General features: G+C 40.1%; 1 protein-coding gene across 7 annotated transcripts; it reads left to right on the top strand.

The window, feature by feature from the left end:
- The first annotated feature begins 47,896 nt into the window (after positions 1-47,896).
- On the top strand, positions 47,897-121,191 carry LRRC8B (leucine rich repeat containing 8 VRAC subunit B). Of its 7 annotated transcripts, none has more exons than XM_082477201.1 (6): positions 47,897-48,227; positions 81,856-81,964; positions 86,508-86,563; positions 97,649-97,751; positions 100,279-102,443; positions 116,430-117,665. In XM_082477201.1, exons 5-6 carry the CDS (start codon positions 100,305-100,307, stop codon positions 116,721-116,723), a joined length of 2,433 nt encoding a protein of 810 aa, XP_082333327.1. In that variant the 5' UTR covers positions 47,897-48,227; positions 81,856-81,964; positions 86,508-86,563; positions 97,649-97,751; positions 100,279-100,304; the 3' UTR covers positions 116,724-117,665. The 7 variants fall into 7 exon arrangements, 6 of the variants coding, with proteins under 6 accessions (XP_082333327.1, XP_082333326.1, XP_082333325.1 ...); XM_082477200.1 differs by lacking the exon at positions 81,856-81,964 and adding an exon at positions 57,462-57,637; XR_014268038.1 differs by lacking the exons at positions 81,856-81,964; positions 116,430-117,665 and adding exons at positions 103,142-103,326; positions 117,672-117,794 and having other exon boundaries at positions 47,909-48,227.
- Positions 121,192-144,179: the final 22,988 nt, after the last annotated feature.

The following is a 144,179-nucleotide window of genomic DNA, read 5'->3' as shown; positions in this document are numbered from 1 at the left end:
AAACTAAAAATAGAACTACCATATGACACAGCAATCCCACTCCTGGGCATATACCCAGAGAAAACCATAATTCAAAAAGACACATGCACCCCAATGTTCATTGCAGCACTATTTACAATAGCCAGGACATGGAATCAACCTAAATGTCCATCAACAGAGGAATGGATAAAGAAGATGTGGTAATATACACAATGGAATATTACTCAGCCATAAAAAGGAACGAAATTGGGTCATTTGTAGAAACGTGGAAGGACCTAGAGACTGCCATACAGAGTGAAGTAAGTAAGAAAAAGAAAAACAAATATTATATTAACGCATATATGTGGAATCTGAAAAAATTGGTATAGACAATCTTATTTACAAAGCAGAAATAGAGACACAGGCATAGAGAACAAATGTTTGGATACCAAGGGGGAAACGGTGGGGTGGGATGAATTGGGAGATTGGGATTGACATATATACACTATTGATACTATGTATAAAATATATAACTAATGAGAACCTACTGTATAGCACAGGGAACTCTACTCAATGCTCTGTGGTGACCTAAATGGGAAGGAAATCCAAAAAAGAGGGGATGTATGTACACATATTGCTGATTCACTTTGCTGTACAGTAGAAACTAACACAATATTGCAAAGCAACTATACTCCAGTAAAAATTTTTTAAAAATTATTATTAACCTTCCTAGGTGTGCTAATAGCATGTGTTTATTTGGGAGAATTTACTTATTCTTGGAAGATGCATGCTTAGGGGTGAAGTGTTTAGGTGTGAAGTATCGTGAAATCTGTAACTTTTAAAATGTTTATCAAAAAAAGTATGCAGAGAGAGAAAATAAATGTGGCAAAATATTAACAAATTTTTAATTTTGAGGAAAGGTATATGGGTGTTTGTTGCATCATTCTTTCTACTTTTCTGTATGTTTAAAATGTTTCAATTTAATGTTGGGAGGGAGGAAAGAAGTGTCCAAGTGCACAAAGACATTCTTGCAGTGTTGCTAAAAATTTTAAAATACAGGGTACCATCTAAAGGCTCTGCAAAAAGAAATCACTTAAACACATTTGGTACAGTTGGTCCAGCCATAGAATGAATTCAGTCAGTCAGTCAAGAATTATTGACCAAGGAAATTCTTTGTATCAAATACTACCCTAAGCTCTGAGGACAGAGTGATAAAGAAGACAGAGAAGCCCTCAGCTCTTGGGAAAAGCCAAAAATAAGAAAACAAATAAATGAAGAAATTCATCACCGACAGGACTGACATGGCATGTGGCATGAAGCAAATGACAAATGACAGAGAAGTCTCCCTATATTGAAGGTTAGGGAAGGCCACATGGGGGTGGCAGTATTTGAGCTGAGGCTTCAGTGACAACAAGGAGCCCACAAGGGGGAGAGCTTGTAAATCTTCCCGTCCTCACAAGGGAAAGCCGAGTGAAAAGGCACTAATGCAAGCATGAGGACAGCTACGCAGCATGAAAAGAATGATGTGAATTACACAGCACAGCTTAGAAAAATGACTGCCACATGGTGTTGTGTGAGAAGAGGGATGTCGAACCACTTCTGTAATAGGATTCAACTCTTCAGAGATATATATACACAAGTAGGATGATGCAATGCAAATTGCCAACAGCTTGTCAGTGTGTTGACATTACAGGTGACTTCTACTGTCTTTCTTTCACTATCTGAATTTTCTAATGTACAAATGAACATATTACTTTCATTAAAAAAAAAAAAAAAGAAGAAGACACATCCCACTCTGGAGGTAAAGAAAAGCAGCAACATAAGTAGCCCACAGTAATACCCTGGTGCCCAGAATGGAGGTCAGTCTGGACACTTGAGAAGCCCCATTTTGATCACTCTTAGTAACAATCCAGGGAGTTTCAGGCTGCCCCGCCAAAGGAGGTGTCCACTCTCCGCAGGCAGCAGCTTCAGACATTTATGAAATACTTTGCTTTCTTCCTTGACTCCAAACCTTGGGACTGAGACAGAAAAATAGGGGAAACTACTCATAAGCTGCCAATAAAAAAAAACTAGCTGAGTCCATCCAATTAAATAAAAAAACGAGTGTAGCTGTGACTGTGGGTCAGTGTCCTGGATGCTTCCAGGAAGGAAGCAACGTCAAGGAGCTCATTGGTGGGAGCCAAGTGATCGTCCCACCCATTTCCATAGCCAGTTAGCCAGCCGGTTTCAGCAGCTTTGGGGAGCATGCCTGCTTCTCCGCAGATGTCCACAAGACGGCAGCAGAGGGGTTTTTCTAAAAGAGCTGGCACGCTCTCGGACTTGAGACATAGGACAGGGAGAGAAGGCGAGGAAGAGGGAGAAAGACGGGGAGATTTTAAGTAACTTTTATAAAGAATCAAGTTTACAAGAAATTTACGAACTTTTAGTAAAGTCTGTAAAAGTTTGTTAGAAGCGATTCAGGACAAATAAGCCAAATTTGGTGGAAGGAAGATGTAAGGAAATGTGATCCACCAGAACCTAACAGTAAAACAAAAAAGGGAGGAAGTCAAGAAAAAAGAGAGATCAACTTTTTGGGAGATGGCAGGAAATATTAGTCAGCAAACCAAGTATTTCAGGATATTGTACCCAGGGGAGTTTTATATTCACTTGGGGAAAACTGCATATATAGTGCCATTTGTAGGGCCCCATAGGTTCTATCTGTCTATAAATATCTCCCCTTCAAGTATGGAAACGTTTGTTTCTTTATGTTATTATGATTATTTGGGATCAGAGCACCTACAAATACTTGAATATTCTTGAAATAAGGTTGAAAAACTATATTTTAAGCCTTTAGGAGTTACTTTCCCCGCCCCCCCCCCCACCCCATATTTTCTCCCTTCTTCTTCCTCTTTCAAACAAGTAGCTGGCTCTGTATCTCATTGCTTTCACAGAGGTCTGTAGCGGAGCCAAAAGCAACAATTTCCAGGTTTTATTTCACAAAGCCTAAACTAAACCCACGGGAGAATTTAGAAGGTTTGTGGAGGAGATAAAAAGGAAAAGGGAATTTAAAAGCAGAGAGTCTTGGAAGAAGCAAGCAGGATGGAGGGACTTTCCTCAGCCCAGAGAAAAGACTTCCTCTGGGAGAGGGGGAAATAAACAAGAAAAGATGTGGGTCCCTGAAGGCTGGGGGCCAGGGAGGAGGCAAGACCCCAGAAAGCAGTGACTGTCCCATTTTAGACAAATGAGAGCAAGGCCAGAGTTGCTGCAAAAGGCCTTGGGACAGAGCCCGAAAAGACCCGCATGGGCCCAGGTGAGGCCCGGACAACCAATCCTGGTGGAAACGTGCAAAGGTAAAGGTGTGCTCTTTTGAGGGTTTGAGTAAGGCTGATCCACCACCCAATTCCCCCAGCAGTGACCACCTCGCACTGCGTAATTACAGAGTGGTCATTCTCAAAGACCCACACCAGCTGGGGGATGAGAGGAACAAAGGGGTGAAGGAGACACAAAATCCCATCCTTCCCCAATCATGTCTGATTCTGAATTTTCCCCAGACGTTTCTTATCCAGGTATGAGACACCTCGCCCTTTGCTTTCCACTCCAAACTCCTTCAACCCATTTCTCTGATAACAGAGCAGAAGTGGTAGAAAAGAAGGGTAGGATCACTCAGGACAAGAGCTTCCTTGTCAGAGTCTAACAGAAAAAGGGTGGTGATGTAGTACCATGGTGAAAGTAAATGTGGGTGTGATCTATGGGTTTCATTTTTTCCTATACTATTCTTTTTTTTTTTTTTAATTATTTATTTATTTATTTTTGGCTGTGTTGGGTCTTCGTTTCTATGCGAGGGCTTTTCTCTAGTTGCGGCAAGCGGGGACCACTCTTCATCAGTGTGCGCGGGCCTCTCACTATCGCAGCCTCTCTTGTTGCGGAGCACAGGCTCCAGACGCGCAGGCTCAGTAGTTGTGGCTCACGGGCCTAGCTGCTCCGCGGCATGTGGGATCCTCCCAGACCAGGGCTCGAACCCGTGTCCCCTGCATTGGCAGGCAGACTCTCAACCACTGCGCCACCAGGGAAGCCCCTTCCCATACTATTCTTATTGCTTAATGCCAGTGAGGAACCAGTGAGCTGCCTGCATCTTACTGAATGTTTCATTAAAAACAAGGTCACGTGCTTACAGCCTCCTGGGCTGCCATAAATCCAGGAAGTCTGCCTGTTCTCATAGTTTCACAGTCCCAGAAGTCTGAATATCCACTGGGGTAGAAGTGTCTCTTCTGACCTCTTCTAATTCCTTTTTCCTTTAAAGTACCTCCTTCTCTTTTCTCTGCCCTTAAGCCCCAGACATCCCTTCTCCCCACAATTTCCACCCCTTCCTAAATAATGGCATGCCTTTGGATCCAGTGCAAGGTGATAGATACCTTGTCTGATAAACTAATCATTGGCTTTATGTGTTTTGCATTCTTTAGTTTCTAAGTACAGAGGTGATTGGCTATAAGTTAGAGAAGGCTTCCCCACCCCACCCCCAATGAACTTACATCTTCACATCCTTTCACACTGAGAGGTCTCATAGCACAGCCACATTATGAAGTTGCTCCTTGGCATTAGTCTGCTGATGTGATCCCATCACTTAGCAAATATTAATTAAGCATTTACTATGTTCTGGGCATTGTGCTGCACATTACTGAGTCAAAACAAGTAAGCCATTGTCTCTCTCTTTAAGGAGTTCCAGGTAACTAGGAAGGGACAGAGTGGAAGTTATTCAGCTCCACAATTAACTTTCTGAGACTTTCACCATAAGCAAGCAGTGCATGTCCAGAATCTGCTGTGAAGTGTGGTCATTCTCCTCTTGACCCATGGTTGAGAAATGCATTCTTGCCAATCAGGGCATTTTTGAAATGGTTGACTGTGTCCCCAGTACACGAACAGTTTTGTTAATCATTTTGCCCCACTTAATCGGTGGGTAGCCTAGTAAGGCAGAGTTTGGGAAAGCACACCCCAAATCCTGAGCTGAACTCAGCATGACCTTTGCTTCCTTTTTCCCATTGGCTCTTTCCGACCCCAACACACCTTTGGAAAACTCAGTCCACATTTGGCAGAAACTAGGTGCTGACTAATTGTTGACCTAAGCTTTTTTTAAAGGTTAAGTTGAATCCTTTTGAGTAAAATTCAACCAAAACAACCATCATATTCCTTACAGATGAACTGCTATAGTAGTCAAGTGATATCTCTTCTGAAAGTTACTGACTTAGCTGGAAGGAGCCTCTTCTGTGACTGGTTACTTCTCAGGAAGGCTGCCTAAGACCATATTTTCCATCAAGAATGCTAAATACCTTCCAGATGAAGTATTTTTGTAGGCAATTGTAATTGTCTAGGACAAATGCAAGGACATGACCCTTGGAGTCCCATATCTTAGATGGGCTTTGAGCCAATAAGGCCAGGTTGTGTTTGGGTGGGTCATGCAGCCTTCCTGGAACTCTCCTCTGTGCTCAGACGCCCCCTCACTCTCCTGCAGAAGGCCCAGAGGAGAGGAGAGGGGAGACAAGTGACAATCTTCACACCCTTCCCCAAGAGGCTCACAACAAATCTAGCCCTTTGGGGCTGGAAGAACAGGACAGCAATTACATGGAGTTTTATAGTCACTACAGGTAACCTGGTAACAGTACATTTAAAAAAAATTAATGACAAGTCTAGGTTTTTTGTTTTTGCTGGCATCCTTGCCTTAGTTCTGAAGCTGAGATTGTGCATAAATGGAATGTGAATTATAATTTCAGGGGCTTCAGAAGGGATTACTGCCTACCTTGCAGATCCATATCTTTAGTTTGAGACTGAGATATCTGTTCTAATGCAAATATCACTGGGAGTGCAGGACTTTATGTCTTCTGGACCATTTATGCCTTGATCTGGATGAGCTTCAGATTACTTCCTGAGAGCCAACTGACAAGGGCAAGAAAGACCGAGACTATGAGGAGTGGGAGAATGAGCAGCTAAATGGGAAATGGACACCCATCTATTCATAAGATGGGTACTGAAGCCAATGGGGCTACTGCCAGGCCCATCTAACTCTATTTAGAATAGAGCAAAATATTTTCTGGCCGGCACCTCTCCAATCGTCACATTTTTCAGAATATTTGTTTCTGGAGACAGAGATCTGCTTTTGTAATATAGTCAGAGAGCTTATGTACCATGGTAATATTTAAATAACTGTGCTTCCAGAGTAAAATAAATGTTTAGATAACTGTAGATACACCACCCAAAAAGTGTACCTTTAATCTCTTGCTCCAGAATTAAGACTTTGGACTAAAAACACATCAGAAGGAATTTGATAGCTCACAGGGTTCACGTTATGTAGAAGTGATCCATGGCCACAGAATCTCTTAAGTTGGGAGCTTCTGTTGGCAATTGTGTCTGCACATGTGAGGACTTCATAAAATGTTATTCAAATGCTATAATTTTATGACTATAGAAACATTCTCACAACACTGCACCTTTTGCTGTAATTGCAAGTTAAACAAAAAGTCACAGTTTGTATTTCAAAGATACTCCCCAGTCCATATGCATAAATGCAGTTTTTATCCCTCAAAAATTTGTAGTAAATGTTAGAAATAGCTCTGTAGTATATATAGACATTACTCTTCATGTCTCATCCAGTGCCAAAAATCAAAGATTATACTTCTCATTTTAATTAAATCCCCATCAAAATTACAGTAGAAATTTTAGGGGACCTCAGCACATTTAGGATGTGGAAGAATAAAAATTCATGAATACCAAAAATTGTTCTTTAAGTATAGAAAAGGGAAGGGACTCTACCCCAGAAATTAAGACACACTATATATCCATAGTAATTTTTAAAAACACATGGTATTCATATAGGGACAAATGGACCATGGAGTTAAATATTGAGTTCAGAAATAGGTCCATGTGCATCTGGAAACTTGCCATATGATGGATACAGTACAAAAGACAAGGGGAGAAAGGATGTGTTGTGTGTGAGATGGTATTAAAAAACTGGTCATCGCCTGGGAGACAATTAAGTTGGATCTCTACCTCATACCATACATAAAAGTGAGCCTTGAAGGTTTAAGGAACTAAAAGGATGAAGGAATATATAAAGCTAGTAGAAGAAAATGCAGAAGAGCATCTTTGTTATCTCGGGGTGGGGAGGAAATTTTTAATAAGACCCCAAATCATACATCATAAGGGGGGAAATAGTTGAGTTTCTTTTCATCAAAGAAACCCTCCCAGTCTTAAAATACATGTGATTGGGCAAAGTTAGTGACAGCATAACTGACACGATATCTATATCTGGGTATATCTAGAATATATATTATGGATAGAGTTAACAGAAGAATGAAGATTTGGACAAGAAATTTGAAATGTCTAAACCCAACAAAGAAGTAGCATCTAAAACATTCAAGTGACACCAATAAATTAACAAATAACAACGACAAAAATTTAGTTAAGCCAAGAAAGAAATGAGCAAAGAATTAATATCTATATAAATTATGCATATTATTTGTATCCATAGAACAGAGAAACTTGTAAACCAGCAAGTATATAAAACTATGCTTAAGTCCAATAGTGCTTAAAGGAATTGAAAAATAAATAATAGCTTTTTGTACCCCTCAGGTGGCAAAAATTAAAGTCAAAAAACACCAAGTGAACAGGAACACTTGTTCAAGAGGTGGAAGAAGAAATGGTGTAGCCTTTCTGTAGGGCAATCCGTCAATACTTACCCCATTGCCCTTCTTCTAACTACTGTGTGTGTGTCCCAGAGAAATTTTTGCACAAGTCTATAAAGATGTATATAAATGGGTACTCGTCTGTAGAGGGGAGAGATGCCCATCACCACGGAGTAGATAAGTAATATGGGCTGGGACAGACAAATCCTGAACAATGCAACCGTGAGTGAAAAAAAAGTAAGAAATAGACACACTGTAGAGTACAATACATAACATTTAATTTAAAACATGTACATGTATTATACCATAATGTATATTTTAGAAGAATATATATGAATCCAAAGACACATAGCAAGCACATTAGAGAGGGTTTGTTGAGAAGGCAGTGGAGGAAATGGGAATAAGAACCAGAGGAAGAGATAAGAATATTGAAACTTGACTAAATGGAAATTAAACAAAAGTGATAACCTTGCCCAGATGAGCACTGAGGAGTACAATGATCTCAACTCTGCACCCAAGTTCCAAATTTTAAAAAGAAAAAAAAAGTGAGAGAGCTTTCCTGAGGTCACACGCTGAATTTGAAGCAAGACCCGGGCTTTGGTAGTGTTGATAGCCTCATTTACTGAGACCTTGACCTGTACTAGTCATTATCTAATAGCTTGACATTCTATGCATTATCTTATTCAAACCTCACGTTAAAAAAAAAAATCCACATTATTATTTCCATTTTACAGATGAGGAAGCAGAGACTCAGAGAGGTTATGTTATCTGCCTAAGGTCACACAGCTAGTAAGTGGCATAGCTGGAATTTGAATCTAGGTCTACATAACTCTGAAGTTCATGTACTATATTTCCTGCCATTGTTCACAATTTTAAGAAATAAATGAAGTTACCAAAACCAAGTTCATTCTTTCCTACTCCAATCCCCAGTCCTCTATCATTGACCACTTTGGTTACTGTGGTAGGCTGATATGCCCACATCCTAATATCTAAAACCTCTGAATGTTTCCTTATGTGGCAAAAGGGACTTTGCAGATATGACCTAGTCAAGGATTTGGAAATGGGAAGAGTATTCCGGAGTATTCAGGTGAGTTCAGTGTAATCCCAGGGGTACACTGGAGGAGTGTCAGAGAGAGGAGGAGATGTGATCGTGGAAGCAGGAGATGGGAGTGATGCCAGGAAGGGGCCATGAGCCAGGGAATATAGGCAGCCTCTACAAGGTGAAAACAGCAAAGAAATGGATTCTCCTGTGAACCTTCAGAAAGAGCCAACATCTTGATTTTAGCCCCATAAGACCCATTTCTGACTTCTGACCTCCATAACTATAAGAATATAAATCTATGTCGTTTAAAGCCATTGTTTGTGGTAATTTGTTGTAGCAGCAATAGAAATATTCCAGACTCACTTCAGATATTTAGAGCCATCAGAGGGGTAATAGATGTGTTACCAACAAGGTTTAACAGCCAGTTAATACCAAATGTGGAACTAGAATCTGGATTTCTTTATGCCTCAGTACTGGGTTCTTTCCACTACATCTTTCATTGGATACACAAAAGTCTCTGGAGTAATAGCAACAGGGAATTTGAAATCAAATAAGTAGACATTGAAAGTGTGTGACTTGTTTCCAAGGGGGCACGGGTTTAGACACCAGGCAAAGAAACCAAATAATCCCTGTGGTCCTGTTACAGAGAATAGCTCAGTATACAAAAGGAAATGTTTCTACGCTTGAAGTCCTACACCTGGCTATCAGTGAAGTAGAACAACTCAGGTTTGATTCAACTGCTCCAGCAATGCTATCTACACATATTAATTAGTTCTTATTAAAAATCATTTTCAAAAGGCAAAAGAGGTATAAATAATGCTATTTATGAAGTTACTGTAATATTGTAAAAAAGAAAAAAAAAAGACTACTGGAGTTGAAATCAGAATTGGGTTCAGCTTCCGACTCTGCCATTAGCTCTGTGATCTGGGTAAGTCAGTTCGCCCTTCCGGGTCTCAGATTCCTCACCCAGGGAATGACCTGCATAGCCCACCACAGCTCTTCCATGCTAGACCAAATCATTCAGCACTGTCTATGGAGCCAGTGCTGTCCTAACACCAGCACTGGGCTGGAAGCCAGAGAGAGGAGCCCTGACGTTCATTGAGTGCCTCCTGACAGCCTGGTGCTGTGCTCCGAGCTCCACCTGTGCCACAATGGTCGAAGCTCACAGCTCCACAGGGTCATATTGTGATACATATTTCACAACAGAGGAAAGCAGAGACCCAGAGAGCTCAAGTAACACACTCAAGATCATGCAGCACGTGTTAGTTAGAGCCAGTTCTGCCTTGAAGTGCTGTGGTCTACAGTGCTGTGCCATCTCCCATCTCCTCCTCAAAGGTTAAATAATGTAACTAACACACACACACACTTTTCAGGTGTCCGACACTTCACACTCATCAGTTCACTCAGTCCTACCAGCAACCCTCTGACAAAGCCAAGGCAGATGAGGAAACTAGCTCAGATACTTTTAAGGAACCTGCCCAAGGTCAAGAGCTGGGAAATGGCAAAGATGGTGGAACTTGCATTCGAGTCTCTCTGACTCCTTGCTCTTTCCACCATGCCCCAGGTCCCTACTCTGCCACCACCAAAGAGGTCTTGGGTAAGTCACTTAACCTCTGTAAACTTCAATTCCTTCTACTGTAAGATTTCAATTATAATACCCGCCCCTGAAGCCATCTTGAGGATTAGATCATTCTAATAAAGTGTTTTGCAAGCTTTTAAGAATATACAAACGACAAGAGTGTTTCAGCTTCCCTTGAGCAATGACTATTTGTGTCATCTAATTTAGATCTTTTCTTGAAAGTTTAGACAAAACTATCATAACATGTCAGGAACAAAATACCTCTATGAAACAATTCTGTAATGCCTGGCACAGGCTGAGGGCTTATGTGTTTGCTATTGTTAGTAAGAGAAGAGTCTTAATCAGTAGCTGTTCAGAAAGACAATCTTAGCAAATGTTCAGATGATCAATAACAGCATTTAGGGCAGTAGCCAGTCCATTAACTAGTATTGAAACCACAGTTCCACATCACTGAATTTCGATGCTAGGACAGAATCCATTTGCCATGAATGAAGTTCAGTATAATACTGAACCTGTGGTGGGACGGAAAAACCTAGAATAAGTACAAGTTTGCTATAATTGGAATAATTTTAATTTCAAAAATCTTATTGATAACTAGCCAAAAGAATAACTTTTTAAAATCCTTTTCTAATGATAGATTTATCATCATTTCTGGTGAATTTCTTCTACTAGCATTGTGTCACTTTCATTATGAATTAATAACCTATCTATTTAGAATAAACCACAGATCCACCATGAAAAGTTGCTGAAGAATCACAGATGGTGCATTTTGAAAAGATGTTATCAAAATTTAACTAGAAATTTTGAAATATGTAGAGTCATTTCAAATTAGTCATAGTAATAGGAGTCAGGAATAATTTAAATTCACATACATCCCCAAAGATGATTCTTCTACCAAAACTTTTATTATTGCGTCGATCCTGGAGTTGAAAGACATGCACTTGAGTCCTAGCTCTGCCACGCACCGGTGCAGGCTTAAACTCTCTGAGCATTTCCTTATCTGTCATATAGGCATAATGATGATACTCCAAGGGTTTATTTTATCAAATTCTGTAATGACTATGAAAATGTTATATGAATTATAAATGTTAATTAGTATTGAATGTTAATAAATTACAAGACGTATATTTTGTTCAAATTATAATAGAAGTTGTTGGCCTTAGAAGACAAAGAGAATACTCACATTTTAAGTTCTTCCTCGTTCTATTACAATATTGAGAAAGCAAAGAAAGGTATTTCAAAGACCCAGCAAATGAAAGTCATAACTGGGTATAACTGAATCTGTGGAATACTGAAGAGCTCTAAAAATTGTTGCCAGATCATTTCTCAAGCTAACTCTATAAAGAATGTGTTAATACAATGCAGAGAAAAATTATATGAATACTCTACCACATGGAGGTGATAGACAGTGGTGTGTGCTATGGAAACTAGAAAGATGAATAAGGTAAAATCTCTGCCTTTGAGAGCAAAGAGTAATGAATAGTCCTTAGTCATTCATCATCAGTTGGGATTATTGTTTCCAAAATTTATTATTTTCTCTCTCTCTCTCTCTCTCTTCCTCCTTCTCTTCTTCCCGCATCCCCTCTCTGGGTCTGCATGTCTTGCTATGTATCTGTATACATTTACATGTATATATGAATATATATGCACAATTCAGTATATGCTCATATATCATCTAATAGCCTCTGGGATAATTTCTTATCAGGAAAATTACTTATCCCAAAACATACTCTCGTCTCAGTCTTTCTCACCTCAGTATATGGCACTACCATTCCCCTGGTTGCTCAAGCTACAGGAGCCTTGAAAAATAAGAGTGAAAATAAACATAATTTTATAAATGATTTTGAAGTCATAAGAGAAGATATGATAATAGTTAATAATGATTGAAGGCTTATATATGAGAAATTTCCCATCTCATTCAAATCTCAGAACTATGCTATAAAATAGATATTTCTGTCAATCCAATTTTCAGGTGAGGAAACTGAGAATCATAGAGTATAAGTAACTTGTCCAAGGCCATACAGTTAATGTGTGATAAAATCTGGGATTAAAACCTATATCTGTCTTATTGTAGAAATCATTTTTTTGCATGTGTTTTTTGTGTATGTGTATGAGTGTGTATATTTCATAAAAGTCTGTGTAGTTGTTACAAAAAAAGGAGTAAGGAAGGCAAACTTAAGCATCTAATCTGTAATGTGCAAAGTACAAAAACCTTTTGTGCATATTGATGATAATCAGATAAAGATTAAAAGACCAGATCCGGGCTTCCCTGGTGGCGCAGTGGTTGAGAATCTGCCTGCCAATGCAGGGGACACGGGTTCGAGCCCTGGTCTGGGAAGATCCCACATGCTGTGGAGCAACTGGGCCCGTGAGCCACAACTACTGAGCCTGCGTGTCTGGAGCCTGTGCTCCACAACAAGAGAGGCCGCGACAGTGAGAGGCCTGCGACCGCGATGAAGAGTGGCCCCCGCTCGCCACAACCAAAGAAAGCCCTCACACAGAAACGAAGACCCAACACAGCCAAAAATAAATAAATAAATAAATTTAAGAACAGTTTAAAAAGAAAAAAGAAAAAAAAAGATCAGATCCCATCAAAGGACACATTTAAGGGGAATGAACTAATTCTTTTTTAGGAGTAAAGGGACTCATCGAAGAGATATTTTAATAGACTGATCTTGCTGTCTTGACATGGTAAATTGTTTCCAAAGATGGCCACCTTCCTCTCATCTCTGTATATCCATGACACTTCATCCTGAGGAGGTGGAGTCTATTTTTCCTCTCTTTGAATCTGGGTTGTCCTTGTGACTCGTTTTGTCAAAAAGTATATAGCAGAAGTGATGTTTTGACAGTTCCAGGCCTAGGCCTTAAGAAATATGGTCGGTCCTGTTTTAATTCTCTTGGAATGTAGCAGCCATATAAAGAAGTTCAACTACTATGTTAGAGAGATAAGCCTCTTGGATGGATGGACGGGTGCATGGATGAATGGGTGGGAGGGTAGATGAATAGATAGGTAGATAGATAATGATTGATAGTTGGATAGATGCTGGATAGATAGATAGATAGATAGATAGATAGATAGATAGATAGATAATCATGTATAGAGAGAGAAGCCCTGGATAATAAGAGAGTTTGAAAGAAAAGGGAGAAGACCAGCCAGCCCCCATCTGATCTGGCCACTCCAGGTGAGGCACCAGACATGTACATGAAGCTTGAACTACCCCAGCCAACACCACGTGGCCCAAAGACAATACATCCCCACCGAGCCCTCCTCAAATCACGGAGTAAGGAGAAAATGAATAGTTGTTATTGCCTGTTATTTTAGTTACCTGTTGCTCCATAGCAAACCACCCTAAATCATAAGCAATACATAAATGAAACACCTAGAAAATTGGTTCATACTACATTTTGCACTGAGCAACAGAACAAAGAATTATGACTGCATAATGACTTCCTCAGTTTTTTAATCAAGACGAAGCTAAACAACAAGTTCTTATTACTTGCAGGTTAGTGGTGACTATAAAAAAAGTGTTAATATAATGCCAATAGTGACTTATTTTTAATGTTCAAATTTGGAAATTACAGGGCTCTTGGCAAACATCTCATTTACCTCTCAAGGGAAATGTAACAGCTTTTGAAAGATAAGAAACCTGAGTCTTTTTGAAAGATAAAAAAAAAAAAAACACCTGAGTCTTTTGAGAGATATGATTAAGAAACTGGGATACCTAAACAAATTATAAATAGAAAATATTCCTCCCAAAGTCTTTTTCATTTTATTTAGTTTTAAAACATCATAAACTGAATTTAGTGAAGCTAGAGAGTTTGAAAAGGAGGATAAGAAAAGTTTTTAATAAATCAGAAATCATTTTACAATAGCTGCAGACAGAGTGAAGTCAATTTTTTCTTTATTCCTGCCAACCTGGGAGACAGAGATGAATGAGCTCCAGAGCCAACCTTCATCCTCAGACTAGGCATTAGTTTCAATCCCCTCCTCCACTAAAGTTCAACAAGAACTGTTTAAGGAGAACAGTATCTCCTTAGATTGGATTTCAGATCCCTAGTCATCTAGTGCAATTGAAAATGGCTGGAACATAGACAAAGCCAAGTGTTAGGAAGTGTTCCTGGATATCAAAAAATATTTTAAATGACTGAAAAGTTGACTCAGAAAACCTCTACAGAAATTCTGGCGGTAATTCTGGAGTCTCCCACATGTGTCACTCCATTTATCACCAAGGTTGATAATTGATTGAGGTGATTGAGGGCCCTATCCCCTCTCATTAAGCCATGTGTATCCCTACACATGCTGCCAGGTCAGCCCAGGAGGACAATATTCATTACCAAAGATACATGAGTAGGTGTACTTCCCTGCTTGATGCCCTAAATAATTTTCTGTATTTGTGGCAGGGTATTCATGAAACATTTCTAAATTATATTAAATGACAAGGAACCTCACATTCCAGAAATCTCTAGTTATTTTACCTTTCCAAATTTAGTTATGTGCTAATCTAACAAACCTAAACTACATAATGAATTTAAGAAATAATCAATATATGCTCCATCCTCTGAGCTAGAGTACAAATATCAAAGCAAGAACTTTCTAATAAATAATAAAAGCAAAGTAGTTAATTCACAAATTCTTTAAACTTCTATCCATAAGGTTAATTTGCTTACATAATGACCTCAATCTTGATTATTACTATCAGCACAAAAAGTGTTTTTTACTGAACCAAGTTCTCTGACACAAAATGAAATAACAATTCATTATGTTTTTCTTAAATTCTATTTGTTTTATTCTAAATAGTTAAAATATTCATATGGAATATTAAAAAGAATGTATATATGTAAAACATATTCATATGGTCCAAAATTCAAATGTGTATGTAATGTTAAAAGTCAAATTCCTATCCTGTGTCCTCACCACCCAGTTCCCCTGCCTAGAGTTTCCTGCGTATTCGTCTAAAGATATTTTATGCCTTTAGAGGCAGATATTTTCCCCTTCCCATGCTTTTAGAATACAAATGGCCACCTTATATTTGTATATTGTTCTTCAATATACATTAAGATAAATTATGTTAAGCCTCAAAACTCCTTGAGGTAGGCATTTGTTCCAATTTTACAAATGAGGACACAAAAAACACTTGAAACTCTTGCCCAAGGTAGAGATGGCACATAAACCTAGGTTTTCTTATTTCAATCAACATTCCTTTCACTGCAATCCAGCATTCTTGTTTATTCATTCATCCCTCCATTTATTTTGCAAATATATATATTGAGCTCCCATTACATTCAAAATATCATCTTAGATGTTTTGAAGTGTATATATTTGGGTGAGACACAATTTCTTCTTCCCAATAACTTTAATTGTACAGTGGAAATAAACTCCATTTAGATAAGATAGAATGTTGCAGTGTAATTTTACAACCGTACAAATTAATATGAGGTCCTAAAGAGGAAGCAACTATTTTACCTTGAGATATCAAAAATGGTTTCATGGTAGAAATGGCATTTATGTCAAACCTTGAACTACAGTAGAATAGAAATAACTCAAATTTATCAGTACAATTAAAATACATGTATTTAAAAAGTGTAATAAGCATGTTATAAGGCATTTAGTTAAACAAGTAAAGAATTTTACATAGTAATAAATGTGGAACCCCTCCAATCCATTAATTTGTCTTTTATAGCATTTCTATAGATAGAGAGCTATTTAATGATAAAAATTTCAATTCACCAAGAAATTATAATAATTCTAAATCTGTATGCATCTGATAATAATAATAGAGTCTCAAATGATATAGAGCAAAAATTGATCAAACTTCAAGGAAAAATTCATGAATCCATATGCATAGTTGGAAATTTTACCATGTCTCTCTCACTAACTAGAGCAATGAGATAAAAATACTAATAAGTCTAGAAAAGTTTTAACAACATGATAATGACTTAATTGATATATGAAACACTGCACCAAACAACTACAGTTATCTTTTTTTTGAACATTTTCTGGGTCATAAAACAAGTCATCACAAATTTCAAAAATTGCTGTCATACAGAGCATATTATCTTACAGCAATGGAATTAAGCTAGAAATCAATAATGCAAAGATAAAATAAAAATCCTCACACATTTAGAATTTTAAAAATACACTTTATAAATAACTCATTAGCCAATAAGGAAATTGCAATGAAAATCATAAAATATTTTGAACTAAATGATAATGGAAACAGTCAATACTAAAACTTTCAGGATGTGGCTAAAGCCAAACTTTTGTAACCTTAAAATACATATGTTAGAGAAAGAAAAAGGTCAAAAATCAACGAGTTAAGCTCAATTACAAAACTGAGAAAAAGAACAGCAAATTAAACCCAAAGAAAGAACAGAGGAAAGAAAGGTAAGAACAACTAAAAAAATAGAAAAATAAATGTAGAATAAAGAAGATCAGCACTGCCTAAAACTTATTATTTGAAATGTATAAAAATATTGATTGATCCCTGGCAATCAAGAAAAGAGAGAGACAAGGTACAAAATAAAAAATATTGGGAATTTACAAAGTGACATCAGTATGAATCATAAAGACACTGGAAATATCCTAAGAGGATATCATGAAAAATAGTATTCAAATACATTTGAAAATTTAGGCGCAAATCAATAAATTTCTTTAGGAAAACATTAACTTTCTAGAACTGACAGAAAAAGAAACAGAAAATCTAAATAGCTATAACAATTAAAAGAATCAAGTGTGTAATTTAAACATTTTCCATAAAGAAATCTCCAGGCCCAAAGGATTAGGTGAGAAAAAAATTAAACATTTTTAATTACCTCTGCCTCACACTATAAACAAAAATCAAGTCCAGGTGGATTGTAGACTTAAATGTGAACAGTAAAACAACAAAGCTTCCAGAAGATATCATGGGCAACATCAGGATCTGGGGATAGGGAAAGAGATCTAAAACAGGACTCAAAAAGCAAAAATCATAAAGAAGAAGATTAAGTAATTAGACTAAATTGAAATCATGAACTTAAGTTCATAAAAAGACTCTATTAAAGTAATAACAAGTGGGAGAAGAAATTTTCAACCCAGACAATCTACGAGTGCACATCCAGAATATAGGAAGAACCCTACTAATTGATAAAAAAGGGACAAATAAATCAATTAGAAAATGGTTCTCTTAAAAAGATTCTTCACAAAAGATGATGACCAACTGGCCACTAAACATATGAAAAGGCTCACAATCTCACTGATAATTAGGGAAATACAACACACCCATCAGAATATCTAAATCTAAATATCAAGTGCTGACAAACTTATGACACAACAGGAAATTTTGTCCCCTTTAGGTGGAGTGTAAATTAGCACAACCACTTTGAAAAAGTATTTTCTAAAATGGTCACGCACATCCTACGGTCCTATGTAGCGGGTCTGGCTGCATAATTTGTGGATCCAATACAAAATAAAAATACAGGACCTGTTCAAATAGCAGGGGGAAACTACTTCAAAAGGTACTAAGACATAAAAATTTTTCCTTTCTTGCACAGTATCTCTGGCATGTCATGATGTTGTTTATTTGCTCTTTAATGCCATTCTAAGCAAAGAAAAATTAAAATTTTAAATTATTATCTTGAATTTTACTATTAATCTCTGTATTGTGCAATGCCAGTTTTAAGTGCACATATAAAGGCATTTGCTCATATGTGGAATCGCCAGTATTACACAATTTGTATTTTATAGCCCATACATGGAGATATACTTTATTCTACCAAAACAGTGGAAACACTGCACAAAACTAACTCTGCTATTTTTTTTTCACCTCTTGATGTGTTCATATTCTATCTACATTCTCTACCTTTGGCTTACTTTAGCCCTTACTAAGAAAGGACTAAGAGGAAGGGTTTGTCCCATCTTTCCCTTTCCTTCTCTGTCATCATTTTCAGAGTTAAGTGGTTGGTTAATAAAGGGAAGTCATTTTTCTTAGAATGCATTACCTTCTCCCTGCACTTGATGCAAATACTGATTTGAGTGAAACCATGGCCTCTTGAGGCTGTCAGTGCCCTGCTTACTCAGTCCAGTCTGTAGATGTAATACACTTATCTTAAATTTGTTTTGAATCTTGTTGAACTTCAATGAATAGTAGCTCCACCGGAATTCTATGCTTGCAGGCATTCGGTCACAGGCAAATGAAGCCACCAGGAACTGCGAACATGGACATTGTGCCTTTCTCCTCTGTTACGGACATGCTCATTATTCCATCAGGCTTCAATTACAAAAGACAAGCTTCAACATAAAATTATTAAGAATTTCGAGACTGAAAAAGATGAGAGATCTAATTCAAAAATATACATGCACCCCAGTGTTCATAGTGGCACAATTTACAATAGCTAAGACATGGAAGCAACCTAAATGTCCATCGACAGATGAATGGATAAAGAAGACGTAATATATATATATACAATGGAATATTACTCAGCCATAAAAAAGAATGAAATAATGACATTTGCAGCAACATGGATGGACCTAGAGAATATCATACTAAGTGAAGTAAGTCAGACAGAGAAAGACAAATATTATATGATATCACTTACATGTGGAATCTTAGAAACAGTACAAATGAACTTATTTATAAAACATAAACAGACTCAGAGACATAGAAAACAAACTTATGGTTACCAAAGGGGAAGCGGGGGAGGGCTAAATTAGGAGGATGGAATTAACAGATACACACTACCATATATAAAAATAGATAAACAGCAAGGACCTAGTGTATAGCACAGGGAACTATATTCAATATCTTGTAATAACCTATAATGAAAAAGAATTGAAAAAAAAGAATATAGATACATACACATATATGTATAACCAAATCACTTTGCTGTACACGTGAAACTAACACAATATTGTAAAACAAATATACTTCCATAAAGAAAAGGCATTTTAGAACAGAAATAACAGAGCACTAAACCAAGTACCGAGCTTTTGTGAGCACAGGGCACTGTGCAGCTGTACAAGTTGCGTGCCGATGAAGCCCACCCTGCCCAGCAGATCCACTCCTCGATTTATAGCCAACAGAAATGCATGCATGCGTGCACCAAAAGCCATGTTCAAGAACATTCCTAATATCATTATTTCTAGTATCCCTAAACTGGAAATAATTCACATGTCTACCAACATTAAATGAATAATTGCATAGTAATATCCATAAAATGGAAGGGTATATAACAATTAAAATTAAAGAACTCTAGCTCACCACAACCTTGATGACTCACAAATATAATGTTGAGCAAAATTAGCCAAACGCTGAAGAATACATGTTTTGTTATTACTTTCATGTAAACTTTTAAAACAGCCAAAATGATGCTAGAAGTCACGATAATGTATGCTCCTGGGAAAGAAGGAAGGAGGCATTGATTGAGAGAGGAATGAAGACAATACTCTGTCCCTTGGCCTGGGTGGTGATTACCCAGTAAGTTTATTTGGTGATAGTTTATTGAGCTGAACACTTATAATCTGTTCATTTTTCTGAATTGTCATATTTAATTCTATGTTTTAATTTAAAAATGGAAATATGGAAAAAGCATTCCTTTAGTTTTGTTTATTATAGTTCTACAGTGGAGAGTGAGTTCATTTAAAAAAATTATCTGGCAAAATATTAATGATGATACATAGCACCTGCTATGATAATCATAGAAATCTGTTAGAAAATGAGCACACTAGAGCCTGTTAAGCTTGATGTTTAGGAAGTTCCTCTTTTATTACCATTACAAATCACCATCAGATGTCTTTTCTAATACTATTCTAATTTACTTTTCTCATGACATTATCTACTTCTGGTAGCTGTAGTTTGTTCCATATACACAAATATCATAATCATGGAAATTATTAATTTTATTCTTTTTTTTTTTTTTTTTTGGCCACACCACATGGCATGTGGGATCTTAGTTCCCCGACCAGGGATAGAACCCATGCCTCCTGCACTGGGAGCGCAGAGTCTTAACCATTGGGCCATCAGGGAAGTCCCGAGATGTTATTCATTTTATTATCTCCTATAAGAGTATGACTTTGTCAACGTACATATACAGGGATTTCATAAATTTCTACTTATAATTATCATGCATCGAGGAAACAACAATAGAACAAGCCTTAAAGTCTTGTATGGACTCTAGGTACAAGAGGGCAACCGTAAAAATCAAACCAGTCAGTGTTGACAAGCATGTCTTTTTTTTTTTTTTTTTTAATATTAATCTATTTATTTAATTTATTTTGGTTGTGTTGGGTCTTCGTTTCTGTGCGAGGGCTTTCTCCAGTTGCGGCAAGCGGGGGCCACTCTTCATCACGGTGGGCAGGCTTCTCACTATCGTGGCGTCTCTTGTTGGGAGCACAGGCTCCAGACGCGCAGGCTCAGTAATTGTGGCTCACGGGCCCAGCCGCTCCGCGGCATGTGGGATCCTCCCAGACCGGGGCACGAACCCGTGTCCTCCACATTGGCAGGCAGACTCTCAACCACTGCTCCACCAGGGAAGCCCGACAAGCATGTCTTGATTTCTACAACTGTTGAACACATAAAGCAGGTGAATTCATAATAATTAGATTTTCCCCCTTCTAATGAGTTGGTTGTAGGAGTAAGTAGAGAGTGAGAAATAATCCTTTGTTTTCGATGTAACTCTAGAAGAGGGGTCTGTGAGAAACAGGGGAGAAATTATGCCAGAAGATTAAGTTTTGGCCACAAAAGGGAGTTGTGAGGTGCAGAATGAGCTGATTCCAGGTCTTTGCGATCAATGGCCATTCAGGGCTAAGAGACAAATCACTAACATCATCTTCATCACTAGCTTCAGCCACTCCAAATCCCGTACAATTTTCTGTCCAGGGCCAAGAAGGGTAAATTAAGAAAAAAGAGGTAATGAATGGCAGTACTTTTTCTGTTTGCCAACTCTACTTAATGTATAGGCCTCTTTTCCATTTTCAGGACCCGATGTTGAATACTTAACTCAGACAGCTCATGTGGATATATTAAGGAAGAGTGGAATAAGCTTCTTTCTCTTATCCTCAATTCTCCTAGTGAACTCCAGTTCCTACCAGAACAATGTATGAAAATATAACTGTTCTAGAACCATTCCAACCTTTTATAATCATTGAATGTTGCCTGTATTTATTGAACTGACACTATCCTGCTCTGCATCTATGTAAGAAAATGTAAAAGTTGAAAGAAAATTACAATTAGCAAGGTTCTATAACAATTCTGTACCTCTCTAAGTGGTACAATTATACTATATCTATTCCATATCTGCAATAATATTTAATTGTGGCTTTTATATCATTTATTATATATTTTTTCAGATTCATGAACTTTCTCTAAAAATGACTTATTTTTTTTTTATTTTTTATTTTTTTAATTTACTTATTTATGGCTGTGTTGGGTCTTCGTTTCTGTGCGAGGGCTTTCTCTAGTTGCGGCAAGTGGGGGCCACTCTTCATCGCGGTGCGCGGGCCTCTCACTATCGCGGCCTCTCTTGTTGCGGAGCACAGGCTCCAGACGCACAGGCTCAGTAGTTGTGGCTCATGGGCCTAGTCGCTCTGCAGCATGTGGGATCTTCCAGGACCAGGGCTCGAACCCATGTCCCCTGCTTTGGCAGGCATATTCTCAATCACTGCACCACCAGGGAAGCCCAAAAAGACTTATTTAGATTGGAATGAATTGATTGTTCAAAGTTAACTATAAGTCAACAAAGAGGAAGTGTATATAATGACAAGGTAGGTGATGAAAAACCTCTGACCACATATTATTTAACCACAAATCTGAACCACAAGATAAAGTCATCAGTAGGAGTTGCCCATTTTCACTGCTAATACAAGAATATGCTCAATTCATTGATGTCAATGCTTTACAAATTAGCCACACATGCAAGATTTCTTTTTCCTTTTCTTTTTTGCCTCAACTAGATTGTGAAATTTAATGACCAACCTTTAATGTATAGCTAATATTACTTAAGTCTTCTTTTTTAGGGGATTGGGTTACTTTAAGATATTTCATATATTAAAATCAGACTACTGGGAATCAAAGAAATTAAAACCATCTAAAACTGTCTTCCGCAGTCAGCACGTTGCCTGTGGCGGTTTTAAAAGTATGCCCACAAATTCTTTGAACCTTCTCCCTTCAGGAGGTAAAACTTAAGTGTAGGTTAGTTTTAATGACTAACTTCTAATGATTTGGATACAGAAGATATGATGGTATTCACTTCTGAGATTAGAGTATAAGAAACCTACAGCCTCTTGCTTGCAAATGTGCTTTTTCTCTCCTGGATCACTTACTCTGGGAGAAGCCATGTCATGAGGAGCCCTGTGGAGAGGCCCACGTAAGGAGGAACAGAAGCCTCTTGCCAAAAGCCATTTGAATGAGCTTAGAAAATGAACCCCAACCCCGCCCAAGCCTCCAAAGACTGCAGCCCAGCCGACAGCTCAGCTACAACCACGTGAGAGATCCTGAGTCAGAACCATCCAGCTAAGCTGCTCCAAGCTTCCTTTGCAAACAGTGGGATAATAAATATTTGTTATTTAAAGTTGTTATGTTTGAGAGTAGTTTAGTACACAATAGATAACTAGTATAGATTTTGGTATCTGGAAATGGGATGCTGCAATAACAAAAATCTAAAATGTGGGAATGGCTTAGGAACTGGGCAATGGGCATTGAAGAGAGCATTAATGAAAGCCTAAAGTGCTTTGAAGTAGCTGTTAATAGATGCCTTGTAGTGTTTGATAAGGCAGTGAGTGAGGGCTTACAGGAAAGTGAAGCAACTGTTATTGGAACACAGAATCAAGAAGAGCTTTGCATTTTAATAGCAGAAAGCTCAGAAACGGTGTTGCACATAGTTATATGAAAAGTGTTAAATGTAAGAGAAAAATGTAACTAATGAACTGGGTGACATAGAGATTTCCAACAGCGGTGTTAAAAGTGCTACCTGCCTTCTTTTTGCTGCTTAAAGTAGAAGGCAGGAGGAGAGATATAAACTAAAGGAAGAATTAATAAACACAAAGGAGCCAGGAATCAATGATTTTGAAAGTTCTTAGCTTTTCACGACAGCAAATGATCCTAAGATTAAGAAACGGCTTCTACGCAAAGAACAAATCCAGGGCACTGCTGGGGGCGGGGATGGAAATGGGTCAAATATGAAACCAAAGACTGAAAAGTCTTTTGTTTAGACCTCAGGATCATCAAAGGTGGTTCCTCAGAGTGTGATCTAATCAGAAAAAGACGCTCTGAGGAGAATTACAGTGTGTATCACGGATGCTCTCAATCAAACAATAGGGCCTCTGGAAAGCTTAAGGGTATTTTTCCCCAGCCTTCTCAGAAAAAACCCAAGGAAGAGCCAGGGCTCCACTGAAAGGAGTTGTAGGTATGGCTTTTGTCTAGTGGTTCAACTTAATAAGATTCACAGAAAATCCACAATGTTTTTAAACGAATTACACATTCAGAAACATCATCAGCTTGGCCTGAGAGGGACAGAATCAGTACAATATGAAAAGTGGCCTTTGGACTACAAAAATTTCACTGGAAGGAAGCAGGCTGAGAAAACTGCTCAGCTGTAAACACACCCTATCTTTCATGACAAAGGAAGGATTGCTCAGAGGGCAATGCCAGAAGGCCAGAGAAAGGCATAGAGAGCCATGATGAAGTATTTCCAGGCCTGGAGACCTAATCAAGAACTTCTACCATGTCTGACTGGATTTTATAACTGCTCTGATCAGTGACTCCCAGTTCCCCCTTTTTGTACAGAAATGTCTATAGCAGTTATCCTGTGCCTTTCACACCAGTGATCACCAGGTGTTTTGAGAGGGACAGATTCTTTTTTTTTTTTTTTTTTAATTTTTATTGGAGTATAGTTGATTTACAATGTTGTGTTACTTTCTGCTGTACAGCAAAGTGAATCAGTTATACATATACATATATCCACTCTTTTTTAGATTCTTTTCCCATATAGGTCATTACAGAGTATTGAGTAGAGTTCCCTGTGCTATACAGTAGGTCCTTATTAGTTATCTATTTTATATACAGTAGTGCATATATGTCAATCCCAATCTCCCAATGTATCCCTCCCCCCCCTTTTCTCCCCTGGTAACCATAAGAATATTTTCTACATCTGTAATTCTGTTTCTGTTTTGTAAATAAGTTCATTTGTACCATTTTTTTTCAGATTCCACATATAAGTGATATCATACAATAGTTGTTCTTCTCTGTCTGACTTACTTCACTCAGCATGACAATCTCTAGGTCCATCCATGTCACTGCAAATGGCATTATTTCATTCTTTTTTATGACTGAGTAATATTGAGAGGGACAGATCCTTGTTTCTTTAGTTCACAAGTATAGATCTAGGTTACTATACCTAAGAAAATACACCCAAGGAGCCTCATCCACACCTGGACCTGATTAAATGATGAGATTCCGGATGCTGCAATGGGGGCCATGGGAGGAGGTGAGAGTAGGAGAGGAAGTGAATCAGTGGGGGCCAGAGGACACACTGCCATAACCAGCTTCCTCGAATCCCAGTGGTCCCCACCTCCTGGTATCAGACCTTTGTGTAGTGCCCTCCCATTCTGTACCAGGGTTGGTCTGTGTGACCAAGAGCATATGGCAGAAGTGATGGTATGTTCCTTCCCAAACTAGATTATAAAGAATTAAAGCTTCTGTTTTGGGAATTGTTTTCTCTCCTCTGTCTCCTCACCCATCACCCACACTTCCTGCCTCTCTTTCTCTCTCTCTCTTAGACCACTCACTGTGTGGGGAGCCAAGTCATGAACAATCCTATGGAGGACCCGTAAGGAGAGGAACTGAGGCCTCTTGCCAACTGCTGTAGCTGTCAGCCAAGCACATTCTCTAGACCCAGGTAAGATTCAGATGACTCCAGCCCTGGCAGACACCTTGATTGAAGCCACATGAGAAATTTTGAGAAACACCACCCACTTAAGCCTTTCACAGATTTCTGACCCACAGAAACTGTGAAACAATAAATATGTTTGTTGTTTTAAGCTGGTAAGGTTTGAGGTAATTTTTTATATAACACTAGATGAGAGATACATTGACATATGCTGAATTGGATGGGCCTATATGAACAGCAGACTGGGACTCTCTTGGTTTTCCAGGTTTTTTTCTTTTCTAAAAAAGATCTTTCAAAAATTGACTATGTGCTATTCCTACCACTTCTGATGTCACTCTATGACCTTTCATGGTTAACAAAACAAAAAGTATAATTCAGTTCAAAAGCTGCCTTAGCTTCTTTCCTTTTATCCATAATAAATAAAGACTTATCAAGGACCGTGAAATCAAGAAATCCTATATTGGGACTTCCCTGGCAGTCCAGTGGTTAAGATTCCATGTTTCCACTGCAGGGGGCATGGGTTGATCTCTGGTGGGGGAACTAAGATCCCGCATGCTGCATGCGCCTTGGTCAAAAAATTTAAAAAGAAAGAAAGAAAGAAAGAAAGAAAGAAAGAAAGAAAGAAAGAAAGAAAGAAAGAAAGAAAGAAAGAAAGAAAGAAAGAAAGAAAGAAAGAAAGAAAGAAAGGAAGGAAGGAAGGAAGGAAGGAAGAAAGAAAGAAAGAAAGAAAGAAAGAAAGAAAGAAAGAAAGAAAGAAAGAAAGAAAGAAAGAAAGGAAGGAAGAAAGAAAGAAAGAAAGAAAGAAATCCTGTAGAGGAACACAGAGGTCACCCCCTCGACCAACAAGCCTGGCAAAATCTGAGATTCTAGATCATTTTGACAGCACATCTGTAGAAATGGTGCAGCAAGAGATAGGGCATAATAGAAGTAATTACTAGCACTTATAAATCACTTTGTTTTCAAAATGGTTTTTAGGTCATTTTTAATAGTTTTCATCATTATTAATTAGCATAACAGCAGTTTCCCCATTTTACTGATAAGGAGCCTAGGAAACAGGGATACTGCATTCCTATGCCACTCACCCAGTTACCATCAGAGCCCAAGTAGAAATCCATATCTCTTTAAGTTAGTTTAATAAACTTTTATTAAGTTTCCTCAATATCCCAAATACTACGCTAGGTACCAAAAATACAAGGAAAATTAGGTACATGTCCTTATTCTCCAGGATCTTAAAATCTAGTAAATGTAAAAGTAAAATGGTGAGAGCAATGATAGTGGTGATATACCAAGTACAGTGGAAGCAAAGGGCAAGCGTACTTTCCCTGTTCTCTTATGATCAGGAGATACTTGGACTTGGAACTCTAAGAATAAGTAAGGATTCTTATTTTTCCCAGTGATTCTATAGCCTAATGAACTCTTAATTTCCCTGTATCCTAAACATAAATAGTTGAGAAGCTTCTTTGACTGATACATTTTTGTTTATATGGTAGGATATCAAACTGGAAATTTTGTCTCATGCATCACAATACAATAGATATTGAATTCCAAAGTGAGATGCCAGACCACGTATATATTTTCAAAGAAAATTATGAGAACCGATTTTGGTACCTTTAAAACCTCTGACCCACTTTGATGATATAAAAGGTTGAGGGCAGACCGAGAGGGTGGAATTATAAAGGAGTTTTACCTATTGAAAAGAGCTTTGTCCTTCTTCAAATGAGACAAGGAAATCCCGAAGGAGACTCTGGGAGACAATCTGTGCTCCCCGCAGTTGTGGAAGCAAGCTGGACTGGGGTGTGACAAGTCTGAGGACTGTGGCTGGATGCTATGGCTGTTGGCCTGAGGTATCAGGAGAGAGACATCTAAGAGACTGGCTGCTGTTAGCTCATCAACAGAGACAGATTACAGGTCGACTCTCATCCTGGAATCATTTTTAAAGTGCTCCCATCTGTTCAAACAGGGCTTTGGCCTGATGGCAAGAGATCCCAACAGAATCTGGGCTTGGGTGGACTGCTGAAAGCCTAGAAGCTAAGAGGGAGCCAGTAGTCAGCAAACGAGGGGCACGGCCCACATTGTGGAGTGGAGGTCAGAGACGCCCAGCAGGTGAGCTGTCGGATAATCCAGAATGGCCCCAGAGAGAGAACGTCAGCTTTAAACATCACCCAGGCCCAGAGAGCAAAGAGACAGAATGAAAGTACCAGTTAAGCAAGAACTTTCTGGTCCTCTTCTGTCTGTCCCTGAGGCTGCTTAGGTGGGACAAGCAACCCATAGTCCCTCCCTGACAAGGTTGTGAGGAGGCAGCTAGGGATGGGAGGGGGAAGGAAAGGGGAAGGAATTCTTACCTATAAATGAAACTAAAATTTAGCCTAGACATTCTAATATTTGAATCAAGCTCTGCTTTGCAAGTTAAAGCAACCATGGGACTTTCTGTCATTAAGTCCCCTCGAGCTTTTATCCAGCCGCAGGAAAAACATTTATCTTACTGAATACACTTTAAAGTATCAGTGGGAGACAAAAAAAAATTGATTTTCTTATTATATCCCTCAAACCATGCTTATTCAATATACCAGTTGTTTTTATATTAATGGCAATATTATTCAGGCTAGATTATGAAGAAAAACAAGAATTTAAATGGAAAATTTCATTGCTGTTGTGAAAAGGTATGATTATAAATAACAGCCACAATTCCTTACATTTAAAAAGCTTAAAAAAAAAAAAAACTTAAAAATCACTTTCACATCTATTTTTCATTATCTCTACGATACTTCGCAGTAGTAGCAGAATAAGAGGTTAATTAACACCACATCAAGATACCTACATATACATACTTATCTAAACTCGCAGGGTGTATAAATCTAATATAGACTAATAAAATATTAGATTTATAAAGGATCCAGCTCAGCCTGGTTTCTCATCTCTATATCTGTCCCTACCCAGAATCGCTGGGTCTGGATCCAAGTCCTCACCAGCTGGCTGGGTCCCTAGTCCTGGCCTGGGACTGCCCCAGCCTCATGCCTCAGAGCCCCATGTTGCTCTATTCTATTTCATTCTGTTCTATTCTATTCTATTCTATTCTGAATCTGACTCTGGTGTGAGGCCCCACGTCTGATATCTGGACCTTCACTGCATTCCCAAGTTTTGACATCTACCTCCGTGGCTTACAGTTGGTTTCTGACCATCTCCAAGTTCTTGATTACCCGCCTATATTCCAGTTCCTTACCAGAACTTCTTTCAAAGGTCCTTTCCAAAGGATTGGGGGCCTGTCCTGGAAATCAGCCTATAGAACCTAGCCTTCATATCACTTGACAGATCTTCAAGTCTTCATTGCTGTATCTTCTCAAATGCCAGAACTCCCTGCTACATCATTGTCAATTCTGTTACCAACTATTTGCCTGACTGAATCTGACCTAGCCCTCAGAAAGTCAGAAAGCATGCTTACCCGACAGCTTAAACCTCCAGCCCAGCACATGCATCAGGTGCCAGCTCCCCTATAGGTGGGTTTATTGCCAGGTCTTAGTCCCTCCTATGAGCCTATTCTGATGAAAAGAATTGACATGCGCTACTAAACCTCAACAATAATAACAGTTAACATTTATATCTTACTAAGTTCTAGTCATCGTGAAGTACTGTATTATTTTATTTATTTCTTACAACTCTATGAAATAGGTACTATTGCCTTGTACAAATGAGGAAACTGAGGCACATACTGGTGAGACAACTTGCCTAATATTTCTTGCTCAGAAGCAGCAGAGACCAGGCTTGATAAGTAAGATTGCAAGGAAGCAGCATGGGATAGGAGGGGGAAGAATTGATAATTGGATGCATACATTCACCAGAAAATAAAGCATTAAATAGGTCTAGGAAATGACAGAAAAACTTTAACCACATGTAGGAAAAGACTAAGTGCATTTCAGAAAAAGGAAAGACAAGTGAGAACAAATGACTTTAAATTTGTTGATACACAGGTGAGAAGGGCTATAAAGAGGAAAATAAGAGTTGAATCTGCTAACTAGGCAACTAGACAACCATTGGCGAGAGACACAAGAGAAAAAGACTGGTTTCAGGAGAAGAACCTTCGGTTGCCAGAAACCTAGAGAGGGAAGGAAGCCTGAACTTAGCCCTGGTTGTTCAGGTTTCTTGTCCAAGAGCTGGAACTGCTCCAAAGTACTGCGGGAGCTGTCTGGTCTGGCGCGCTGAGCACCTTAACTCTCAGTGCAGGAGGGTTTTCTACAGCCTATTGGGAAAAAGAGCTGTAATACAGCTGGTTGGAGTACAGCCAAACTAGGGTTCTTGGATTCTAGGCTCCACCACTTACTTTGAGAAGATAACTGGTCTTTCTGAGTCTCAGTTTCCTTAGCTATACAGTGGGAATATTACTATCTCCCATGCAAGATTATGATGACGATGAGAGGTACTATGTAAATAACCACCACAGTACCTAGCACAGCACAGATGCTTGGCAAATACTTAACTGTGGTGCCATTGTGATTTGTGGGGAGAGGAGGGAAAAGACCACCATGATGCCAAGAAAAGGACTGTGAGCTGTATTCCTAGCAGAGTTCTTGGCACATAGTAGGCAATCAATAAACATTTGTGTGAATAAAGGAGTAAGACAAGGAATAAATGAATCTTAGTGTTTCCATTTCAAGACCCAGAATGTAGTTGCTTGCATAAGATAAGGCAGCATATGTGCTGACATCTGATGTGTCATCTGAAGTTCTCTCATTCTCTGTATCTCATGGGGCTTCTAGGTCTTGCAGACTCTGAGGCAGTGTTCGGTATGCTGCCACACTGGCATGCTATAGGATATTCTGATGCTTTTAATATATAGGATTCATTCAGAATAATAGAGGTCACGTCTATGCCACTTCAGAATTTTCATGAATCTAATTTGAGTATTTTTCCAGGCTTTACTCTTACTCTGGAGGTAGGGTGGGTCAAGAAAACGATAAACCAGGCATTTCATAACCTAGATTCCTCAGCTGCCTGAGTCCTCTTGGTCCATATTCATACAGTAGTGTAAAGGTGTTGAAAGGCATTACTTGAATATGGATACATGAAAGTTCTGAAGTAGCATAGATGTGATATCTATCACTTTGAAAAAGAGTTGAAAGTTGGAGAGAAGCAGTAGAAGGAGTTCCAAGAATAGACAGGATGGATTAAAGGAAAGTCAGTATGGAATGAAATCATACAAGAAAAATGTTGTAGTCACGCGGCAAAAATCTTTCACCACATTCTGAGAGATTGGCTATGCTCACTCTATATCAAAAATGAAATAAAATACAGCATCGTAATGGGCCAGAGATTCGGAACCCTGTGATTTTTTTTTTTTCACAAAGAAGGAACAAAGGATTATTTATACTGATGGCATTTGAAGAGTATCTGAAACTAGTAAATTATGCCAACTCACACTGCAATTAATAAAATATCCAAAGCCAGTGATATGGAAGGGGGAAACCAGATGCTTTTAGGGACCCACCCTTAGTGTGAGAGCTGAATCCCCAGAGCAAAAATGAATACTAATGAAGAGAACTGACTATCAAAATAGATGACTGCAGTTATCATATGGTCGTTGGTTCAGTTCCAACTCAAACAGCAGACCAATCTGTGGTACTCTAAGATCTTTCTACAGTCTGGCACCAGGCAACAAATAGCCCATCTGTATTGCCGGGATGGCACCAGTGAGAACAGACATCTATTTACATAAAGACAGACTTCAATGGCTAAAATTACCTTATATTTGGCATGGCTTGCTCATAAAAACTGAGCATTTCATATGCCAGTGTGCTATGAATTGTTTTCTTCATGCATGGTAAATTTTCAGTATTTTTCAAGAGGCTAAATCCACAATTTGCAAGGGCCTAAATTGTTTTACCTTAAAGCAAGCTAACTAGAAAAGAAAAGTTAATTTACATGTTGTTGGAGTATAACAATGTGGGCCTTTGTACTCAAAAAATATTCATACTATTTTCTTCCAAAATCAAGGATCTTTTTTAAGTTGCTTTTTTTTATGGTTGATAAACTGGGTTGTTTTTGTTTTTGTTTTTGTTTTTAAGGCATGCACTACGGAGTCCTATGGCTCTGGATTATAAACTTCTTTTCAGTCCTTACTAGCTGTATTACTGTGGTTATTTGTGGGCCTCTGTTTCTGATTTACAAAGTAAGAATAGGAACACTAACCTCAAAAATTGTTAATGCTGAGCAGGACACAGAGCACCTTGCAAAGAGTCTGGAAAAATTAAATATTAAATAAATATTAGTTACCTCTGCTTCTTTCTTCTCTACCCTCAATGTTCCAAGACAATCAAATACAATGTTTTTAAATTTTAAAAAGTAATTTGACCTAAATTTAGCTCTCTGTCCAGATGGATATATTTTTCAGAAAGTAGCTCAGAGAGGTAAATCTATGCCTCTGAAATGATTATGGGTAAAGCTAGTGCACAAATATGAATTTTTAAAAACAAAGTATTAAATATTTAAAATCAGAGTTCATACTTTAAAAGAATCATGTGAGGTGGCACCCTTGCTTGGAAAAAATAATCACCCCTAATTAATCTGTTTTGTCATTCTGGGTTTCTGGATCCTATATGAAGATCTTGCCTAAAATGGGATAGGTCTCTTCTTAGTTCTTTGTAAGCCTATAATTATATATTTACTCATCAATGTCAATAGACTTTGAAAAAGATTGCATAATGTTGCAATTATTGCATAATGTTTATTATATTTTGTATTTAAAAACATACTCTTGTCAGGAATAATATTTGATTTTTTTTGGAGTAATAGGGCCATTGTTACATTTTAGTCTTCCATGGAAAGGGCCTGCCTGATGGGTGCGTTTGTGTGTGCGTGTGCATGTTCGTGTGTAGTTATAACATGGAATATAAGCATATACTTCACCTAGTACATAGTAGATGCTTAATGACTTTTTGTGACTGTTGATTTTAACAAATATCAAGCTATTGTCAGACACTGACACTTCTTGAATTGATTTAACTGGGTCAGACTTTTAAGGGTTAGCAAGAGGAGAAATAAGATTGAAAGCATGGAGAAGGTCTTATCCCCTCCACCGAGAGTCTGGACTTGTGGGGCATTGAAGGCGAATATACGGCCACTGAAGATAAAAACTCACTGCAAATGGAATACATCCGAGAGAAAACACATAGAAATATTAAAAATTGGTGTATGCAGAGTACAGGTTATTTTCCTCTTGGATTATGTCTTAAAGTACTGTCCATTGTTCTAGTTGTATCATAAGATCAAAATAATAATAAAAAATAATAGTGAATCACAGATCAGTCTGATTTTGTAAGGAATTAAACATCAGAAGTGGTCCTCTAGCAACAGATATCAGTCATTAGTATCATTGCTTCATGTGTTCTGTCTAATCCAGCTGTGATTTCTGAATTTATTTCTACTGGTACAGACAAGGAATCATTTTCTAAGGAAAATTTAGTTTTAAACTCTCCTAGAAACTGCTGTAAGAAACCTTAAAAAATATTGAAATGCCATATGCTAAAAAATATTCTTGCATGACAAATTAAAACAATGTGAAACCCAAGAGATTAGAAATATGGTTCAATCATGTTACTAATCATGGCTGGCATTGAAAAAGCAGATGTGAGACTAAACTTTGAAAGGATTTTGTTTGAATATAATAAATCTAAATTTTTCTCAAGTGTGTTTGTTATAACTTCCACACTATTCATATGCCAATGAAGTCTTTGTAATTTTGTTGTTGGAGTTATTAACTTGTAGGATTGCATTGGTGTTTCTAGGTCTGAAAGCATAACTTCTGTTTTAGGAGATTAGGAGTGTTCCTGTTTTGAGATAAAAATCACCACTTTCCAATATTTCTGTGATATTCAAATGGCACACCATTTGGAGTCACAGGTGCTACTCAGAAAGTTACTTATATGCTAATATGTTTTAAATTAGCAAGACGAAGTGAGAAAGTGATTTCTAACTTCAACTACACTGTTCACTGGCATAGATCAGTTTAGTTAGATGCCTAACTTATCATTCAAGTAGAATTGTATTCTTACCGAATGGCAATTTCTCTTTAACCTAATCTAAAAAAGGAAAGGTTTTGAAATGATCTCTACAATCTACTTCACGAAACGTCTTCAATGTAAAAAGAAAGCATTTATTGCACCTAACAATGAGTATGGCTCGACCTGTAAGACTTCTTTTACGTCAGTCTTATTAAGAAATATCACATTGTCACTTATTGAAAAGAGACCAGGTGCATGTATCTTTTATTTACAAAAATCTGGCTCCTTTGGAATAAATCGCTGCAGGATGCTGTTTAAATTGATGTTCACAGAGCACCTAAACATTTAGCACTTGAACCACAATGGGGCTTAGGGCGTATGTAGCACCACTTGAAGTCTCTCCACTGCCAATTAATTTGAAGGAAAATATTGCCATGTGGGATTCTTGTTTTAGAGAAATAGCTCTGCTCCTTGCTAAACCAAATAATTTAAGCATGTTGAGTGGGTAATGGGCCCATGTACATTTTCCCCAAAATTCTCACTCCTTGGATGATATTAACCAAGAGATTTCAGCATTGTTGAGCCCTGACAAGGCTGACCCCAGAAGGCTTAGGTCAAAACCAAGGGTATTTGTGCTAATGAATATCTACTGGGGCTGTTGGTATGCACTCCCAGGCATGCCTCTGCTTTTTTGCTTACTATTTCTCTGTTTTTTCCCTTTATTTTTCTTTCATTCCTTGCTTCTTTACCTCTTCTTGGACAGTTTTGTGTAGATAATGGACAGAGGACAGGACTTGGAGTCAGACAGGTTGCATCTGAGACTAATATCTACAACCAAGCTCAGTGACCTAGAACAGGTCAGGTCTGATCTCTTCATCTGTAGAAATGACAGAGTAATATCTAATTTACTGTGTAGTCATGAGAATCAGAGATAGTAAGTGTAAGCTTTCTTGAAAGACAGAAAGTGGCCAGTAAAAGTATCTGTTATATTATTTTTATTACTATTACTACAATTACTTTCATGAGGTTGATTTAGATTCTTACAGCAGCTGCTGCTGAACTCTACTCTGAGTCTCTTTACTACAGAGTATCCATCCTTAGATGCTATGAGTGTTGGCTGCTAGAGAGGACCACACCACCTCCCTTGAGAGATGCCTGGGAACTTGTATTCTCCCACGTCACCACTTCTCTAAAGATTTCTTCTAAGGGGACTCAATCAACCAATCATCTACAGGCACTACTATCTTAGGCTTTGCCTCTGGGATACTAACCTAAGAAAATTAGTAGTAGTAGCAGTAGTAGTATTACAAATATATCTTAGGCCTTCCACTAGCAACCACAAATACTTCAAGCACTCAGCTAAAGACAATGCTGATCTATACTGGCTCAGTTTCTCCTTCCTGGTTCCACTTCTGGCATGACAGTGTGCAACTCAGACTCACTCCTCAGCAAAACTGATGAAATGTATTTTTTAAACAGCCATTTAAAAGTAGTTGGCCGTTTGAGCATACAGAAATAGAAATGGCCCTATAGGCATACAGCAAGTGAGGAAATATTTACTCAAGAATATTTACTAAAACTCCATAAAACTACAAGAGTCTGTGGTATTTGAACCAAGACCCATACTATCCCTCACCACTCCCAGCTCAATGAGATGGGAACTCCACCCAGACTGGTACAGCCAAGAACACAAGGTTCTGACTCCCCCCAGCTCCCAGTTGGAAGCCTATCTTCCTGGGAGGGACAAGACATCAGCATTTCTCATGCTCCCCCCAGCTACTTGTTGCTGAGGTGAAGTTCTGGATAAATGCATCCAAGAGGTGGGGTCTCCCTTCTCCCACTCATGAGACAAAGGTTCTACCTTGGGCATGGTAGGACATCAAGGTCCCAATTGCTCTTGCCTCAGCCCAAAGGACAGGGGGTTTATGCCAAGGGAAACAAGCCAAGGACATCTGGGGCTGTGCCCCCACATACACTGAGCACTTAGTTCTTTGAGCTGGGGTGTCACTTAGAGAGAATTGAGCTATAGTTCCTTACTCCAGCACCAGAGTTGTGGCTCAGAGATTTTGCCTGGGAGAAAAGGCCGGCCATAGAACGAAGAGCTCAAATTCTCTCCCCAAAGGAATCAACTTTATCTGAAACAGCATGTGAAGTTCAAGCCTAAGGGTACTTTCAAAAAAACAGTAGAATTGTCGGTTAGAGGCAATTGGAAGGAGATTGATAAATTACTTGAGGATATATAGGCTAAATGATAAGACAAATAGTTGCTGGAGAAAAATAAGAAAACAGCTGCAAGAACTCTCCTAGAATCTGAATGAACCTCAAACACTGACTATCAGGAACTATCACTTCAAAGGAGCCTGAATTTGATTGGATTAATGTGTAAAGCAATTTATTCCCCAGGGCATTGTTACAAACAATAGAGCAATTAACCAGCCATTAGTGGAGTTTCACAGGTGGGTGTGGTCAGGTAATAGACAAACAGTCCCGCTAAAACCCTGCTATCCCAGAATGACTGGGCACATCCAAGGATGAACCGCTGAGGAAAAACATCAGAGACTTTATGTGTGTTTAGGGCACAGAGGAGGAGGGTCAGGGACTAGACTTCACTAAAATAACCAAGTCAGTCCCTAAACAAGTAAACAAGCTAATAACAACAACAAGCCCCAGAAGAGGGGAGAGGTGGAGCCAGTATCCAAAGTTGCTGCAATATGTTATCTACAATGTTCATTTTCAGAAACGTATTATGAGACATGAAAAATAAGCAGGAAAATATGACCTGTATACCAGAAGAAAAGCAAGCAATAAAACTGACTGTAAGAGTGACCAGATGTCAGATTTATCAGAAAAAGACTTCAAAGAAGCCATTATAAATATGTTCAAAGAACTAAAGGAAACAATGATTTTAGAAGGAAAGCATGATGACAATGTCACATCACATAGAGAACATTAATAAAGTGATAGCAATTATTTAAAAGAACCTAATGGAAATTTTGGAGTTGAAAAGTAAAATAACTGAAATTTTAAAATTCACTAGATGGGCTCAGTAGTAAATTTAAACTGGCGGAAGATGAAATTAAAGGACTTGAAAATAGATCAATAGAAGTTATGTAATTCAAAGAACAGAGAGGAAAAAAATAAAGAAAATGAACAAAGCCTCAGAGAAACGTGGGTCACTATTAAGTGTACCAACAGACATGTAATGGTAGTACCAGAAAAAGAACAAGAGAGAGAAAGGAGCAGAAAAAATATTTGAAAAATTAATGGCTGAAAACTTCCCAAATTTACTGAAAAATTATAAACCTACGTATCCAGGAAGTTCAAAAAACTACAAATAGGATAAACTAAAAAAGATCCATGAATAGACACATCATAGTAAAATTTCCAAAGAAAATGTTGAAAACAGCAACAGAAAAATGACTCCTCACTTATAAGGGAACTCCAATAAGATTAACAGTTGACTTACCAGAAACAATAGAGGGCTGGAGGCAATGGGATTACATATTCTAAGTCCTCAGATTTAAAAAACTATTAATCAAGAATCCTATATCCAGCAAATTTATCATTCAAAAAAAATGAAAGTGAAATAAAGATATTAGGATAAAGAAAAACTGAAAGAATCTGTTGCTAGCAGACCTGCCTTACAAGAAATACTAAAGTAAGTCCTTCAGGCTGAAAGGAAGGGACCTCAGACACTTATTTGAATACACACAACGCATGCGCACACACACACACACACACGCACACACACACACACAACAAAGAGCACTGATAAAGGTAATGATGTTACTATAAAAGAGTATAAATGCCTGTTTCTTATCATTTCTTCTCTTAATCATTTAAAAAGCGTAAAGCAATGTATATTTAATTGTATTGATGGGCCTATAACATACAGAAATTTAATGTATTCGCCAATAACAGCACAAGGAGGTTGGTGAGAATAAAGCCATACTGGGTTAAGAATTGACATCAGATACTTAACTTGAATCCATAGGAACAAATGCAGAGAACCTAAAATGATAAATAAGAAGGCTGATATAACAAAAGCTATACATATATACTTGCTCTCCTTTCTTCTCTCAGCTTCTTTAAAAGACATAAAATTATGTAAAGTAATAATAATTATAACAATGTATTGTTGGGTTTATAACACGTATAGAGGTAATACCTATAACAGTAATACCACAATAAGAGAGAAAAGAGAATAGAGCTATATGGGAATGATGTTTCTACTTTGCCCTGGAATTGCTGGTATGATTCTGAAACTTTTTTTGATAAGTTAAGATGTATATGGTAAGCCCTAAAGGAAATAACTAAACATATAAAGCAATAAAATCATTAAAGATATTAAAATGCAATATTAGAAAATATTCAATTAATGAAAAAGAAGGCATTAATGCAAAAAAAATAAAGATGAGGCATAGAAAAACAACAACTTAAATGGGAAGTGTAAATTCAATTATATTAATAACAAATGTGAATGGACAAAACAATCCAATCTAAAAGCAGAGATTGTCAGACTGGGTTAAAAAAAAGATCCAAATATATGCTGTCTACAAGAGACACAGGTTATTGTCAAAATTACAAATAGATTGAAAGTAAAATAATGAAAAAAGATGCATCATGCAAACAACAAAAATAAAGCTGGAGGGACTTTTTATTATGCTAAAACTATCAATCCATCAGGAAGATATAACAACTATAAACATATGTGCACCTAACAATAGAGCCCCAAAGATATGAAACAAAAACTGACAGAAATGAAAAGAGAAATATATAGTCCTCCTTCAGTATCCACAGGGTATTAGTTCCAGGACTTGCCACGGATATCAAAATCTATGGATGCTCAAATCCCTATAGTATAGTACAGTCGGTCCTCCATACCTGCAGGTTCTGCATTTGTGAATTCAATCAACAGCCAATTAAAATTCAATCCACAGATGCAGAACCTGTTGATACAGAGGGGTGACTGTGTTTACATAAAGTTCCTCCTATCACATCATCCTTAAGTCCTGGACAGCATTTATTATAAGACCACAAATGCACAGTTTGGGGAATACTTGAGAGAGGATTCATTCTTTTATAGTTTTTATTTTTAAAAATTAATATAACTAATAGTTTGCTTAATAAAAGGCAAAAAGTTTAAATTTGATAAAACCAAAATAAGCTGCTAGATTGCTTTTGTCACTTCTTAATCAGTTCTTTTGGTATTAAAAAGACACAGGGCTTCCCTGGTGGCTCAGTGGTTGAGCCAATGCAGGGGACACGGGTTAGAGCCCTAGTCTGGGAAGATCCCACATGCCGCGGAGCAACTAGGCCCGTGAGCCACAATTACTGAGCCTGTGCGTCTGGAGCCTGAGCTCCGCAACAAGAGACTCCGCGATGGTGAGAGGCCTGCGCACCGCGATGAAGAGTGACTCCCGCTTGCTGCAACTAGAGAAAGCCCTCGCACAGAAACGAAGACCCAACACAGCCATAAATAAATAAATAAGTAAATAATTTAAAAATATATATATATTAAAGAAAAAAAAAAGGACACAATCTCAGATTATTTCTTTGGTTAAAAAAAAAGCAAACAAAAAAAAACAGAAATCCCTTGACAGGCGTAGCCCTACAGGAGATCTTTATAGGGCAATGTCCAGATTCAAAAGATCCAGCAAAGCCTGAAACTTTGTCCTATGGTTATTAGAATTGTATATATTTAGAGGACATTGATTTTGTTTAACAGCAGGTATACTGAGACGCAATTCAAAAAATTCACCTTTTTAAAGTGTACAATTCACTGTTTTTTTCATATAGTCACGGAGTTATGCAACAATCATAACTATCTAATATCAGAACATTTTCATCACCCCCAAAAGAAACCCTGTACCCATTAGCAGTCACTTTCTGTCCCTTCTCCCCCAACCTCTGGCAACCACTAACCTTCTTTTGTGTGTGTGTGGATTTACCTATACTGGACATTTCGTATAAATGAATCACATATTATGTAACATTGCATGACTGGTTTCTTTCATTTAGCATAATGTTTCCAAGGTTCGTTTATGTTGTAGCAGATATCAATATTTCATTATTTTTATGGTCACAAATTATTCCATTGTATGGATATACCACAATTTGTTTATTCACTCATCAGTTGGTAGACATTTGGGCTGTTTCTACCTTTTGGTTATTATGAATAATGCTACTATGAACATTCATGTACAGGTTTTTTTGTGACCATGTGTTTTCAATTCTCTTGAATGTATTCCTAGGAGTAGAATTGATGGGTCATATAGTAATTCTGTGTTCAACACTTTGAGAAACTGCCAGGCTGTTTTTTAAAGTGGATACACCAATTTACAATTCCACCAGGAATGTTATAAAGGTTCCAATATCTACACATCCTTACTGAGATTTCTCATTTTCTTTTTATTTTAGTCATCCTAATGAGTTTGAAGTAGTATCTCCTTGTGATTTTGATTTGCATTTCCCTAAGGACTAATGATATTGAACCTCTTTTCCTGTGCTTATTGTCCATCAATATCTTTTTTTTTTTCCAAGAAATGTTGATTCAAATACTTTGCCATTTTAAAATTGGGTTATTTTTCTTTTTATTGTTGAGTTTTGTTTTTATATACTCTGAATACAAGCCTCTTATCAAATATACGATTTGTGAATATTTTCTACTATTCTGTGGGTTGTCTTTTCACTTTCTTAACATTAATATTTTATTTAATGCTACCCCTCTGTTTTTATTTAAAATGAATGAGAAAGAACACAACATTTGTACAAAGGTGTAGATACAAGTGCTCTGGAGAAAGGGCAGAAATGCAAGGCAAGGAAAAGAGTCTTGGGTTTTAGTGCAAATCACGCCATTCTCAATGCCATAACACCAAATCTGTACTTGCAACACAGCAAAATATGTCTACCTGCTATATTCTATTTCTAAAATCCAAGACTTCTGAACTCAAATCAGAATCTGCCATCAAAAAACCAATCTATCATGAATTCCTGCACTATGAATATCTCCAGTAGAGAGCACTAATGTTTCTTGAATATTTTGTGTAAGTAGCTTTAAGCTAGAAAAGGCTTAGGAAGCAGTTATGCTCTTTTCCATTCCCACACACCTGGGAACATAAGACACAGGCATTTATTCCACATTCATTAACAGTTTATAGAGCACTCACTCTCCCCAGGTACCATGTTAGTCCTTGGGATCCTGAAGAGGAAAAGATATACTTCTTACCCTCAAGGAATTTAGAGTCTAGTGAAGAAGCTTATCTCAATCTCCCAATAGCCCCGTCTTCCATCAGTCAAGGAAAGCATTTACTAACTACTCATGCACTTCCCCATCTCTAACCACATACATATATGGTAGAAAAATGCCTGGACTGTCTTCACTTGAAAACAGTAAGTACAGGAGGGCCTTAGAGATAATCTAGTCAAAGCCTCTCATTTTATACATGGAAACTCTAAACCCAGTAAGTTACTTCCCCAAGATCATGATAAAAGCTAAGATTATTATGGGATTTACTATGTGCTTGGAGCTACTCTAACCATACTATTCATTTAATCTTCACAACCCATTTTCCAAATAGAAAACTAAGGCACAGAGAAATTAAGTAATGACAAACATCAAGCAGCTCATCAGGGCAAAGCCACAATTTGAATCCAAGTAGTCTTGTTCCAGAATCCATGCTTTTACACTATGCTATATTCAAGTAACTGTTTCTAAAGGTGGTCATGACTTTCTGACTCATGTCCTTATACTGTCTTGTTACTTTATGGTAGCAAAATGGTTTCCAGCATCTCTAAAGCCAATCCTTTGGTCAAAAATTATCAAAGAAATCTTAAGATATTATGGCACTTTAAAGTCATAAGACACTCAAGTTGGAAAAAGTGGCCTAATTCAATGTGGATGTATATGTTACCAGGAGGAAGAGATGAAGACATACATAGCCATGAGAAATATAATAAGTAATCTTGTAATAAGTAATTTTTTTAGCTAACTTTGACAAGTGTTGCCACCTGTATATCATTCCCTTGTCTTCTTGACTCACCCCCATGTACTCCTTCCCACTTCCAAATCCCAGTCTTTTAAATTTGTTGATTTTTCAATCAAGTAAGAACATGTTAAAATATGAGAACTAAAGTGGACAGAGCTAGGGGTTAAATCCTGAGATGACCCTTAGAATACACAAGATAGAGAAGATGTGCATTTCAGAAGTCTCAGACTTCATTTCATTTCACTCTTTCGTTTATCACCCAGCAAATACTTGTTTTGTGCCTACTACGTTCAAAACACTGCACCTGTTTCTGAGGATGCACTAGTCCATGTGATGGATGTGACCTTTGCCCTCCTGAGTTCCACAGTCTCGCAGCATTCCTCCAGAGGATGTTAGGGATCTGTAGTTAAGCAGCTGTCAACTTTCAACCTATTGGGCCTCTGAATGATGACTGAGCTGCAGGAGGATTAACAGAGTGACTCAGCAAGGCTAGAAACTGCTAATAGATGCCACCACTCTTAGTTATACAGACTATAGAGGTAAGAGCATATTGTTTAGAAACGCCTATAATACACTATTTGAGTGATTTGCATGAACTATAAAATAGTCCATAAATAGAAATTATTTGTATTATAATTATATTTTGTCCTTGAGGACCCTAGAGAACAAAATATTATATCTGCTTATTGAATTGGTAAGTAAGTTAAGGAAATCCAGGAACTTTATTTGACAATAGAGTTCACTCAAAGAAGATAAAATTATAAATTTCCACCCACCCATATATCTGTTTTCATCCTTCAGTTTGCTTCTGCCTCATCTTTACTTGTAATCAAGCTGTCTGTAACTCCCCCACCTACACAGAGGCCTTTGTCAGCCACCAAAAGCTGTTCTGCTCACCAAAACAACAGGCTTCCTCTGAGCCCTAAGTAATTTACCCATTAGGTCTGAATTTCTCTGCGAAGTCTTTCCTACTTTAACCCACTCTTTCCTCTACCAGTGTAAGACCTGACTACCTTTGCCCTTCAATTTTGTAATGAGATACAGGACACCTGGTTTATTATCTTACTATTCTTTTTCATAAGGTAACCTAGTTATATACAGCTATTATAAAGCATATTTGAGTTGTAGGTTCTGAACCATGATAATATCCTGTATTAGGAGATCCTACTTCGCCCCATATTTGCTCATATAGCCAGCTACCTATTTGTCTCTATTTTTTTAAGTTTTAATAACTTTAAGCTTCTTCAGGGCACATGTCTTATTGCTCTATTATGCTCCAAAAACAGCAATTTCATGCAGATGGTGAACTGGATGTAAAGAAGTCTGCAGAGAGAAGTTAGTAGAAGAAGAAGCAGATAATTCAAAGGTGTGTCTGCATTTGGGTACATAGAGTTCAGGAGATAAAGGCAGAGAGTATGGTGCTGTGGGGACACACTAGAGTTTGGTTAGTCAGTCCTCACTGATTTGTCATGTCCAGTCTTATATTCCCTGGAGGCGTGCTGGGAGACTATAGACCCCAGGAGGGCAAAGATCACATCTATCACATGGACCAGTGTATTCCCAAAAACCAGTATAGTGTTTTGCACGTAGTAGGCACAGAATAAATATTTGTTGGATGGTAAATGATAAAATGAAATGAAATCTGAGATATCTGAAACGTGAACTATACTTATCTTCTTTTCTTATACAGTCCAGGATAGATATATTAAACACATTGGAAATTAGAAACTCCTGCCTAGACTGTTAGTGGCTTGCCCTAGGCCTCATGGCCAGAAGAGCCACCAGTAGAACCCAAGACACCAGGTTCTGTGTTCTTTCTGGCATATATCTCTTTCTCCTCCATCTCTAAAATGCTCTGAATCTTGTTCTTTTACAATTTATTTTGATTTTTTTAAATTCTTAATAAACCACAGATATGTATATATATTAGCTCCTACTCCTACAGAATCATTTTATATGAGAATTGAAGGCTAGTGCTCGATGTGTATTATAATTAACAGATGGCCTTATATTAGGCCAAGAAGCACACACACACAGAAGCACATACACAGACAGCTGTTGAGAAACAAAGGGTGGGAGTTGGTGGGGAGAGTCGTTGTCTGGCTGGTGTTGGACTTGGGGACCCTCAGATACCAGCTGCTTTTACAGTACCAGGAAACTTTTTGACCAGGTTTCAACATGGTTTAGGGAACACAGATTGAATCCTCACAGGGATCTCAGCAAGCACTGTCTCAGCCACTAGCAGAACTCCTCCGGGCTTTTTTTAGACCACTTTGCAGGAGCTGAGGGGCACCAGCTCTGCTTTAATTCTAAGCTTTCAGTCTGGCTTCACTTGCAAATATTTTCTTAGAAGTCTTCTTTTTATGGATGGGAAAGGGACAAGATTCAATAATTGGCTGGCTGCTCTGTGGTGGATTCCAATATGTGACCCAGATGACAGTATATAGTCTTTAAATGGGATGTGTAGGAAACTTCCAAAGAAATATTTGGGCATCTTCCCAGAAGACAGATCAACTGGGAATGTTGGGCATCTTACTGCAGGAATTCTTGTTTTTCCTTTGGAGAAGAGGCTGGAAAGTCATCTTCCTAGCCCCTGTCTCATAAGGAAAGGGCAGTGTATACTTAAGGCAGAGGGGGCAATCAGCACAGTGGGTAGTGAGAACACAGAGTAACTAGTCATGAATATTCCATACTGGGACCATGATAAAGGATCAACTCACACAGAAGTGCACAGCCAGCCCTGTGCAATTAGTTTCTAGTCAAGCTACCTTATTCCAAAAACATGTGCAGTGTCTTACTCATCCTATCTTTGGAATTCTCACTACTGAGCTCATTCTCAGGTGTCATTCTCAGAATTTTCCCCAGGCCCAAGGAAAGCTCATGTTAAACCTTTACAACCAGGAGATTGAAAAGGTCGGGAAAACATGGTGAAGTGTTTGGTCAAAAATAAATAAAAATTCTTTATCAGTGACAATATGCTCAGTCATACACAGCTGAACCAGGAGGATTCTGGAAAACGTTCTGAGAATGCAAAACCATGCCTTCTTGCTCTTGTTCTTTTCTTCTGATTTGATGTCTTGGTAGAACTAACAAACTTGAACCATAATGCTCAGACAATAGTTAAAAGCAGTATTTCAATTTAGAACCTTAAAGCTAGCCAAACTTCTTCAGACCCAAGTTCATATGATTCTCCTCCAACCCTACATAGCCCACCAACCTCACCGCCCCTCTAAGATGCTATATGCTATCTGGATAAACCTTCTCCACTAGAGTACATATCTTTAAGGAAAGGAATTATTATATTTATCTTGGTATTCTCCCTCACCTCTGTCAGATGTCCAGTGCTTTCTTTTATACACTGCAGACATTCAATGTTTAATTAATTTAAAGAAATAGAGGATTTTTCATTATCAGAAATAATTTTAGAATTAGAAAAGAACTGTTAATACTGGATCATATTCTGCCTTCCATTAATCATAAAAATTCTCAAGACAAAGAGAAAAATGGAACTCTTATCAAGGCAGCCGCATGGAGCATAGCTTAATGCTGATGTCACTCAGATTATTTTTTTTCAGGGAATCAGCTCAAAAGGGACCTGCCAAACCCAGGAGTTAGTTGATTACTTCACATGGGTCATGCAGTTCAACAACCAGATGACCAAATTGCAGTGATCCTTTTATTTCTATTATTTGTGTCATTCGACAGAGGAACCAGCCACATGTGCTGTCCATAGTCATCCTCTGTTTCATATGAATGTGATCAACCTACCACTATCTATTCTACTCAATGGCATGTTCTAGAAAATAAAGTATTTCTACTTCTGCTTCTTCTAGACAGTCTCGGCTTACCAGAAAGAGATTGGCTGAGCCCTGATTGGTCATTTTAAGACAATATTTAGGGTAGATAAGACAAAGGTATAGGATTTAGTCTTTCTAAATTTTGCTTCTCTTTCAATACTTAAAAGTTTCCCTTTCTTCATGAAACTTTGTCTATTACCATGTGCACTGATCCCTCTCTTCATTGGCGCATAAGTAGCACTTGATTGTTTTCTATGTGTTCATCTAACTTATGAGCTGCTGAGCTCAGGGACCAAGTTTGATGCTTTTTTGGTATTGTCCACGATGTCTAGCATACTGATGGTGACATAATAAGTGCTTAATATCTATGATGGGACTTTTAAACACTATTTTAGACTTCAACGAATTTGGCTGTGGAAATAGTGACTGAGTCTTCTAGAATTTCCTTTGATCAGAATAATTGACTTTCTGTGATCAAAATAATTGACCAGAATCCCTTAGAGAATTTCAGATACTCCTCTAAGGACTGAGCATATTTCAAGACTCCACCCGTCCTGTTTTCAAAGAGATTACAGTGTAGTAGAGAAACTGGGCACAGGCATAAAAAGTCAAACAGTATTTTTATTTCTCATTATAAGGCCTACCCAGGGCCAATAATTTCTAGTTACCACTAAATACTCTTCTTTATGAGCTTGAATCATGTGCAGAGTATTAAAGTTCTATGAGAACAGCATTTGGGGTCATTCATTTTTCTCCTGTGATATAAGCAGGAGCTTACATGAAGTGAAACAGAAGGAAGAAGAAACGAGAGAAACATCTGTTTGATGCTACAGTTTCAGAGGAGGATGCCCAGAAGCAATATATCACAAATTCAGAAGCCCAATTTCTTCAGTGTCAGTAATAAATGTTGTCACCATGGAGGGCGATTTTGTTAATGAGAATTGGAATAAATACATTCATAGGCCACATATCTGAGATGAACCCAGAACTAATACAGTTTTAATGAACTTGAGCACTTTAACTTCCTGCTAATGGTGACTTGGGTTACCAAGCATGGGAGTCACTTTTTTATTCATACCCTCACTGGAATTGGAATCTTAACAGATCATCTAGTTTTTTTTTTTTTTTTAAGTTTTTTTTTTTTTAAAGCTTTTTTTTTTTTAAATTTTTATTTATTTATATTTATTTTTGGCTGTGTTGGGTCTTCATTTCTGTGCAAGGGCTTTCTCTAGTTGGGGCAAGCGGGGGCCACTCTTCATCGCGGTGCGCGGGCCTCTCACTGTCGTGGCCTCTCTTGTTGCGGAGCACAAGCTCCAGACGCGCAGGCTCAGTAATTGTGGCTCACGGGCCTAGTTGCTCTGCGGCATGTGGGATCTTCCCAGACCAGGGCTCGAACCCGTGTCCCCTGCATTGGCAGGCAGATTCTCAACCGCTGCGCCACCAGTGAAGCCCAATCATCTAGTTTTTAACCTCTTATTTTATAGATGAAGAGGCTGAGTCCCAAGGAGGTTAAGTTACTACTCCAAGTCACACAAGTAGTGATATTGCTGTGATAGAAGAATGGATTCTCTGTTCGCGGTTTTGGAAGGGGAGACAATATGCCTTTCCAAACATTCAAAGACACATATGGAAAATTAGACATTTAAACTTTTTAATGCCATGACTTTACAGTCAATCAGTATTTCTCATAGCACTCACTTTTTTCCTCGTTTCATATTTAATTCTGAATACTTTTTATCTTCCTCTCCAGGTTGTAAGCAGTTTGAGGACCAAATTCCAATCTAAATTAGCTTAACAGATCTGTACATACACAGTGTCTCACCCTCATAAGTTCGATAAAAACTCTATCAATGACTAAATGAAGGAATGCCCTTTCAGCCTTTCCTCCAAGACAGCTGCCAACCCAGAATGGAGTGGACAAGGAGAGAATAGAGCCGTGTCACAAAGACAACCCTCTTATTCCCTTTTGGGGTAATTTAAATTGTAGTCCTAATCTCAGCAGTCTCTGTCTGACACCACTTGGTCTCATATAACTCAGTTGTTCCATTTTCTTTACTCCCATTTATACAAAACGATCAGATATGCTCCAAATGCTGAGTCTTTTATAGTCTTTACTTTATTCCTTTCGGAGGTTCCCGCACATTTTTTTATTAATGGTAATGTGATTGCCATAGCAACTCAAAGATATAAATGTTGCCTAATTGAATCGCAGTGTTGAGGATGATAGTCTGCAAAAAGACTCTTAAATCTGGGGTGAGGATGAGAGTAGGGGGTGAATGGGGATGATAAAAATTTTGTCCCCCTAATTCCTGGGTTTGGATTTTTTGTTTGTTCTGTAAGGCACATTGTAACTTTTCCCACTTAACTGTAGAGGGAAAAGAGCGGGTCAGTAGATAGGGTAGACCAGCAGTTTCTTAGCAGTAAAAGCCTAGTTATGAGTAAAGCGAGCCTCCTCTACCGCGTTGTTCCCTCCCCATCCCGAGGATAACGACATATGAGAGAGACGGATGCTATTGGAGGCCCAGAATCTTAAGCCGCTTAGTTTGGTACAACTGTAAACTGCCACACAGGGGCTCGGCCCTGCATCCTAAGTACGCAGTATAAGGAAAGGTAAAGGGATTTCCCGCAAGCTCCACCCGAGCCTTCCCTTCAGGTTCAAAACACGTTATGTAAATAACAAGTTACTCGGGGTGCACATGTGAGAAGGCAGTGGTCAGACACATAAATATTGTACTTCCAAAGTCCCTTGCATGTGCACCTGGATAGCCCTAAGCCCCTCTGCCGTCTCTTAAAAAGAGCCCCCCGCTTTTCTAGCCCCAGCGAGACGTGAACTGTGCACTGCTGCCTGCGCACCCGAGGCTGTGCCGAGCGGGCCGGGCGGCCACATGGCGCGCTCCCGGGGGATGGCAGCCGCGCTTTGTTTCCATCAGCAAGGGGTGAGTCACAGGCCCCCGCAGTCCCTAAGCTGGGCAAACACTCGGGCCGAGGCTGCTGCAAATTTAACAGCAGGAGCAACTACCGAAGCAGCTGCTACCCGTTTCTCCCCTTCCTCCTTCTCCTCCGCCGCCACCGCCGCCGCGCGGCCAACGCCCCCACCTCCTGCCTCCGCCCAGTCCCCTCCTTCTCCCCCCGCGAACTTAGTCAGCGGTTCGCGCCGCCGCGCCCCGATTGGCCGGGGGAACGCGCCGCGTCACAATGGAGCCGGTTGGAGGCGGTGAGCCTGGCAGCGCTGGGGCTTCCCGCTGAGCCCGCAGCAGCCGGCAGCAAGGAAGTGCGGGCGCGGGGCCGCCGCCGGCGCGCCCGGAGCGGCGCGGGGCGCACCCCGCGAGGAGCGCCGGATCCCGGGGCCGGAGGCACGCAGGTAGGTCGGGGCGGGACGCCCCTGGTCACCGAGGAGGAGCCGAGCCGACCCAGTTGGTGGGGGCGGAGGACCGGGTGAGGGGACGCAGCAGGTGCGGTTACCTGTCCGCGCCTCACCTGCGAGCCGGGCCTGCGGACAGGTGGCTGTGCTAGAGAGATGAGGCGCGGTTTTGCCACTCCCTCGTCTCTAGGAGAGGGGGAATGATACCCCCGAGGGACTTCTGGGTGCTGAGATCATTCGGGGCAGGAGGAGTGGGCGCCGCGACGAGGCGGTCGCATGTCTCCCCCAGCAGTCACGGCGCCGCACCTGAGTGTGAGTCCTCGGGGTGGTGCGGGAACCGGGTTCTCGCCCTCCCTAGATGAGCAGATCTCTCCGGAGGGCGTCCGCCCTTGGGTCGCTCTCCTTTGCCCCTTGCCCTGGCGCTGTTTGTTGGCAAACATTTTCTACTCGTGGGAAATCTACAATTGTTCGCCTGCAGTTTAATGGTGGTGTTGGCATTCGTTTGTTTGAGGGAGAAGGGAGCAACCTATACCCATTTCGAGAGAGAAGCTAAGAGTTTCCCCTTACTGGGAAACCGTTGAGCAGGTGCTGAGAGGTCAGAGGGGGGAGGCTGGGTGTTGGCTCGTCGCTCTGTGTCCTCACCTGACTTCCCAAAGTCCATAGGTTGCCTTTAGTCAGATGACATTTGTGGAAGACTTCTTTGTGGCCAGAAAGACTCCCTCTCAGCAGCCCCCTTCCCACCTCCCCAGAAAAAAGGATATACCTGATTTAAAAACGAAAACCTGCCCGTGAACTTCCTTGAATAAATTCGCCTTGCCAAAAACTTTTTTTTTAAGTCCGTAAAAAGATATCGGTATGAAGATTTTAAATTGCAAATAGTTAACCAACTTAAAATAGGCAAAGTGTACACTGCTTTCTAAGAGGAAATGAAATGGTATGTGTCTTTATCAGACTGTTAGGTCTCCTAAAACCTAAGGGTCAGGTTGTAGTACACAGAAGCAATCAAACTGCAGTATAATTGTTTAAAAATTCCAGTACCCTCCACGTGCTGAGGTGCCACCTCCTGAGAACCGAAAATGCTCTTTGATTTGTGAGTGCCAAGGTGACTTTCTTTTGCCCCTGGCTTCCCTAGTCAACAGCTTCACCCTTGAAGGAATATAAAATGACAGCCAATCCCACAAGTGAGTGGGCCCCTAACATGTCAGACGTTACTCTTAGCTCAGGGAATGAGGGAGACAGTGTTGTTGCTGAGTGTACAGTTGAGTCATGATACCTACTATCCATCTACTACATGTTAGAATTAAATTTACTCTTCTTTGAAACGTTCTTTTTTTCTTAAATTGGAAAAGTGTTCCAACATGTCCAGCCTAACAGGAAGATTCTCACATTGGGAGTGATTTCATTTGACTAGTTAAGATTTGCGTTTTAAAGACCACTCTCCTCCCCATTGCTGTTTCATTCCTCCGAATCCTCAGAATGAAAGCACCAACGTTAATTAAAATGAAAAGGGCCCTAATCAATATCACTGGAAAAGGGTACCAGGTCTTTCAAGTTTTTTTTTTTTTTAATAGAATTTATTTTTTAGAGCAGTTTTAGGTCCACAGCAAAATTGAGAGTAACTGCAGAGAGTTCCCATGTACCCCCTGCTCCCATTCATGCATAACCTCCCCCATTATCAACATCCCCCACCAGAGTCAGTACACTTGATACAATAGATAAACCTACATTAAGACATCATTATCACCCAAAGACCATAGTTTAGATTAGGGTTCACTCTTGGTGTCATACATTCTATGGGTTTGGCCAAATATATAACAACATGTATCCACCATTATAACATCATCAGAGTATGATACTATATCATATTATCACTGCCCTAAAACTCCTCTGTGATCTTCCTATTCATCCCTCCTGCCCCCCCAACCCCTGGCAACCACTGATATTTTCACTGTGTCCACGGTTTTCCCTTTTCCAAAATGTCTTATAGTTGGAATCAGTCTGTAGCCTTTTCAGATTGGCTTCTTGCACTTAGTATTATGCATTTAAGTTTCCTCCATGTCTTTTCATGGCTTGATAATTTTTCTTTTTAGTACTGAATAATATTCTGTTATCCCTCCACATTTTTTTAGGCTGTGTGGGTATTTTCCTGCAGTGGTTTGAAATTTGTGATTTTTTTTTTGTTTTCTGGAGTTGAAGGTTGGAAATAATATGTAGAAGATTCTTGCTTGAGCCAAAATTTTTATTTCTAAAAAAGTTTTTGTAATTTTAAAGTCCTTTTTGATGGTATCCAAGTATTTTTATGTTCCTTTTTGATTTTTTACTGCCCATAAAAAATAGCCTATTTAATATCTGATGTTCATTTAGTGTTTCTCAAGTTGAATTTCCAAATTTCATTTTTGCTTCTCTTTCCAGCATCCTTCTAGCTTACACTGATATTATCAGAAACAAATGTATGCTGAGTCTGTCGTGTTGCTCCAGACTCGGTGGCATGGTTTTCATTGCCTCCTATATAGCATGTCCCTCGCTGCTTTCCTGACGCAGGGAGTACTGCTTACTCTGCAAACAGTACAGACCTGCGACCACTCATAGGAACTTGGGAGGCCCAATTATAGTATAGAATTTCTTTAACCAATTGTAAAATACATTCTAATTTCTGTCATGTCTGTTTTCATATTGCTGCCTTTTCTTTTATTGCTATTGCCCACTTGCATTTTATTTCCTATCTATATTTTCTAAACTTCCTACACACCTTTATTATGACTTAGGTTTTTTTCTCGTGTTTAAAATAATGTCTTTGGCAGACACAACAACTTATTTTTCCTTTTCTGGATCATTAAGATTGATAGTAAATAAAATTAGGCCTAACTCCAATCACTGTATCTCTCTGCTAAGTTCTTTTCAGTGCTGTTCATTTAGAAATTGAACAAAGGGTAATAATAAACTCCCTGTTCTATGACTTCCTCTTATTTAGGATTCTACTCAATTGCAACACAATTTAAATTCACTTCTGCAATGCTGTTGTGAATCCATGTAAAGGAAATGAATAAAAATCAGTTGTCAGAGCTTCAACCTTGACCTTTACTTTTGCCTTTTTGGTCTTGATACGGGTCATGTGATTCTGCTTGATATGAGTCATATGATTCTGCTTGTTTCTTTCCAGACTGTGTATCTTTGAACTTCATCTCCTGCTTCTTCAATTTCAGGATTCCTTGTAATTCTTTGTTGTTTGTTTCATCCTGTGGCCATTTTCAGGGCTCTATTCTACAATGCCCACTCCTTGGTCAACAGCATCTTTCAGAGACATTATCAGCTACACAGCTTCTATTTCTCTTCTCTTTCCAGCTCCATGCAGGTGACAGAGATCTTCCTCTGCCCATCTCTGATGGAGACTAAATTTTTTACTGTCGAGTAGCACATTCCCCTTGATTGTCTCAGGTATGCAGATTTGAAAGCATATTCAAACCTTCCTTCTTTTCTTCTTTCAAATATTTTTCAGCATTTTTACACTTCCCCCTCAAATCTATTGCAGATTATAATCAGGAGTTCTTCAGGCTTCTGCCTAAGAGCGTGAACTGTGCAGACTGATGAGCCTGGGTTTGAACCCTACACTATCACTTTGGATGAGTTGCTGGATTAGTTAAGATTAGCTGTCAGTTACAGAGACCTCAAAGAAAAATTGCTTAAACAAAGTGATGTTTGTTTCTCTTTCACATTAAAAAAAAAAGCTTATAGAGAGACAATCCAGAGCTGGTATTATGATTTTACAAATCCTCTGAGACCTAGGCTGGTTCCACCTTTTAGAACTACCAAACATCAAATTAGGCCCTCAATCTCATGGTCCTAAGTGGAACTTCAGCCATCACATCCAGGTTCCAAGTGTAGAAGGGAGGACGAACGGAACGGAAGAAGATGGGAAAAAGCAAGAGCCCAGGGTCTCTTAAGGAAATTTCCTGGAGGCTGTCTTACATTTCTTGTTATATCTCATTGACAAGACTTTAGCAATATGGCCTTATCTAGCTGGAATAGAGACTGGGGAATATTGTCCTTACTGTAGACAACCTTATGCCCAGCTAAAACGTGGGATTTTCGCATCCTTAGTAAGATGGGGGAAAGGAACATTGGAGTAGTCGAACACCACTGTTATTCTACACCTTTTTTTTCTTGACTATTGTTATCCATCTCACAGGATTCTTAGGATTAAAAGAAATCTTAACATGAAAGCATCTAATCCAGTATCCAGTATCTGGCATAAAACAAGCTTTCAGTAAATGTTAGTTCATATTCCTCCTTATTCCTTTTTCACGAATTGTCTCATTTCTCGGCTACCACATCGTTGGCATCCAAATCCTATTTTAAATACTGGCCCCAATTGATGGTACTAGACTGTAGTCTTGTACCTTATCATGGGAGGGAGCAACGCATTATTACTCAATGTCACACCTATTTCTTAGCTTATAGTGTGGCTTAGATTTAAGATATAGCTCTTGGAATCAAATAGATCTAGATATGAATCCTGGCTCTCGCACTTACTCAGTATGCCTCTTGCATCCTCAATTTCCTAATCTGTAACCTGGGGGTAAGATTCAGATATGAGGAGTAAATGAAAAAAATGTATGTAGAGTACCTAATAAGCTGTGCCTGATGAAGTAAGTGGTAGCTTTTCTTTTTTAATTTGGCCTAATCTAGATGAACCTTTTTGAAAATGAACTCTTATTCCATTAAAAAAAAGTTTTAAAATTGGTCACCTCCATACATATCCAAATGAGTGTTGTTAAATTGTTAGTCAGACTTTTTTAGCAAAGTCTTTCCTGTATGTGTATATATATATTTTATAAAAACCAGAATAGCTCAGCCTTAACCTTTTCCAGCCTTGATTTGAATGATTTTTTGCCACATCCACTCTCAGAAGCAGAAACATTCCACCAATGAGTATATGTCATAGTATTTTTTTTCAGCAGCTATTTGTTAAGCACCTACTGTGTGCCAGACACTGTGCCGGGTTCTAGGGGCACAACAGTAAGCAAAAATGCACGTGGTCCATACCACCATGGAGGTTACAGGTTACTGGGGGAGACAGGAGAATCAATCACTGCAAATACATGAAAAATTGCTACTACCAACGTTATTAGGAAGGAGACGTACAGGTGCTGTGAAAGTATGTGCAAGCGTCTTATGGTTGGAGGTTGTATGGTGACTTTAGGAACAAAAAATTGGCCAGGGAGTGGGAGCAAAGAGATGTCGTGGAAGTGTGGCTTGAAATGAGCTTGGACACGAGATGAGCCTGCCTTAAGCAGGGATCAGAGTGTGCCACAGGTTTCCAGCACCATTCCAAAGAAGCCGTAATGTTTGGAGTCATCTGTAAGTGTTCATAATATATAACTTCTCCATGTGATGCTCTGAAAGGGGTCACCTAATTCAGGAACAATTTAATTCTTTTATAATTTATTCATGCTCTATTGACAAACTTTAAATTCAGCTGCTTTTTTCTTTTGGATACACCAAGCAGATGCATCTGAGAAAATTGGCTGTAAAGTAGGATCTTTTCAGAGAGGGTCAGAGGGTTGATCTGCATCACCCTTAGCGAGGGGAATTTGAAGCCATTTGGCTGAATGGGGGCACATGAAGGAATGTTGGCAGAATAGGTAGACCACAAAGCAGCAGTGGAAGATGACCACAGGAGGGGAGGCGTAGGCAGTGTGTTCCAGAGAGCTGGCTGGACTGCCGTGCTTGGGATGGCGCATCTCGGAGCCAGCAGGCAGCCCAACATCCAATCTCCCCAAGGCTTTCAGGCTCTCATTGACAGGACCCAGCTTGGCACCTTGGCAGTGGGGTACCATTTCTCCTTATCCTGTCCAGCTGAGCTAATGAGGCATCCTTTCGGGAAAATGTTGCCTCTCTAGTCCCTTTGAGGGCCTTGGAGGGTGGCTGGGAGGCTCTGCTCCCGTGTAACATGTGAGGACATGACGGAGCCTTGGGGGCAGAGCCGCCTGCCATTGGACTGCAGGTTGTTTCTTGCTCTGAGCAGATGAATTTAAGATGAATTCTGTTCATCTGAAGATTTTAAAGTTCATCTCTCCAGGCAAAACTAAGTGAGTTTGTTCCTGGCCCTATTTCAATGCCGAAATAGGCAACTGAGCCATGACTTGTCTTCGAAAAGTGTGAGTCATGGTGCAGTTTCTAGATGCACAATGCTGTGCTTGGTGGGCAGGTTCCCAGAGTATTTATGCTCTGCTAGCACTGCCCTGAGGGGGCGCAAGGCTTTCACCTCCACCCTCGCAGGAATGCCTTTGGAGCTGGGGCTTCCTCTGGCTCACCACTTGCCCGGTATTTGGAATTCCTACCTCCGGGGCTTCTCAGCTGCTGCTCTCTGCCTGGACCGCTCTTCTCTTATGAATCTGCATAGCTGCTTCCTTCTCAATGGAAGGTCAGCTCCAGCGACCTCAGATATAGTTTCCCTGATCACCTCAGATAAAGTACCCTTGCCTTTCTCCAGTCATAGTCTTTCAGGCTTTGGTTTATTGTTTGCTGGCTTGTTTATCTTCTGTTTCCCTCCCCGCCCACACCAGAATATAAGTTATGTGAAAGCATGGATCTTGTCTCCCTTGTGTATCTGCCCTTAAGCCTGGTATGTAGTGGGCTCCCCAGACTGCTACATGTGATTTTGGGCAAAAATTACCGCTTTGAACTTAAAATGGGGATGATACCACCTGTGCTGCCTGCCTTATGGAACAGTAAGGGCCTGGAGTTAGTGTCCCAAAGATACTGCTTCCCCCACCAAAACTTGCTAATCATCTTTAGAGTCCATATTTTTGCAAATAGCAATACCATTTACCCAATCACATAACCCTAAAATGCGTAGGACTCATTCTGGGCTTCTCTTTGCTTTGTTCCCCCCTTAACTGCTCCTTAAATGATGGTGACCAGTTTGTCCAGAGGCCACATCCTTAAGGTACCTCCCATCAGTGCCCTTCCTTTACAGTCTCTTGACTGCCTCGAGTCTTTTCCAGGACTGCTGCTAATTGCCTCCAAATGGTAGTTCAGTTTGTAGTCTTTCCTATCTTCCCCCCACCAAATTGGTTGTCCACACAACAGGAAAATAATCATTGTGAAAGGCAAATTTCATACCACGACTGCCTGGTTTGATAATCCTTTAATGACTTGCTTTGCCAAAGGATCGATTCCAAATGCCTTGGAGAGCCATATAATACAGTCTTCCTTCGGACGTCTGCTTCTACAACTCTCCAGCTTCACCTCTCACTGCCCCCCGCTCCCCTCCCGTCATTTCTAAATCACCAACGCGTGCACCGTGGACACAGCGCGCACAGTCACACCCCCATGCGCCAGCCATCCTAAACTGTCTGCAGTGCAGGGAGGAAGGTACAAGGTAGCCAGATGCCTTCACTCCATGGCTTTTTTTTTTTCCTTTTCTCTATCTGTGTTCATATCCCCTTGTCAAACACCTGCCCATCTTTTCAAGAGTCAGTTCAAGCATACCTATTGTGAAAGACCATTCCAGACCCTTCCCTCTGCCTGCCACTCGTAAGAGCTCCTGAATCCCTTCCCTGTGTTGCCTCTGATGCTTGTGCATCTGTTATATTCCCTCTACCAGAGAATGCCTCTGCCTCCTCTTAGGTGCTCCTTCATGATAAAGATTATTTTGTTCATCTCCCGAGTGAGCTTCCTGAGCCAGGCATTATACTTGGCATGTAAACTGATATGTGGGAAAGAACTAGGCAGTAAAATTCAGTATACTTATTATCTAGTCCAGGGCTTTGTTTCAATAATGTACTTTTGACTGGTATTTGGAAATTTGAAAGATTTCCTTGAAGGTTAGAAGTAGGAAGAAGAGTTATTATATATATGCTGTTAATAGATATCAGTTGAATGACCAAAATATTTTGTTAATGAGCTAGTGTTTACTGAACATTTACTGTGTTTAGAGTTTTGGATTTGGCCATTTGCAGGGGATGCTTGGCTCAGCTTTTGGACTTTACTGAAATAATTCTGGCTCTTTCTATAAGAAGTCAAAATTTTAGATGGTCAGCACAGGTTCTTGGCTTACAGGCAATTTAGGATCTCCAAGGGTGCTTTCAATTCCAGGCTTTGGAGACTAAACTTGGGCACAGAGTACAGCAAGATAGAAGCAACTTTTTTTTTTTTTTAATCTGGCTGCGTGGGGTCTTAGTTGTGACATGCGGGCTCTAGTTCCCTGACCAGGGATTGAACCCGGGCCCCCTGCATTGGGAGCGTGGAGTCTTAACTGCTGGACCACCAGGGAAGTCCTTACAGGCAATTTAGAATAAAGTTTCTGGTAATGCTTTTTGTCCAGTACCCCCTAAAAGGATTTTGAAACACTATGTCCTCTCCTCATACATTTTAAAAGTTAATATCTAAATTTTTTTATAGTTGTAAAAAATGGCACTTCTGATATTATAAATATTGATTTTAAAAAACACTCTTTTTAATGTACCCATTGAAAGCTAAATTAACCACAGTGATTTCATATCTACCATGTCATCCATTTAAAACACACAAACAAGCTGGTCTAGAAAAGCTGGGAATTTTTACATAGTTGTTTCCCTTGTGGAACTCATTTCATTCTTCTTTTATATAACCTAATCCCCATTTAACAGTCTTATGTTTGAAAATCTTTCATTGATTACCTTATCATACTCTTGTGACGCACATATATACACACTATATTTTTTTAAGTTCTTGTGACAATAAGCCTCTAAATGTTAAACAGAATTTCATTTGGATTGAGTTTTTATGATTTTGACTAATATACCATTGACCAGAACAAGTATATTAGAATTTTGATGAATAATTATTAAGCATACGTAAAATTTTATGGAAAATAACTTCTCAGTGAGATGCCTGGGGCTTAAAAAGAGTTTATTTATGCATAAGTAAAACTTATTGCTAAAATAAGATAGGCTTCATAATCAAGGCTTCTTTTTAAATGTAAATGTTTAAGACACCTTACCACATAAATAAGTGTATGGGAATGAAGGCAGTATAATTCCACTCTATTTTTTAAACTCCTGAGGTGTATGACAAAAGTTACCTAGTGATTGATCACAAAAATGATTTTCCATGTTCTGTTGTCTAACAGCTTGATTGGGTCTCCCTCCAGTGTTGTTTGAAGCAAAGAAATGGAGACTTTCCCCAACTCCCAAAAGGGTTTCTCAGTCTTGAAAGTCAATCACTTTCTTAACATCTATAACCCTACAGGTATTTCAAATGACCCTCAGCTTGGAGCCCTGGAGATTTTTACTCCCCAAGACAATGCACCATAAGCAGACTCCTGAGAAATGAGATGTTTTTACCTTTCTTGTGGAACGTGGGGAGAGGATGACTGTGAAAAGGGAAGAAAGGGAGATGGCCAGAAGGAACCAGCTGGACATCAGGTGTTCTGAAGCACATACTTTTAGACGAGGGTTAATTGGTGATCTGGAAGTAGATTCTACCAGAGTACTCCTCCTTCCAAAAACAAAAAGCCCCCAAACCCCTTACCCCACTTTGAAGATCAACTGGTTTGGGTGCTAAAGAAAACTTTTCAGTCAAATTCGCTATCAACTCTAAGGAAAAAGGCCCCAATAGGCCAATTTAAAGATTTCTTCTTTGTGGACAAGAACATTCAAAAGGGAAAGAACATGGTTCTTTTAAAAAGACTTGATGGAAGCTAATTTGATACCAAAGTGATAGAATCACCATTATCCATTTTAGGAATGTACACTCAAACTCTCCTAGAATATTTAGAAATAATACATAATTTTTTGTACACATTGTTAGACTATATACAAATAGAATATTGGTAAGGATCACCAGGTGCTTGACTGACAGTCACCTAGGTCAGTGGGTGACTGATATCTAAGGACAAGTCTTAATCCCATTGAAAAAAAGTTTTCTGCAGTGTTTTATCAGGAATGCTAATTTCTTTCCAAGAGGAGGTTGTGAATTACATGCAAAAAGGTTTGGTCCCAGGCTAGGTTTGGGACATTTTTTTCTTTACAGAGTAATGCATTCTGAAGGGAGAGGAGTTGAGCCTGGCTGTCATTCCCATTGATCAGTAAGTCTTTATTGGGTCCTCCTGGATCCTGGATGCTCTTGACACCCTGTATGTAAGGGCACTGTACAGATGTCCCCTGTGCTCTTGCCTTCTCCCAGCAGCTTGTACCAAATCTCTCCTGAAACACTTTACAGGGACTCCCACCACATTACTTACTCTATTATACATTTGTACATCACTTCTCACATACTGAAGCATTTATATGCACATTTATTCTCCTGATGACCTGTGGGAGATGGGGCAAGTGTTATTCCCAGGATACAAATGTGGATACTGCATTTATAAGGGGATTGTGGCTTGTTTCAGCAGACTCTACAAGTTAGCTATAGATCTGGTACCTGATGAAACAACTTTTTCTACAGTATATTGCCTGCCTCCTTTTCCCAGATGTGTTATTTTATAGAAGGCTCTAAAAATTGAAAAGCTTGCCTTAATGTGATCATATGAAGATTAAGGAAGACAGATATGCTCACAAAATGCTTAGTAGAGTACATTGCTCTTAGCAGGCCCCCAGATTTTTTAAAAAGAAAAAAAATGTATTTGAATTTTGGGTCTGCCATGATTCATTTTATGGATTAAGAAAAAATTTATTCAATATTTTTTGAGCACTTAATATTTGCCAGGCACTGAGAATAAATCCAACAATGAAGAAAACAGCATGGAGCGTACATCCTAGAGGAGGGAAGATAGACGATAAGCAAATCCAACATATAATATGTACTGAGTGCTCTGATGAACAATGAAGCAGGGTACAGGGCTAGAGAGTGGTTGGCGGCTGGTAGTGGTTGGTGACACAGCGTGGTCAGGGAGAGCGTCCCTTGGGTGAGGACTTTTGAGAAGGCCTGAGTATTACACTCACCTGAGTCTGAGCTCAAAGCCTTGAGTTTATTTGGGTAAGTTGATTCAAGTCATGGTATTCTAGAGTTGTGTGGAAGAGATCTTACAGAGTATCGATCTTTAACCTTTTTTATATTATAGGCATCCTTGAGGGTCTTTCCCAGAATACTACACACATATGCATAACATTTTAACATGCCTTGAAATCCTCCTTAGAACACCTCAAGTTCATATCCCTGTTCCATCTCAGTTTTTCTTTTTACTGATAAGACATTAAGGTTGAAAAAGGCAAAGTAAAAATCATCCAGTGTCACAGCTAGTTAGCGGCTGAGTCAAGGACCTAAGATTCCCATAAAGTTGTCCATTGCTTTTTCTGCTAAACTCTCTAAGTTGCTAGTGTTAAACTTTCTCAATTTGGTCCATAAAGCATCTCTTGTTTTTTTAATATCTACACCATTTTTATTTACGTAGAAAACCTCCCCAAGTAGCTTATGTGGCCAGTGTGGCTCCTTGTTCTACTTCCTGACCAGTAGCAATATAAATAATATCCCAAGCATTCCAAATACCCTAGAAAATTATGAACAAGGAGGATTCAGGCTGGCAGTAGAAAAGGAAAAAACAAACAAAAACCAAAATGGAGACCTTGGAGTGTGAAGATGTTCTTACAGACAGCAGAGGGGCTGGAGGTGGGAAAGGGCTTGTCCCAGTTTTGACAGGGGACAGGGACTCCCTAGGGTGAAACAACAGTCACGCTCACCACTCCACCCAGTGATTTCCTCTGGGGACATTTTATACAAAAACTTGGAAGATAAACTTGTCACTTTCAGAAAAATATTCATTGTATCAACTTATCTTCCCAGCCACGCTTCCTTAACAGATGTCTCAACTTTTAGTACAACAAAATAACCAAAAATTTTAAGTAGTAATCATCCACACTGTGGAACTAATGTGTAATTTCCAAAATTGGTTGCTGTGTAAAGGTTTTGATTTGCTCTGGCAAGATTTTCTTTTTTTTTTTTTTTAACATCTTTATTGGAGTATAATTGCTTTACAATGGTGTGTTAGTTTCTGCTTTATAACAAAGTGAATCAGTTATACATATACATATGTTCCCATATCTCTTCCCTCTTGCGTCTCCCTCCCTCCCACCCTCTCTATCCCACCCCTCTAGGTGGTCACAAAGCACCGAGCTGATCTCCCTGTGCTATGCGGTTGCTTCCCACTAGCTATCTATTTTATGTTCACACAAGATTTTCTAATAAAATATACCTGGCTTTAAAGCCTCCAAAAGTTAGCCACTCTACCTCCTACAAGCACTGATATTTATTGAATTTTTAGGCTGCTTTCTGTTGTTGCAAAGAAAACCTACTTTTTCCATTAGAAGTGCCCCGTAGTGTTGTGTTGATAGAAGAATTGTAGCCTTTTCTCTCTTAACCAGTGAAAGGCCCTTTCTTCCATATTCCCCATCCCCACCCCCATTTCTAGGTATTTCTAGCCTACTTTTCCATCTGTGTGCCTTGTTGCTATGGTGATGGGCACTGTAGAAATAGAGAACAAAGCAGATATAATAAGCATCTCCAACATGGTTCACAATGCTAAAAAGGGATCTAGGTTTTTTCAGGCATGGGTGGTTCTTTATTGGTGATAGAACTGGACCAACCCAACTGGGAGGGGGCACTGGGGTTATGAGCTGATTCAGGCCCTACTTTTCCCATTGTTCTACACTTCACCAGACCCTTCTTTACCCATAATCATGAAGGTGAGCAAAGAGCATTAGGAGCCTGTGGAGGGGATGTAGTACAGAAATTCATGCCACAGAGTCGCCCCACTGCAAAAGACAAATCTACTGAAGCGTATTACATGGGAGGAATCTTGGGCTGGTTTTACGGTTTACCAGTTGTTAATCCTATTGCTTGAGTTAGTATTGTTCAACTTAACCTTTCAGTAGAGGAGATTTGCCAGCTTAGGTTTTCCTCCCTTCAAAGTATTTAGTCAGTATTAGACTTTTTAAAAAAATTAACTAAAAATCTGTCTTGATTACTGATAGCTTGCAGTATTTGCTCCCATCCATTGAATTTTAAAAAATAAGTGGTTAAACCAATGTGCACTTATTTTGTGCTTGTTTTAGAATTACAATGAAATATTCTCTCTATGTTATGGAAATTAGTGTTTTCCATAAGATCTGGGAGAAGGTGGCCACAGGTAGTTTTTAACCTTCCCACATGTGTGTTCATTCTTTCATATGTTACATCTTCAAGTATCAGGTTCTTAGACACCCATAATGAAATACCCAAAGATTAAATAAAATATTCTAATTAACCAATTCCAATTTCTAGACACTTATTTTTAAATTGAATATTATGTTTTATAATCACTTATAAAACACTTTTGCATCACTTACGTTTTATGTTTGTGTTTTATGTAGAGGGAAAATAGTTTTTAGCACAATGTTTCAGTATGTAAAGTCATGGGATGTGAATCAAATTTTTGGAGCTAAAGAAGGTGAACATTCTATGTGTCTGTTGCATTGTGGCATGAGGGCCTGAAGTTCTTTTTGGCTCTAAATTCTTGTTTCTTTGGCCATGTGGCTCCTTTCTTTTTGCCTGATGAAATAGTACTTTGCCAGTTTTATCTGCCGTAATGTCTCTTACACTGATGTGAAAATATGCTTGGAATCAATCTCACACTTTGAGTTTTTTAAGTATATACCCAGTGTAGCCCTCCCTGCCAAAGTCAGCTATTCCCCTTTGTGTCATGAATGGAAGAATGAGAGCACTGGAGACTAGAGTGGGAGTTGGAACTCCCAGTGCTGATTCTGGCTCAGCCTCTGCCTGGGGTGGCCTTAGAGATACATTTTTAACCCCATAAACAGCACTCAGCTTCATCAGGAGGAGCCCAGGAGCCACAAGGAAGGTTTTGAAGCAGAAGGTAACATCAGATTTGTTTTGGGAAGTGATGCTGGCCGTCATGTGGAGGATGTGTTGGCGATGTGAGAGATCATGTTGGGAGACCCAGTAGGGCAGTGGGGATGGAGCAGAGGAGGCTCATATGAAAAAAACTTGAGGAAGAGGTCATAGGAGTACATATTCTCATTTTCTTTCATCACAAGCATCCCATGGTAATTACGTAAGTCCAACTATGCTTACTGAAGTTTTACTAGTTTTACTATAATTTCTAACTTTTCAGTTTTTTGTAGAAGGAAGGGACTAAGTTCCTTCTGATTATTTATGGAGTCCCCCAAATCCTCAAATTTCAGGTTACCAGTGAATGTACTTATATTAGCACAACTTTAAAAATCATAGCTTTGCTATAGGCTGAGTATGTCCCCCGCAAAATTCATATGTTAAAACCTAACCCTTAAGGTGACGGTATTGGGGGGGGGTGTCTTTGGGAGGTAGTTAAGTCATGGGGGTAGAGCCTTCAAGAATAGGATTAGTGCCCTTATGAAACAGACTCCGAGAGCTCCCTTGCCCTTCCAACCATGTGTGGACACGAGAAGAGGTCCTTCTGTGAACCAGCAAGTGAGCTCTCACCAGACACTGAATCTTCTTGGCACCTCTCAGCCTCTAGAACTGTGAGAAATAAATGTTGTAGATTAAGCAACCCATTCAATGGGAGTTTGTGATAGCAGCCCGAATGGATTAAGACAGCTTCTAGGGCTTCCCTGGTAGCGCAGTGGTTGAGAATCTGCCTGCCAATGCAGGGGACACGGGTTCGAGCCCTGGTCTGGGAAGATCCCACATGCCGCGGAGCAACTAGGCCCGTGAGCCGCAATTACTGAGCCTGCGCGTCTGGAGCCTGTGCTCCGCAACAAGAGAGGCCGCGATAGTGAGAGGCCCGCGCACCGCGATGCTTGCCGCAACTAGAGAAAGCCCTTGCACAGAAACGAAGACCCAACACAGCCAAAAATAATAAATAAATAAATTAATTAATTTAAAAAAAAAAAGAAAGATGCTGTGAAGATTAATTTTAGAAAAAAAAAGCTTCTAAACATGAGTGTCTTACTAGAAAAGAGAGAAGACTTGGGAGAAGTAGTGTGTGTTCTGTGGGAAGAATAATGACTCTTTTTGCACAGGAGAAGTCTGTGGAAAGCAGGTAATCACTCCACACAGGACAGTTCCTTGTTTCCCAGAAGGCTTGAAAACTGTGGGCACGTTGGGTAGGTTTTATGGGCGGAGCAGGGCTTGTATTTGCCAGGAGTTTCCCCCTTCATGGGCAATTGTTTTCTGATGCCTCCTGGGCGAAAGGAGTATCCATTGCATTTGATGTTATCATCTACGTGAAGGGAGAAAGGCCAGGTAGAACTATTTCTATTTTTACGATTAAGCTGACGTTCTGAGAGACTGTGTAGCTTAGCTCCCAAATAAGGTAGATGTTAGTCAGGATAAGAGTTCACTCTCCTTAGTCGTTTTGCTGACTTCTCCTACTACACTCATGACTGAAGGAAGGGCTGAATGAATGAATGAATGTATGTTTAGTGCGCTATTCATTTTATTGAGCTGAGCTACTTTTTATTCCCCTCAAAGATCTCTTTGAAGATTATTCACATTCTTGCTAGTCTTATGAGTTTACTGGTTGTGCAGGCATAGATAAATCCCATAACTCTGTCTCAGTTGCCTCATCTGTAAAGTGGAGATAACCTCATGGAGTTGTTGGGAGCATAAATAAGTTAATTGATATAAAGGGCTTAGTAGAATATTTACATGTGGTTATCTTGTGGTGAGTGAGCATTAGCTTCCGCAACTGAGTGTTACAATATACTGAGCGAACTTGACTGCTTCAGCCTCACGTCAGCTACTTATACGGGCCTCACAAAACACTGGGCTTGTTTTGTCTTATCTACCTAGGAAGAACTATTAGGGTAGGTTCCACTTGATTTGTCTTTTGATGATTTATAATTTGTTGTTTCAGTTAACTAGGCTTAAATGGACTTTTTCCTGGTTATTTTTAGAGTCAAATTACTTAATGCTGGAAAATTAGGCTTTTATATAGTTATTGATTGTACAGGAACACTACAAATTAGAAGAAATTATAGCTGTCCCAGGACCAGATTGGAAAAGCCTCTAAGTTTTTGTTATAGCCTGAAATTTGTTCAATCTTCACATTCTCTGAAATTCAACCTTGAATTATTCAGCAAATGAACAAGTAAAAAATAGTATGGTCCTTCACATTTTTAATGCATATTTTGAGATATGTAGACTTTAACTTTGAAAAGTCTTTCATGATAATTGATCAGCATGGGTAACAATACTCAAAAGCCACATAAAGCTAGATAGCATAAAATTCTCATTTTTATCTGTAAGAAGCCTTGGAGCTCCTTTGTTTCTTTTCCTGTTCTGCATGAAGGTGACTGAATCAGTGACTGGTAGTTTCCTTATCTTAAAGTGATCTAGACGAGAGAAAGTTTATTCTAACAATATGATCTCATTTTTGAAAAATGATTTTTTTTTTCAATCTCTGTATCAGTGTATGTGTGAATGGAGAAGGAGTTGTAAGGATGCAGAGAGTTGCCTGGTGTGTGCATTGGAGAATGATGAGAGGGGAAAGGGAACAGAGGAAGGAAACTATTCTGTAGTTCACTCTTGATTCTGTGTTTTTCCTCTCGAGTGAAGTTCTCAGAGATGTTACACATGGTGCAGCAGTCTTATTAAAAAAAAAGTTCTTTCTAAAAACATTTCCTTTCCTAATGAGATTTCATTTTGGTGCTTTGTTGTCAGTGTGCTGGGAGTTTTGAAATGTTCTCTGTGTATTTCTGTGATTTTTGACCTAATAATCTCATGGGGGTTTACCAGGCTTAGCAGCTGTTGTTTTTACCAACTATTGCTAAATTCTGTTAATGTCCAAAGTTGAAAAACCCTTTTTTTCTACATTGGCCTAGATTATCCAGAGTTTTAAAAAATTTAAGCCTTTTCCTCACCCCTTTTAATTTTCATTTACTTGCAAGAAAATGTATAACATTAATATTCTAATGGATGGTTTAAATAGGCTGAACCTGTCTCTCATAGGACTCCAGTGACAGCTTGCAGTGTCAGTTGCAGAACAGCATTTTTTTGATAAAGCCATCTATCCTCTTTTCTGCTGGAGGAAGGAGAGACCTCAATTCTATTGTAATTTAAGTAGTGTTTAGTGTAATATGATAAATGTTTACAGAGTGATAGTAATGATTGTTCTTTGACAAAGCAAAAGGAAAAGTTGAAAGACTTTGAAAATGTCCTAGGAGAAAATAAATTCAGAATTATAGCCATTTTGGGGGATAATTCTGCAGTTTTATTTGAAGGAGGGCATCAGATGCTGAATTTTGCCTTTTCATTTAAGTAATGTAACAGGAATTTTTCTTAAATAGCTGACAGTATATCTTGCTTCCTTTGCAGTCTCTTTTTAGGGGTCCTTTAATTGGTCTGTTTTAATTATAAGGCAGTGGTTTTTGAACTAGAATCTAGGTATGCTCTTGAATTCCTCTAGGGTTAATTTTGTTGGTTCTAAATCCCATCTGATCTCTATACTATCTTTCACATTCCCATTTTCCCTGTTGAGAGCTTAAATTTATTCTCATATATTCAGGATCCAAAGCAATAGTTTTTCTTATTATCAAATCAGATGGCCAGCTGTTTCTGCATTTACAGGTAATGATGTGTATCAGCAACATGCTTTATAATTACAAGGCCGTCTTTACATACATAATCGCATTTGACTCTGACAGTCCAGTGAGAGAGAGAGAGAGAGAGAATGGCTACAGTTAATTCCTATTTTACAGGTGAACTTTGAGAAGTCACTCAATATACCCAAAAATAACACACAAACAGAAGGACTAGGAGAAGAACTAGTTCTTTTAGCTTCATGTCTAGTGTTCTTTCTGGCCTGTCATACTTTGTGGGCACACCCTGTTCTATGCCATGAGACGTTTGCCATATAAGCAATTGAGTCAATATGCTGTGTGAAATTGGTGTACCAAATTTTAATAAACTTTCTAAAACCAGGTTGTTATTCTTTAGTGCTCTTCCTACTAAGCATTATCATTGCACTGTCTGTGTAGTGAGAGCAGTTTCCTGCTTTCCAGGCTAATGACATTGTGAGTATATAGCTTCGGAGGTACAGAACAACAGGACAGCAATAAGAGAGATGCCCAAGGAGACATATAACTAAGTGACAAGTTCAGTGGAAACAATGTAGGAAGTGAGACCCAAGCTGAGCCTGGCAGGATGAGATAGAATTTGGAAAGGTGAGGGGGGTGGAAGGGAAATATCTGAGCAGAGACGTACAGGACAGAATGTATGCAGTACCGAAATAATTGTGAAATGATATGTCCAGGATTTGCTTCAAAATAATCCTGGGCATGGGTGTGATATGAGTTGATAATTGTTGAAGCTGAGTGAAGGGTACATAGGGCTTCCTTATACTGTTATTTATACTTTTATATTAGGGATTTTTCATGATAAAAAGTTTAAAATATAAAAATGGTATGTATTGTTTTTGGACAGTGGGTAGGCTGGCCTATCTGGAATAAAGGGTTTGTTCAAAGGCACAGTGGGAAATGATGTTGGAAAGATAGTTTGGAAACAGATTTGGTGGTGGGAGGGAGTTCATGAATGTACACTCTGGAGTCTGGGTGAGCGCTGGTAGACACTGGTTCATTTACTAGACTTAAGTTTGACTTGACTATGAGCTGAAGGTGGGGTCACAGTTCAGCCTGGCATCCGCGTCAAGGATGACAGCAGACCCACTTAGGGGGTTTCTTAGACGCCACCACACCTGACATGCCGTATTCAGTTCTGGAAGGCACATTTAAAGAGGGCTTTTACAAACTGAGTTTCAATGGTGGTGTGACAGAAGGTGTCACATCTTAGGAATCTTTCTTGTAGAACACTCCATCATTTTATGGTTGTTTATCTGGAAAGGACTTATTTTCCCATCTGCCAAGTTCCTTCTCTACTCCTTTTTAAACTCTCTCTCTCGTGTGCCTGAGAATGGGCAGTAAAAGCGAAGTAAAAACACTGCTGATTGCCCAGTAATATAGAGGCACATGTGCATGACGGCACCTAATTTGACCTCCTGGAAACAGCCTTTAACAGCAGACAGTTACACACAGAAGCACCCAACCGTTTAGAAAGCCTAACTCTTTGGTGTAGCTTTCTGAAGCAAAGTTCCCTCTTCCTTCCTGCTTAAAATGTTTCTCTATTGCTGAGGAAAAATAGGAGAGAAATTTGGATAGTTGGTAATATTAAGGAATTATTAATTATTTGGATGTGATTCAGTGGTATGCTAGAGTTGATGAGAGACGATTGTTACGTTTTCAGGAATTTTGCAAGCCAGTTGTTAAACACAACCATTAAAAAATTATACAAACTTGAAGTATTAAAATAAAAGTAACACCCCAAATTTATCACTTCCTATTAATTTTTCTATAATTTGCTGTTATCTGTGCTCTTAAGGTTATTTATATCTAATGTCTCCGCATAGTCGAGGTGCTGAATGTGTGCTGCACATTTCTTATCAAACCCACGGAAATTGGCAAAGACTACAAATCAGGGCCTTCCCCCTCCTCCCTCCCCGCCCCCCTGGCCAGAGAACTGGTTGTAAAATACCTACCAGCACGCTATTGGGTATGATTATGATATTGTGGTTATATTTTTTAAACTCTTTACCTTTTGGAGATGCATACTGAAATAAGCCAGATAAAATATAATATCTAGAATTTGTTTCAAATAATCCAGTTGAAGTGGGTATCATGATTGTTGTATCAGAGTGATGGGCACGTGGGCTTCATTATACTACTACTCTCTCTACTTTTGTGTATGTTTTAAATTTTCCATAATAAAAAGTTAATAATTAAGGAATGTTACAATATAAATAAATAAGTTGCCTATACCCAGGAGACAGTCTGGTACCTGTCTGTCCCTCAAACTTTGATGCTAACATTGATAAAATATTATTCTCTAATTTTAGAGACCTTATTTGTAACTGGTTGACATAGATCATTGAGCTTAAATGTCTGTTTCTCATTAAATAAAATCAAGGAATCACTATGTGCAGTTTACCATACCTGTAAGTATAAAGGAATCCAACACAGCCTTCCCTAGGGCACTGAAAAGCTCTCTCTTCACAGTGGGGCAAAAATGCATTGTTGAATTGCAATCCTGTTTGCAGAACCAGTTGTACAGATAGGGAAAAATGAATCAAGTTATTGCTCAGAGGACTACTTTGGGCTGTATGACAGCTGTGTGCCCTCTAGATTTATTTTCAGTCTAACTGATTTGAGTCATTTCTCAAGAAAGGAGTGCTGTCAAGTGAATTGTCTTCTCTGCTGATGAAGAGAGCCTTTCTAAACATTGCCTTGCTGGTAAAATTGATGTGTTTGGAATTGTTGGCCTATGAATTAAATTAGACCCAATCCAATGACTTAAAACACATAGCCTAGGTTGAGTACTGACTACATCTCACAAAGAGTGCAGAAGCACGGTATTTTTTCTAGTATATATCTAGACATCAAATGGATAATTTGTAGCATAAATTTGTAGCTTAGAATACATCTCTTTTTTTCTAAGTTTGAGGTCCTTTTAAATTTCATTCGTAATATACATCTGGAGAATGGTAGTAGTTTTCTTCGTGTCTTTGATTGTATAATAATTCCTACTTACCAAATGTAGTTGACCAGAAAAAAAATTTATGTAGACTAAGGAATGCAAGTGGTCACGGTGATTAGCCCATCAGACAGAGTGGTGCGGAAATTATTAGGTTTATAAGGGGGACAAGGAAGGGCAATAAGAACCTTGAGGGGAAAGTAGTCTATAATATCTTATAATTTTAAGTTATGTGAGTTTCTAGGCTGTGTAAGAAATACAGGCTTAGACCATTCTCTAGGTTTAACCCCCGCCCCCCCGACACACACACAAAATCAAAATGTCAAGCAATGAAAATAACAGATGTCAAACTCAGGTAACCTGGGGTCAGAATACCAAAAGGAAGTCTAGCTTGAAGCACATGCTGAAAACAGGAATTGAGATCCGGAAACCAGAAATCAGAGTAGGAGGGTTGAAGAATCATAACTCTTCATTATAAGACAGAACCACGCAGAGGAATCACCTGGAGAACCGGGGAGGTTTTGACACTTGGCTACAGTTTTCCCCATGTTCATTTCTGTGTACCAATAACCTTCAATGCCCTGCAGGATCCCACCATGATATAGGTCCTAAAAGAATTTCTTTGGAGTATGTAAATAGAAAGCATGGTTCAAGATGAAGTTGGAACATGGAGATTGAGTCATGATTGCTAAGGAAAAACACATGTCAAGTTCTTGAAGTACAGTAATCACAGGACTGTGATTTATTCACTCAGCAATTATTTATTGAGCTCCTACTATCTGAGTTAAAAGCTGGGGATACATCATTGAACCTTACAGATAAAAGGTCTGTGCTCTTAGAGCTTACTGCCTCATGGGTAGACACAGAAAATAGACAAAATAATTATATAGTACATTAAACAGAGATAAATTACATAGAGAAGAACAAAACAGGAAGTATTCTTCAGAATTGGATTCCCCAAGGATACATTTCCCAGTTCTATCAAAGCTAGCAAAGGAAAGATTAATATTTATAAAAATACAAAACATACCACATCTGAAATTCCTTCCTGTTTCTGTTAACTCTGTTGATGAGCTAAATACATTCACTGTTTCTACAACCAACCAGTAGGTTTAAAGCACAAAATGAAGTTTAAGTAGCGTGGGAGAGCAGCTTTTTTACACTGAAGCACAATGAAAAATACGCCCTTACACATTTTGTTAGAGAGTTGGCCATTCATGATCAGGATGGTAGTGAGCACCTACAACAGGGAGCCTGGAAGTTATTTAAAATCTTCCCGTCCTGTTTACCTCCAGTTGGGCAGACAAGTAGAAGCCACACAAAGAGATGTGTATGTGTGTGTGTGTGTGTGTGTGTGTGTGTGTGTGTGTGTGTGTGTGTGTGTGATAACATATAGACATTATGTTTCAGTCAACTTGATTGCCTTCATAAAAAAATTAAATTGTCTCATCTTTAAATAGAAATATTCACAAAGGCAAGTATTAAGTGAACTCCTTTATGCAGGAGATGGACTCAGTCTACATTTACTTCTCTATTCCAAATTACCAAGTGCAAGCCTTTAAATCCAACATTGGCCAAGGTCAGCAGCAAAAACAAACAGTCTAACAAACACATATGTTCTCCTCTCCCCAGGGCTCCAGTTTATTTCCATCTGCCTACTAGACCTTACCACCTAAATGACCCACAGGTACTGCAAACTCAGTGTTTTAAAAACCACATTCATCAGCCTTCTCCACTGACCAGTTTTCACCATTGACCCTGTGGCCAAAGCCAGGGTGGTCTCTTGTCCTTGAGTCTTGGCTTTCCTTAATATCTAGTCTACCACCAGTCCTGATCAATACCTGAGTAACTCTAGAATCCACGCCCATAAACTATTTAGCAGAGTACCTGCTTGAAAGTACTAAAGAATGATTGGTACTTAAAAGTGCTTAAAAGTATTTGCTTTTATCCCCCCCTTCTCCTCACGCTTAGTCACATCTTAGTTCAAGCTTTCTTTCTTATTTTTATCCCTTGGACTATTGATCTGGTCTCTTAACCTATATCGTACATTCCCCCTTCTAATGAACCCTCCATGCTGCTACCAAAGCAGCAAATACTAAATTTCTAAATTTGAAATTTGACACTGACCAGATCATTTCACTTCCTTGTATAAAAACCTTTATGGATTCCGTAGCATGGTACCCAAGTCTCTTTATGATCTGAACCTAAATGGCCTTTTTACCTCACCTTCTTCAACTTTTCCACAGGGTTCACTCCCAAGAGCAGTACTTGGTCAAAACTGAGCTACACCAAATCCCTAATAAAGGTATAAAACCTTAATTATGTTAGTAAATTATCCTTGATTCATAGTGAAAGAGCAAATTCACCAGATTGCTCATTGATCTTCCAATGAATGTTGGAATATTAACTCACACTTTATGATCAAGCCTTTCACCCAACTTTATTCCTATTTCCTTTCCTCATCTCTCCCATCAGCCAATACTTGTCCGATTTTTTCTGTTACTGCTACTTAAATTCACTCCTGTCATTTTCACTGACACTCCCCTGTTCAGGTCCTGACTACTCAGTTATTGAATTACTGCAGTAGGATCCTACCTGGTACCCTTGCCTCCATTCTGCCTCCCCTCCCTTCTCCTGCCCCAGTGTATCTCCCATGCCCCACTAGGTTACTTTTCCTAAAACACTGCTTGCATTCTGTTTTAGAATCTATAATGGTTCTCTTTTGTGAGTCAAGTCAAGCCATACTCTTCATTTTGGAATCTTAAGTCCTAACTGTCCTTAGTGCCTCACTTATTTGTGAAGTCATCTCTGGCTAGGAAGATTCCCTCCCCAGTGGGACCTGCTGCCTCATTGCTCTTCCCCACTCAAGACTCCCTGCTCTTGCCCTTTCCCAGCTGGAGGTCTTCTTCCTGATCTAGCTCCTGCATATCCCGAAAGGCTCAGATGCACGTCACCCGTGCTGCTTTCTCCATTCCCTGAACTATAATTGTTGGCCTTTTTGAGAGGCAGCTTCTGATGGTGAGAACAACACGGTATTTGGTGTCAGTTATGGGATCAAGCTCTTGTTCACCAGACAGCTGATTTAGGCAGCTTATTTTTTTCTCTCTGAGCTGGTATCCTTATCGTAAAGTCAAGTGAGTGATTTAAATGACTTATGGGGAAAAATGCTGCATAAACTTTAAAGCATTATGCAGATGTATCTCATTGTTGTCTCAACTATACTGTTTAATCCTTGATTATATGTATTCCTGTTCCCTATTCATTTTGTGTATGTTTCCCATCTCCCTAACTTTGAGTATTTTAAGGGTAGATATGAGGTGAAATGCAGAAGTAAAATGAATTCTCATTTAGTGACTGTCATTCCTTCTTGTCCTATTTAGCCCACACCACAGCAAATATTCAACACATTCTCCCATGTCAAGAGAATCCAGTAATTACAAGCATAAAGTATCAGGCACGAGAGTGAAAGTACAGGGAGTGAGAGAGTAACCGGGAGAAAATGAGGTGACCAGAGAGAAGGAGACTGCCTAGGCAACTGGCCTGCCTCCATACTGACTTACTTTATGGGTTCATAGACGAACTCATTAGACTCTGAGGCAGTCTCTTCAGTCTATTTACACGATGGCAATAGAATTACCTCATCTTCTTAGGAGTAATACACTTCTTGCATAGAGTAGGCTCGCAAATGTTTATCGAATTCACTACCCACATGATTATGTATACTATTATGCACACATGTTTATACAGGCACATATACATGCCAATGGATGTCACTACTTACATAGTTTTTTTTCCCTTTAAATTTCATTCTCGTGTGTAGCAGCAGTGTGTCTGCTTTGTCTGCAGAGTATCACTGATATTCGCATTTGCCTTGTGTTTGTGCAGTGTCTGACAGGGGTTACCTGATTACTTGCTGAAGTCATAAGTAGTTTAGGAACTACCTTATTTAGATTGCTAAGAAATACCCGTACAAACATTGCATTATTTCTCATATTAAGCTTACTCAAATCGTGCTTAAAATCAAAAATAAGAATAAAAAATAATAGTGAGAATTCATTCTGTTTTTGCACAGGTATCTTCTAGCTGCCTCTTCCACAGGCAACCTTCTAGGAATGAGGGATATGGTGGTGGAGTGCAGGGATTTATGATTCTGATTAGAAGGAAAGTATGAACTGTGACAAGTCTTGTTTGATGACACTATCCTTGAACAATAAGAATAATCGTTAGATATTTATAACTCTTGCTATGTCTGGGTCACTGAGTCTTCATACTCAGTTAAAAAACAAACTAATCCAACAGTAAAATATGGTTCCTGTTTTAAAGGAGTTTATAAATTTAGAGTAAAATACAGGGAATGACAGTAATCCCAGCAAAACAGGAGAAATGGGATTTGCTTGTTACCTTAGAAGCAAAAGGTACATTTCTCCAAAGTAAGTCATTAAAGACTGTGATTGTTTTGTTGCAGGGCTGACTTAGTAGCAGGAAAATGATAGCTTAACCCTGTTCTCGGTTCACCAGGTGGGCGGGTAAACCTAGCATTTCAGATGAGCCAGCCTGGCCACAGGAAAAGGCATTTGCATTGAGGGACATTGCCAGACAACAAAATGAAGACTTCTGCTTTTGCAATTTCTCTTATTACTGCTTTCATTAAATTGATGTTTCCAAAGGAATGAGTTTTTAAATGAAATCTTAATAGTGCTTCAGCTAATTCCAAATGTACTCTTTCATTTTACTCTGCTTTCACAATGTGATCATATTTGGTTTCACTTCCTGGTTTGTCCTCACAAGGCTGTTGCTGGGAAATATTTAAATAAAGTATTTATGAGACATGAATATTGTTTTTTAATGGATGCATTTTGGTTTGATTTAGATTTAGTTCATGTAGTAATTTTTATAGAAATAAGATTTCTGATGCCTAAATTGGTAAGTCAGTTGCTTAGGGGGAAAAAAAAAACAAAACGTTTTGCCACTGAATTTAATTAAGTTACCTTGTGTTGAAGCCTACAGAACTGTTTGATTAGGCACCAGCTGTGAATCAAGTGAAATGTAGGCCCATAATTAGAGTAATTGTAACTTGATTTTAAACAGAGGTTTGATTGCATGATGAGTGACATAATGCCTAATGATTTTTCCAAAAGAAAGGCCTAGTATACTCTTGGGCTGATGGCTTGCTCAGGGTGTATCTAACATGGCCACTAGTGTATCAGGCACCACTGTGTGTGTGTGTGTGTGTTTTAAATGACTGTTCTTATGTGTTATAACATTGCATGAAATATTTGGCTACTAATTCTAAAACTGATATTTTTATCCCAATGCATCTAATTTCCACCAAAGTATTCAAGTACCATCTAGTGTAGAAAACCTAATCAAATCCATTTCTCTTTTGAAAACATCAATTAAGACTTTTAGGAAAAGTCTGCTCCCTCAAAATCTAATTGTTTTGTCCAGTTGCATCATTTTACTGGCTAATCTGAAAGCGTAATTTTTTTAAGCATAACTACTTTTCTACTTGATATTTTAATTATGAAGTCCTTTATGTTTTATTTTACAAGGTGATCTGATATATACCCTAATACAGAATTAGGCTTCCTGCTCTCTTTCTCAGATCCCTTCCAATGAATTCTTCCTGATGCTTTCAAATTAATTTCCCTAATATACACTAATATGTCCTTAAATGTATTTTTTTCCATCATTCCTCTGCTCAGATACCATCAGTGATTCCCTACTGCTTGTATGATCAAATCTAAATTCCTTTCTGCTCTCATAAAAATATATGACTATTAATTCTACAAGTGATATTTTTATCTGAAAACAATTATTTCTCAGGTGCCTGTTTATATGCTAAGGGCTGAGCTGTGTCTTGAAAAATTCTTAGCCTGACATTCTAGACTTTATTTGACCCAAATCTACTTTCCACTCTTATCTCCACTATTACTGTCTCAAAACTTCCACTCAATCCACACATGTCTCTTCACTAACTCCTTAAATTCACCTTGGCTTCCTCCTATTTGTTCTTTTATTGTTTGTTTGTTCCTCATTCCTTCACATAAAATACTAATCCTCCCTTCTACCACTCATCCCTTCACCTCCCATTTATATAAATCCTATGCACTTTTCTTGGTCCAACTCATAACACCTGTGTAATGACTATTATTTCTTTGGCAGATATTGCCTTAAAACATAACTGTGTAATCCATTTGTTTGACCCTTCTTGTATTCATGCTTTATTTACCAAAGCATAAGGTCTTTCTGAAGTTCATGTTTAAGTTTGACACCTTTCTGTCCCCTTCAGAATCTGGGAAGATGATGCTTTGCACCCAGCAGAAGCGAGGTCATGATTGTTGAGGACACTTAGTGGACACAAGATGTGACAATCCTATACTCTCTTGGTACCCCATCTCTGGCCATGACACAAGTTGGTGGCACATAGGGCCCTCTTCATTTCTATCTCTGTTCAACTAACAGTGACTAAGTTGTTGCCTTCCTTCAGTGAATAAGACTTCCCACAATGGAAACACACGATGTTGTCAAATGTAAATAGAAAAATGTTATTTCTTGTGTATGGGTTAGGGGGAAAAAAATGGAGACAGGAAGAAAAGACACCATTAGCTTTCTTGCTGCAATCCTTCTACTTCCAAGTTTGTTGCTAAGAAATAACCGTAGATTCGTTTGCTGTGCACAAAGGAGAAACCTAGGTCACTGACAGGAGATGATGTGTGCTGTGCAGCTGGATTTGTCACTGAGCCAGACAACGCCCCACCCTCGTTTAGAAGTCTTGTGTTAAACTTCCAGACTGGGAATGTGGCTTTTTTTTCCTGGGAAGCCATCACAGTTCCAGAGAGAACATGGCTTCTCTTCTTTGCTCACACCAAGTGAAGCTGCAGAGTCCTCTGAATTCTAAAGCCCAAGGCCAACCCAATATGCAGAAACCCTACCACTCACCTTCTTTGGAATGTGGACAATCTACCTGATTCCTGTTAGTTCTTTGTGGGTTCTTTTAGAAGCCTGACCTTACTCTTATCACTTCAGTATCCCCAGAGCTGCCTCAAATTATTCTTAAGGCCATGGCTAAGCTAAATCTCTTTTTTCTTTTTGATAGGGCTGGAATAGAGACTTTATCTCCTAAAGGATTCAGGGACCTTTGCCTGTCATGTGGAATTAGGTGATTTGAAGATAAGATACTGTGGTGATTATAGGAAGTTGTTCTGGTCTTTGCTCCAAGCAAGGGGGGGAGGGGGTTCTAATTTTAATTCTTTTAATGTTCATTTAATATTTACTAGCAGCTTCTGCCTACTAAGCCCTGGGGATACAATGACAAGCATGAGACATGTAGACCAGACCTCCTAGAGCTTATACTTTAGTGGGAGAGAAGTAAACCTCAATTGAGCAATTACACGAAAGCGTGTGCTAAGTGCTGTGAAAACAAGGAATAGAGAACTAAAAGAACACATTGTGAAGGGCCTGGTCAGAGAAGGGGTCCCTTAAGACATAACTTCTCTAAGTCATTAACTCAGGACGTCCGGTGGCTTAAATGACTGCCTGCTCTGTTTGGCCCTTACAGGTGAGCTTGGCCTTCTAAGTGGACTGCTTGGCACTGTTTCAAATTGCAACTAGTCTGAATAAGAATTAGCCCTCCTGTAAGACTATTCTCATGCAGTGGGAGGCTATGAGTGGTATAATAAGAAATACATTTATATTTGGTCTTTGCCCTCAGCTTCTGGCACAGAGCTCCTAAAATCCTTGGAATTTCCTGACAGGAGCATCTTTTATTACTCATGGTGAGCCCCTTTCAGCCTTACCTGGCTTTATGCTAATGGGGTGACTCTGGGTGGGCCCCTAGGGAGCTTCAGGATGAGGGCTGGTTGCCAGAGGGACCAGCCAGGTGACTAGAGGGTTGGAACTTTCAGTCTACCCCCTGACCTCTGAGGACAGGGGAAGGACTAGAGATTTTCAGTCTCCAATGTCCGGTGATTTAATCAATGATGCCTATGTAATGAAACTTCCAGAAACACCCCTAAACGACAGAGTCTGGGAGCTTCCAGGATAGTGAACATATCGAGGTTCTGGGAGGGTGGCGTACTCAGACGGCGCATGAGAGCTCCACACACACCACCAAATACCTTTCCCTATGCATCTCTTCCATTTGACTGTTGCAGAGTTGTATCCTTTACAATAAACCTGTAAACCTAAAGTGTTTTCCTGAGTTCTGTGAGTCGTTCTAGTGAATTGTCAACCTTGAGGAGGGGGTTGTGGGAGCCCCTGAATTTGTAATTAAGTTGGACAAAAGTGTGGGTAATCTGAGTACCTGGGACTTGAGACTGGCATCTAAAGTGGGGGCAGTCTTGTGGGACTGAGCACTTAGACCTGTGGAATCTTGCACTAACTTAAGTATGAGGATAGGATTGCATCGCAGGACACCCAGGTGGTGTCAGAGAACGTAATGTCAGAAAAAGAGACAACTCACTATGTTTACCCTAAATGGAGACCAGACATTTTTCTGCTCCAGCAGAGGAGCAAATGAAAACCAATATTTTTGAGCACCAGCAGCCATTAACCAAGTTGCAAACATGAAGCACTGATTTAACACCAAGGTGAAAGTGGACTTTTTACCTGAAACATAGATGACATAAGAGCTGGTTTTTTTGAAACTGACCTATTTCTCTCTTAATGCTCTTGCTCAATCCTTTACTTCCACACCTTCTTCCAGCGAAAATAGGAGCTGGAAGAGGTAAGCAGTCTTGGCTGACCGTAATGTTTTAAAAGTCCTCTCTGGGTTGAGCAGACAGGTATGGCTGCAGTTCATTGGCACTGTGAGCCAGAGGTTGCAGGTGTTGTTTTCTTCTTGCTTTTTTAAATCCCTAGTTGATAGTGTGAATGGTCCATTTTCAGTCCATTATTGCAAGGTGGATTTGGAGAAGAACTTTCTGCTCAGGTTATTGTCTTCTCACAGTGAAGAGACTACTGCCAGTTTTGTGTTTTGGTCACATATTGCTACCTGGACCCCTGTGCCTTTCTAAAAAATTCTTTTTGACTTTGTAGTAGGACTTAAGTGTGAGGGGGTGTCAGTGACCTTGTAACACTTGCCGATTTGTTTCCTTGGAACCAAGATGGTGTCAATAAGGCTCACTTCATGGGTTGTTTTGTTTCAGTTTAGGATAATGCTCCAAGGTCAAAAGCATCCCCTTCTAAAATTACTTTACTGGCAAAAAAAAAAAAAAAAATGATTTTCTCTAATGAGTTCCCCTTTACATTTATGTGCACCTTTAATGATTTCAGAATGCTTCCACAGTATTTCTTTTACCACTACTGTCAGCTCAGGGCCAGTATGATTGGCCACGTTTTGAAGCCAAGGACATGGCGGCCTGGACTGGGCGAGTGGTTTGCTTTAGCCCATGCAGATGGCGGTGGAGACAGGCCTGGAATCGTTCCAGGGCATGTTTTCCACACCGGGAGCAGAGAAAACCAGCCCCTACCTCTTACCCTCACTTGTGGGGGGAGTGGAGGGTTAGGGGAACAAAAGATATGAAGATGAATAAAAAGTGGGCAGTTTGCAGTTACCTAAAGCAGCTCCAGAACATTCACAGGGCAACATCGCAGCAGGAGGAGTAATCATCACTCTGTGCCTCCAGAATTGACTGCCCTACTGATGACTGCTGCTGACCAGGAAGTAGAATAAAACTTCTGTAAAAACGCCTGATATCTGGGAGCATAGACACCAGTAACATGTAGATAAAAACAGAGCCAGAGGCTTTAAAAATTCCTTCCCCTCACAGCGGTAGTCCAAACTGTATCAGAATCCATGACACGGGCAGCATGAGCGGAAGTTAAAGGCAGCCGCATCCAACTTGTGAGGTTGTGTGCGTGCCCAGGGTGAGCCACGTGGCCATGTGATTCTTCCTACTCCAGCTGTCCTCAAGTGAGTGGTGATCACAGAATATGTCCAGTCTGCCCAGCCTTTTGCGGTCAGACACTAGCATTCCTGGGAAGGAAATAGCAAGAGCTAATAAAACCACAAGAGAAGCTGGATAGTACTCGTTTCCATCGTGTGCCAGTGCCAGCTGCTGCCCCCCACCACCTCCCTGAGACATTGTCCTTATAATAACAAATAACCAAATCAGGAGGTGATGTGTTTTAGAAAGAGCTCTCTGGCTGCAACATGGAAATGGGACTAAGGAAGGGAAGAGAGGAGAATATTTCAGCCGTCTTCCCCAAAGATGAGGCAGGCTCCACCCAAGGCAGTGGTAGCAGGGATGCAGAAGAAGGGAGTAGTTTAAGAAAAGAACCAATTGATTTCAGAGAATAGAGGAAAAGAAGGTTTGGGGTTAGGTGCCTGAGCTCTTGATGTTGCTGTCAACCTTCAGCATCATTCAGCTATCAGTGTTAATGTTGCTTCCAATATTCAGGCACTCAGGAAGAGCAGATTTGGTGTGGGTGTGAGAAGAAATGGCAGGTTCAGTTTGGGACATGCTGAGTTTAAGTTTTCTACACATCTCAGTGTATAGCTGGGAAGATAGCGGGGAGATGATTCTGCAGTTTAGGACTAGGGAGCTGAGCTTGTCATATAATTTTGGGGGATCATCTACAGGGAGGCGGTGGATAATTCCTTTATCTTATTTTTTCTTTTTTTTAAAATTTATTTAATTTATTTATTTTTGACTGCGTTGGGTCTTCGTTGCCGCGCATGGGCTCACTCTAGTTGCAGGGAGCGGGGCCTGCTCTTCGTTGGGGTACACAGGCTTCTCATTGCAGTGCTTCTCTTGTTGCAGAGCACGGGCTCTAGGTGTGAGGGCTTCAGTAGTTGTGGCTTGTGAGCTCTAGAGCTCAGGCTCAGTAGTTGTGGCGCACGGACTTAGTTGCTCCGCGGCATGTGGGATCTTCCCGGACCAGGGCTCGAACCCATGTCCCCTGCTTTGCCAGGCAGATTCTTAACCACTGCGCCACCAGGGAAGCCCTGGATAATTCTTAAGAATAGAGGATGTCATCCCAGGAGAGCATGTGCATGAGCAGAGAAGCTACTGGTCAGTGACTGAATCCTGGCGAACCCCGCTGCCTGAGAGATGGTAGTATTAGGACCCTTCCAAGGTTCCCTCTTACCTTTTTCCCTTCAATTAAAATCAATGCTTTCCTCATATGCTTGACCTGATGACCTTCTTTTCTTGCTATGACCCACTTTTTCTCTCTTTTTGGCCAGCCCAATTTATTAGTTTCCAATTGCAGATCATTCAGTGTGCTCTCTTTCTAAGGAAACATGCAGCAGCCATCTTCGAGTTAATGCTTTTCCTGGTGCTGTCACTTTCTTCTTTCAAAGCCCTTCTTGATTCTCACCACTCCATAGGAGTCTCTTCAGATTAGGTCTCCCTTAGCTCCAGCGGCAATTAATCAACTCGCAGGATAGTGGAATGCAGGAAGTGGAGGGTCCAGCTATCATTTGTCTCTCTCTCGAACGTGACAAGTGAGGGGGAAGTCAGGTCAGATGATGTGAGATGACTTGCCCAACACTATGCTGTCAGTTAAATGTAAAGTAGAGAGTAGAAATTGGGTCTCCTGACACCTAGTCAGGGGTTCTTTCTGTTAGGGTGTGATGCCTCATAGTCTTCTTCTGTGTGCCATGGTGATGGTTACTTTCCTTCATTTAAACATCCCGTTTCATTACTACAGTCCCCTCATCCTTCTTCAGTATAGCCCTATAGAGAGGCAGAGCAGCTATTGCTCTTATTAAATTGGCTCTCATTTGATATGGATCACTACCTTTATTCACTCGTGCCTTGAATGGACATTTCTACCACACATAATCCAGAGACCAAGGAAGTAACAAGGCAGTCCTACAAAAATACGTGTTATTATGAAAGCCTCAGGGATTGATTGATTGACTAGTGTAAGTACCTGATAAGTATGTCTGCTATCACTAAGGTAAAGAATTATGATGGCTCTTCTCTAACCACTTACACACACACACACAATCTCTCTGCCTTACCACCAACCTCTCCCTCACCCCAACTCGCACCCTTTAAGGCTGTCCTAGATGCTTTCTGCTGAACTGACCTCTAAATAAAAGAAGATTAACAAGAGGATCAAATACTTTGCAAATTCATCTCAAGTTATTAATGATTGTTGTAAACATGTGGGTGCTTCAGTGGTTATTTTAGGAGAAAAAAAAGATCTCATGTGTGTGTTTACCTAGCTAGTCACTAGAAGATATTTGAATGTGTTAGCTTCATATATGGCTGTTTATCTAGTATAAAAGAGACCCACACCTTTTCTAGGCAAATTAGTGAGATCATATCTCCCCCACCCAAATCCTTCCAATTAAAGGTAACAAAAAATTGATAATGAAATATTTAGTATTTATTATAATAACCTATGAATTATGGACAAAGCAAATTTGACACAGTAAAATAATATTTTTATGTGTTGGTATGTTTTCTAGTACATGGGGGCCCGCTGTATATTTATTTTGTGTAATCCATTTGTGTTCATTTTAAAGCAGTCAGAACAGTCTTCCTGTTTTACATGATAGATTTTTTTTTTGTGGTAAAATATATGTAATATAAAATTAACGATTTTAACCATTTTAAAGTGTACAGTTCTGTGGCATGAAGCACATTCACATTGTTGTGCATCTGTGATTATAGATTTTAAAACATGGCCTTGGGTGATTCTGGCTATATCTGACTTGTCTGAAGCATGAATCTTGATTGGGAAGGCAGGCATTGCATCAAAAAGTAGAGGGTACTTGCACAGGTTAACTTTTTACAAATGTTGCATCACCTTGTGTTGTTTTGGCTTCACGATACTTGGTCTTCCCTATGTGTCATATATTAAATAATAGAGGTAAATTACATTTATATTTATATTGCACAACACTTTCTAGTAACTGGAGTCATGTGACACATTGCAAAACGTGGCATGGAAATCTCTAGCTTGGGTGGAAAACCAAACCCCCTAATATCCAGTCTGGTTTCTCTTTACAGGGCAATTTAAAGCCAACCTTTAAAGAATTCACTTTAAATAAACCTACTACTCAGTTAATAAATTATCATTTTTGAGCATTTACTTTGTACCTCCTGCTATGCTAAACATTAGATTTATAGCTATCTCATTTAATTCTTACAACAACTCCATTATTATCTCTATTTTACAGATGAGAAAATTGATACTTAGTTTATCTAAGATCAAGCAGGTGGTAAATGACACAGTCAGAACTTGATCTTAACCATTCTGCTATACTCCCTTCCTCCTAAGAGTGTCAGGTAAGCACTAAGCCTAACAAAGTAACTAACAGATTGAAGACATGCGATACTTCTTTATTAAGTCATTCAGAAAGAAGGTCGTATTTAAGTGATATGGCATAAATTTAGTTTAACCACATTTTAATAGGAAGGCCAGGAAGAAAACCCATGTAAAAGATCATTTAAATACAGATTAAACTTGGGTTATTCCTCTTGTCGTTACAGGGGTGGGTGAATGTTTCTCCGTAAGAGGTTGTGCCAGTAGGATGCACTCCTGTTCATGTTGATCTTAATTACTTAATAGAGGCAAGCAGGATGGAGGGAGCAGTTGTTGATTCTGTTTCACTAGCTGGAATACTGAGTAATGAACAGGAAAACTATATAGATCTGATTTTTAGATTGTGTCTTTCAGTTTCTCTAAAAGATAGATTGTCGGTGTTTTTTTAAGCGATGTCACATTCTATGTAAAACTCCTTTTAACATAGCTTATTGGAGAGGTGGTGTAGCAGATGGCTCTTAGTCAGAGCTGGTGTGAATTCTTCTCCTTTGTGAGCTTGAGCCTGAGCAAGTTTCTCAGTTCCTCCCATCTTCACCTTTCCCACCGTTAGAGTTGAGGTCATAATACGTACCTCACTAAGTGCCCAGTAAATGGTAGCTTTCCTCTTTCCACCTCCCACCACCTTTCTCCATTCAACAGACAATTACTGAGAATCTCTTGTGTGTTAGCTCCTGTCTTGCACACTGAACTCTTCTAAGAGCTCATAGTGAGAGGCAGGGAGGCATCTGACCAGCTATTTGTGATGCAGTTTAATAGAAACGGTAGAACACTCACCATTCGCTCGATGCCAAAGAAGCACCAGGTATGGAACAAGTACTTGTTGGGGGTGGGGGGGAGGGGGTTGAGTGAGTAGCAGTGTTTATTTTAAACATCTTTTGTGTTTAACGGTCATTCAGTACTTGGTGAACATTAAACTTTTGTGTTTTGTGGTTAGAAGTTAGCTTGACATAAACACTAGTCTGATTTGCAATGCATGGCAATTTGATTTTTGTTGTTGGGTTAACAATATGGTCGAGCAGATACAGCATTCCTTATAGTGATCCCTATCAGAAGTTACTGCTTTTATGAGACTGAAACCACCCCTGTACCTGAAATATTGTTAGCTTGTTAATAGCACACAGGGTTGTGGAACTATGATACTTAGGGAGCATCTAATATGTGGCAGGCCCTGGGTGACAAGGGAAGTCCTCACCTTCCCAGAGCCTGTGGTGTTGGGGGAAGGTAGACTGGACAAGAAATGGGCACAGAACAGCATGGCACACGGTATCCTTGTTGGGTGGTATCTTGACGCTTCCGCTGGTCCCAGCATTATTCCTGTTGCATTATACTGTTAATTTGTACAAAAGAAGAATTTTGAAATTATAATTTGATGTGATATTAAGGTCATTTAAGACTGCTGTGGCATTTATCCATTGATCCATCACTGATTCAAATTGACTCACTGTCATTATAATGTAGCCAGTCAGGCTGAATTTGACAGCACTTCTGCATTCAGATTTGTCAGAGGTCATGTTTGGTGAGTAAGCTGGCAAATTTGAAATTTTCTCCTTTCTTTCTGAAGGGTGAAGGCTTAGCCTCTGCCTCTGAATCTCTGTACCTGTCAGGAGCAGATGGAAATGCCTGAGGCTCTGTCCCCACTGCTTTGCTTATCACCCTTCCAGGCCCACCGTGTCTGTACCCCAGATGTGTGCACAGATCTTTCAGAGAGCCAGGCCTGCTCCTCCATACCCTTGGTTCCTAACTGGGTGGGGAAACCTGATCTGGTATTATTGGTTCACTCAATAATTGCTTACTCAATAGTTATGATGAGCGCAGGGGCAGAACTGGGACATGGGAGCATTCTAGGTGGGCTATTAACTTGTTACTCTGGGCAGGCTAATGATTTGGTGTCACTTCAGACTGCTATTCGTTAAATATTTGTTCACATTTTTAAGAGAAGCCAGGAGCTGTATGAGAGAGAAGAGGGTAGCCAAAGAGCCCCTCTAGTTCCCACTTCTGCCAGTGGCCAGGATCTCAACTGACCAGAAGTAGCAGACTCTTCGTCTTTCCTTCCAACCACATTCTGAACAATCCCTGAGAAAAGTCTGGTAGATACTATTTTAGTTTAATTTAGCTAACTTTCCAAAGATGTTTCAACACCCCATTGATGAATTGGTACAGGGCAGCTGCCGTAATATCGAGGCGCTTAACCTAGCCTCGGAAAGAGATGCTGGGATAGATCCTGAGAATATAGGTAAATGAGATTCTGCCCCAGTCCTCAAGGAACTTGAGGCAGTAGCTTATTACATGTCATGAAACAGTGTGAGAGAACTATCGATAAAGTATTCCAGGAAAGCAGAGGGAAGAGCAGTGAACGCAGCCTGTGGAGGTCAGTGTGGCTCATGGCGGTGATTCATGGAGCGATCCTAGGGTGGGACCGCTGGTGAAGTGAAATGTCCCTCTCTTCAGTAAATCTGGTATTTTGATGAAAATAGGATACTTTAATTTTACGCAACCTAAAGCCTTAATCTTATGGAATTGCACAAGGCAGGTTGAATAAGTGTGACATTGCAGGGATTCTTGCCATATTGACCTGCAAAGATTCTTGACTTCTTGCTAAATCTTAAAAGGAATCTATCACTGAAAGAAAAATTCTCCCAAATGGAAAGCCTTTCTCAGATTCTAAGATTTTATAGTAGGCCTTTGCTTTTACTACAAAGGAGTTTGTTTTGTCAATCTCCGCTGTCTCCACTGACCAGAAGGAAATAAGAGCACCCAGGCTTCTCAGTTTTCAAAGTAAAAGCCTTGGGGCGTTTTGTTTTTCTATCAGAAAGCTGATTACCCCCTATTGTTCCTTAATCCACAGTCACTTGGGAGCGTTCCCTTCTGTGTCCCTCACTGGGAACCTTCTGAAAGGAGCTCTTATTTGAGAAAGGGAGCTCTCAGTGTTAGGCTTGTCATCTCCAAATCTTCCAGGATACACTTTTTTAGGTTATCTTGGAATTGATTTTTTCAGTGAAAATACACATCTTGTGTCTTGCCGCTGGGGAGAGTAAATGTTTTTCAGAGGGTAGGTAAAGCCGGTTTTATAACCCCCATCCAGCATAGCTAGCTGGGGAGCCCACTGATGCTTCCTCGGCAGCTGGGTCTGTCACAATTACTGTGACAGTCCAAGTCCTGTTTTGATCTTGCCTAATATGGACTGTTTATTTCTATTCTTAGAAGCGTCGCCATTTAGTACTTTCACATTTCATTCTTGCAACTTATACTTTGGTTCGCTGCTGGGGAGGAAGAAAGGTGATAATGTTTGCTGTTGTTTCTAAAATCAGTTTGAGTGATTTGATTTTAGGCTGGATAAAGAAACTGAGCTACATTTTGTTTTTTTACTTGACAGCAATGGCTGCACTCTGAGATGACAAGTTGTCATTGTGAGAGAGCTTTCATTAAGTTCTGCATTTATATCTTCTCCGCAAAATATTACTCTGGTTTAGGTAAATGTGAAACAGAAAAGAGGAATGAAACTCATCGTTAAAACATGTTGGGAAGCATTCAACCCAATTCAAAGTAATGCACAATAAAGCAACAAGATCCTTTTCATGTGTGGAATTAGCGAAGACTTTTCTTTTTAATGATGATTCCCGCATCTGGTGAGGGTACTACTCATATTGTTTACAGGAAAGAAAATTAGTATAATCTTCTTGGGAAGTAATTGGATGTTATATATCAGAAGCCTTAAAATGTTCATGCTCTTTGATCTATTACTCTTACTTTTGGAGGTCTATGCAAAGGAAATCATATGAACAGAGTTAGAGGTGTTTACAGCATTCTTAGTAATAAAAAGGGAAAACAAGATTCAGTAGGGAAATGATTTTGTAACCTATGACATAGCCATGTATGAACTATTATGCTTCAGAAATGATGTTTCGAGAAACTACAACAACATCGAGAAAGCCTCTGAGAAATGATGAGGCAAAAAGAGTTCTCAATATCATAACACTGAATTTTATAATGGCATAGTTGTGTAAAACTAGCAGGCCAGCAAAAACAAAAACAAAACTGGAAGGGGAAAACAATCCTAAACATTAAGTTGTTTTTTCCCCATGTTTTCCTATTTTCTGTAAGAAGCATAGATATTTTCAATGAGTTTTTCTATCTTTTATTTATAAAATGAGTGGTGCCTCATAATGCTTACCTCATTCTTCATTAAAAATTTAAAGTTCATATTTTATGCCTTGTAAATTGCCATGCTGATGGGATTAAATGTGTAGCTTGTGACAGTGATTTTGTTTCTCTCCCTGGGTTTTATTTGACACCTTTTGTAAGAGGTCAGAAAGTGATCTCTTTAACAGCAGTGGCTTTTTAAAAAAGTTATCTTTTATATGTTTCATAAAGTTATTATAGCTGTTTGAAACTTTAGAACCACGTAAGTGGATAAATTGTCTTTAAAGTGGATAAAATTGTCTTTAAAGTGGATAAAAAGTCCTATGATGCATAAAATATAACAATATGTTTATGATTTCTCTTTAGGAATTTTTCAAATAGAAACTAATTGCAGAGTTTCCGGTTGACCAGGCATTCATAGGGTAAGATGAATATTCTGAATTGTGAACACATGGTAAAGATAATTACTATTACACTGGTAGCTTGGGGCAAATAAGTACTGAATACTTAGTGTGTAAAAAGAGATTACTATTCTTACAGATGTTTTGAGTAAAGTCCGTTTGATGTTTTTAAACCAATTAAACAAAATTAAATCTGTATACATTTTGGTAAAATGTCATCTTCCTATCCTTTGTTGGCTTTGTAGGTAGGAAAGGATATGTGTATGTGTTTGATATTTGTCATTTTTTTAACATTAAAGATCTAAGGAATATAATAAATGTCTATGAGAGACTTAGATTCCATGACTCCATGTCTATATTTTTCTGATTTTTGTTTAAGGTAGCATTTTTAAAAATTAATTAATTAATTAATTAATTTGGCTGCATTGGGTCTTCGTTGCTGCGCATGGGCTTTCTCTAGTTGCGGCGGGCGGGGGCTACTCTTCGTTGCGGTGCGCGCTTCTCATTGCAGTGGCATCCCTTGTTGTGGAGCATGGGCTCTAGGCTCGTGGGCTTCAGTAGTTGTGGCATGCAGGCTCAGTAGTTGTGGTGCACGGGCTTAGTTGCTCCGTGGCATGTGGGATCTTCCCAGACCAGGGCTCGAACCCGTGTCCTCTGCATTGGCAGGTGGATTCTTAACCACTGCGCCACCAGGGAAGTCCCTAGGGTAGCATTTTTAATGTATAGAATTGGTTTGCCATGTTTCCGTAATGAAAACATGGTCATGCTTTCCTAGAGTAGGTAAGTCAGAAATAAACAAGTTCTATATCCTGTTGCTTCCTGCAAACATCATTCATCTTTTACAGTTGTGGAAGTTTAATCTTAAATTAGCTCTGTGGCAGAGCTTTTGACTTTGACATGATGAACGATTAATTTGTACACTGTATTAAACTGCATGGCTCTCCAGTGGTGTGGATATGACATATGTCTTAAAGCTGTGTCACCCAGCTCTGAACATAGAGTCCAGGTAAAGCAGTGGTGAGGACAGTGGATCTATCCCCTGCTGTATTCTGAACACCTTTCTTTTTACAGATGAAGGTAGATACTTGGACTTCTCGAGTATATCCGCATTTCCCTGCTGATTCATTGAGTTGACTGTGAATTCTTAAAAGCTAGTAATAGATCAGCTCCTTCTCTCCTTATGACTCTTCAGTGGCTTTTCCACCACTCCTATACTACTTACTATCCTAACTCTTTATCTTGACTGCAGGCCCTCTGTTACTCTACTTTCCCCAGGCTTCTGACATTCCAGCCAGGTGTCCTCCTTTCTGATCTGCACACATCCTAAGCTTCTTGCTCCTTCTCCCTGGAATGATCTTACCCAGTATCATCATCTGGTAGGCTCCATTTAGATCCCTGTTCTAATGGTAGTCCTTCTAAAGAGGCCTTTCCTCACTCCCCAGTCTAAAGTAGCTATGTATTCTTCATAACATTTCTGATTTTATCATGTGTGTGCATTTGGTTTTCTCTCTTTCCTTACTACACAGTAAGGTCCCTGAGAGCAGGGATCTTGTCTGTCTTGCACATCTATATTTCCCTAACACTTAGAACTCTGCCTGGCACATAGTAGACATTCTAAATATTTGTTGCATGAACAGACTAAATCCTGACCTTTGTTTGACAAGTACTGCTTTACCATTCTCAGTAACGTTTCACCCATTCTCTTTGGATATTTTGTTTGTGTAGAACCGAATGCAGTGCTTACTTTTGGCCATCATCCCACTCATTTTGGCACTGAAATGACAGTATAAGATGGTGCTGCTAACTCTCAACTATGCATGTCTTCTCTCCACAATAGGATTGTAAATCCCATGAAAGCAGAAACAAGGCCTCATATTTCCTTGGTATGCCTTTGTAGTCCTAACCTCCATAATTGAATGTATATAAATGTTAACTTTAGAGAAAGGGATAAGACTAGTGGCTTAATCATACGTTTAAGTATTTCTAGAATACACTGGTTTGTGTGTCCCAGAGCTAAAAAAAAAAAAAAAATCTCATTTTGATTTATAGTTTTAAAAAATTATAACACAGAAATGTTCTGGACTATTTTTGCAACTTCATGTTCCAAACCCCTGTTTTATTTTATTAATAAGCCCTATTATTACTTAGGCTAGGTGACCAGAAGCAATGCTCTCAACCTCCCAGTTCTTTTCAAATTAGGCAAGGTGGCCTTAAGCCCATGTTCTACTACCCTGTGACCCTAGAGAAGCTGCTTGAACATCTTTGAAATTTAGTTTCCTTATGTGTGAAGAGTTAGACTCTGATCTCTGTGGTTTCTTCTTGGGTTAAACAGTCCATATGATTCTGCTGCTGTGAAAGGTAGGTCACCTATGGAAGAATTACTGTAGAAGCAAATGGACTGATGATCACTGCTATCGGCCAGTCATTTGAAAGGAGAGCGTGTGTGATTCCCCAGGGACTGCACAGGGACTGGGATTGGCTCGACTTTATGGCTTGCTGACTCTGGGGTGATGGGAGGGGGTCAGGAGAACAGTTTTATAAACAATGAAGATGGCGGAGAAGGGTTTGAAGTTGCTGTCTGTTTACAGATTCTCGGAATTATGTAGCCACTGGTGGCTTATGCTCTAGTGTTAATATTACAGTAATAGGACTGCAGCTTCTCTTCATTTTAAATGTAGTCTAGATAATCTGGTAGCTTACTTAAAGCATCAAAGAATTGAGAGGTCTTTTCCTAAAAACACAATTACCATCTAAATTAAATGCACGATGTATTTCATAACCATCAGAAACAAGGAGTAGTGAAACAATGTTCCTTAAAGTTCAACAACTCCGATTTAATTAGGATTTCTAGAGTTGTTCACGTGCTCTTAATTGTCGTATTCAGTAACTTTCTCCTGGGACTTTAGATGATAACGGGTAATTTTTCTAATATTTAACATATTATCTGATTGTTTCACAGATCCATTTCCACTCTACAGCTTTGTGTAAGAAGCTGCAGAATGATAGTTACACATCACTATTCTCCTTTGGTTTCTCTGTTTTGACTATGATGTCAGACCCTTTGATTTCTGTGCTCCAGAAACACTGTGCTGCTTTTTTACCTCACTGACCCTGCTATTCTATCCCCCTTTACTCTTCCTTGTCTGATAGTCCTTCCTCATCTGATATGTTATAAAGGGGAGAGAGATTCTATTCTTCACTCACTAAATTCTTTCAAAGAATTAATTCATTTCTGTGGCACTATCTACTACTTAAATGCTCTTGACTTCCTATTGTGGATTAAAGATGGCTGCAAATACTTTGTGATTTTCCCCATCAAGAGATGGAGTCTATTTCCCTTCCTTTTGAATCTGGGCTGGATCTGTTTCCTTTTTGCCCCATCAAAAGGAAGAAATGGTGTGGAGTAATTTCTAAGGCTACACCTTAAGGAGATTTGTAGCTTCTGCTTTTGTGTGCTTGTAATGTTCCTACTTAGAACTTAGCCACCTTGCTCTGAGGCAGCCTAAACAGCCATGTGTGGAGGAGTGACAGAGCCCCTGGTCATTAGCTGAAGCTGAGCTCCAGGCCAGCAGCCAGCCAAAATGCCAGCCCTGTGACTGAGGCATTTTGGACCTTCAGCCAACACCACATGAAACAGAACTGCCTCATCATCCCACAGATTCATCAGAAATGATGAATGGTTATTTCAGCTGCTACGTTTCGGGATGGCTTGTTACATAGCAATAAAGAACCAAAACAAAAATTGGTGCCTAGAAGTGAGGTGTTGCCACAAGAAAACATCTGGCATTGGCTTTGAGACCAGGTAGCAGTGAACCTGAAGGGGAAGTAAGAAGATTATTGGACTTCCCTGGTGACGCAATGGTTAAGAATCCACCTGCCAATGCAGGGAACACGGGTTCAAGCCCTGGTCCGGGAAGATCCCACATGCCGTGGAGCAACTAAGCCCATGCACCACAACTACTGAGCCCGCGTGCCACAATTACTGAAGCCCGCGTGCCTAGAGCCTGTGCTCCAAAACAAGAGAATCCACCGCAAAGAGAAGCCTGTGCACTGCAACGAAGAGTAGGCCCCGCTCACCGCAACTAGAGAAAGCCCGCACGCACCAATGAAGACCCAACACAGCCATAAATAAATAAATAAATAAAAGTTTTTTAAAAAGAAGATTCTTTTTTTAAAAAATAAATTTATTTATTTATTTATTTTTGGCTGCATTGGGTCTTCGTTGCTGTGCGCGGGCTTTCTCTAGTTGCATTGCTGTGTGTGGGCTTCTCATTGCAGTGGCTTCTCCTGTTGTGGAGCACCGGCTCTAGGCGTGCGGGCTCAGTACTTGTGGCTCACAGGCTTAGTTGCTCCATGGCATGTGAGATCTTCCCGGACCAGGGCTCAAACCTGTGTCCCTTGCATTGGCATGCAGATTCTTGACCACTGCGCCACCAGGGAAGTCCCAGAAGATTCTTAATGGTGGCTCGAAGAGCAGTGAGGAAATTGCTATTGGAGGATATAAAATGGTACCCTTGTTATGTATTGACAAAAAAATTAAGATTGACACTTACAGTAACATGGAAGATAGAAAATGAACCTAACCGATTTGTGGATCTAGCTTAGATTTCCCAGCAGAATTTTGGAAGTACCAATTGACTTTTTAAAACCACTTATGACCAAAGTATTGTAAGAGAGAGATTAATTATAGAAGAAACGGTTCAGATTTTAAGTAGACTTTAGAGGACATATTTCCAATCCAGAATTTTCTGGGGTCGTGAATAAAACTGTTTCTTTCAAAGTAAGAAACGGCCTCAGGTTGAAAGATCAGATCCAGAGCAGCACTAGTGCAGTAAAACTTGGTCTTAAGGTACAAATAAAAGCCAGGCAACAGGTATAGGACCCTGTATTAAGACTTCAAAAAGATTTAAGGCAGTGCCTCTTCTCAGCTAGATAGAAGGGCTTCTAAGAATCTTAAGGGTGTTGTCCCATAGCATCCTGGACATGATTTAGATGACAAGATCCTAGACTTCAAGCCTGAACTTGATGCCATAGCAGAATGAAACGTTTGGGGGACTTGGCAGAGGGTGAGGCTTTCATGTGAGAGGAATGTAAATCATTTGTGGGCAGAGAGTAGACTGCAGTGGATTAAACACGGCTGCACATTCTTTGCCTCTTTTCCCACTGAGAGGAGGCATTTGCCTCCTTGAATCTGGGCTGGTACCTGACTCCTTTGACCAATAGAATATAGTGGACATGACACCGTGTAGCTTTGAGAGCTATCCCATGAAAGAACTGCAGGTTTTGCCTCTTTGCTTGAAATGCACTATTTTAGAACCCAACCACCAAGCTATGTGAGGACACTCGAACAGCCACAAGAAGTCTCACACAAAGTACCAGCCAGCAGTCAGCACCAACTACCAACCTGATGAATGAGGACATTTTGGACCTTCCAGCCATCTTTGTGCCAGCCAACACCAGGAAATAAAAGAACCACCCACAGAATCACAAGAAATAAAACTATTTTTAAGCTGTTGAGGTTTGGAATATGCAGAATAGTTAGCCAAAATCCTTCCCATCTATATGCTTCCAAGTTCTAGCCTCTCTGTGGAAAGGCTTAATCATCTTAGATACACCCTGCCTAACATGTGAACGAAATATTCTTCTGCCTTCTGCATTTTTGTACGTTCAGTTATTTATTGTACAAATACTTACTGTACACCATGTGCTATAAACTGTGGAAGATCCTATAATACCATAGGATCAGAATCGGAATCCTTTTGACCCTGTTTCTCCAGGGACCTCTCTTAGGACATTTGATGTTGCTAAGTGGCATTGAATTTTCATTTACAGTGACTGTTTCATTCACTGCTTTCTTTTCAAATATATTACAAAAGTTCTCCATATTATTTCTGGCCCACGTGATTGAAATAGCCTTTCAGCCACCCCCTTGTTTCTAATCCTTCTCCTCAAATCCATCCTGCAAATCTCTCTAGCTCGGTGACTCAGTGTTCCCCTGCCGTACGCCTGAGTCTCTGAAGGTTCCTCTAGTTGATGGTAGCTGTTACTTTGTAGTTTGTGGGGAGGGGGAGTACTCTAGACATCTGAAACTTCAGGAAGACTTAAAAGGTAGGCACTTTCCCCAGATATTTCATTGCCAATCTGTCTTGTGAGCTTTCTCCTCCTGGGAGATTTGGAAAAAAAAAAAAAATTGCTGGCCTCACCTAGACCAACTAAAGTGTTCTTTAAGAGTGGCCCTGGGTTTAAGTTTCTTATAAAAGTGCCCCAGGGGATTCTAATGTGAAGCCGAAGTTGAGAACCACTGTCTTAGATTTGTGATTCTCAAGAAGTGGTCTCTGCACCAGCAACATCAACATTAACCAGGAATTTGTTAGAAATACACATTCTTGAGGCCTAACGCAGACCTACTGAATCAGAAACTCCAAGGGTGGGACCTATCACATTGTGATTTCATAAGCTCTCCAGTGATTTATGAACGTTGATGTTCGAGAAACACTTTGCTAGATGAATCCTAGTTCCCTTCTAGATCTCAAAGCTAGTGTCTGGCTAGTGATCATTTAAGTGCTTGAGAAATGCTAAGTAATTGTCATCAGTTTTCTGAAGAGTGAGTGGTTCAGGGGGTTATTTATAATAGTATAAAGCAAAGGAGCAAATTAATCCTGGATACTAATGCATCGTTTCTCAGAGAGAGAACTCAAAGAGCTCGGTGCTTTGTGACCACCTAGAGGGGTGGGATGGGGAGGGTGGGAGGGAGCCGCAAGAGGGAGGAGATATGGAGATATATGTATATGTGTATAGCTGATTCACTTTGTTATAAAGCAGAAACTAAGACACCATTGTAAAGCAATTATACTCCAGTAAAGATATTAAACAACAAAAAAAAAGACAAAATAAAATTGCAGTTAGATATATGTTAGACCCAAGAAACATCTTTTTTTTAAATAAATTTATTTATTTTTATTTTTTTATTTTTGGCTGCGTTAGGTCTTCGTTGCTGCATGCCGGCTTTCTCTAGTTGCAGCGAGCGGGGGCTACTCTTTGTTGTGGTGCACGGGCTTCTCATTGCAGTGGCTTCTCTTGTTGCAGAGCACGGGCTCTAGACACACGGGCTTCAGTAGTTGTGGCAGGCGGGCTCAGTAGTTGTGGCTTGTGGGCTCTAGAGCACAGGCTCAGTAGTTGTGGTACACTGGCTTAGTTGCTCTGCGGCATGTGGGATCTTCCCGGACCAGGGCTCGAACCTGTGTCCTCTGCATTGGCAGGTGGATTCTTAACCACTACACCACCAGGGAAGCCCAGACCCAGGAAACATCTTGATGAGAAGTAGGACTAAGCATTTTGAAAGGATGTAAGGCGATTTTAAAATCAATTTTCAGTGAGAGTAGTATAGAGAAACCCCATTCTGTATTGTTTGGCTGTGTCCCTGCCTGGGGCCAGAGACAGAGAGCTTTGAAGTAGCATCCAGTTCTCATCATACAATGACTCTAAATACCATCTGATCATCATTTGTTTATTTTTTCACTGGTTGTTTTGGAAATGCTTTCAAAGTAAAACAAGGACTAGTGGGAAGTAAAGACTGGCTAACTTGAGTGTTGTTGTTCCAGTCTTAGAGACTTTGGGGTGAGATTGTCAGATGAATTCATCTGCTTTGAAAAGCTTTTATGATTTTTTAACAATGTTTAAAAGCTAAAGGAATGGGATTAGGACCATAAAATCCTTTACTTTTAACTTTGTTTCTTTGAACTGATTTAGTACATTTGTATATTAGAAATAGAGATCTGATTTGGATTGGATCCTCATTGTTTGCAAAAATATGGTCTGGAAAAAATTTCCTGGACACCCAAACAGTATTAAATGTTGTAATGACAAAGGACAGCTATGGTCTAACTCTCCAGTTAAGCACTTCAATTAGAAAAATTAACATCATTTAACATATAGGAATGCTTGAGACTTTTCATACATCATTAAATCCAGATGCTATATATTTATATAAAGTCTTAAATTGTTCAGTGGAAAATGTTCAGTAGAAAAAGTCTAGCTGAGAAAGCAGATTATATAGTATGTAAATGGAGACATTGCGGAAAGCTATATCCTTTGTATCCTTATCTTTCAAAGATTAAAATGGAACCCAGTTATAATGCAGATGTTGGGGTAAGTTGATGTCTTAGTCCCTTCAGGCTGCTATAGCAAACTACCACAGACTGGATGTGGATGACTTTAACAACAAACATTTATTTCTCACAGTTTCTGGAGGCTGGGAAGTCTAAGATCATGGCACCAGCACATTCAGTGTCTGATGAGAACTCACTTCCTAGTTCATAGATGGCCACGTTCTTGCTGTTTCCTCACATAGTGGAAGGGGCAGGAGAGCTCTCTGGGGTCCTCCTTATAAGGGCACTAATCTCATTCATGAGGGCTCCACCCTCATGACCTAATCACCTCCCAAGGCCCCACCTCCTCATACTATCACATTGAGGGATTAGGATTTCAAAATATGTATTTTTCAGGGACACAAACATTCAGTCCATTGCAGTTAGGGGAGGGAGTTAAATATTCAATTTTTTCTTAGCTTTTGAAAGAACTCAGACTGGCTTAATTGGATTGAATGGTCTGGACAGTGTGGTCTGGTGTGGACAAGGCCTGAGATTTTAGCCTGAGGACCTGGGTTCTAGTTGTTGCTCTTTCTTGCCAGTTTCGTCACCTTGGACAAGATAACTCCTTTGGGCCTGCCTTATTTTCCATGTTTCTAAAATGTGAAGGGGCTTCCCTGGTGGCGCAGTGGTTGAGAATCTGCCTGCTAATGCAGGGGACACGGGTTGGAGCCCTGGTCTGGGAAGATCCCACATGCCGCAGAGCAACTAGGCCCGTGAGCCACAACTACTGAGCCTGCGCTTCTGGAGCCTGTGCTCCACAACAAGACAGGCCGCAGTAGTGAGAGGCCCGTGCACCGCAATGAAGAGTGGCCCCTGCTTGCCACAACTAGAGAAAGCCCTCGCACAGAAACGAAGACCCAACACAGCCAAAAATAAATAAATAAATAAATAAATAAATATTTTTTTAAAATGTGAAGAATAATATTTATCTTAATGGTTTGTTGTAGGTATGAAACAAATTAATGTAAATGAAAGTATTTTGAAAGTAGAAAAACAGATATTAGATTATTAATAACAGATTTTTATTCTCTTATTGACAAGGAACTCATCAAAGGAAATCTGAATTAGATGATTAGAGGAAAAGTTTATAGTTCTTAAAAAGATGAACAGGAAAAATTCTTTACAAATAATTCTCAATTAGAATAAATATGGCAGGGCTTCGCTGGTGGTGCAGTGGTTAAGAATCCACCTGCCAATGCAGGGGACCACGGGTTCGAGCCCTGGTCCAGGAAGATCCCACATGCCATGGAGCAACTAAGCCCATGCGCCACAACTACTGAGCCAGTGCTCTAGAGCCCGTGAGCCACAACTATTGAGCCCACGTGCCACAGCTACTGAAGCCTGCATGCCTAGAGCCCATGGTCCACAACAGGAGAAGCCCCCGCAATGAGGAGCCCACGCACTGCAATGAAGAGTAGGCCCTGCTCGCCGCAACCAGAGGAAAGCCCACACGCAGCAACAAAGACCCAATGCAGCCAAATAAAAAGTAATAATAATAAAATAAATAAAATAAAAATAAGAAAGAATAACTATGGCGAACTTGTAGTCAGTTGTGGTTCACTAACAGGTTAGTTATAGTAGTTTCTCATTCTGATTATTTTAAAATACTACTGTAGTTGGAGGTTTGTGACTCTTCTTTCTTTTTGTGTTTAAAGTAGAAAATATATCTGCAATATCTAAAGGAAACTGTATTGTGCAGGAAGTATCATGATGGCTGGGTAGCATTCTGGAGTTATGCAATAAATTCTTTCCTGGCACATTACAGATGCAATGCAGTGGAAGAATATGTAAAATGTTTCACAGATCAAATGTCTTTATTGTGCTTAACTACACATAAATGCAGTTGTGTATCATATGTTGTCAGTCTTATAAAAATGAATTGTGAATAAGAAACTCATATTCCAGTGGTGCTAAGTATGAATTAATACACAGCTGAATTGTCACACACTAACTGTGCTTTCTGGCCTGCAAAATAATTTGATCTTCAGTAGTAATTATAAAGAAGGCTTTACACATGGATTGGTAAATCCAAAGTAAATTTCAGACATGCTAACTCTTTGATCTTTGAAAATGACAAGGTTACAAAAGTATTGCTAAAAATACCGTAAATACAATTTGGGGTCGGTACTCTGAGCTGGATTTTGAGTACTTAATAAACCAGAAAAGGATTGTATCTTCCAGGCAAATATATAAACCTTCTCAACAAGTTTTCAGAGGATACATAGGCACTAAAAAATGCAATTTTCACACCCAACTAAAAATTTTGTGTGTTTTAGAATGTTCTCACATTTCAAACTAATTAGTATATATGTAATTTAAGCTATTGCAAATGATTGAAGTAGATGCTAAAAATGACCTTTATTAACCTATAAGGTAAGGAACAAAAACCAATAGGTTTTAATATAAAGGGTAGCTACATTTAATAATGTCATAATTTCAGAGAATTTCAGTCATATTTCTGAGCTGTGTCTTAAAAAGTTATTAACTTGTAACTATATTTAATGAATCAGTAGGCTAAATTTTAAGAGCACTGAGTCTCATTTGGTTAGATGTATGATAAAGTACAGAAATTATATGGTTTGACAGGCCATCTGATAAATGCAAATAAGACCAACTGTGTATGAGGATTGAATGAGCGAAATTAGCATATGGAGACTGCTTGGAAAAAGCTAAGTGTTGTAGATACAGCATTTTAAAATATGTTAACATCTAAATTTCCGTAGAAACTTCTCTGTAAGTTAAGGAAGTTCAGAGGCTGAGCGCAATCTGGTATGTGGATGGGGTCTTATATAAATAGCTTTGCCAGAATGTCTCCCAGTGTGAAAAGTCAACTGGTCTATGAAAATCCACTTGCCATGTAATGTCTTATGATGGAGAGGGTCTCTAACGACAGTATCTCCAATTTTGTTTGTTTGGATGACCACAGCTATTTCAAGATATCTATACTTTCTCACAGAATGAAGACAATCACAGAGATGGTGTGTCTAAGAAATTTCAAAAGGTGTAGGCCTCCTGACTGAAGCACAGTCAACTTATTGGATTCATTTTTTTTCATTATAGTAAGTATAAATATTTAAAGTATATTGTTTTGGCCAATGTTGACCTGTGCTCTTTGTTGAATAAATATTTGCTGTCTGTCAAATACCCTTATTGTCAGAGCTGTTTGTGTTTACATTCTTCTACAATTTCAGTTGTGTATCTGAAATGAATATAACTCCCAGCATCTTTGAGGGGACAAATAAAGCCCTAGAATTTGAGCTGGCAGAGCCCTTAGAGATGATCTCGTTCACTTTCTTTATCCATTACAAGAAATTCCTTTGCAACATCCTTGACGGATGGTCATCTTATTCAGCTCAGCCCTGGCAGGAGAAGGGCCTGAACTATTTCACAGAACTGTTTCTATGGATGTTCCACTACAAATTAAATCACAACGTCACTTTCTAAAATGTGCACCCACCTAGTTCTGCCTCTGGAACAAATCCACTTATTCTTTAATCCAAGAGGTAGTCCTGCAAAAATGTAAAGATAAATTCTCAGGTTCCCCTAGTCATCTTTTATCTCAGCTGAATATCATCAATTACCTGTGTTCCTCCATAGGAAATGGTTCGTAGACAAGTAGCTCCTGATTATTTTGTTGCCCGATTAGTCTTTAACCTGTGACTGAACGTTGGGTTCCAGGTGTGATCTTACCAGGCAGACACAGAAGGACTGTTGCCCCTTTATCTGGGTTCATGATTTAATATGGCCACAGATTATAGTCATATTATGGCTATATTTGGCGTAAAGATAGCATATAGCTATATTTTGCATAATAGCTATGACACAATTAGCGTAATGCATGCATTCATGTCAACTGAAATCTTTAGGTATTTTTCACATGTTCATCCAGCAATGTTTTCTGCCCTCCTTTCCTCCCGTCATGTTGATGGTATTTTGGGGTCTAAGCCCAGACTTTCTATCTGTCGCATATAATCCTCTTGTTTTTGGTTTTTGTCTTGTCTTGACACACAGTTATGATTAACTGCAGTGGAGTGAAGCAGAAGGGGAGGAGTTGAGAGTTAGAAATAGACCCACTAAACTAGAGTAAGGGAAGGAAGCCCTGGAAAATTATTTAATCAAGCCATAGGTCCTAAGAGGAAGTTGAATCCATATAGTATGATGATGGCCATCATCATACTATAGGATGCAGGTGGAAAGTGGTGCTCCAGGCTAGTAGTTAAAATCAAGGATCCTGGGATGCCCTAGCAAGGGGGAGAGCATGAAGGTATAGGGTTCAGGGTCAGATGGTCAGGAATATGTTAGGGCTGACCAGCAAAAGAAAAGACACTTATTCATAGGTATCAGAGCCTCTGTAATGGGATTCTAGGGTTCAAGGCAGGATACCAGTCCCTTGAAGGAAGACTAATGAAAGCAAAACAGTTTTTCTTGGGGGTGCTACCAGTACTAGGGTATCTAGAGAGAGAAACTCAGACCCAGGAAAGATGATAAGACTTAAGACTCAAAAAAGTGCAAGAGAAGTCCATGGATGAAGGTTGCAGCTGAACCACCAGCAAAGATGACCATGCTACTGTGATTTTTTTTAACCAGAATTGTTATAAATCCAAATATTTCCTTTTATCTGTCTTACTCTGTGCCATCTTATAGGTGGTCTGGATTTTACTAGTTAACAATTTTTTAAACGATTTAGGTAAGGCTGAATACTACATAAATCATTTCTGTAAAGAGCATTGTCTGAATACTTTAAATATGAAAATGCAAAATCCACCTTGTTTTTCTGAAGGCAAAAATAGTAATAGCATGGGCCCTTAATCATTTATACTATTAGTACTTTGCCATCAAAACATTAAACATGAGAGAGAGTCCCTTCCACAGTGTTGTAACTGGGGCTTTCTTCCCCATCCATTTTTTAAGCCATTACCGTTTTGTGCCAGCTTTTAAATATTCTAAGTTGGATGTGAACGTAAGTTACAAAGCAAGAGCTTGGGGGGAAAGGAGATAATGTATTAAATCACAGTGTGTTCTGAACATAGAATTGGTACATCCCTCTAATCCTAAGGGATAATTTTATAAAGCAGTGCTTGCTCAAAGGAAGTTCCTTGTCATGGTTAAAACACAACTCTTAGGCTGTAACCGACGCTGCAGACTTGGGAGTGGAATGTGAAAGAGAGCTTATTCAGACCATTTGGAAGGTACAAAATGTGGCCGTTAGAAATTAGTAGCATAAGAACAAGTTTTCCTAATGTTGATTCAAGAAAATTCGGCTTCTGGTTTTTAGTAGTTTAGCATGAAGTGAAGATGCAGGAGGAAACTAGATAGTTGCTTCACGTCCTGCACCAAATAAATACCTTTACAGATCCAATCTGGCTGTCACCAAGTGGTCTCTCATCTAAGGGACTTCACAGTGCTCAGCTGGCATAGCCTAAGGTTTCGAATGAAACCAGGAAACTTTGATACCTTTTGATCATCAGCCCTGCTCCCCAGGTTTTGCCCCTGAGCTAAATCCTACTTGGTTATGTACAAGCCTTAGAGTTTAAGCTTATTTGGGGTACTTGCTTCAGTGGTTTTTCTTTTATTTTCCTCTTCCAGTTTCTGTCCTCCTACAAGGGAAAGTCATGATTACACTAACAGAGCTAAAATGTTTAGCAGACGCCCAGTCGTCTTATCACATCCTAAAACCGTGGTGGGACGTCTTTTGGTATTACATCACCCTGATCATGCTGCTGGTGGCCGTGCTGGCTGGAGCCCTCCAGCTCACACAGAGCAGGGTTCTGTGCTGTCTTCCGTGTAAGGTGGAATTCGACAATCACTGCGCCGTGCCTTGGGACGTCCTGAAAGCCAGCGTGAACACGTCCTCCAATCCCGGGATGCCGCTTCCGCCCCCCCTCAGAATCCAGAATGACCTCCACCGACAGCAGTACTCTTACATCGACGCCGTGTGTTATGAGAAGCAGCTCCACTGGTTCGCAAAGTTCTTTCCCTACCTGGTGCTCTTGCACACGCTCATCTTTGCAGCCTGCAGCAACTTTTGGCTGAACTACCCCAGTACCAGTTCCAGGCTCGAGCATTTTGTGGCCATCCTTCACAAGTGCTTCGATTCTCCGTGGACCACCCGTGCCCTGTCAGAGACGGTAGCTGAGCAGTCAGTGAGGCCCCTGACGCTCTCCAAGTCCAAGGTTTTGCTTTCTCCCTCAGGGTGCTCAGCTGATGTTGATTGCAACAAGCAGTCATTGCCCTACGCGCAGCCTGGCTTAGAGTCAGCTGGCATAGAAAGCCCAACTTCTAGCGTCCTGGACAAGAAGGAGGGCGAACAGGCCAAAGCCATCTTTGAAAAAGTGAAGAGGTTCCGCATGCACGTGGAACAGAAGGATATCATTTATAGAGTGTATCTGAAGCAGATAATAGTCAAAGTCATTTTGTTTGTCCTCATCATAACTTACGTTCCGTATTTTTTAACCTACATTACTCTTGAAATTGACTGTTCAGTGGATGTGCAGGCTTTCACTGGATATAAGCGCTACCAGTGCGTCTACTCCTTGGCAGAAATATTTAAGGTCCTGGCTTCATTTTATGTCATCTTGGTTATACTCTATGGTCTTACCTCCTCCTACAGCTTGTGGTGGATGCTGCGGAATTCTCTGAAGCAATATTCTTTTGAGGCGCTGAGAGAAAAAAGCAACTACAGCGACATCCCGGATGTCAAGAATGACTTCGCCTTCATTCTCCATCTGGCGGATCAGTATGATCCCCTTTACTCCAAACGCTTCTCCATATTCCTGTCGGAGGTCAGCGAGAACAAACTGAAACAGATCAACCTCAACAACGAATGGACGGTCGAGAAACTGAAAAGTAAGCTTGTGAAAAATTCCCAGGACAAGATAGAACTGCATCTTTTCATGCTAAACGGTCTTCCAGACAATGTCTTTGAGCTGACAGAAATTGAAGTGCTAAGCCTGGAGCTGATCCCTGAGGTCAAGCTGCCTTCTGCAATCTCGCAGCTGGTCAACCTCAAGGAGCTCCACGTGTACCATTCGTCCCTGGTGGTCGACCATCCTGCCCTGGCCTTTCTAGAGGAGAATTTAAAAATTCTCCGCCTGAAATTTACTGAAATGGGGAAAATTCCACGCTGGGTATTTCATCTGAAGAATCTCAAGGAACTTTACCTGTCAGGCTGTGTTCTACCTGAGCAGGTGAGTACCATGCAGTTGGAGGGCTTTCAGGACTTGAAAAACCTGAGGACCCTCTACTTGAAGAGCAGCATCTCCCGGATCCCACAAGTCATTACAGACCTCCTGCCTTCGCTGCAGAAGTTGTCCCTCAATAACGAGGGGAGCAAGCTGGTTGTATTGAACAACTTGAAAAAGATGGTCAATCTGAAAAGCCTGGAGCTGATCAGCTGCGACCTGGAACGCATTCCGCACTCCATTTTCAGTCTGAACAATTTGCATGAGTTAAACCTCAAAGAAAATAACCTTAAAACTGTGGAAGAGATCATTAGCTTTCAGCATCTCCAGAATCTTTCCTGCTTAAAGTTGTGGCACAATAACATCGCTTATATTCCGGCCCAGATTGGGGCATTATCTAATCTAGAGCAGCTCTCTTTGGACCATAATAACATTGAGAATCTGCCCCTGCAGCTTTTCCTATGCACCAAACTACATTATTTGGATCTAAGCTGTAACCACCTGACCTTCATTCCAGAAGAAATCCAGTATCTGAGTAATTTGCAGTACTTTGCTGTGACCAACAACAACGTAAGTAAATCCATTCTGCCCTTTATTCGGCCAGTCATTTGAGCATCTGCTGTTTGCAGTGTGTGATGTAGTTAAAGATAATGGACTTTAAGTCATACTAAGCCTCCTGAGCTCGGCCTGATGACCACTTCTAGACATGTGACCATGGAGAAATTATCAAAACACTGAGCATCGGTTTTTCATCTAATTTACAAGTTGTCATGGAGATTTTATGAAAAAATATATAAGCATTTGGCACAGTTCATGGCACATAGTAGGTACTCAACAAGTGTTCTCTTTATCCTCTTTCTCTGTTTTTTACATAAACATTACAATTGAAGTGTTTTAAACTAATTACTTAGTTATGGCAGTGCTTGCTTTCATTTTGGAAAAGTCTTAAGTATTTAGAAAGTTTCATAAAACTTTTCAGCTTCCAAATCTGTCATAGGAGAACTTTTTGTTAAAAATACTGTGATCATGAATTATTCATAAGTCTTTTTTGTGATACAGTAAGAACGACTTGAAATCTCCATGCATGTCTAGAAAGACAATTCAAAATGAAAGGCCTGGTTCTATAATGCAACACTAGGGCTCCTTAGAAGCTGTTTCCAGCATCTGTGCTTTAAAAATGAACCATAATTTGCAACAGTAAAGCCAAGTAAAGGAAAACTTAACTTTGCTGAAACAAGAAAAAACAAAATAAATGAGTAGTTTCCTAGGTTAAAATGTGAAGGACGAGGAAAAAGACAAAAAATCATGCTGGCTGAAAGGGCAAGAGAATGATGGTAACATCCATATGCAAAGAAGAAAAAAAAACCTGTCAGAAATCAGGTCTGCCAAAAGATGAAAGTGATCGTCCTCTAGTTAAAAATGGGAACTCTTTTCTTCTGCTCTACCCAAAAAGGTACTATCTCCTGGACATTTTATAATTCATATTTCATGTTAAATATAGCTACAAGCATGGTGTTGGCTAGTAAACATATTAATCACCAGACAGTATTTTCAGAAACCATGGACTGTTGGAAAAATACCAGAGAGTTGGGGAATGAGGCAAAATTCATACTGACTTTTAGAATTCTATGACTATATTCATATATAAAAGGATAGAACCCATTATACAGTAAACAAAACATCTTCATGTCTTAAAGGATTATGAGGTTTTAAAACTCCTTTAAGATTGATCTAGATTAGCAGTTTACATCACAGTTACCTGAAGGGCCTGTTAAAACACAGATTGCTGAGCCCCAGTCCAGGGTTCTGATTCAGTAAGTAGGTCTGCAGTTTGCAGTTCTAAAAATCTCAGGTGAAGCTGGTGCTGCTGGTCTGGTGACCATACTTTGAAAACTACAGGTCTAGAGATTTATCATTAGTGTCGTTTAATTATGCAGTTGATTAATACTAGTATTTTGGTTACACTTTTTCTGTTGTTAAACCTATAATAAAAAATATAAATAATTCTTTTGAAAGGCATTGGTTTCACCAAGTTGTTGTACAGTTAAATCACTCCATAAATTTTTCTTTTCTTCCAGTGTGAACAGATTTAACACGCTTTTATTAAGCAATCTCTGAATATATGTAGGAAGAATAATACCCCAAGACTTCAGTTCTGCTGCTTAGGGTTACTCCATGAGGGAACAAGCCTTTTTTTTTTTTTTTTTTTTGAGTATAATTGCTTTACAATGGTGTGTTATTTTCTGCTTTATAACAAAGTGAATCAGTTGTACATATGCATATATCCCCATATCTCCTCCTTCTTACATCTCCCTCCCTCCCACCCTCCCTATCCCACCCCTCTAGGTGGACACAAAGCACCCAGCTGATCTCCCTGTGCTATGTGACTGCTTCCCACTAGCTATCTATTTTACATTTGGTAGTGTATATATATCCATGCCACTATCTCACTTCGTCCCAGCTTACCCTTCCCACTCCCTGTGTCCTCAAGTCCATTCTCTACATCTGCGTCTTTATTCCTGTCCTGCCCCTAGGTTCATCAGAACCTTTTTTTTTTTTTTTTAGATTCCATATATTTGTGTTAGCGTACAGTATTTGTTTTTCTCTTTCTGACTTACTTCACTCTGTATGACAGACTCTAGGTCCACCCACCTCACTACAAATAACTCAATTTCGTTTCTTTTTCTGGCTCAGTGATATTCCATTGTATATATGTGCCACATCTTCTTTATCCATTCATCTGTCGATGGACACTTAGGTTGCTTCCATATCGTGGCTATTGTAAATAGAGCTGCAATGAACATTGTGGTACATGACTCTTTTTGAATTATGGTTTTCTCAGGGTATATGCCCAGTAGTGGGATTGCTGGGTCGTATGGTAGTTCTATTTTAAGTTTTTTAAGGAGCCTCCATACTGTTCTCCATAGTGGCTGTATCAATTTACATTCCCACCAACAGTGCAAGAGGGTTCCCTTTTCTCCACACCCTGTCCAGCATTTATTGTTTGTAGATTTTTTGATGATAGCCATTCTGACTGGTGTGAGGTGATACCTCGTAGTTTTGATTTGCGTTTCTCTAATGATTAGTGATGTTGAGCATCCTTTCATGTGTTTTTTGGCAATCTGTATATCTTCTTTGGAGAAATGTCTATTAAGGTCTTCTGCCCATTTTTGGATTGGGTTGTTTGTTTTTTTGATATTGAGTTGCATGAGCTGCTTGTAAATTTTGGAGGTTAATCCTTTGTCAGTTGCTTCATTTGCAAATATTTTCTCCCATTCTGAGGGTTGTCTTTTCGTCTTGGTTATGGTTTCCTTTGCTGTGCAAACTTTTAAGTTTCATTAGGTCCCATTTGTTTATTTGTGTTTTTATTTCCATTTCTCTAGGAGGTGAGTCAAAAAGGATCTTGCTGTGATGTATGTCATAGAGTGTTCTGCCTGTTTTCCTCTAAGAGTGTGATAGTGTCTGGCCTTACATTTAGGTCTTTAATCCAGTTTGAGTTTATTTTTGTATACTGTGTTAGGGAGTGTTCTAATTTCATTCTTTTACATGTAGCTGTCCAGTTTTCCCAGCACCACTTATTGAAGAGGGTGTCTTTTCCCCACTGTATATTCTTGCCTCCTTTATCAAAAATAAGGTGACCTTATGTGCGTGGGTTAATCTCTGGGCTTTCTATCCTGTTCCATTGATCTATATTTCTGTTTTTGTGCCAGTACCATACTCTCTTGATTACTGTAGCTTTGTAGTATAGTCTGAAGTCCAGGAGCCTGATTCCTCCAGCTCTGTTTTTCTTTCTCAAGATTGCTTTGGCTATTCAGGATTTTTTGTGCGTCCATACGAATTTTGAAATTTTTTGTTCTATGGAACAAAACTACCAATGGAAAATGCCATTGGTAGTTTGCTAGGGATTGCATGGAATCTGTAGATTGCTTTGGGTAGTAGAGTCATTTTCACAATGTTGATTCTTCCAATCCAAGAATCCAAGAACATGGTATATCTCTCCATCTGTTTGTGTCATCTTTAATTTCTTTCATCAGTGTCTTATAGTTTTCTGTATACAGGTAGTTTGTCTCCTTAGGTAGATTTATTCCTAGGTATTTTATTCTTTTTGTTGCAGTGGTAAATGGGAGTGTTTCCTTAATTTCTCTTTCAGATTCTTCATCATTAATGTATGGGAATGCAAGAGATTTCTGTGCATTAATTTTGTATCCTGCTACTTTACCAAATTCGTTGGGTAGCTCTAATAGTTTTCTGGTAGCATCTTTAGGATTCTCTATGTATAGTGTCATGTCATCTGCAAACAGTGACAGCTTTACTTCTTCTTTTCTGATTTGGATTCCTTTTATTTCTTTTTCTTCTCTGATTGCTGTGGCTAAAACTTCCAAAACTATGTTGAATAATAGTGGTGAGAGTGGGCAACCTTGTCTTGTTCCTGATCTTAGTGGAAATGGTTTCAGTTTTTCACCATTAAGGACGATGTTGGCTGTGGGTTTGTCATATATGGCCTTTATTATGTTGAGGTAAGTTCCCTCTGTGTCTACTTTCTGGAGGCTTTTTATCACAAATGGGTGTTGAATTTTGTCAAAAGCTTTCTCTGCATCTATTGAGATGATCATATGGTTTTTCTCCTTCACTTTGTTAATATGGTGTATCACATTGATTGATTTGCATATATTGAAGAATCCTTGCATTCATGGGATAAACCCCACTTGATCATGGTGTATGATCCTTTTAATGTGCTGTTGGATTCTTTTTGCCAGTATTTTGTTGGGGATTTTTGCGTCTATGTTCATCAGTGATATTGGCCTGTAGTTTTCTTTCTTTGTGACATCTTTGTCTGGTTTTGGTATCAGGGTGATGGTGGCCTCGTAGAATGAGTTTGGGAGTGTTCCTCCCTCTGCTATATTTTGCAAGAGTTTGAGAAGGATAGGTGTTAGCTCTTCTCTAAATGTTTGATAGAATTCGCCTGTGAAGCCATCTGGTCCTGGGCTTTTGTTTGTTGGAAGATTTTTAATCACAGTTTCAATTTCAGTGCTTGTAATTGGTCTGTTCATATTTTCTATTTCTTCCTGGTTCAGTCTCGGAAGGTTGTGCATTTCTAAGGATTTGTCCACTTCTTCCAGGTTTCCATTTTATTGGCATAGAGTTGCTTGTAGTAATCTCTCATGATCCTTTGTATTTCTGCAGTGTCAGTTGTTACTTCTCCTTTTTCATTTCTAAGTCTATTGATTTGAGGCTTCTCCCTTTTTTTCTTGATGAGTCTGGCTAATGGTTTATCAATTTTGTTTATCTTCTCAAGGAACCAGCTTTTAGTTTTATTTATCTTTGCTATAGATTCCTTCATTTCTTTTTCATTTATTTCTGATTTGATCTTTATGATTTCTTTCCTTCTGCTAACTTTGGGGTTATTTTTTTCTTCTTTCTCTAATTGCTTTAGGTGTAAGGTTACTTTGTTTATTTGAGATTTTTTTTGTTTTTTAAGGTAGGATTGTATTGCTATAAACTTCCCTGTTAGAACTGCTTTTGCTGCATCCCATAAGTTTTGTGTCGTCGTGTTTTCATTGTCATTTGTTTCTAGGTATTTTTTGATTTCCTCTTTGAACTCTTCAGTGATCTCTTGGTTATTAAGTAGTGTATTGTTTATCCTCCATGTGTTTGTATTTTTTACAGATTTTTTCCTGTAATTGACATCTTGTCTCATAGCATTGTGGTCAGAAAAGATACTTGATACAATTTCAATTTTCTTAAATTTACCAAGGCTTGATTTGTGACCCAAGATATGATCTATCCTAGAGAATGTTCCATGAGCACTTGAGAAGAAAGTGTATTCTGTTGTTTTGGATGGAATGTCCTATAAATATCAATTAAGTCCATCTTGTTTAATGTATCATTTAAAGCTTGTGTTTCCTTATTTATTTTCATTTTGGATGATCTGTCCATTGTTGAAAGTGGGCTGTTAAAATCCCCTACTCTGATTTTGTTACTGTCGAGCTCCCCTTTTATGGCTGTTACTATTTGCCTTATGTATTGAGGTGCTCCTATGTTGGGTGCATAAATATTTACAATTGTTATATCTTCTTGGATTGATCCCTTGATCATTATGTAGTGTCCTTTTTTTTCTCTTGTAATAGTCTTTGTTTTAAAGTCTATTTTGTCTGATATGAGAATTGCTACTCCAGCTTTCTTTTGATTTCCATTTGCATGGAATATCTTTTTCCATCCCCTCACTTTCAGTCTGTATGTGTCCCTAGGTCTGAAGCGTGTCTCTTGTAGACAGCATATATATGGGTCTTGTTTTTGTATCCATTCAGCCAGTCTGTCTTTTGGTTGGAGCATTTAATCCATTTACATTTAAGGTAATTATCGATATGTATGTTCCTATTACCATTTTCTTAATTGTTTTGCGTTTGTTATTTTAGGTCTTTTCCTTCTCTTGTGTTTCCTGCCTAGAGAAGTTCCTTTAGCATTTGTTGTAAAGCTGGTTTGGTGGTGCTGAATTCTCTTAGTGTTTGCTTGTCTGTAAAGGTTTTAATTTCTCCGTCAAATCTGAATGAGATCCTTGCTGGGTAGAGTAATCTCGGTTGTAGATTTTTCTCCTTCATCACTTTAAATATGTCCTGCCACTCCCTTCTGGCTTGTAGAGTTTCTGCTGAAAGATCAGCTGTTAACCTTATGGCGATTCCCTTGTATGTTATTTGTTGTTTTTCCCTTGCTGCTTTTAATATTTTTTCTTTGTATTTAGTTTTTGATAATTTGATTAGTATGTGTCTTGGCATGTTTCTTATTGGATTTATCCTCTATGGGACTCTCTGTGCTTCCTGGACTTGATTAACTATTTCCTTTCGCATATTAGGGAAGTTTTCAACTATAATCTCTTCAAATATTTTCTCAGTCCCTTTCTTTTTCTCTTCTTCTTCTGGGACCCCTATAATTCGAATGTTGGTGTGTTTAATGTTGTCCCAGAGGTCTCTGAGACTGTCCTCAATTCTTTTCATTCTTCTTTCTTTATTCTGCTCTGCAGTAGTTGTTTCCACTATTTTATCTTCCAGGTCACTTACCTGTTTTTCTGCCTCAGTTATTCTGCTATTGATCCCTTCTAGAGAATTTTTAATTTTATTTATTGTGTTGTTCATCATTGTTTGTTGGCTCTTTAGTTCTTCTAGGTCCTTGTTAAACATTTCTTGTATTTTCTCCATTCTATTTCCAAGATTTTGAATCATTACTATCATTATTCTGAATTCTTTTTCAGGTAGACTGCCTATTTCCTCTTCATTTGTTAAGTCTGGTGGGTTTTTTTGCTCCTTTACCTGCTGTGTGTTTCTCTGTCTTCTCATTTTGCTTAACTTACTGTGTTTGGGGTCTCCTTTTTGCAGGCTGCAGGTTCCTAGTTCCCGTTGTTTTTGCTGTCTGCCCCCAGTGACTAAGGTTGGTTCAGTGGGTTGTGTAGGCTTCCTAGTGGAGGGGACTAGTGCCTGTGTTCTAGTGGATGAGGCTGGATCTTGTTTTTCTGGTGGGGAGGTCCGCATCCAGTGGTGTGTTTTGGGGTGTCTGTGACCTTATTATGATTTTAGGCAGCCTCTCTGCTAATGGGTGGGGTTGTGTTCCTGTCTTGCTAGTTGTTTGGCATAAGGTGTCCAGCACTGGAACTTGCTGGTCGTTGAGTGGAGCTGGGTCTTAGCATTGAGATGGAGATCTCTGGGAGATTTTCGCTGTTTGATATTACATGGAGCTGGGAGGTCTCTTGCGCACCAATGTCCTGAACTTGGCTCTCCCACCTCAGTGGCACAGCCCTGACGCCTGGCTGGACCACCAAGAGCCTGTCATCCACACGGCTCAGAATAAAAGGGAGAAAAAAAAGAAGGAAAGAAAGAAAGAAGATAAAATAAAATAAAATAAAATAAAGTAAAGTAAAGTAAAATAAAATAAAAAGTTATTAAATAAAAAATAATTATTAATAAAAAAATTTTTAAGTAATCAAAAAAAAAAGAAAGAATGAAAGAAAGAAAGAGCAACCAAACCAAAAAACAAATCCACCAATGATAACAAGCGCTAAAAACTATACTAAAAAAACAAAAAAAACCAAAAAAACAGACAGACAGAACCCTAGGACACATGGTAAAAGCAAAGCTATACAGACAAAATCACACACAGAAGCATATACATACACACTCACAAAAAGAGAAAAAGGGAAAAAATGTATATATATTGCTCCCAAAGTCTACCTCCTCAATTTGGGATGATTTTTTGTGTAATCAGGTATTCCACAGATGCAGGTACATCAAGTTGATTGTGGAGATTTAGTCCACTGCTCCTGAGGCTGCTGGGAGAGATTTCCCTTTCTCTTCTTTGTTCGTACAGCTCCTGGGGTTCAGCTTTGGATTTGGCCCCGCCTCTGCGTGTAGGTCGTCTGAGGACGTCTGTTCTTCACTCAGACAGAACGGGGTTAAAGGAGCAGCTGATTAGGGGGCTCTGGCTCACTCAGGCCAGGGGCAGGGAGGGGTACGGATGCGGGGCGAGCCTGCAGCGGCAGAGGCTGGCATGATGTTGCAGCAGCCTGAGGCGCGCCGTGTGTTCTCCCGGGGCAGTTGTCCCTGGATCACGGGACCCTGGCAGTGACGGGCTGCACAGGCTCCCGGGAGGGGAGGTGTGGAGAGTGACCTGTGCTTGCACACAGGCTTCTTGGTGGTGGCAGCAGCAGCCTTAGCGTCCCATGCCCATCTCTGGGGTCTGCACTGATAGCCACGGCTTGTGCCCGTCTCTGGAGCTCCTTTAAGCGGCACTCTTAATCCCCTTTCCTCGCGCACCAGGAAACAAAGAGGCCAGAAAAAGTCTCTTGCCTCTTCGGCAGGTCCAGACCTTTTCCTGGACTCCCACCTGGCTAGCTGTGGCGCACTAGCCCCCTTCAGGCTCTGTTCATGCAGCCAACCCCAGTCCTCTCCCTGGGATCCAACCGAAGCCCGAGCCTCAGCTCCCAGCCCCGCCCGCCCTGGCTGGTGAGCAGACAAGCCTCTGGGGCTGGTGAGTGCTGCTCGGCGCCGAGCGTCTGTGCGGGAATCTCTCCGCCCTCCGCACCCCTGTTGCTGCACTCTCCTCCGTGGCTCCAAAGCTCCCCCCTCCGTCACCCGCAGTCTCCACCCGCGAAGGGGCTTCCTAGTGTGTGGAAACCTTTCCTCCTTCACAGCTCCCTCCCACTGGTGCGGGTCCCGTCCCTATTCTTTTGTCTCTGTTTTTCCTTTTTTCTTTGGCCCTACCCAGGTACGTGGGGAGTTTCTTGCCTTTTGGGAGGACTGAGGTCTTCTGCCAGCATTCAGTAGGTGTTCTGTAGGAGTTGTTCCACATGTAGATGTATTTACGATGTATTCGTGGGGAGGAAGGTGATCTCCATGTCTTACTCTTCCACCATCTTGAAGCTCCTCCTGACCACTCCATACATTTTTGAAAGTCATGGCTGATTAAATTGTCAGCGGGCCGTGAATTATCTAAATGTTTAAGCAGGTTAACGGCTTTCTGTAGTTCAGTGTTAACTTTAAGAGCATTGGTACCTTTGACACCAAGTTTATTGACTTCTTGATTGTGGCTAAAAGGGAGACTAGGTATTAGTATCAGACATATTTTGTCTTGAAGGGTACTTGGTAGCATATGAAAAGTCTTATGCTGAAGATAGTTTATGGCCAAAGTACAATGGTGTCTTTGGCTGTGTTGTCTCAGAAGTGTGATAGCCAGCAGTTGTGGAGCATCCTCCGGGCCATAATAATGACTGTGACACCTTTGAATGGGTAAGGACCACTTTCATCAGAACTATGAAGAGACTTACCTGCTAAGGATGTGGAGAAACTGGAACTCAGAAGACAGTGACCAGAGAGATGAAAAGTTCCTCTCTGATGGGATAGTGTATCCTAATTATAGGAAGTATTGGGGAGGGAAGGGAGAGAGAATAGTCCACAGTATTGGTCTTCGAATATTTGGAGGACATTACATAGGAAAGAAGGCTTATTGGGAGTAGCTGCAAGTGTTAGAGCTCGGACAAGCAGGAGAAGATTTCTCATCTTTCCTCAGAAAGCTGTCCAAAGACTGAATGAACATTTGAGAAGGGAGAAGTGATTTTCTTATTAATAAAACTGTCCAGATATAAATTGTTAACCACTTGGTAGGAATATTGTTAAAGGGAATTAAGGATTCATGTTTCATATAGGGATTTAACTAATTTCAAGGTTCCTTCTTGAAACCTTAAGGTTCTCATGAGTCTATGAAGTAGACCAAAATATTTATAAAAATTAGAAAATAAAACATCAAACCTGCTGCATAAATACTTAGATGTGCATATACTCAGAAATGTGAGTTGATTCCTCCATTTGGAATGGAGGTTGGTAAAGATTCCTGAAAGAACAGTTTTTAAAGACTTTTTTTTTTTTTAAACATCTTTATTGGAGTATAATTGCTTTACAATGGTGTGTTAGTTTCTGCTTTATAACAAAGTGAATCAGCTATACATATACATATATCCCCATATCTCCTCCCTCTTGCGTCTCCCTCCCACCCTCCCTATCCCACCTGTCTAGGTGGACACAAAGCATGGAGCTGATCTCTCTGTGCTATGCGGCTGCTTCCCACTAGCTATCTATTTTACATTTGGTAGTGTAAATATAAGACTCTTCTTTTTTAAAGACTTGGGCAGCGTGTCAGGTTTATAGATGGAGGCAACAAACACTAACTCTGGGGTTAAGCAGAAAAGACATTTATTGAAAGGCTGTCACGTATCTCATATTATCCCTGAAAAGGCTGAAGAATGAAGCTTGGAAAATAATCAAGCACAAAGTTAGATAGCAAAAGAAATGCAGCCAAAATCATAGTAGAAAAGTAAAATGAAGAAGATACCTTGACACTGACCATACCAGCACTGGGCGCCAATGCTACCCTGAAAATGCTGCTGCTGCTACTGTGGCCCTTGCCCTCCCACAAAATCGGTTCTTCATGGTTTCTGCTTCTTTGTGACACAAGGCCCACATCTGAGCACATGATAGAGCTTAAGAATGCTCACACTCGAGCTGTAAGTTATCTGGGAACACAAGGATCTTGTGTTTTCCGTTCCTCTAGTTGGAAGTGGGCTCTGCTTCCCACCAAGAGTCCCACCAATATAAGGTAGGGAATTCTCAGGACATAGAAGATGTGGGGCAACCCCCCAAATGACAGACATTCACTGAGAGGGCACTCCAGAATTTACTCCACTGAATAGTAATAAGTTTTATCACAAAAAAATTTAAACATTTTTTAGCGTATTTTTGCTGCAGGATTCCTCAGAGACTTTAACATATGAACATGTATTGTGCTTCTCCAAGAGGGAGATATGGTGTGCAACGTTTGCCACACATAGTTGAGCAAGGCGTTCTTTTCCATGGTAATTCTTGAGAAGAGTGTTCCTGAGAACATTGACTGGGAAAATGTGAAAGGATAGAGGTCATGCCCAGAGGATTGCAACAGGCATTGGCAGATGTAATAAGAGATGAGAGCCTTTAGAAGGTCGGTCAGGGTGGAGAGTGCCTTGAATTCTACCAGTCTAATTCAGGTTTGAGTCATTGGATAGTAGCTGAGGTGAGGCTTGAGCCTGAAGGTGCTAGTTAGCCTGAATCAGTACCTTCAAAGGAGGCTCTGGTTGTAGCATACACAAGGGTTGGGAGAGGACAATCAAGAAACAAAACCCTGTGGAAAGGTTTAATCATTATGATTTAGAAGTAGGAATATAGATTAAGAGACTCTTGTATCTGAAAGGAACACTCTGGGTCATTGGTCCTGAGGTCAGCAAACTACAGCCTGGGAGCCAGATCCTCCCACAGCCTGACCTAAGAATGGCTTTTACATTTTTAAGTGGTTGGGGAAAAAAATCAAAAGAATAATAATACTATTTCATCACATATGAAAATTATATGAAATTCAAATTTCAGTGTCCATGAATAAGTTGCATTGTTCTCCTTAGTGGGCCTGTATTACGAAGAAATTGTACTCAATTGTGTTATTGTATTTTTAATTACATCACTTAAATGTATGAAATTTTTTCTCTCTTGTTATTATAAGTACCTACATAATATTTTCAGTTTTGCCACTTGCCCTGCAAAACCTAAAATATTTACTGTTCCGCCCCTTTAGAGAAGAACTTTGCCAATCTCTGTTCTAGTCCACTGCCTTCACTTTACTGATACTGAAACTGAAGCCCAGAGCAATTTGCCTGAGGTCCGACTCTTCCCAGTGATGGATCTGGGATGGAACCCATGTTCCGGTTCCTGCTCTAGTGCTCTTTCTCCTACAGCTCAGATGCATCAGTCCAAATGATGTTGCACGGGAAGCAGTGGTGTGTGTAGATGATGGGAGAGGAAGAGGCAGCACCCACCTCTATCCAGTGCCAAAGTGTAATCGGATGATGATGGTGTTGAATGTGACGGAGAAGCACAGGAAAGGGGGAGGATTTAATAACCTCCCTTAAATCTTAAAAACCACTCCAGTTTACACCTAGGTCTTCCAGTTTCTCCATTTCTGCATTTAATGCAACTCAAAGACTTTAGCCCAGAAGGTGAATAATGTAGAAATTCTTTCTGCAGATCATTTATGTGGCAATGCTCCTTGTTGGTTTTGGTATTACCACTTAGATATGGAAATATTCAGCTTTGCTTCTTGAAATGATTGGATTTTATAGATTCAGGTTGACATGTTCCGAGATAGCATGTGTCAATGGCCAGAAAAATAGGAAACCTGACACTGAAAAGAATTCTGAAATGAGGTCCCAGCCTCTGAGAAACAGTGGAATATTTAATTATCAATGTCAGCCATGAATATAGGATGAGAACCATCCTTCCTTGGATGTTCTGGGGGCTTCAGTACATTTTGTTGAAAGTATTTGGTTGTCAGAAAATTCTAGGATATAGAGTGATAATGTAACCATAGTGAGTTTTTTTTTTCAGTTTATTTCATAGTTTATTAAATATATGTAATACAGTTTATTCTATAAAACCATTCTGTTTATATAGTTTATCATCTGATAGTCTGTAAACATTTCTTTTGATTTTTTGAGAAGAAATCAGTGGTCCACTGGGGAAATTTTTTCCTTTCTGGCTCATGTATTATATGGTTTAAGAAAGAGCATGCTAAATGAATTCAGTATAAATAAATGCTATCTAAACATTTTTTTAAAATTTATTGACTCAGGCAAAATTTGTAAGTCGATTTTTCAAGATAAAACTGCCGACTTGAAAGAAAGTCTTGAGTCTCTAACACAGCTGCCCAGCCTCCTTTAGCAAAATTGAATTCCAGTACGTGAGTTAAGGCCCTGTGCTTGAGCTGGGTGACGATGCTGGGAGAAAGCCCCTGAGACGGATACTTACCGCTCAGGAAGTGTGCCGTTAACCACGGTCCTTAACTCCCTTTTACGACACAACTGAGGGGCCGACCCCAGAGGCTCACTCTCATTGCCTGGGGAAATCCCTCGCCTGTACTCTGGGGGCTGAGAAGAAGCTAAAATCACAAATTCAAAGAGATGAAAGAAGATGGGTGAGACATGGTAGTGTTGACAGCCAGACAGAAGGAGAATGAGGACAACGGCTTTAGGGTCTCCACTCAATAGGAAATCAGTGCAATCAAGCAAGGCACCTGCTGGGGCCTGGAAGCTGAATGAGGAGGGGAGATTGGGATTCCTTGATGCAGCCCTGGTTAGGGCACTCTTCTTCCTAGCAGCCGTTGTAGACTAATGATTTCTATAATTGTTTCATACTTCTCTCCCCCGTTAGACCAGTGCTTCTCAAATGGGGGCAACTTTACCCTGCGGAAGACATTAGTCTAGAGACATCTTTAGTCGTCACAACTAGAGAGGGGAGTGGCACTGGCATCTAGTAGGTAGAGGCCAGAGATGCTGCTAAACATTCCACAATGCACAGGACAGCCCCACAAAAAGAATTATCCCACCCCAAATGTCAACAGTGCCAAGGTTGAGAGACCCTGCGTGGATCTTAAAGACCCATCTGTCTTGCTCAGCCCTTTATCCCCAGCGCCTAGCTGGGAACCTGGCACAAAACGAGACTCCCAGCAGGCATTCACTGAATACAGGTGAGCCAAGTCTTCCCTCTTCCCAGCCTCTTTGCCTAAGTCACTCCTTTTGCACCAGCAGGCACTCTCAACCCTGAGCACATTGCACAGGACTGATCATTCCCTCTACTTGTACGTCAGTGACACTACTTTTGAGCTGCAGATAATCTCTAATCAGAAGGAAGTTACATTTCTTCTGTCTCTCATTTCTCTGTCGTATCTCTATACTGAAATTGACATATCTATGGTTTTGCATCTGCATTCTTAAGAAGGAATGAAATAAAAGGGTAGATATTTTCCTTTGCTTATACCTAGTATTTTGGTGTAGAATGATGAGCTATAATGCATGGCTGACTTAGCAACAGTGATCATTAGATTTATTTTCAAGGATAGCCAGTACTGAGTGTATATGTGGGTGATGGAGGAGAAGGCAATTTCCAACATAATGAGCATTTTTGAATGCAATTTGACCAATTTTTTTATGCTGTATAGGGAATGTTTATCCTTTTGAAGAGACAGTTCTGGAAGGCCCCGGAAGTTCCAGCAGAAAACTGGCTCAGTGGGGCTACACTAGCCCATCAGAGGAGCAGATTGAAATCTGGAGCGCCCCTTTCATCCCTGTTTCTAACAAAGCCACTTCCGGAACAAAGGAGCCTACATTGTTTCATAGTTGCAAAGATGCCTGGTCCAGGCCTATATAAATATGGGGGACGTTACAGGGTGGGGTGCATGCAATCCAGCTCTTCCTGGAGCGCACTTGCCCGTCAGTGGCAGGATGAGAGCTGAGGACATTGAGTGTGCTCAGCCCTTCTCTGGGTGTCTTTCCCCAATAAACCCTATTTCATATACACACTGTGGCTCCCTTAGAAACTCAAATGCAACCTTCCCACCAAATAGGGGAGCAGTTCAGTTGAGCAGCTGTAGGAGTTGACCGAATTGCAGGCTATTTATCGTATTTTAAATGATTTCTCTGTGTCGTATGACTTAATCGAAACTCTCAGAGAGCAGGAAGAAGAGTAAATACTCGTGAGTGTGTATGTAGAGGGGAATGAAATGTGCAGGTATAGATTGTCATATCTTGCATAGATTGTATATCTATAGATTGTGTATCTATATCTATTGTATATCTGTAGATTGTATATCTATATCTATAGATTGTCATATCCTGTATAGATTGTATAGATTGTCATATCTTCTTGTCTCTACTCCTGTCAGCTTTTTTTTTAACAGAGTAAAGTTTTCAGTCTGTACTGTGAAACCCTAAAAAATAGCCTTGTGTGGGTTCTCGGGATGTTTTTGAGGGTATAGCTCATTATCCCCTACAGTAAACTCGTTATGAGGACTCTTGAGATCCCTGATTTCTGACTAGGACTCAAGAGTAATTAGGCTTCTCCTCAGTCACTGGTTTGTTTTTTATCTCCGGGACAATGAGTACGTAACCGATTAGGTTTCCTTTGAGAATTGAGAGTTGCTTGTTAGAATGTTCAGAGCCAAATCTGTTGCCCAGCCATATACAGCAGGGGTTTATAGAAGTTCATGGTAGCCTCAATCCTGACTCCATGTCAGGATGTCCGTATTTTTCCTTTATCTTTCCCATCTACTTCAAGTGTATCATCATTGTTATATGTACCTCTGTAAAATGTTTTGGGGAAAAGGTAGGGGTATAAATAAATAGATGTACTATGGTAGGCCATCAAAAACCAGTTTTACTGGCTTCTTTTTTTCCCTTTCCAGATTGAGATGCTACCAGATGGGCTGTTTCAGTGCAAAAAGCTGCAGTGTTTACTTTTGGGGAAAAATAGCCTGATGAGCTTGTCCCCTCACGTGGGTGAGCTGGCGAACCTTACTCACCTGGAGCTCATTGGTAATTACCTGGAAACACTTCCTCCTGAGCTGGAAGGATGTCAGTCCCTCAAACGGAGCTGTCTGATTGTCGAGGAGAATTTGCTCAATACTCTTCCTCCCCCTGTAACAGAACGTTTGCAGACATGCTTAGATAAATGTTGACCTAAAGAGGAAAATAATTTTTAAAAGTACACTCCAGGGCTTTATCTGAGAACTCAGTTTTCCTAAGTTATAAAGATGAACAATGGATAATTATGACTAACTATAACCAAATGTCTTATTAAAGCAACTCAGTGTCTATCCCTAAATTAAACAGGTAAAAAGTATTAACACTGAACTAAAGTTTTGTGAATAATTGATCTTTAACTTATGGAAATAAAAGAAGTACGCTTGGAGGGTGGAATGGGGACATGAAATTATTGAATCTCTACATTGCAGTTTGTATCTTTTGAAGATTAGGTATTACTTATTTGCATACTTGTTTTAACTGACTTCCTGTTTTGATATTTATCACCTAGACCATAAACTCATCAACATAAATTCCCTTGATGTACACTGAGCACTGTCTTTGATTTATGGTCTTAAATATTTTTAGTCAGGGTACATTGTGCTAGGCAGAATTCCTTCTGGCTTAATTTTTACTTCCTGTCCCAGCTTGTTTTGAGTCTTCCTCCATCTGATTTTCTCTTGACAACAATGATGAACCCTGAGAAAGTGCCTGCCTTTGGCCTTTGCATAGAACAGGAGCAGAGTTCTTAGGACATGTCACCCTCGGGGCATCCTAAAAATTAATGTATGCTCAAATTTTTTCTTGTATATCATCAAAGCCTTTTTTATTTGCTAATGATTTTTATATTAAATGTAAAACATACAAATATTTTTTATTGTATAATCTTGGATTCAAAATCTGTCAGAATAATTTTTGTAAGGTACAGAGAACACATCCTTTTCTTTAAGAATTTACTATTAATATACTTGGTTTTGGCTGCTTATGATTCTCATATTTGTGCACATTCTGTTCCAAAATGTTTTTGTACTCTGCAACTAATTACTTTTGGATAACAAAAGCCTTGTGTTTCATGCCCTAAAATATTTGGGGGGTTTCCTTGTAAGAGGATGGCCACATCATCTACCTCTCTCTTCCCTAGTGCTGTGCTATTGTACGGGTACAATTCTTAATTACTTCAAAAACTGTGATGGAGGGGAGAGGTGCAGATTTGGATCTTTAAAACTGATTTTAAAGCGTTCTGTGGAAATTAAGTAAGAGTTAAGCAAAATACTTTCTTCTCCATCTGCATGATCTCTAGATAGGATTATAATGTAAAACACTCAGCTTAAAATTCAGTGCTTAAAATGAGTTCTCAAAGCTCACAAAGAAATAGATCTGGTTAACAAATCCATCTCATGCCTTTGTCTAACTTTTCTGGAATCCATTTTGCTCTTTTTTATAAAGAGCTTTGTGTTTGGCTTTTTATTATCATGCATATTATAAAATGAATAAAATCGACTGACTCATTTTGGGGAAATGTACATTTTCAATGTGTTTTTCTCTAATGGGTCTAGGCATTGTGATGCCGTCTCATTTTGGATGTAACTATGAAGTAATCTATTAACTGCACCTAGACAAAACTGGAAAACACTATGGGTAAAGAGTACTGTAAACATGGAATTGTGTTGTATGGTATGTTTTTTCTTGCTTTGTCCCTTCCAGAAAGATGAAAGTGAGTCTAAGTTATGGCAAAATGTAGCTTCCCTCACCTGCCACACACCCCTGGACTAACATTCAGAGAAAAGAATTGTTCACATCAAATGAAATTTGAGTAATAGCTATAAAAAATATAAAACACCAAAAGCTGCCTAAAACATTATTGTTTATTCTGAATGAGAAAGAACAGTGTAAAAATGCAATTCTTACCAAAACTTGCCTTTAGTCAGAACATTCAAGTTCTCAGGGAGCCAGGCATAACTGATGAAACTTTCTTGTAGGATTTCAGAAAACGGATTCTGACTATATCTAGGGTTTTGTGTTATTTTCAATCTTTTTAATGTTGAGTTCATTGTCATTTTAATGTTTCACGTCTCTGTTGCACAATAGAATTGTCATGTGTACCGATTCCAGTGTTGGATAGGATTATCTTATGTTTGGAACATGAATATGATACGTGGAAATACGTTTAAATGTTTTGGGCCATATAATTAGCCATAATGTGTATGAAAAATCTTACCCCCTTCTATAAGGAAGAGTTTTTAAAACAAATTTCAGATTTGCTACTATTCCCCTGACAAACTACAACTCCTCCCGGCTAGTCACCAGTTCTGTTCACCTGCAGAAGTCACTAGCCAAACCTTCCTTATCACCCTTCTAAATTTCTATCAGGATCAATAAATGAGTTTTGTAAGCTTCTTTCCAAACACTAGGGTTTGGTTACTAATGCAAACTCTGTTGTTCTTGATGCCATAGTTTTTAGGTTTACTTTTTTATTTCAATCCTACACTCCAGTGTTTAGGTAACTTTTGAAATGATGTAGCACTGATGCCATGAACTCTGAAACCACCACTTAACACACAAAACTATGGTGTTTGATGCCACCTTTACTGCAATGTTGGAGCAGATCTTCAATTTGGAAGAGGATTTTAAATGAAGAAAATGAAGTTTATTCAATTATAATTTTAAGACTTTAGTTGATGCTTGATTTCCAAGAATGTGTAGTGCATTTTCCAAAAAGTAAATATGGATGTTATTCAGAACAAAGTTGAAGGCTTATGCTAGCATTGGTTCATTTTATTTACCTTCACACACACAGATACACAATGATGAGCTTGCACACACACACGCCCCATGTATACAAAATGTAATTTATTAGTTTTGGATATGTTTAATACTTTTCCAAAGTTGTAAGAGGTTGTAGGTTAACGCTAGGATATTAATTATTTTTTATTCCTTACTTGTAATCATGGAGTATTCTATTCTCTTAGTTGTAATGTTAAAAGAAAACTAAATGCTCAAACTTGGTCAGCGACCTAAGTGGTTTTGAGCATTCCTTGTAAGGTGTAGTGTTCCTTCACTAACATACATCAGGGTATATCTGTGTGGCACATAGATATGGTGTTTTCATTCTTCATCCTCAGTCTTCATCTTTCCTCTGATATCACCATGTTTCACTGTCACTTAGCAAATGTTTGTGTTAAACAGGGTAAATAGAGATCCTCAAGGTCTCATTGTTGTGGCATAGCTCCAATGTGTGTGCTGTGGTGAGCTGCAGTGAGTTATCTGTGTAACATTATTGTTTGATAGTGAAAATATTTGTTTCTGTTCTTCAGGTGTCTCATGATTCAAATTTTGTATGTTGAACTAAAGTATTGCATAATATTGATGGGTTCAGAAACCATTAAAATAATCAAACAATTATTCTGTGGATTTATAGCTTTATTTCCTTGTATTTTCAATCAAATGCTCTTTCCATCGTCACTTTCTCTTAGCATTGTCCCATCCACATAAGGTATTTTGTTTTCCCTCTCCACTCACCCATCTCCTTAAATTTATATAGTAACAAAATATATGTGTGCTAGAGAACTTGCGATAATACTTGAGCATGTATTTATCTGGGGGGAAGCCAGAGCCTATAATTATGCCTAATTGAGTAGTTCTACTTGACCCATCCCTGCAGTGTTTAGAGCTGATCCAATGATCCCTCATCTGTACCAACAGCATGAGAATATAACTGTAAATCCACTTTGTTTTCAGGAACCGTATATTGCATCAGACTCTGTGTTTATTTCTTTCTGGAAACAAGAGGAAGGCTGGTGGGAGGGGGGAGGAGTTATTTTGCATCCTGGTTTGAATTATGAAGACATTATATACATGAAATGGCCTAAACTAGTAACTGTTGCAAAATGCCCTGGATATAATTATTTCTTATCTTCCGCTGGATATGAAAGCTGAAGCGGTGAAAAAACTGCAGTCCTATTTAATTGGTTTCTTCCTGTTTCTGGTCCATCACTTCTACATCCACTGGGAACTATCTACTAAGTACCTTTGGTAATGGATTACATTCTCTCCAACTTTTTTTTTTTATATGAACAATTTCATCAACCCTAAAGCATTAACATAGAACATATGAACCAAAGTACTGAGTTGAGCTGGCTTCTGGTTGAAATTAATTCATATTTAAATTTTGCATTTGACTTGTATAGTACACTACTGCTGAGGAAAACAATTAGGAATGCCTGCTGCATGTTATATATTATCTCTAACAGAGATGGTGCAATTTAAAAAATACAAAGGGGCATAGAATTAGAATGGATGTGTTTGTGTATATATGTGTTGTATATAAACCTAAATATTTATGCTTAAATATTTTAAAAACTCTTCAAATGTTTCACTCTCAGCAAAATAATGGGCCAATCCTGAGTAGAGACATTTTCTTTGGTTAGCTTCACAGTGAAGGCTAGCATTTGTTTTTTTGTCTTTGTCACATATTCTGAAACATGTACATAATTGGTTTTCGCTTCTGATAATGGATTACTAGAAAATGTGAGATTGTCTTGAGTTGAATGATTTTGGCCCTCAGGTTTACCATGTAAATCTGCATTTTGGTGGTAAATCCCTCTGCCTGAGATTCAGTAGGTTTTGGTAAACTTTACTGTTTTTAAAATAACTTTTGTGTAAAATAAAGATTCAATTTTTATAATAAATGGCAAATAAAAACAGATTCAGTATTGGAAGAAGTTGACTGGACTAATTGTACCTGTATACACGTATCAGTGCCCAAGTTCCAGAAGTGATTCCCTCCTCTTCCCAGGGTTTCCTGTGCAGTTGTACTGTTATATTGTTCACCAAATGATGGATTTTAGATTTACATATGAATCTCATAACAGTAGTATGAGTTTTCAAAGTATGCTACAATGGCCACAAATTATCAAGTCCCTGAAAACTGTTGAATTGATCCTAGAATACACTGGGGGGGAGTGTTGACGGTGTGGAATCTGTCACTCCTAATAAGTCCATCTGTCCAATAGTGTTCATCCTTGGGGACTGATGTTCACCAACCAACCCATCTCTCTCCCTCTCTTCTTGGCTCCTGTTTCTCCATCTACTGTTAGTTTCGCACTAGCATTGAATAGTGGACCAGGTAAATAAAAGGTAAAAAACTACAAGACAAGAAATGTCGTGAAGGTTTAGTAAAGGGAGAAAACACACGAATTATCAAGTAAACTAGGCACTTAATAGTTTGAACTTTTGGATAGAAGACTCTCTCTCTCAACCACCTACGCAGTTTCAGGAACACATTAGAAAGCAGATAGTAAGAACTTTTTCTCTGCTGGAGGACAGAACTCGTTATAGACTGAACCAGATGATGAAGGAAACCAGATGGTCCTATTTTTCCCAGGAAATGCATACTTCAGGCAAGGCTTTCCCTCACCCTAAATGCCTCAGGAATGGGAAGATGTTGAGGGAACGAAGCCAGTGCGTGACCTAAGGCGTCACTGCAAGGTGCTTTGGGCACTGGGTCCTGTGCTAACAGGCCACGGGGCAGTCACCTGCCCCCATGAGCATGGGTGGCCCACGTTGTTCAGCACTCGCCTCCACTTTCCAAAATCACTTTTCAAACATGCTGTGAAGGGGGCCTGGCTGTGCAGACAGAGGCTGTGTCGGTGCTGTTGAGGCCACCGTTTGATGCCCTGGAGTTGCAGCTCATGTTCGGGTTTCTGACATGAGTCTGGATTCTCTGAAATCCAGGGTCCTAGCTTGTTTACTCTGTCCCTCTCATCTCCGAGGTCCAGAGGAAAGCAGTTTATCCAAAAGCACAAAGCCAGACCTTGAACTCAGCCCCATATTTACAGAGGAATATGTATCTAATATGCCAACGAAGGATCAGAAAAAAGTCATTTTTCAACATGCGAAAAATGCAGTCATTTTTCGACTTGGAAAATACGAGTCTCTCTCCACCCTGTGTTGTCTCATCATGCTCTAGACAAGAGTTCTAAGTCTTGCCTCCTAAATACCAATGACTCTATAGAAGTGCCTGTGTGCTGCTGAGAAGCTTTGCAAATTATTTCTTATAACAAATACCTTAAATTTTGTGTGCCTTTTTACACAGGCCTCTTGTTTATTCATTTAGGGCTCAGGCACATCGTTTTTTACTCTCTGCCTCCCTCTGCCGCTGAGATGAGAAGAAATCAAATAGAAGTTCGCCTGGTTCCTATTTCCTCCCCTTTTATTCAGTTTCTCCTTGCCCTGCTTTTATAAAATGCAGCCCCGCCCCCCACCTAAGGTAAGATCTTGAGAATTCAGTGGCCCTCACTGAATCTCAGTGACTCCATCTCAAATGAGATGCACTTAGAAAACCCCATGCAGTGCCCGGCACCAGGACCAGACCAGACCAGACATGCAGGTGCCCTGGGCAGGTAACAATTTGTCACCCCTTTAAACATGCTTTGAATATTCATTCAATATGTATTTGGTAGAGATGGGGGAAACTGGTTTTCTATTAGTAAAAATCATGAACCTTTATGTCAGCTGTCTATTTCCTTCTCCAAAAGCAAAACTCTCACAAGAGTAAGGTAGAGCTTAAAGATGACTGAGCAGAGAGACAGGTGGGGGTAGGGGTCCTCATGGCATTTCTGTCAAACACTCCCAGTAGACAGTCTCTTTTCCCAGGCCTCATGAGCAGGCCTCTCAGCTGCTGGGTCTCCCCTCTCTTTTTCCCCCTCAGAGCATCCTACTCTTCTGGCCCTTCCCAGATCTCAGGCCCTACACCCTCCAGTCTCTCTCTCGCGCTCTCTCTCTGACTGGGCTGTTTAGCATTGTCCTAACCACATATTCCAAGCTTACACAAATCACCCTTTACTAAATCCCAACTTTGAGAGTATTAAATACCCATCACATCAAGGGAGATGTTTTAGTTTGTACCCATCGACATAGATGTCTTTCAAGGGGATTGCCCTGGCAGTCCAGTGGTTAAGACTTCGCCTTCCAATGCAGGGGGTGCTTCCAATGCAGGGGGTACGGGTTCGATCCCTGGTCGGGGAGCTAAGATCCCACACGCCTCGTGGCCAAAAAACCAAAACATAAAACAGAAGCAATACTGTAACAAATTCAATAAAGACTTTTAAAAAATGGTCCACATCAAAAAAATCTTAAAAAAAAAAAAAAAAAAGTCTTTCAAATCACAATGTCCAGGGGAATGTGGTTGTCAGCTGGCGAGGTGTGCTTGCAACCTTAGGAACCTGAGGCAAATGGGATTATAGTAGGGAAAGGATGGTTTCTCAGCTACCTCAGGTTGTGGTAACTTTATCAGAAGAGGAATAATCGATTTGGACCATTGCATATAACATGTTGAATAAAGTCAGAATGTATTTGAAAAAATAAACGTCTTTCAGTTATCAAGATTCTCCCTTCCTTCAAGGTGGTTTCCTGTCACAATTTTCAAATTCCAAATAACAGACTTACTCACTGTGCTGAATGGAAGTAGGACCAATTTGCATTCCTTAGGCTGGTAACCTAATGAATGGCATGTGAAAACCCGCGTTAACTGGTCCTGACCTATTACCAATTATTCCAATGATATTTGGTGCTCCTCGTAAATTAGTACCCAGGCAAATGTTTAAACACTGGGGAGACCAAATGCCACCTGTGTGAAGAGAGTTTCCTTCTAGTCTTTCCTTGAAGTGGGTTAGAATTCACATCCTTGTCTTATTGCCTCTATAGTATTTCATAAAGAAACTACTCAGATCATTATGGGGAGAAAAGAGCCATTCTGTCACCCTTTTCATAATAGACTGAACCAGTCTCAGGCAACTGCTCTGTGAAAAGGGAAATCCTGAAGAAGTAGCCAAGTGAAGGAGCATTGATTCAGTCTGCATTAAGAGGCCTGAGGGAAATTCGCTAGACCTGTGATAACCTGGGCAGAACAATACATCATAAGCCTCATTAATGGCTTCAAACTGAGGAAAGATAAAAATCTAATCATTTCATCACTGCTCCTTCAGCTTGGAGTCTGTCACCTCGGGAGAAACGTCATATCGGGGGAAATACTTACAACAGTAACATTATTTACCTCCTGCTACGGGCCAGGTGCCCCCCCAGGTTGTTCATGCGTGCTGTCTCAATCCATCCAACAAGGTTTTATTTGGTGTGTTATTCCCATTTTACAGATGAGAAAACAAATGAAAAAATAACTTTCTCAACATCTCATGACTGTTCAGAGGAATCCTATTTAACCTACAGGTCTGCAAAGCCATTTCTTCAGAGGTTTAGGTAAACAGCACCCGAGATTTAGCACTTTACCCCCTCTCACCCACCTGGTGTTTGAAGGCTCACAGATCATGCTCTGGTTTTCAGAGCTCACTGGTCTCCTATCACCTTTACGCCCAGCGCTTCCTCCTATTCCATATCTATCCTAGTTTGCCTTCTCCTGAGCCAAAGAGTCACCTAACCTTTTTATTTTCCCCCTTCATCTCCTAATGTAATTCTAGAATTGTGGAACTTTCCAATTGGAAGAAACCATGGAGACTTTTCTGAAGAGGAAAGCCTAGATGGCTTGTCCGAGATCACAAACCCACTGTCTGAGGGAGGTGGCACCTAAGTCTGCATGTCCCCCTGTTTAGTGCTCTTTCCACTCTCGGGTCTGGCTCTCAGGAGCACAAATGGTCTATAAGCAAAGCCTAGTGGAAGAGCCAAGACTAGCACCCAGGCCTCCTCCCTAACTGCAGGTCCTGTGCCTTCTCTAACAAAATGCATTCATTTTAGTTACGTCCTGCATCCTGATAATAACCCTTCCTGTGCCAGTGCAGTACTGGGCTCAAAGCATGTGAGGCTTCTTTCCCCATTTCACTTGTAAGAAAACTAGACTCTGAAAGGAACCATCAGTAGTTACCATTACTGAGAACTACTAAAGCATTTGTCATAGTAACATCACGAATGTTTAAAACGTGTTAAGATAGGTACGATCTCCATTTTATAGAAAAAAGAAATTGGTCCAGGATGGTTAAATGACATATTGGGTTATATGTTAGATTAGATAGCTAGGATGTGGCAGACCCAGGTTTGAACTGGAGACTCTGTACCACCAAATTTCTGCTTTTTGTATAGTGCACGCTGCCAAGGTCATATGACAAGCAAATGATGGTGGTGTGAGAACAGCCTAGGGTTTCGACATCTAATCCAGTACTCTGTCCTTTAGACTGTGCAAGACATTCTGGTAAAAGATTGATATGCATGCAGATACTTACATATACACAAACACACAGTTTTAAACACCCTTTAGTATAAATATAACAATTTCATCCAAAGGACTAATGTAATTTTAAACTTCATGGTTATTTTTGAAGCGGCAGAGTTTTTATTTCAATGTCCTAACCTAAACTATGAGCACATGTGCTCTCATTAGAAGAACAGAGTGCCATTCTGAATTTCAGACCCTGTGGGAGACGATGGATGAAGACCTCATCCTGTTAAAAAGAGTTGTCAACATTTTGGCTTTTGCTTCAAGGTACAAATGGGGCTCCCAGTCGGTTTGGGTTTTATACAGAATTGCAGTTCCAGTTTAACTCCCTGAGAGTCTTGATTTATTATAGGGAGATGCTGGCAGACATTTTAGACTTGCAAAATGACTACCAATCACAGTTCAGGCTTAATTGGTTCTAAATTCGTTCTGCTGATGTAGACGTTTGGAGAGTGGGGAGGAGGGACGGGTGATGCTGTCCTTATTGAATTCCTGCCGTGCTACAGATAAGAAGCTGTGTTCCTCACCCTAAGCCGATGGTGTGTCCCTCCCTGGCTCTGCCTATTAGCTGAACACACACTGCTAAGCATGGAGAAAGCCTCACCTCAAGCTCTAAGAACCCACTCCCTGAAGCACTGGTTCACTTGGCATTCCCCCTTGGTTTTTTCAAAATGCCTGCCCTTCAAGACAAGGGGCATGTCAGACCCACTGTGAGCTGCCCAGATCAGCCGCCTCCAAGGCCCTTCACACAGTGGGACTGCAGCTCTCACATGACACTCCACCCCTTTCCCCAAGCTTGGCTCGGGAAGAAAAGATGACTTACCAAGTGACTTCACACCATTACATTAGCTGCTTTTTATATTCTTCTAGAAGATGAAAGAAACTGGCCTGCCTCCCTTTTTCTTTCTGGTGGTGAGTCTAACTCCCCCAGCTTAGAAAAGAGGGCCCACAGAAAATTTTTTTTGTAAGACTGGAGATGAGCCGAATGGCTGGGGTGCTGCCTCAGATAATCAGCAGAGGCCCCAGCTGAGCTCCTGACCGGAGGGGCTGCAGGAAATCAGCTTCTCGGGGTGAGCTGTGGCTCGGGAGTTTGGAGATGCTGAGGATGCCAGAGGCCAGCTCATAGTGGGAGAGAATATGATGGGGTCCTTGTGACTTCTAGGATTCGGCATTGGCCCTTGCTGCTGCCGTTTCCAGTGTGATCTGAGGACGCCAGTGTGTTCAGGGTCCCCGTCTAACAGAGGCTAATGGGAGGATGAGCTTAGGTGTTCCCTGGGGTGCCTTCCAACTCCAGTATTCGGATCTATATAAGACGCTCAGTGAGTGGGAAGCGTTGATGAGGGTTAATAATGAGTAATATTCTTAAGCGCTTGAGCATGTCATACATTTATTTTTTAGCTTTGTAAATGACTCACTTTTATGACATATGAACAAGTCTTTTATTCACTGAAGAACTTAAAGCATAATAGCAAGTGAAGGAGGATGGGATGGTTTTCAAGTGTTGCTCTGCCAAGCACCCCATCAGGAGAGCCAGGTGTGCGGTGAAGAGGAGCCACGTAGGGCAGGGCAGATAGGAGCATTCCCAGGAGGGCCTTCATCAGCTCAGGCCACATTTCCCTTACTAGGAGAAATGGCCTCAGGTTGCACAGGTACAAAGGTGACCTGGGAGGTTCTCTTGGGCTTTAACACCGAAGTGTGAAATCTGAGGCTGATCCATCACCACTGATGTCCAGCCCAGAGTCTGATCTGGGACCAACAGATGCCTCCAAGTTTTCAGTTTTGGGTTTCTGTTTCATGGGACTCTGGGCCTAAGTGTTTGGTCAGCTAACAGGTTCCCAGTTCGAGAGACACACCTCCAGGCTTTGGTGCACTGAGAGATGTCAGCTCCTCCCTGAATTTAGGGTAAAGCCCCAATTGGGTGCCAGCTCAAGGGCAGACTGTGTGCCCATCAGGCTGACCGGACCCATGGTGAGCTGTCCTGGAGCTGTGTGCTGTGTACCTATTCTGTGCTCTGGTGCCCAGCTCAGGACTGCTCCAGGCCTCGACGTGGCTCTGCTGTGTCTAGAAGAGGAGAAAGCAAGTCCACTGCCTTAGAGCTGGGCTGTCAGCCGGCTGCCGGGAAGGCTCTCGGCTGCACCCTGGGCTGGAGCCTCATCTCTACCAGTAAGATTTGGGTAACCTTATCTCTCAGAGCTTCAGTTTCCTCATCTGTAAAATGTAGACTCTATTCTACAAATATTTAGCGTCTGCTCCTAACCAGGGCCTGCCTTAGGTGTTGAGGATGCAGTGGGATCAATGGGGACAAGACAAACGGGGTTCCACCGTCATGGAAACAAACCTCTCTCGCTCTCAGGAGGATCCCAGGAAATCACGTGCAATGCTTAGCATTTTGTCTGGCCCCCCGTGGGTGCTTACTCCGTGTCAGCTCTAATGAGTTTTCCTCCAAAGGTGGTAACAAAATCTTTTAAAATACGCTCTTTTCCACCTTGCTCTTTGCACATGTATTTCTTTCTGCCTGGAAGGCTCTTCCATGCTCCATTTGTCTCACTAACTCAGGTTCACCCATTTCTCCAGTTAAATGCTCACTTCCTCAGGGTAGCACCTGCCTGACCAGATTTACGTTCCCCCATTGCGCGTTCTCACGGCAACTGGCACTCTACTTTGACATAGTATTACCTTGGTAATACTAGATACCATTACCTTGGCAACTACTACTTGTTTAACGTCTGTGTTCCTGACTAGACTGTAAACCTGGTGTAGACAGCATCCATGGCTACCTGAGCCTCGGCACCGGGCTTTGAGGTTCTCCGTGAATGTCTGACCATCCTACTGGCTGACGTGTGGGAAGGGCATGTTCTCCTCCGAATGAGAAAAGTACACCAGACCAGGACAAGGAGAACCTGACCCATCAGGAGCACATGGGTCCTTTCTTTCCTCCCTTTCTTCTCTCTTCTAATATGAAGAGGAGGGGCAGCCAAGAGATGGCTGAGAAAACCATGCCCTGGGAAGCATCCTCATCTCCCTGGGAACAATCAGGTGAACAAGTTACGGTGCAAAGGAAGGCATGTTGGGTTTCCCATTGGTAACAAGCATTAATCCACCAGCACTGAGGGCACTGCTGAGAACAGGGCAGTCAGTCTTCTTTGAGAAGTCAAGTCACACTCTTTTTTTTTTTTGACATAAAAGTGTTTTACTGTACCAGGAGTTCACAAATCTGTGGACAGCACACACCAGTGAGGATTCCACGTCATTGGAGAGGGCAGATGGGGTGGTGCTCAGGACCTGGACAGAGCCCTTGGACCCACTGTTCACACACCTTCACGTCGGGAAGGGTCGGGGGAGAAGGAACAGGCAGGGTCGGGTGTAGCCCAGCTGTGGGGTTTGGAGAAAGATTGCATAGCTCGTCAAACCTTGTCCTTTTTTCTTTTTTTTTTCACTTTGCCCTGGGCAACCAGGGTGCCTGCCCAGCACTTGGACAAGTCAACACCCCTGCCCTGTTAGGGGTTCTGTCTTCCCCTCCCAGTAGGGCCATTTCTGCTGGGGAGAGGACCAGGGTGTGGGGAAGGTTGAGGGGATAGAGGCAAGGCCTGTGGAGGGACCACAGGGGGACTGGGAAAGGCCCTGCTCCTCACATCCCCCCTTCCCTGGTTAAGTCACACTCTTGTCTGTTCTCTCACAGCCAGGCGGCGTGATTAAAAGAAGTCTTGCCTCTTGTAACTATAGAGAGAAGAAGGTTGAGAAAATGAAATCCAAGCTCACATGATGGGAATGACGTCAGCATCAGAGATGTAACTGTGTTGACTCTTTACTCTGTCGCCCAGTATGAAAGAAGCCCCCCACCGCCACCTGAGTACCTTGAGAAAGAGACAGTCATTTACATGCGACTCACTGGAAATGTTAATGTTCTCGCCCTTTGGTGCACTGTGGGATTTAGCAAAGCAGCCATGTGACCTGACCCCAGTGGTTTGCTTTTGGTCAGACTCCAAATCCTCGGGGCAGTGCTGGACTGCCCATGTGCATTCCTACAGGCCCAGCACAGGGAACGGCATGGCAGTCCTCTGTGCCAGGCCTTTCCAAACCTCCATGCCTTTGCCCATGCTGTTCTCTCAATCAGAGGTCCCTTCCTTCAATATAAATTTGGAAGACTGTCTATCATCTATCTATCTATCTATCTGTCTGTCTACCTACCTAACTACCTATCTACCTGTCAAACTTCCATTCATTCTTTAAGACTAAGACAAAATATTTTGTCTCTGACCACCTTCCTTCCCCCAAGTTGGAGTTCAGTGCTTTTATTCCTGAACTTTAAAACAACGTAGTGAAGTTATTTATAGATTTCCTCCTCAGTAAATTGACAACAGAAACCAAATCTTGTTCGTCTTTGTATCCCTTTCAACTAGTATGGTGCCTAGCACATTGTAGGTACAGAATGAATGAAAAGCGGAAAGCCAGGCATTGGCAAACCTCATCCCAGGGCCAGTGGGTCAGCCAGAAAGCCTAAGGACAAGTGTATGTGCCAGAAACTGCTAGTGGATACTTCTGTGGACAGACTGAAAACAATAAGTTGTCGAAGGCTTGTGGGCAAGTAAACAGCATGAGGAAGTTTCAATAGAACTTTGGGTACATGATTTGAGGGTATAATGGGTATGATGAGGTTATAGCATGAAAATCTTATGCTCATTCTACAGATGAGAGAACTGAGGCTTTGTTAAATGTTTTACAAAAACACACACAGTTAGTAAACAAAAACTCTGCTTTAGAATCCAGATCTGATTTGAGTTTGTGTTCTTAGATACTATGCAAAAACTCAACCAAGTCTGCAAACACCACCTGGACCTAGTGTCCTTGAGGTCTTCAGGGAACATTCTCCCAGCTTGTTAAGTGACTCCAGAATGTCACTAACCCTGACTAGGCCCACTTCGGTTTCCTCTTTGGTAAAATGAGGAGCATTGAGCTAGGTGACCGTTAAGGCCAATTTTAGGCTCTGAGATGTTATGATTCTCTGTGGAATACAAATGGACTTCCTAACCTGGAAATCAGCGTGGTCAAAATGTAAGTGCACTCATTTATTGGTCCTGAAAGACCTTCACAGTTTGCAATCGTGACTCCAAAACACAACAAAGGCTATGACATATTACCTTAAGTATTATCTTAAAGGTCTAGTTATTCTTCCCGAGTGGGCATTTAAAATATGCCCAGGCACTAAAGTATGACTCTTGAATTCACAGAAAGCATCCATTTACATGAATAGTCATTTTTAAGTCACAGCAAAGTTTTCACTCACTCTCCACGGCTTAGGGCCTTTATTCTACCTGTAATTCTGTAACATACTGAAAGAAAGTTCAGCATCGCACTACCTGGACCTGTGGCACCCCACCCCATCACATAAGTCTCCATTAGACATACGTGCACTTCTCTGCCTTCAGGCTGAATTTTAGGGTAGAGCGCCTCTGAAAATGTCTGTGTGGTTCAGAAGGAGCTCTGAAATGAAAAGTTCCCACCCAAACCACTGAATAACATCGTGTTGTTGTTTTCATCAAATCTATGCAGTCACTCCTTTGATTTGGCTTTCATTTGGAATGATCTGTCCGATGCCATTTTTCTGAAACATTCAGAGCAAGATACAGTCTCATTATGGTCAGCTACATAGAGTGGACCTTTCAGAGCATAAAGAAACATCTGTCCTCCATCTGTGGTGTCTAAAAAATAGGACTTTCAATAGAGTACATTGTAGGACTCTAATGCTTTTAAAGGGCAAGAAATCCATTTTTGACTAAAATCTCCAGAAATATGTCTAACAGAATATTTTCATCTTACATACTGTTTTTCAAAGAGCATTTCAAAGGCCACTAGTGCAGAGCATTTAATAAGAACATAATCTTTAGGTTCAACCAGACCTGGTTCAAATACTTGTTCTGTCATGTAGTAGCTGTGTGATCTTGGAAAGTGACTTGATCTTGATAATTTTAGGTTTTCTCAGGGATGTAAAATAGAATAATTGTACCTGTCCTAGGAGATAATGTTTTCAAAGAGAATGACACTTAGTAGGGCGCTAAATAAATGTCAGTTGTTGTTCCTGCTTCACTGTTGCTGTTGTTAATACTTGAGGCAGAGTGGCCTGATTCCTCATGCAGCTGAAAGAACACGGGATTTGGAATTAGAAGACCTGAGTTTGCACCCCACTGCTGCCACTTACTAGTTGGGTGACCTTGGGGAAATCACTGAATCCTTCTCAACTCAGCTTCCTCATCCCTAAAACAAGGAAAATAAAAACTAACTTACCAATAACATATGTGAGGTGCAAATGAGGTGATTTATGTGAAATTTCTGTGCCAACTGCCAGACTCTGTATGCATGCATTATTTTGTCATTGTTAATATTATGGACTCAATATAAGTGTCCCCCCCCCAAAATGCAGATGTTGAAACCCTAACCCGCAGCGTGATGATGTCAGGAGGTGGGGCCTTGGGCAGTAATTAGGTTTAGATGAGGTCATGAGGGTGGAGCCTCCACGATGGGATTAGTGTCCTTATAAAATGAGAGAGTGTGGAGCTCTCTTTCCCTCTCCCCATCTTAATTCAGCTGCCTACAAGCCAGGAAGAGGATCCTCAACCGAGAACTGAATTGGCGACATGTTGACCTTGGACTTCTGGCCTCCAGTACTGTGAGAAATAAATGTCTGTTGTTTAAGCCACCCAGTCTGTGACATTTTGTTATAGCAGCACCACCACCAGAACTGAAGAACAGATCTTATTTTTTTTCAGGAATTTTCACTTACAGAAATCTTGCTTATGTGCTCAAGTGATGATAACTGATTTCCACTTAGCCTCTGAAGTGAAGATTCTGGGGATGGAGTAAGGCAGCACCGAGGGTAGACCGTCTGTCTTCCCCAACGAAACTTCACCATTATTGGGTACTTGTCTTAGAGCTGACCTCTGTGAACATTTAAAGTCCACAGGTCTGAAGAGGTGCTGAGACAGAGAAGGGTTGTTGACTATGGTCTCTTCCTGTTGCATGTTGTTTTGATGTTATAATTGTTAGGTTTTTCAGATCTCACCTCCCAACCCCTCCCTGCATTTATTTTTATTTTATTTTATTTTTATTTATTTATTTATTTATTTTTGGCTGTGTTGGGTCTTTGTTGCTGCACGCGGGCTTTCTCTAGTTGCGGCGAGCGGGGGCTACTCTTCGTTGCTGTGCGTGGCCTTCTCATTGGGGTGGCTTCTTTTGTTGCGGAGCACAGGCTCTAGGCACGTAGGCTTCAGTGGTTGTGGCACACGGGCTTAGTTGCTCCAAGGCATGTGGGATGTTCCCGGATCAGGGCTCGAACCCTTGTCCCCTGCATTGGCAGGCAGAGTCTTAACCACTGTACCACCAGGGAAGTCGCCCTCCCTGCATTTAAAACAACTGGCAATCCAGCCCCTACCCACCCTCCTGGGTACCTGATCCCTTTGTCCTCCCCCTAGGGTGGAAGTCCTTGGGCTTGGGGCTTTGAAACCTGCCAGACTTAAGTCTGAATCTTGCCTCCCCAACTTTCTAGCTGTGTTACCTTGGTCAAGTCACTTAACCTTTCCATACCTCCATTTTCTCATCTGCAAAATGGGAGAGAATAACTTGTTGGGAAAATTCAGTAAGACAGTACATTTAAAATGCTTAGAGCCACGTCTGTCAGCCAGGGTCACTCACCAGCTTCACCCTCCTCCCTTGAGCTCTCGTCTTAGCCCCTGCTTGCTTCTTTTCCCTGATTATTGACACCTCTCTGGGGCCTTTGGTGAGACGATCACCAAGAGTCGGTAGCTATTGTGCACCTGTAAGAAAGTGTCCTTGGGGAAACACTAATCAATACTGTATCTCAGTAAAAACAATAGACTCAGTTGAATACATCTGCTGATTGAATGTTTGAAAGAGAGAGTGTGTAAGCTTGGATAGTCACAATATCTCTGGTGGATACACACACAAAAAAATCGTAACACTGTATACCCTACTCTCTGCATATCTTTTTGTATTTTCTTTTAATTTTGCATCATGTACATGTAATACCTATTTAAAATTACTTTAAAAATGTCAGTGATGTTGGAATACGTTCTTGGCTTAGATAATCTAGAAAGAGTTCTCCAATGCCTTGAATGTTAGCATAGACTCCAAAACTTTCTAATATATAGACAGGGGAAATTGTGGTTCTTGAAGCTGAAAACCACTGTCTAATAATAGCCTGTTAAAGGCTAAAAGAAGAGAGTCTAATCCTGCAGCCTCTTTCCCTTAGAACATCTGTAAGCTCTCTCCTCAAGATTTGTAATGTAACCATTTGTCACCAATAATAGTAGTAATGTTTATTGAGACCTTACTGTGTCAAGCACTGTTCTGCGTACATTTCACACACTACCTCACAACAATCTTGTTAATCTGTGTTAATTTGCACAACAGTCTTGTGAATTGAGTCATTGTTATTCATATTTTACAAAGTAGAAAGTTGAGTCTCAGAGAGTTTGCTAACTAGCAAGTGACAGAGCTGATATTCAAACCTGTTAGAGGTTTTTTAATGTTTCTTTTTTATGATTATTTACTGGATAAATTTGACAGATAAGATTTTGTAAATTTAAGGTGATATTTATTTATCACATTACATACTTATAGTACAGTATTACTGTCTATATTCATTAACTGTACATTAGATCTCTATGGCAAATTCACTGCTCATTACAAGTCTGTACCCTGAAACACCATCAATCTTATCCCCCGACCCCTGATCCTCTAACTACCATTTTATTTTGGTTTTTGTTTGTATAGGTCAAACCTGTTGTAGGTTTATGATAAGGGGCATTGGACCGTTATAAGGATTAAATTAATTAATACATTCAAAGTGCTTAGAACAGGATTCCTTGTAGTATTCCTCCCCATTAAGTGCCAACGTTAACATTCTGGAGTCAGGGAGGAATTCTGTAAGTGAGAAACATGAACAAGTCAGCAAAAGTACATGAAGTCATTTTTATAAACAGAAATATAAGTTAAGGTCCCATTTATTCTCTATGTTATTCAGGATAGTTTTCCCTTTGTCCTTATTTCCTATGTATGCCATTGCCTAGAAGATCTCCTGCCATAAATTTTAAGTTATTTGTGCGCCCCTCCAGCATTTTTATGCTTTTTCATCACAGAGATTTTTAACATAAAATCAGAGAAAGGCAGTATTTTTAAATGCAGCCATTAGGACGGCCACCCACACCAGCAGAAGCTTTGTGATTGGATCTTCCTTCGTGGTTCTGATTGGGGTGTGTTCCTACCTGTGGGAGGTAAGAACAAGTGAAGCAGGAGACTTGCAGGGAATTTGCTGTTCCAAGTGGTTAAGGCATAAAGACACTTTGAGATCCTGTTTTCAACATGTACAGGAGTAGCAACCTCATAACTGCCTGCTATATAAAGCAAAGGAACAAGTAATACCTGAGCCTGACTGACAAAATACACCACGTTTCTGCAGTCAAATGCCAGGCTCATAAAAATATAAAGCAAGAGAGGAAAATCCCTCCCTTTTGCCACCAGAACTACCCTGTCCAGTATGACAGCCACCAGCCACATGTGGCCACTGAGCTCTTGAAATGGGGCTACTTTGAATTGAAATGTTCTGTACGTATAAAATATATGCTGGATTTCAAAAAATTAGTGAAAAACAATAAAACATACCAATAGTTTTATATTGATTACATGTTGAAAGGGTATAATTTGAGTGTTTAGGGTTAAATAATGTAATTAAAATCAACTTCATTGCTTTCTTTTTATTTTTTAAAACGTGGATACTAGAAAACTTAAAATTACCTGTGTGGCTCACATTACATTTCTACTCGGTAGAACTGCTCTAGACAGAAGTCTGAACTTTACGCTGACCTGACCCTTAAGTCTCCAGTATCTTAGTACCTTAGAACTATATAAAGTGACTAAATTCAAATCTAGAAACAAGTAAATTTATTGTGCACATATTAAGAATACAAAGATTAACAATACAGAGTTCTTGTCCTTAAGATAAAGAAAGTAAGTTTCATTGGGTCCTACTTGAGCCAGGCCCTGGGCATCCTTGCAAGCTAGATACAATTTCCACTGCACAACTCAACTCCAGCTTCACAGTCTTCTCTGTTTGGAGGCCCAGAAAGCTTCTCCAAACCGATACGTGCACAGGTATTCTCTTCCCCATGATCTTCTCGACACCCTTAGTCACAAATACCCTCTTTCCAACTCTAGCCTATGTGTCAGTCCACTCAAGCTGCTGTAACAAGGCACCAGAGGCTGGGTGGCCACCCTGGACTTCTTGCTATTCCTCAACAACAGCAGGTAATCTCCTTTTCAAGGCCTCCACCCAAATGCTCTGATATCAACCTGGCTCATTCTCACTCCTCCTTCAAGCCTTTCCTCAGCTGCTTCCTCTCCAGTGAGCACTTCCTTGACCCACATACCTTAAACTGGTAATTGCCCATCCCACATACTCCCTTCCCCTGCTTTATTATAACCCTTATCACCAGCTAACATATTATGCCTCCTACTCCTTTACTGTTTATCTCCCCACAATAGAATCTAAACTGCACAAAGGTGGGGACCCTATTTTGTTCACTGCTGTCTTCCCAGTTCTTAGAACAGTACCTGCCACAGATGTTCAATAAGTATTCAGTATTTGCTAATGATTGAATGAAATTCTCAGAGCAAGATAACGAGGCACAGAGAAGCTCAGTTTTAACCCAAGGTCACAGGACTAGTCTGTGCCGGGGTCAGAATTAGAACTCAGCCAGCGCTCATTTCACCCTCTCAATCTGGTTCAGCCACTGAAAGGGGGCTCCCCTTCGAACCGCAAGAGCTGGCCGGCTGTGCTGTGCTGCAGGGGAAGCACACACCAAGGTTCAAACGCAAATCCTGCTGGAAGGACTGAGCTGAAACAGAACCAGGTCTTTTGGCAGCACTGCTGACAGCCTCTGAGATTAAGGAAAGTCACTTGAAGGCATAAGCTGAAGGTTTCCAGTTTTAAGACTGGCTTTAACTGCTTTTCTTTCAGCTGTAGCTTTCTGGGATGATGAATGTACCATATGTCTGTATCTCCACGTTCCCATACAAATTAGGAAACTAAAAATGCCCGATGATTAAAACAGATTTCTGCTTGTTTCCATGGGAAATCAACTGCTGTGGAACCTTAGGAGACGGGAGGGAGACTGTCCAGCTCGAGGTGCCGTCTGGGAGTGGCTGCGCTCTGCCTAGGCTCCAGTCCTGTCTGTTCACAATTTCGGACAGGTGAGATGCTGTCCTAGGCCGCTTGCCCTGCTGGTGGCCAAGGGCCACCGTGAAGATCAGTGTGTCTTGTCTGACTCCTTTGAGCCTCCGCCACCAGTGGACTGGGTGCTCTACCCCAGGCCCTCCAGTGTTAGATCCTGAGCCAACCACACTAGCTAGGGCCCCTTCCTAAGGACAAATAGACACTGAACAGTGCTGAGCCCCCAGCCTCGTCCTCCCACTGTGGTTTCAGCGTGTGTTGAGGCCACTAGCAGGTCTTCTGGTGGACAGAGGGATGCACCCTCAAGGATTCTTGCTTGCAGACTCACTGCTGGCTACTCACAAGTAGGCAGAGTTAACTTGGGGAAGAGGCGGGAGTGTTCTAAACACAAGAAGGGGGCCCTGGGCAGCCGCACCAAGGACGTCTCTAGGAGGCTGTGATGGTTGCTTGTTGCCGCCTGTCCCAGGATTAGCACCAATTTGCCTAAAAGAGAGAATGCTGAGAGAAAAGGCTGCAAAAAGATTTCAGTGTTGCTTGCCAGTGGCAATCTTTGACTTGTCTGGGGAAAACTGGCTCAGGTGCTTCCTCTAGCCTAAGTTGAGGATTGATTAAACCACCTCTACCACTCTCCTCCAACCCCCAGGCAAGTTGAGGGTGAAAAGATAACCTTTCTCTGCTTTCCTAAACCATAGTGTAACTCAGGCTGCCAGGGTGAGGCCCAAAGCTGGAAACTTGGCAGTAAAGTTGAGTGTAGAGTTTAAATTTGGATCCAGACGGCTTACTAACTCACTAGCTGGGAGACCTCAGGGAGCTCAGAGCCATAGTTTGAGTGTCTGTAAAGTGGAGATGAAGATACCTCCTCCTCAGCGAGGTTACCAGGATGAAATAAGCTAACTTAAGTAAAAGCACTCATCCTGAGCCTGGTAGGCAACAGGTGCTCAGTGCCTGTGGCTTCTCTTTTTCTTTCCCTTTGTTGCTATATTTTACTGGCAAAATTGGAGACAGATAGCTTGTTGAGTAATAAATAGGCAATGCCGTCCCTCCTCCCATAACTATTACCACCAGCACTAGCAGCTCGATCCTTCTCAGAATTACTACTGGGGATGCAGACAGTACAAAGAATTCCAAATCCTTGTACATAACATCCCGATTTACTTGTAGCTCATCAGCCAGGCTTGGTTGTCTTGCCTAGGTGGAATGTTTCTCAGAGACACTAAGTGGAAAAGGACACTTGTGTTGTCTTCTGCCAAAATAAACCATTGGTAGGACCTTGTGGAATTAAGACCATAGATCACAATGCATTCCAAATGCCTTGCCCTAGGCTAGTCAAAATATTTTGACTCCTCTTGTGTTTAAATGACTCACAGACATGATTCTTTACCACGAGGTCATCCTAACAGGTTCCACGTAAGCCAGATTAGAGGAAGCAGAGTTATCATTTTGTGGTCCTGGGGAGACTTTTAGTAAATCAGTCTTTCCATTACACCTATGATGTACAAAATCATGCTCTGGTAACTTGATCTATTTCCGTAGATTTCCAGTAATAGCTTCTCAGTACTGTGGGGTCTGTTTCTACCCCAACCCAGTTCTGACACTGACCACCCAGAGTTGGTACAGGCTCCACAGGTTAAGGGCAAAGTCCCCCACAGGACTGCCCTCACTTCAGATGCCAGCCATGAGTCTTGGGAGGTCGCTAGGCCACCCACTCTTCTACCCAACTGGCTACAAATTTGGGGGTTCCATGACTCCCTCCATTTTGAAAATTCACTAGAATGACTCACTGAGCTCAATGATAACAACTTTATTGGATACAACCAAGAGCAGCCAAATGAGATGCATGGGATGAGGTCTAGGAGAGAACACAGAGTTCAGTGTCCTCTCCCCATGGAGTCAGGGCATGTCACTCTCCAGGCACATCTATGAGTTCATTAACTGGGAAGCTCCACTGAGCTCCAGTGTCCAGGGTTTTTATTGGGGTTTCATTACATAGACATAATTGATTAAATCATCGGACTCATGATTGAACTCAATCTCCAGGCACCCCCAATCCCAGAGGTCAGGCTGGCCCAAAGTTCCAACACTCTAATTACATGGTTGGTCCTTCTGATGTCCAGCCCTTATCCTGAAACTATCTAGAGGCCCAGATGAGTCGCCTCATTAACTTAACAAAGGCACTTCATCACTCAGGAAATTCCAAAGGTTTCAGAAGCTCTGTATCAGGAATAGACAAATACCAAATATATTCTTTATTGTACCACAGTCTTTTATTATTTACAAACCATCAGGGCTTTGAGTTTAAGCTTTTTCCTTTGGGCAGTGGAGACTTACTTAAAGCAAGTTGAAGTTATCATGTATTGAGCAGCTACTATGGCCAGCCATTCATAGTATGTGCTGAGAGCAGTACCTTTGGGCAATAAATTGGGCGATTGCATGGACGGTGGTCTGGCTGAAGCTAAGATGGGAAAACTGGGAAAGAGGCAGTGGCTGCTGTGTAGCCATGAAGTGGTGAGAGCTAAACTGGGGGAGCAGAAGTGCACATGGAAATGGAGGAAAGGGAGGAGTTGAGAGAGATTTTGAAGGAAGCTTTCGACTTATCATTTAAAGTTTTGTCTCCATTATAAGAGGCTACACAATGGACTGAGAAGTTAGAACTACTTGAAGAGTTAAACTATCTTCTAAAGATATGCAAGTAATATTGACAAAGTGGGTCCTCTGTGATTAACAGAACTTTGTATTCTGAACATTAAAAATTCAACTGTACACACTGCTATATTTAAAAAGGATAACCAACAGGGACCTACTGTACAGCACAGGGAACTCTTCTCAATGTTATGTGGCAGCCTGGATGGGAAGGGAGTCTGGGAGAGAATAGATATGTGTATATGCATGGCTGAGTTGCTTTGCTGTGCACCTGAAACAATCACAACATTGTTAATTGGCTATACTCCAAAATAAAATAAAAAGTTAAAAAAAAATTCAACTAACATTAAAGATCTTAATGCTTTACCTCTTGGACAAATTTCAGGACCCCTGTCCTGATCTTTAATGCCATATTCCCATGCATTCTTCTGAACAAAAAATGTGGACTCCTCTTGTCTTCAAATGGAAGACTTGTTTCTGTTCTAAAATGAATACTGTCAGTTTTTACCTTTCAAACAACTTCCTGAAATTTGTTCACTTCTGAGCTCAAGGTCCTTCCTCTCCTTGTAGATCACAAATTCATGATGTATCCCTGTATAAATCATGTATAAAAGAGAACCTGTAATATTGTTGTGTGAAAAACCAGCTATTTCTTCCTGCATGCAGATTTAAGTAAACAATAAAAGTAATATTTCAAAATTCTCAGTGTGTACTTTCTTTCCACACAAATTATTAAAACAGTGAATCGCTCATATCTGAGGAAGTACTGCAATATGACAGATATTTTAGATAAGAATTTTTCAAAAAAATAATTTAATGGATTTAAATTTGGGGGTGAAGAGAAATGATGATTATTTTAATGTATCATGGGTGATATGTTACACTGAAATAGAAATGAAATAGTAAAAATTATATATAGTTTACTCAGGCAGTAAGCACTCATTATGCTTACTTTAAAATTTTTTTATTATATATCAAGTTAACAAGTTGACTTTTAAGAAAATTGGCAACTGGCAACTCCACGTTTGTCAATATACTTAAGAAAAAACTTGACGGAAAGACTCCTCCTTTGACATTTTATTAAAATAATTAAGTGAACAAGTAATTTTTGAACATCAACTATGTGGGAAACAGAAAAAAAATGTAAAGTGTCAAAAAAGAAGATGTAATTAGCTGTTGAATATTAATGAAAGTTAACATTTACTGCATATTTCCAATGTGTCAGGCACTGTGCTGATCTAATCATCACAGCCACACTATAAATTAAATACTATAACTATCCCCGTTAAACTATGCCTGAAGCTCAGAGAGGTTAAGCAGCTTATCCAAGTTCTCACAGCTATGGAAGATAAAAAGATGATTCATTACTGTAAGAGTTTACAGAAAAGAAAGTGTTTTTTTAAAAAACTTTATGGAGAGAGAATTTGAATAGGACATTTTAAAAGGCTGATGAAATTTGGAGGAGAGTGGAGAGATGAGAAAAGAGAAATGAGAGAAAGCAGAAGGTAGTGTGAAGACCTGTACAAAATCAAGGTGGTAGTAAAGAGTTATAAAGGCATGTGCCAATGGGATGAAAATGTCCCCTCAGAGCAAACAACTGCAACACTTCCGAAGGTGATTTGGCCAAAAAATGTTGGGTCCATAGGCATTCAGTTATCATATTAGTTACAAAAACACACAATGCAGATTAAAGTCCAGATAAATCCAAATCCTTTTAGTTAAGGGATTACACTATTTCTGTGCAGCTCCTTGAGGTCTCACAGAGATCAGGAGATGGAACTATACTTGTGTTGGGGGAGGTCACTGAGAAGACGTGACCACTGGTTTGACCTGCAAGCTGGACCCGAGCAGGTGGAGGCACCGCATCCCTCCCCTTGCTTCCGCCACTCCCAGAAGCTGCCCCAAGGATGAAGCCTTGAAATAAGAATGTGGTGATGAGACTATCTAGACTGTGTACGCGACTGAACCCAGTTAAGACCCTCTATATAAACTTTTAAGATTCCAGCGGGCAGGTGCGGAAATCTACTTGTCCTGCATCTGCACAAGACAAGCCTTGTTAAGTAAATCTCCGTATGAAACCTGCCACCTACCAATCTGGAGTGGTCTGCCTCTTTCTTCTGTCTCTCCCTGCCCTCCCAGTAAGGGAGCCGGCATCAGATCACAACCGGGAAGCTCCCAAGGAGCTTTGTGAACCATCAACTCACTCCTCTTAAACTTCTAGATTCACTCCAGATTTGAAACTTCTTCCAGTCCTTGACAGAAGGAAAAATACCGACCAATCTCCACAAAAGTCATTCAGCAAAGACCATGATGACTCCTGCATTTTCTTGTGAAAATGGTGGCAGGAGATGCAGAAGTGCATCTTGTTCTTGCAGCTGAAATCTGTGCCATACCGTTTGTCTTCATTAGCCAGACACTGAACAGATCTAACCTTGCAGAGAGTTTTACGTGAAACCTTCCTCTCACAAATTTTCAGCAATCATTTTGGAGTTCCAGAGGCTGGCCAACAATCTACAAATGCTGTATATTAAATGATCTCATCATTCTAAGTAGCAGTCAGCCAAGATTTTTAAAATTCCTTTCCCCTTAAAGCACTTAGAAGTCCCCTATTATTGCCCACCACCATGCTCCTTGGTAGATTAGCTGGGATAAGCTGCCAGTCTGATTTGAAGAAAAGCACTGTGACGTGATGCGATTGTTAGCCTAGACAGGGTCACAATGTGTCCATCTGGGGACTGTGGCAACTGTAGGTGACTTGGGGAATGGTAGTAGCACCACTCCTGGTCATGAAAAATTAAAGCTTGCCCAAGTAAAGAACTGGTAACTTTAAAAGTATGGTTACTTTTTCTTCCTTCTCTGGATACAGACTGAAAGACAAAAACACTCAACATTTTGTATTTGTTTTAGATTATTAAAAGATTTTTCAAATGCATCTTGTATCAGGAGTTTAAGGTGCATCAAAATGGAGCATTTCAAGGTGGCTTAATTGGAGTGTCTCCCTGCTCAAAATGAGCTACACAATATCTCTCTTCTCAGTCAACATGGGCTGAGGTTGGACATAATTCATCCTTAATGGTCCTGACATATATTCATTACGGAGAAATGAAGAACAAAACATTATATCTGGGAAGATAGTCTAGAGATAAAACGCCAAAGAAGCAAGGAAATTGATGTTTATTTCCCTTAAGCATTACGGGAAAAAAAAAATCACATTTTCTAGAGGTTTAAAAAATTCTGATGTTATAAGGCAGAAAGGAAGTACAAGAGTAGAGTAAGAGTGTAGGCTTG

Source organism: Balaenoptera physalus (assembly GCF_965194825.1).
Source record: "Balaenoptera physalus genome assembly, chromosome: 1".
NCBI lineage: Eukaryota > Metazoa > Chordata > Mammalia > Artiodactyla > Balaenopteridae > Balaenoptera > Balaenoptera physalus.
Note: the sequence above shows the minus strand (reverse complement) of the source record. Positions and strands in the feature narration are given on the sequence as shown.

Coding starts and splice junctions, on each gene's coding strand:
- LRRC8B (XM_082477202.1), top strand. CDS start 100,305: ATGATTACACTAACAGAGCTAAAATGTTTAGCAGACGCCCAGTCGTCT. Junction 102,444..116,429: donor TTGCTGTGACCAACAACAAC/GTAAGTAAATCC, acceptor TATGCTGTATAG/GGAATGTTTATCCTTTTGAA.